Genomic DNA, 144,179 nt, shown 5'->3' with positions numbered 1-144,179 from the left:
GTGTCAGTGATGGGGCCCTTGGGCCAATGTACTAGTCCTCATGTGGCCCTCGTGGTGATTTGAGTTTGAGATCCCTGCTCTAGTGTGTGTTAAAAAGGACGGCAAAGGCACTTTGCACATTCCTCATTCCCATGCATCCACAAAGAGATCATTCACAATCTGGACCTCGTCTTTGATCTCCTGTATTTTGTGTGGGCCATCAGTGTTAATCCAACAAGTGAAGGAGAATTGTAAGTGTACATATTTGCTTATTATTCTGAGCCCTGGATTTTGCTCTTCGACCTAAAGAGAATGTATCTGACAAAAAGAACTGGAGGAGCCAAAGGAGGGTTTAAAGCAGTTAGCTATTAATTTTTAAATCATTTTAACACATACAACAACATACATAATGCATGAGCAGTGGGAAGCAATGGAACACAAATCATAGATACACAGATTCAGCTTGGAAAGAAATTTTGATACAAAATCGCTTCAAACCCAAATAGAAAAATGTTTCATTTAAAAATGGTCAAAGTAAAACATTTTGCCTTTTTTAGATTTTTTATTTGGGGTTTTTTAGACACTAACAATTCAGTGAAAATAGCAAAAGCTCAGAAAATGTTTTGGCATTCCCAAATCTGTATTTTTTTTCCTAAAAAAAAGTTTTGGATGAATAATTTTGCCCAGCTGTATCAGAGTCCACCTTTGCTTTTCATTTATATAACCTCAAAGGGACACTGTTAACCTACTGAAGAAATAAAAAAATATTGAATTTAACATAGGCACCGACTCTGTGTGTGCTCCGGGGCTGGAGCACCCACAGGGAAAAAATGGTTGGTGCTGAGCACCCACTGGCGGCCCCCCTATCAGCTTACCACCAACCACCAGTGCCTCCTGTCCGCCAGCGGGTCCCGCAGATCTGAGCCTCCCGCCCACCGCGATCAGCTGTTTCATGGCGTGCAGGGAGGCTGGGAGGAAGGGGGGAGGAACAAGGATGCAGTGTGCTGGGGGAGGGGGTGGAACTGGGCGGAAAGAGGTAGGGTGGGGGTGGAGCAGGGGCGGGGCCTTGGGGGAAGCGGTGGAGTGGGGGCGGGGCCTGGCGTAGAGCCGGGGGTTGAGCACCCCTCAGCAGTTTGAAAAGTCGGCACCTGTGAGACTTAGGCTTGGTCTACACTCACCCCCCCAAATCGAACTAAGGTACGCAACTTCAGCTACGTTAATAACGTAGCTGAAGTTCGAAGTACCTTAGTTCGATCTTACCTCGGTCCACACGCGGCAGGCAGGCTCCCCCGTCGACTCCGCGGTACTCCTCTCGTCTAGCTGGAGTACCGCAGTCGACGGCGAGCACTTCCTGGTTCGACTTATCGCGTCCAGACAAGACGCGATAAGTCGAACCCAGAACTTCGATTGCCAGCCGCCGAACTAGCGGCTGGGTGTAGACATACCCTTAGAGTTTGTCTGCACTTGAAATGGTACAGTGGCTCAGCTGCAGAGTTGCACCTTCCCTGCTGTAATGCTTCAGTGCAGACACTTTCTACAGTGATGGAAGGGTTCTTCCGTGACTGTAGTTAATCCACCTTCCTGAGCTAGGTAGCGAGACTGACAGAAGAATTCTTCCACACCCCTGAGAGACATAGCTATGCCAATGTAACTTTTCAGTGTCGACCTGCCCTTAAAGGAAGGCAGATCTTATGCTACACCCTTGGAGGATGCTATACAGTATAGGGTATATAATTTTAAATATAAACTTTAATAGCTAAAATATGTTTCCAGTGCTCAGTATTGCAAACTTAACAGCTCTGTGGACACAAACAACATTTTATTTTGTAAACTATTAAAATTCCTGTTTAAAGAATATAATAGATAAAAGGCATCCTTCACCCATGAGGCATAAATTTACCAGCTGACACTGCCTTTAAACACAACTTCTTCAGCACTAGTGTTTGAAATGCTGTTACCTTGAACTGGAGAAGGAATCAGGTCATCCGTGTTTACATACTGTATGGGACATCAGGCACCTTGCCTTCTATTAAAAAGAGATCCAAAGTTGTCAGCGAGTCAATGACCCGTTAGCATGGAACTAATAAATGCCACTTCTAACAGCCTTGTGAAAGAGCCTAAAACAGGGAAGCAAGCGTGGGTGATTTTCCCCTCAGGTTACAATAGACATATATATCCTTCATGAGAGGAAATTGGTGAATTGAACACACAGTGTTGGTGGAGGTCTGAAAAGGTGGTTAAAATGAGAGGAAATATTGTTATAGAATGCAGCAGAGGAGATTTAAACCAAAGAAAATAAGACATAAAAGTAGCTCTTGGGGACCAGATTTGCTTCAAGGAGCTAAAGACAGAAACATTCTTCAGTTTTGATTGATTCCTAGATTACACTGAGAAAAAGAGAAACTGATTGTGTTGCTCTTGGCTTCTTCTTGGTGGACTTGGAAGTCATCCTAAATGTAGGTGACCATCTCTGTGAAATAAGATAATTCTTTGCAGCAGATGGTGCTGTATTCTTGAGGTGAGTGGAGGCAAAAACAATTTGTAGACCAGAAGTTCTGCCAGATATAACTTTGCTGTCTCCCTGGCAGAGGAGACGTAGGCTTTCTTTGCCTCCTTTTCAGCAGCTGTATAGAAATTCCTTATATCAGAGCCTATTGTCAGTCACAGGTGTCTATAGCAGGAGTCAGGAAGTGGATATAATGCCTCATTAATTCTTCTACTCTTTGGCTTCTTAGTTTGGTAGAGTTTTCTATAAGTAAATTATGAAGTTTGTCAGGGTCCAGGAGTTTTCAGGGGCAGATCATGATGGTAGTTTCTTCTCTTGCAGTAGCGAGAGTTGTTATTTCCAGAGGAAAAAAGGTTTTTTTCTTCCATCCACATTCAGCCAGAGGATCCAGTCCATGGACTGGGTAGCAGAATAATGAGTCTGGAGATTACGTGTGAGAAACACAAGGATAGGAGGTTTTCGACTATCATATTAGAGGCATCACTGGAGTGGATTTTGGAGTCGCCAAAGACAATGAGTTTTCTGAACTTCATAACCATGTCTCTATCAGCTTCTCTAGGAAGTCTTTGGTGTCAAAAAGATTCACAAGATGCTCAAGTTAGCTTTGTTTTTGGATTCACAGAATAAGTGGATTCACTCAAAGGATGTTGATTTGAATGCACTTCTCCTATGTTTGAGCCTGAAAGACAATAGAACGGCTACTCTACTTCCAGATTTTTCCTCTCTAGGTTTGTGTTAAATTGAGTTTGGTGGGTAGTAGGAGCAGGAGTGCTGGAACAATTTGTACAGTGGGGGTGCTGAGAGCCATTGAACCAAACAGTAAACCCTGTATATGATGGAAACCACTTCAAGCCAGGAGGCGTTGCAGCACCCCAAGTTCCAGCAACTATGAGTACGGGTGTGCATGAGATGAGCCAACACCAACTCTGTAGTCAGGTGTCTGTGATGCTGACCAGTTCAATTAATTAGTGATAAAGTCTCATGAGGCAGAAGTCCCTAGTGTTTGTGGGGCTTGTGAGGTAGGTGTTTGCACAAGATTAGATATAACCGTTTATAGAAATCTATTTTCCAGACACTGCTATGAAGGTAATTGTGATTAATGTGCATAAGTCTTGTCAAGTAGTGTCAGGCTAAGCAGTTTTAGGCCTCAACCTTCCGGCAACCTTCCGGAAATTGTAAGAAGCGAGCACAGTTAAATCCTGCAAGCCTAAGCATAATCTAGCTAGGAAACCCTGTAAAGATAGATACGGACTTGTGGTTACTATGCTCTGCAACCAAATACCTCTTTAAGCTGACTCGAGCATTTTTAAGTCTAGCAAATTGACCGCAATTAGCCGCATAGAGTAGAGATGAGCTGAGCACAGGTGCACAGTTCATAAGTTCAAAACAACCGCAAATACCACACTGAAACATTTGGCCACCTTCATTGGTTGACTGTTTTGAAACACAGCCAGCAAATACTGTATAAATAAGGTGTGAAGACGCAAGTGTTTTGTGTGTGTATTGACCTAAAAGAGATCACTCTTTGTCAGGCTCACATACATCCCCTGAACCAAAGGGACTTGCGTTTCACTGACGATCTGTGCCTGGCCAGTGCAGGAAATGGTCAACTGAAGGTAATGTATCTTTGGAAGAATGCAGGGTAAGGTTTTGGAGTGAAGAGTTAATCTTAAGTCTGTATTAATACTATAGTTTAATTATATTAGTAAATTGTTTAAGTTGTTTAAAAATAGTAGTAGTCAATAGTTAATCAATATATAGTAAATGAATATGTTTTGTGCCTTGCTGAAAGCAGGTACAGCCCTGGTGAAATTAGTAGTTTATAAATCATAATAGCTTTGCAAGTCGCTGTGCCTGTCTTCAGTATAAGTTACCATCAAGTTAAAAGTTTATAAGTTTTATATAAGGTTATAGGTAGGTTAAGGTTAGTAAAATATAGTTAATCAATGTATTAGTATTGCATATAGAATTGTATTTGTTGAGGGTGGTTACAGTACATGTGAAGTTGTTAGGCAACCAGTAACAGTAGTGTTGCATGTGCCTGTGACTGTTTTCAGTATTATTTACCTTTTATATGTGCACTTATAGGAATAGGTAGTTAATGCATAATATTACTTGTACTTGTGCTTGTCTCCAGTATAACTTGCCATTTGTATTAATCCTCACTCAGTGCTGGTCTTTAATTCTTTTTTTCTTATTCTGTCTGTGTTGCCTTTATAGTTGTAAGTCATTAAAAACCTTTCTTGAGGAATAATTAGTTGTTTAGTTTCTCTTTTGCGGACACTACTCAACCTCATTACATCTGTGTTGGGAAGTAGCGATCACCCAGAGCCCCACTAGGGCCCTGACCGTGAGCCCCCTAGGGCTCTGATGTGTGTCTCCTCCTTCCATTAATCTCCACAGTAATGAAGAGGGATGCTGGTGAGCGGCTACTTTAATTGGCAGTGGTAGTGATCTATTGGTGTGCTAAATATGCAGAGAGTTGAAAGACTGTTCAACTCCCCATAGGGTGAGAGGCTGGGGAAGATCTAAGGTCTTACATAAACACTGACAGCATGGAGGTTAGACTCCTATTCCATTTCTGTACAAGCCCATCTGATTGTGAGTCATATGGGATAGTTGGTTGTATTTATTTTGGTCCAGGCACAAATGTCTTTAAAGTTATGGCCTTGGTACAATACTACTGGCAAAAAAAGTCCTCAAACAGGACATTCACCACAGTACCAGCTGCTTGGTCAGAGATAGAGAAAATTCCTGTTCAACAAGTAAAATAAACTGCCAGTACTTGTTCTCTTCTGGGGCTGTAAGGCAGCATTTCTGGCATATTGAGTGCTATTCTCTCTCAGGCATGCTGTAACCTTTCCCTGTCTTCTCACTGCACAGCTGCAGCATCTGTTCATTTTCCAACAATTTTCCAAATCTGTCTGACTAGCTTGAGGGGAAAGTTCTACTGATATTTACCTTAAATAAAACCCTTTCCTCTAACAGAGATACATATTCATTTTCCTGTTTACTAGTGAACTATGAGTTAACAGAATAATATCTTATTACATATCTCTATTACATTAAAGCACTTTTAATAATAACAATTGCAAACGAATAACAATTATTTGTTTAATTTTGGGTGCCTCAGTTTTTGGGTGCCCAGTTTTAAAAACCAGGCCGCTTTAAATTGCTCCAAGTTGGGTATCCAAATATTAAGGCCTGGTCTACACCAGAAAATTAGATTGGTTCAACTATGTTGATTGGGGTGTGAAAAATCCACACCTCCTATGCGGTGGCATTAGGCCAACCTAAATCCCGGCATAAACAGCGCTAGGTCAGTGGAAAAGTTCTTCTGCAGACCTAGCTACAGCCTGTTGGGGAGGTGGATTAACTACCACGCATCAGCCTAGAATCTAGGCCCTAGTTAATGTCTACACTGAAGTACTACTGCAGCACAGCTGTGCCACTGTAGTAGTTTAAGTGTAGACAAGCCCTAGAGCATACAAAATTAGTGAGCACTTTTGATGCTCTGGGAATTATTTGCTGCTTCAGACCCACTCTAGTTCTTAGACTGAAAAGCAGGCCCAACTCTGATTTAGCAGATAAATACCCTGCCTCAGCTTCCTCCCCTACCATGCCCCCATGACTAGAAAGGTGTTAACTAGCCACTTCACTTTGAATGGTCCCTTGAGGCCATCTGCAATTCTCCTTTTCCTGAGCTGATTGTTTGCTTACAGCTTCCACATAAGGTAGGTTATTAACAATTTGTCTTTTGTATCTCTTTAGCTTGCCTTGCCTCAATACACCCTCTATATGCTGGACTATGATTACCAACACAGTTACTACATTTGATCTCTGTCCCTTCTGTACAATTTTCATAGGAATCCTCTCCCCCATATTTACTGTATCTTGTTTTCCCTTTATAAACAGCTGCTACATGCCCATATAGTTGGCACTTATAATACCTTAAGAAGGGGAGCTTAGTCCTGAATATCTGACTCTCTCAGGTAGACTCCTTCCCTTAAATGCAATAAGTACACCTGTTGTTGGCTTGTTTTCTCCTCCTCATTTACTAATTAGTCACTCACTTTATCTTCTCCTCTGCTTTTGGTAATCTGGTCATTGGTCAGTTCTAATGGCACACCATATATTACCCCCTTTAGTTCAGTCAAATACTTTGGCTATTGGCAATTTATATTAACTTTGCCTAATATTTTAGTTTTTAGGACTTCATCAACTTTCTCTTTGATTTTACATTCACTAAAAGATCAGTATCTTGCAGCCTCCTGGCTCTTACAGTATTCCCTGTGGGTTTATTAATCTAGTCAACTACTTGAACAGGGTTAAAATCACCTAATCTTATTTCTTTAGCTAGGGATTTTACAATTACAACATTTCAGTTTATTTCCTTTCCTCAGCTTTGCTTTTTTGCTGATACCATCATTACCTGATTCTGCTTCTACTCTTTTCTTTCCCCCCTATTTTGTATCCACTCTCCCTTTCTAATAGACTTTTCTTCAGTTTCTAGAGTGACTTCATTTGGGGTCAGAAAATCCTCCATCTCACACCAGCTTGGCCAGGTGTATGGTATAGAGTGCACTTCTGCTCCAAACTTCCTCTGATTAAATTAATGGCTCAGCTCATTCCCAGCTGAGTTTCATTATTAATTAGCCAGGCCTACACTTCAGGTGCAGCCTTAATTGAGTGCTCCTGCTCCAGTTTACTGTTTTGTTGCTGTTTGGGGAATACACCCAATCACAGGAACATAAATCCCACCAAACAAAGAACTGAAAGAGTGAAACAACAGTTAAGAAAAGAGCCAGGAGAAGATAGAGCCACAAAAGCCTAGGGGTGATAGGATTTCAAGAAGAAGAGTATGTCTGACAGTGTCAAAAGTAGCCAATAGGCTAAAAAAGAGAGACCCAAGGTCTAAGCTAGAGTTTTGAAAAAGTAAAATTTAGTTAATCAGGACTGATTTGTATTCACTATACTTAAACTCAAGTAGTTTGTACTTACAACCTCCAAGCTTCCATGGTTCTTAAATTCTCAATCAGTCCCTTTAAAAAAAACAGAATAAAACAAAGTAGATCCAGATTCTCTAATTAGAGCATTTATACTTGTATCCGCTGTTTAATTTGAAATGAAAGAGGTGCCAGGGCTCAAGCAATTTATTTACTTTCATAACTGATGCAGCAGAGGTGCCAGCGCTATGAACTGCCAAGCTCAGAGGTGCCAGGGCAGCACTGCTTGTATCACAAACTTGTATTCAATATAGAGGTCTTTTCAACAGTTTATATTTGACTATAGTTGAACTTCTACAGGTGCAGTGTCCCTACACTGGATATTATAGTCCTATTGGGTGCTGGGAAGAGGAGCTGTATTCAGAAGACCATCAAAGGCTGTGTTTCTCAGAAGAAGGAACATTTAGAATTCACCGTGATGCCTTGTGGTCTTTAATTCCACCAAAGGTTAGTGGATTGAATTTGGCAGATATTCAGGAGGCCACATGCTCAGTTTTTCTGGATGGGATTGTTTTGGTGAGGCATATCCAAGAGGATTAAAGTTGTTTGGAGTTTGTGTTCAGCTTGCTGCAGCAGGCTGGTTTGAATTTTAAGCCATCCAAATGTAACTTGAAGTCCCAGGTGCAGTATTCAGATCATGTAATTTCTGTAGAGGGTGGGTTCACAAAGCCAAGATGGATAACCCAACACAGATGGTCTAATCTCTGAAAATGGTAACAGCAGGGAGAAACTTTCTGGACCTTGTCCCATATCACAGGAGATTTCTTTCTGTTTTTGCTTCAATAGCAGAGCCTATATTGAGCCAGAAAGAAAAGGGAACACTGTATGAATTAATAGCAACTTGCCAGAAAGTTTTCAAACCATTTAAGACAAGGCTGTAACTTCACTTTTACTATCATAACCAAAACTACAAAGTTTATGCAGAAATGTATTTGAAAAGAGATCCAAGGGTAGATGCAGAAGCACTTTTGGCTGTTATGGGCCAGTTCACTGATAAACAGGTAGGTGTAATAGCCCAGGTATAGAGAATCTACTATAAAGTTAATAAGAACATAATTATGTAGTACCAAGTCTTAAGATCTGAAAGCTAGAAGGCAGAATTGCCCCCTTCTCAAGAAGAGTTAAAATCATAGCCTAATACAGATTCTCTGGGGACACAAGTTCAGGGAAAGCAGCCTGATCCAAGATTCCCCCATGCAAATTAATATCTGCTGCTTTATTGGGTGTGGATAATGTCCAACCACTGATGAAAGTTGATTCTCTCCTTACACTCTCTCACTACTGCAGGTCATTGCTGTAGCCCTGTGATATGGTCACCTTACTCTTCTTAGCACTTGGTGTTCCATGTCTCAGTTTCCCCTTGCTTGGTGCCAGCCCTTTCATCTGCTGCTTTTGGATGGGCAGATTCCTGTATGTTCAAATCATAAAGTCCAAACAAAACAAAACGTTCCAGAGAACTAAGTCTTTCAGCAGCTTCAGACTGGCCCTTGAGCCCAATTCCATGATCAACAGTCCTCCTGCCTTTTGTGTTGGGGGTGTGTGTGGGTTTCATACCACCTTCCTCAGCACAGGAAGTTTGAAGGGGAACTCAGGCTCTCCATCTACTCTGGGTTCCAGTGCAGGGACCCTACCACAGCCTATTTCTCCATCAGTCCTTTCTTGACTGGTCTCCTTCCTGCTCCCTAAAGGCTTCTCTCCTCAGATTCAGCAGACTACATCTTACAGGAAACCTGGCCCTCGGGTTTCTATCATGTGATCCTGGTACATGACCCAACCACCAACCCCAGCCCAAACCCAAATCCATTGCGATGACAAAGTATTGGTGGGACTGAACCCAACTCCTTTAAATAGTCATATAACAAGCGCCTTTGTCCCCACTTTAGAAAATTGTATGGGAATGGAAAGTCTGGGGATTGGAAAATCTAACTTGTTTGAAACAAAATAAAAATGATCAGTATTTTGCAGCTTGGCTGCCTTTTATCAACCAGGCTGATTTGGATACTGAGACAGCTAAATCACCTAATAAAGTGTTCCTTGTACCTTATTGAGACAAATCAAATCTAACTTTGTTTTCCCTGGCTCTGCAACTTGCCTGTAACATTATTTCCATGGTTATATGGTTGAAACAATACCTGGCTTATGTTCAATGATTGTTTCTGTACAGCTATACAATTTATTGCTTTATTTGTCTTTTTTTAAAGCTCTAAAATAAAATTTTCTAAAGGATAATAATCTGACCTTTAGGTTTTACTAAAATATACAGTATTCATTGCAGATTATGTGTAGGATCCAAAATCTACAAGCCAAAATTCTGAGGCTAATTCAACCATCTGGAGAAACCTGTGATGGTACAAGGAGAGAATGTGAAAATGATTTTGGTCTCTCATTACCTTCCAAAGGAAGGAATTCACAACAATAGATTGTTTCCTATTCATGGAGAACAAGCATCCCCCTCCTACCCTGTCAGTTCATGTTGTGAACTCAGCCTTTCCTCATATTTATAGCTGCTGCTTCTACTTCTCCTTGTTAGGGCTACCAGAATCCCAGGCCAGCCTCTCAAGATGCTGGATGATGAGCTGCAAATGAGATGGCTGACAAAGCAGCTAAACAGGCTCTAAGAAATGAGAAGGTGGATATTAAGATACCTGTAAGCATATAAGAATTTAAAAGTGTGCTCATGAAGGAACTTGCAAGGGTATGGCAAGAACTGTGTCCTAAGGAAACAAAAGGACAAAGGTTCTATGATGTAGACTCTCAAACTGTCACATAATGTACATGTAGCTGTAGAAGTCCTTTCCCTACCTGCAAAGATACACTTAAACAAGAAAACTAAAACCTTCAACATTTCTTGAAGAGTTTCAAGTCATAAGCTTTCCAAAGTCGCTACTTAAGGCCCTGAAACTTCCTTTGACTGCTGAAGGATACAATAGCTTTGCTGAAAGGCATATCACCTGTGTTTTAAACTCAATGGCTGTTTTCTGCATTATCTTATTTACCCCTAAAATATCCTACTGTTGTGAACACCAGTCCAGCAGTAGTAGCAGCCGTGGGAATGTTAGGTCTAAATGACATAGTGGCTAGGGACATAGGAATTACCATACTGGATCAGACCAGTGGTCCATCTAGTCTGGCATCTTGTATCTGACCACAGCCAGCACCAGATGTTTCAGAGGAAAAATTTCTGCAATAGGAAGGTTTCTATTGAAACCTCCCCCTGCCTCCTGGTGGTTAGAAGTTGGCTTATGTCCCAAATCTTGGGGGTTTATATCTCTTCCAGAGTTCTTGGGGATTTTTTTTTGTTTATGTTTACTATGATAACAGTGGATTTTCTTATCTATATAAATGTCCAATCCTTTCTGGCTCCTGCTAAGCCCTTGCCAGTGGCTGCCGGCACCATGTCTGCACTGCTATGATAGCAACATGGCAAAATCTTAGGAAAACGAATCTAGTGTAGACAAGGCCAGAGAACCTGCTGCATTGCTCACTGCAGCTCAGAGATCGGATTGGTCCAGTTTGTGGTGGCTCAGTGAGCCAGTTCTTTTGTGTCATGACTTCCAGAATCGAAGCTGTCATTTAAAAAAAAAAAAAAAAAATTATAGCTAGGACCAGATCCCTGGATCAGAATCGAAGCTGTCATTTAAAAAAAAAAAAAAAAAAATTATAGCTAGGACCAGATCCCTGGATCTGAGTGAGCTGTGCTCCATGCAGGATGTGGGGTAGGAAGAAAGGTGACTCTCAGATTAGGGACTTTTCTGGCAGCTGCAGATAGTTGGAACACAAGTAAAGTCCAGGTCTATCTCCTCCTGCCTTCAGCCGATTCAGAAATGTCTCCTACACCTGGAGGGGAAGCAGGACATGCTGAGCGGCCTGTGCCAGCTTTATGCCACCTACGATCTCACTGTGTCAGAGCAGCTCTCCAGCCCTGAAAGTTTCTATGATTAGAAATTTATTAGAATCATAAACTGAATGTCCTTTGGCTGCGTTTGCATCACTTCTGCATTCACTTTCTGCAAATGAGTTCACTGCCAGCAATGTCACCCAAAACCAGCATGTCTGAAATGAATATAATTGCAGAATGTTTGTGCAGAGTGAATTTTGAGCTCATAATCGTGAGTGTTCATAGTGGAAGTTTGTTTCTGTGAATTATGTTAATCTACGCAGGGAACAGAAGCATACCACAGGAGCTGTGTCTCCAAGCAAAACAGCTAGGATTTAGAATAATGAACACTGGCACCAGATTGCTTGCAAAAAATCTGATGGAAAGCCCAATGAAGTCAGAGGGTGTCTGTTTCAAAGACCACTGAGGTCAATGGAAAGATACAGGCAAGCTAAAAAGCAAAAACTATTCACAAACTATTTATTGCAAATAATTGTGATTAATGAATAAATGTGAGGAAATTACATTAATCGTTATTTATTTTATTATGGAGCCTAGAGACCCCAACAAAGATTGGGTTCCCATTGTGCTGGGTGCTGTACAAATACATTGCAAGAGACTCTCCCTGCCCTAACGATCTTAACATCTAACTAGTCAGGACAAACAACAGGTGGCAAGGGTTACAGAGGCACAGAGAGGTGAAGTGACTTGCCCACAGTCACACAATAGGTCAGTGGCATAACAAAGATTAGAACCCAGATCCCCTCACATCCATTAGACCACAGTGATCATGTACCAGGTTGTGGCTGGAAAGTGAGGCAAAAATCATCAGATACATTCTTTGTTCTGCATTACCCATGCAGCTCTACTTACATTAAAGACAGTGATTCCTCACAGGGGATTTTAGGAGACATTATTCAGCCGATTATGTCTGGTGTTTTTTTCTTTTCTTTTACAACTCTTTCTAGTTTGGTTAACTGTTACTTCACTGTTATTTGGAGTGGCATTTTGGATGGCTATTTTTAGTACATTTCTGTTAGGGTATGCAAGTAGTAAGATATCAATGTGAATAGCTGTTGCTCCTGAAGTATCTGGATCTGCCTGTACGCCACACAGCAGCTCAGCTCTGGCGGCAAAGGCTGCTGGTCAACCATTCTTCTTATGCATTGTCTGTTAGCTAGCCCAGAGGGCCACTTCTGAAACTGTAACTAGGAAAAGGAGAGTGACAGTTTTAGAGGTGTCCCTCTGGACTATCTAATAGACAACACATAGGAAGAAAGGGTGACCAGTAGTATTTCCAGCCTGAGCTGGTTCAAAGATATTGATCTGAGTTAAATATTCTGCTTGATCCTTACCTCACAGCATTATGCAGCAATATGGTTTGAGAACGGTGCCTGATATTACAGTATGTGATTCTAAGATTCCTCCACACACTCCCATATTGCACATCATACAAATCTACTATTAAATTCAGCAAATTAATTCACTTTAATGGTCAGGGGCCCAATCTTTAAAATCTGATTCAGGACAGAGTCTTAGTGTTCTTTCCTTTTCCATCTACTTTCTTTCTCTTCCACATAATCTCTTGTAGCTCTCTGGTTTGAAACACTTTTTAATTCTCAGGTATCATGTATATGGGTGGCTTAGAAATGAAAACAAATGAAAAACAAAAATATTTTGTAGGATTTCATTTGTACATACCAGAATGAATACACATGCAAACATATAATGAAAATATACTTCTGTGATTTAGATTTTAGGCTAGATTCTTCTCTCGGTTACCCCAATGTAAATCCAGAGTAACTTTGGTGACATCAGTTTATATTGAATTTAAATGAGAGCACAATTTAGTCCTACAATCTATCATATACCATTTCTCATCAATGTATGTTAAAATGGGGCTGTGAGGAGCCATGTTTACCCACTGGGAGAACCAAGAGATATTTGGAGACCACACTTATTGTGCTGACCAATATAGTCTCATTGTTTCTTTTGGCACCACCTATTTGTATCCTTCTGTTGTCTCTTGTCTTATACTTCAATTGTATTTCTGGACTCTGGGAATATCTCTGGGCACTACAGTAATACAAATAGTAAATAATATTTGTGCTTCAAAGATCAATTATCTATCTGGGACCCATCTATCCAGAACCTTTTAACAGTACTTAATTCACTCTCTGTACAAAAAGGAGAAAGAAATGTCTGCTGGAATTGCCTGAGTTCTTAATGTTTGGCTGTCCTCATTAGAAGGGCATAGAAGCATTTGCTCTTTGGAAGCACTGGACCTGAGAGCACTAAAAATGCATTTGCAGTACATGTTGGTGGGTGGACAACTTAATAAGCATTCAGGTTTGGGCCTGGGACCTGGACATCTGCTTCTGACATTAGTATTTATGCCTATACCCATCTATTTGGCTTCAATAAAAGCTGTTCCTCAGGGTGTGTGTGTGTGTGTGTGTGTGTGTGTGTGTGTGTGAGAGAGAGAGAGAGAGAGAGCGCTTTTGACATGGATTATTTATTTATATACCTCATCAAAGGCTTAGTGCTTTTATTCAGAATGAACAAGACTCATCATTAATCTTCTTTGAGACAGCCAGTGATTATCTTCTTCTTAACTTTTCCTTTTTTTAACGTCTTTTAGATAAAACTGAATGCTCAGATATTTCTAAAGTTTCCAATGAAAAGAAATTAAATGGAAAGCCCTACTGTGCTCTGGAAGGAATACATTATAACTAAGAGCCTCATCAACTGTTTGCAACATTGCTATTCAACACTGAAATTCTTTGTTTGCTTGTCAAATACTAGAGTATTTTTTGCACTGCAAGGCCTTGGTCCTCATCTTCAAGACCATTAACAGGCCAGGACACAGCTACATCAGTGACCATATGTCCATCCTCCTCTGGGACAAGGCCTCCCACCCAACCTTGGACAAGAGCTGGAAACGAATGGTTCCCAGTTGCAGGGACTTGGCTGTGGAACAAAGGGAGATAAGAGTAATCCAGTCTGCCCACTTTCAGGGGGCAGGTAACCCTCCTTTTTAGCAGAGTCTTCATATAATAACCAGCTCAATGAAGGAGTATAAAAGGAAGGGAATTATATGTGTAGACACACACAAAATTCATAGCCTTACCAGAGAAGGGCAGGAGACTCAGGAAGTCTACCAGGGCTGTCACTATTCAGATCTAATTTACATGGGGAAATGCTTAGACAGCATGGTGACAGGATTTTCTATCACACCCAACGGATTTTCAAAAGTAAAGCATCCATTTGATTATTCACATCGGGCTGAAGCATGGGTCTGACCCAGTGCATCATTTTCAGATGAGAGTGAGTTAATCACAAATGCCAATTCCATGTCTGCATCCAACCCTGTGTTCAACTGGTGGGAAGGTTGGCTGCTTTGAGAATGTCCGTGCCTGCTCCTGGGTTGGTCGCCTCATTAGAGACGGTCCAGAAGGAGGTGGCATATGGGAGTGTTGCTGGCACAGAGGTGCCCGAGGCAAAGCAACAGGGGTTCGTTGCCCGGCGTGCTTCGCGCCAATAAACACACCGGGGTGGAGAAACAATCAAAGGTTTATTTGAGATCTCAAAGTGGTGCAAGGAGACAGGCAAATCTCAAATAGAGCACACAGAACAAAGCAGCTTCTCTCTTCTTATACTTTACAATCAAGCCCCCCCCTCTCTCCCTCCGCATCACCCCCCCCACACTCCCCCTCCCTTCTCTACCGAAGACATGTTCATACATTTAAGCCGTTAAGTCATTCTAGGGCTATAAATCTAGCTTGTTAGTAACATTCCTCTAAACAATCATCGGGTCCTATTTACTTTAGTTTACCACCCCTCCTCCAGCTAGAAACATGCAAACCTCATCATTATTGCTTAGGACCTGGTTATAAGCAAGGTCGTAATAGGTAACTGGCTATTTACACATTCCAATTCCTGTCCTTGGCTTTTAAAGCCGCTTAGAGTTAAACATGGAAGAACAGAGTTTAAACATGGAAGAACTCTGGTTCATATATAGGCCTAATGACGCCATCAGGAGCACACTGCCTTCCTCTTAAATCTGGTGAAATCATGCTGTAAGGGCCTTTAAGTGCCAGTGGTCTCGGACCCAGCCAAGCCTAGTTACTAAGGAGGCAACTACAGCAGGGATCAGCTGATTCCCTATAAAGAGCAGTAGGAAGAAGAAAAAGGGTACAAGAGGCAGGGGTGGCTTCAGGCACCAGCGTAGCAAGCGCGTGCCTGGGGCGGCAAGCTGGTCCCTGTGAGGGCGGCAGTCAGGCTGCGTTTGGCGGCATGCCTGCAGGAGGTCCGCTGGTCCTGCGGATTCAGCGGCAATTCAGCGGCGGGGATGCCGAATCCGCGTTACCAGCGGACTCTCCCGCAGGCATGCTGCCGAATCGGCATGTGCAGCGGACCTCCTGCAGGCATGCCGCCGAAAGCCGCCTGACTGCCATGCTTGGGGCGGCAAAACACATAGAGCCGCCCCTGACAAGAGGACACCTATTTGTTGGTCAGAATTCTTCCTCTATGCCAATGCTGAGTGGTCTTAGTGCCTCATTAGTAGAACTGGAATTTCAATTCCATTGGAAATTCTGACACTTCCAAAAAAACCCCAACCCGGTCCAAATCTGGAAAAACCCAAATTTTCCATAAAAAGAAAATTCTGTAAAATTTTGCTTTGGAACTATTGAAATATTTAGTTTAGACTTTAATACTTAATATTTTAATCAAATATGAAATGTATACATACTTTAAAAATATAATAACTGTTTAAATGAATCAACACAATAAAGTCAAAATGAAATGTTTCAACTTTTTCCCATAGGAAAGTTTTGCCCAAATTGACAAGCTTCCACAAAGTGTTTGGAGTTTGACAAAATTGCATTTTTTGGACAGAAAACTGTTCTGTCAATTTTTTTTTTTTGACAAATTCTACTCAGTCAGCAAGAGACACTGCTCTAGCATGCTCTATTTCTGCAAATATACCAAACAAACTTGTAACACTATCCATGCTGGCACATTTCCATAGACTACAGAATGCAGTGTTATCATGGAGATAAGATTATGTCCCCCCTGTATGATGGAACAAAACATTTCACTGCGTGTGCTTTGAACAAGAAGGTAACACACGCAAATGGAATAAAGAGAGATTAATATCCTTAAACACACAATGGCTTATCCTCAGCTGGCAAAACTGTCAGCTCCAAAACAGTAATGAAAGATAAGATGGTTGTACAAACGCATACTATATATAGGCAATCATCTTTGAAAATTTCAGAAGTGACAACATGATAAAATACCACAGACATCACTTCTGAAATTTACTTAGGCCAAGATATTAACAAATGAGTGCCCAAAGTTAGGTTCCTAAATAACTGGCCTGATATTCAATAGCACAGAACATCCAACAGTTCTCATTGACTTTTGGGGAAAAAAAAAAAAAGCAAAAGAGGCACACCTTTCAGTAGATTAGTAACATGAATTCTTTGAAAACCTTTTCATGTCAGTGGCACCTGTTGGAGTTGTTTGCTACTAGAGCCGATTGCATTATTCTTTTTTCCTGTTCCTGAATTGTTCACAGATAATTTTCGATTTTTAAAAAAAAAGTATTTATAAATATTTGCTGAATGCCTTATGCAAACACATTTCAGGCTAGTTTTTTGTGTGTGAACTGTTCACTTCAACAATTCATTATTTGCTATTCATAATAGGTGATGACTGGTCACCTAAGTCACATGCTATTGTTTTTGTTCCCTGATTAGATGATTGAAATGATTTAAATAGAAGAATAGTAATGATGATAGCAAATAATTAAAAAGCCATTTCTATTGTGAATTTTCAGACAATTTCTGCTAAAAATCCAGATGCTCCTGCAGTTAATGAACACTTTCATGAGTAAACGGATGGTCATTTGAATGCTTCTGAACAGTACATAGTAAGGCCCTATGATGAAGCAGAGAAACTGCTAGCCAGCACAGCAAGAGTTAAAGAGAGCCTTTGGACCCAGTTAACCCTGTCCCATTCTATGTGCATTCAATGCCAAGCCTGGACAGGGGAGAAAAGGAGGGAGCCTGGCTCAGGTTAGGGACGAATGTTGGAGGCAGGAGCTAGCTGTCTCCCTATCTTGTAGGAAGGGTCACTAGCCACCAGGGAATAAGTATTGTCTCCTCGGCCAAGAGAGACTGTGGAGGAGACTGGTAACTGGGTGACTGAAGCACAGAGACATTGTGGGGTTCAGCCTCGCCAAACTTACAGCTGCCCTGCCTGAAGGAGCCTGGGATGGTTGCAGAGTGCCACCCAAGTTCCAAGAGGGGGTGCTACTGGAGGCAAGACGCCCCAGTGAATTGGATTATGGGGGCCGTGCCCAAAACTGAAGAGAGAGTGGTAAGAAGTAGCCCTGGGCAGCGGATTTAGACTCCCTGCTTGGAGGGCCCCCCTGTTCAGGGGTTGACTCACACGGGTCCCTAGGCTAGGACCTGGTGGAGAGGGAAGCCCCGGGTTCCCATACTCCGTTGCCTAAAAGACTGAGGCACCTCAATCAGGGAAGCAAAGGGCTGGAGATCAGGTGAGCCTACCCCTGGCTGCCTGGCACTCCAAGCACTCTGTTAGAGACCCTCTAAATAGCGGTGCAATTAATTTGCCACATTTGCAAACTATTAGTGGATCACTTTTGGAATTATTTGGGAAACTATTTGTCAATCTAACACATTCCCTTTTGTGCTTGTATCTGTGCTAGAACAGTGCTCTGAAGCTGGACAATTGTGTTAAATGATTGCCATGTTCAAATGAGATTTTTCTCCCCAGGGAAATTAACTTCTGTTCATTTGCTTTCTATTCACAGCTTTTTCCAAGTGTGAAATATAATTCAACTAAATGTTGCTTTGATTGATACACAGTGCTTCATTTTTATGCTGTTTGTTCAAAGGGAAATGAACAAGAGGTGTCTACTGTTCTCTTTTTGTAATTAAAAAGAGTGGTGCTGATCACAAATTAGTGTACTGCATTGTAATTCAGCTTTTGTGACCTTCAATATCAATGACTCGGTTTTCCAAAGACAAAAAAAAAGTTTGTTTACTTAATCTTTTATAGTCTTTTAGGGCTAGACATTCAAAAGGCAGTGTCTCCATGTCCTTTCACAACAGATAGATCTCTACTCACTTTGTGCACACTGCACACCCAAACACAATGAAAGTGAATTTGGACCCGGAACATGCAGACCCTGCATGGCATAGTTCCTAAAGATGTCAACATGATCTTTTCCCTGTGCAAGCACTAAAGTAATGAAATTAGAGCTGGTGAATTCTTTTGGCGAAGACATTTTGCAGACTTGGTATGACCAAAATGTTTCACAAATTTGTGTTGGTTTTGCCAAATTGTTTGTGTGTCTGTATGTAGGTGGGTGGGTGGGGGGGGGGGGGGAGGGAGTCCAGAATCCAGAAAAGTCAATGTTGTGTTTTGATATTTTCAAAATGAACCATTTTGATTTTTCAGTTTAAAATGACTTTTCAGTTTGAAACTTCCTTAAATTTTATTTTTAAATATTCAAAAACATTAAGTGCGCTAGCTAAACAAAACCCACAACTACTCTTTTAAAATAATTTTTGATTCACCAATAATTTAGGAAAAAACCTGTTTTTGGTTCAACCGAAAACATTTGTTCAGAATTACCAAAGGAACAAAAAAGCTATGTGCACAACTCTAAAGGTCATGCATAGAATGGTATAAGCAATCTTTCCTCAGATTTTTAAATCTTATTTCAAATTATTTTTTAAAAATATGGGCATTGATTATTTCTCAACAAGCTTAACCTCTCTTCTGTTTGTTTATTATTCTATCAAAGAATTGCACTTAATTAAAACTGCACTTAGAGTACTTTAGTTGTATGCCTATTAGCCCCTCAGAAAACAAGCATAATAATAATATCTATAAATAGGACAAATGTTCTTCAGTTACCAGTCATATATTTATCAGGCAGCTAAACTGCAGTCTATGGCTTTTAAGCCATGTAACACTTTAAGGAAAAAGTAAACCAACGAGGTTAAAGCTACCAATGGCTTAGCTGAGAGAGCAGCACTTTATCATCCATAGAATCCTTGAAAAAAGCAGAAATTAATCATCTTAAAAGTGCAAAATTATATCCATGGAAACTAATTACTTTTATTATCCCAGCAAGGGGAATTAATGATGAGGTGGAAATCAGATTTCTATAGCTTAAAGGGCAAGACACAGAAAAAAATGACCTTTACAGTTTTGAAAACTGAAGGTGAACCATAATTTGCAGGTGAATGGTATTGCTGAGTCATACTGGGAACTTTTGCTCCAAATACTTGTTTGAATTTGAAATGCAATGGTGTCAGTGGGAGTTTTGCTTGAGTAAAGACTGAAGAAAGGTGGCGGGATTTTGCTGTAACTGAATGTGTGCCTTTACAATTATTTATATCTGATACTAGAGAGCTTTTTAATCTAGCAGACAAAGGCATAACAAGAACCAATGGCTGGATGTTGAACTTAGGCTATGTCTACGCTATAATCTTAAATCGACCTATGTTAGGTCGACTTACAGCCACTACATTAATGACTGCAGTGGCGGATGTCCACACTACCCTCCGTCTATTGGTGGTGCGTGTTCTCACCAGGAGCACTTCCACTGACTGAAGAGGGGCAGTGTGGGGGACTGAGAGCCCTGGTTCTCAGCTCCATGCAGCTCCTCACTGGGAGCTCAGCTGCTCCACAGGGCTTCTTGCCTCCATGCTCCCAGCTGGGACCGGGGGAGGGAAGCCACCTGGGACTTCTTGCCTCTGGCAGGGAGATCCACGCCCCGGAGTCCAGTCGGCTGTTGTGCTCCCAGCAGGGAGCTGGGACCCCGGGCAGCAGCCCAAGCCAGGAGCTTGGGTGGCAGCCCGGCTTGGAGCAGAGACCAGGCAATAGCCTGGCTGGGGAGCCTGTAGCTGGCTTTCTTGTTGGCAAGAATGACCGCCAACAGCCAATGTAAGAAACACAGTGTCTACACAGACACTGCGTTGCCCTAACTACACCGACATAAGTCGTAGCACCTCTCGTCGAGGTGGTTTTATTATGTCGGCATAGCAGGGGAGTTACATCGGTGGGAGGATCACTGCAGTGTGTACACCTTCACTGTTTTGTCGAAGAAAGCTGCCTTTTGTTGACAAAACTGTGTAGTGTAGACAAATTCAAAATAGAAAAATTCAAAGTAGAAAAAACATGCATTTTCAAAAGTGACTATAATTAGCCATTAAACAGCATAGGAAGAGATGTGCTAAATTCTCTGTGCCTTGGAGGTTTTTAAAGCAAGATTGGGTATCTTTCTAAAAAACGTGGTCTAGTTCAAAGCAAGATATTGGGCCCGATCTTGAAATCAGTTGGGTGAAATTCTATGGCCTGTGTCATACAGGAGGTCAGGCTAGATTACCAAAATGGTCCCATTGGCTTTAAAGACCGATAAATGTATACATATTACTGTGAGGGGTGTCTGCCCCACACTGCCCTCACAGGAGGCAGCCAATTAGAGAGGGGCTGTCAGGAGCAGCCAATCAGGGCCGGAGAGGCCTATATAAGAAGGACTGTAGGGCAGAGCAGCTTCAGTTGCTCTCTGGAGCTGGAGGATGGAACACTGGCTGCCTTGCGGAGGAAGAAAGCCAGCACCTTGGACAGAGCAGTGCTGGGCAGGATCAGAGAAGTGAGCGTGTACTCCTGGCTGACAGCTAAGACTGGCATGTTGAGGCCCAGAGATAAGGGCAGAGAAGGTGCTGGTGCTGCAGGGAAGTGGCCGAGGGAAGTAGACTGAGAGGTTGGAGGGGATGAAGCATGTGGATGCCATCTACAGGGTCCCTGGGCCGGGACCCAGAGTAGTGAGTGGGCCTGGGTCCCCACCTCCACTCACCACTGAGGAAGTGGCTGGACTTTCAGACTGTGGTACTGTGCCAGTGACAGCAGGTGAGACACCACCGGGAGTTGGCAAACTGACCTGTGGAGCTGATTCACAAGAGGACCAGCAGGAGGTGCTAGCATGGTGAGTTGCACCCTGTCACAATTACAAATAAATATATTTTAAAAAGCAAACTGAAGTTTCTTTTTTTACCTGCAAAAATCTGAGGTCAGAGTTCTCTTTTTCAGTCCTTGGACTCAGGCCCTGGCATCTAAGAAAGAAGAAACAAATCTCTAGTATTCAAATGTATGTATTGTGGCCTAGATCTTCAGCCATGGCTCTGTCCTCCATTTCCCCTCCACTTGCTTATGGGTAGAGGGGGGAGCATCGGGCATAGAATTCCTGCTCTCTCCAGAACGCTCAGAGGTGAAGTCTGCAACCCTGAATGCTTCCATTGATTGGGGTGGGAGGGGCTGGCCCTTACTCCTTTCTACTCCATTTAGGCAAGGGACAAGCTATCCTTGTTACTTTATGAGAGGGATACTGGGACAGATTGTGACTATTAGGCACTGGTCTGTACTGGGGCTGGTGCAGAGCAGCACCTTCCCATGGATTACACCCACAGTTACACCCCTTAGGACTGCACATCATGCTACTTCCGTCGCATCCAGCCAATTATGTTGGCTGGTGCAGAGTGGGACAAGGACATGGCCCCTACCTCCTTGCCCCATTTGGGGTCGCTAGTGCCTATGCGAATGCTGTCAGGGAGCAGTCTCTATCTTCAGTACCTGCAACTGGATACAACCCGTATGCCTAGAGGATGTACAGAAGGAGGGATAATGATACTTCATTTCCCAGGCACATTTGTGATGGCTGCTCTCTTGGTTGAAACACCAGGGACCTCCAGACATAAAATCACAAGTTACTACAGCTTAAGCTAGAGAGTCAAGTGTGATGGGGCACCTGCCCCACACTGGGCTCTATGGGGTTAATAGAGCCCTAGGGAGGCTGTGCAGGAGGCAGCCAATCAGAGAATGGTTGAAGCCAATCAGGGCCAAGCAGGCCCATATAAAAAAGGAGCTGCAGGGCAGAGGAAGGCAGTTCTCTGCTGGGAGCCCTGGGAGGAAGGACTGTGTCTCTGGAGGACTGCGAGAACTGCCAGCACCCTGGACAGAGCAGTGCTTCTAGCAGGGACTGGGGGAGCAAGAGACAGCTCCTGGCTGGCTGCTGGGGTTTGCAGGCTGAGGCCCTTAGGCAAGGGCAAAGAGGATGCTGGGGCCACGAGGAAGTGGCCAGACAATTTGCTGCAGTAACCACTAAGGGAATTGGCTGAACAGCGGACTGCAGGTCCCCTGGAAGGGAGGAGCAAAGTGTGTGGCATGGCTGGAGGGCTGTGTCGCTGAAGAGGACGCCACGGTCCTTGGAGCGATGTGGGTCCTTGAGCAGTAGTGACGGCAGTGAAGCACCACCCGAAGAGCTCGCACTAACATGCAGAGCTAATTCCCATGACAGCTGGCATGAGGTGCCAGAGTGGTGAGTGAACCGTTACACAAGGCTTCATAGCTAGGGGCTGTAACAACTCATATCCTCTGTGGATCATCAGATATTCACTAGTGGGTTACACATTCACTCAGGGACTGGTCTGACCCAGAGTAAATAGATTTGAGCATTATTAGCAACTAATTAAGTCAGGGTAACTCCAGACAGACACAGTGTAGGCAGATGCAACACAGCTCTGAGAGTGTGCCTTAATCTTGACAATAGCCATCAAGGGATTACCTGTCAGCAGGCTGCAATTTACTAAATATATCCTGTAATAATGCAGTTTCTTGTTAGTGTAACCACCCTTTCATCTTAACAAGGAATTCTGGTTGGTTAGTTTGTTCTGAGTTAAAACAATTTTTTTTCTTCTTAAAGCTGTTACTTCCTTTACTCCATTAATTAGCTTTTAATATGCAGAAACCCCAGCTTCTCACACTTGTTCAATTTATTACAAAGAAGATATAGATCTTTATTTGTTAACTCAGGGTTGAGCACCAGTTAGGCTTATCTTCTTGTTATACTGGTTCCTTTGCCATCAAAGACTGCCACGGGTATGGCCGGGGAAGCTGATGTTCAGGATCAAGTGTTCAGGAAGTCTGATTGTTCCAGTGGATATGAAAGCTAAAGCCACCTGAACTACACTGAGATAATCTGTCCACTGTGGGAAAGATCGGTGAGTAAATTCAACTAAGGCTTTCAACAAAGACTCTTCACTAATGGTTAGGTTGAGCTTTTAGATTCAGCCCTGAATATGGGGTGATGAATAGCTACACTACCTCTGAGAAGGAATTACGCCTCTGAGAACCAGGATTCCTCCCCTCTTTCCTTTGTGCTATAGGGGAAGGTAAGAGGTGACACCACTTTTCAGGATGTGGCTACTTTGTCTTCTAGTGCAGGCCAGCTCTGCCTTTCCCTGTCCCCTCTCCACCCACTTGGTTATGGGGGAAAGAGTATTTGGAACACAGGCTGAACACAGAATCTGAGATGGTCCTACATGGCTGCACAAGTGGTGGGAGGCAGGGGCCTTACTTGTGTATTTGTACTGGGATAAGCTGTGTACAAACTTTAAGTGAGAGGAGTTGGGTAGCAGTTGGCATATAACTTAGAGACGTTATTTCATTGTTGTTGAAAATATTTGTTCAAAAACTGCTAATGAAAACTCAGGCCTGTGCCAACCAGAGCTTTTGTTTTCTACAAGTTTAGCTGTGTAATCCATCACTCCCTCTGTAGCTTGACAGAGTCAAGGGACTTCATTTCAAAGCATGGGCCACACAACTATTATTGTGACATTTCACCTAATCAGTGATTGCTTCTAGTTACTGCGTGGGCCGATGTTGACTAACATCAACCCAAAAAAATAGCCTTGAAAATGTGTTTAATTTGCTGAATAAAGAAACCTCATTTGTAACAGTAACTTTGGGGGGAAAACCTTCGGGAATGATACTCCCTGACCCCCTTTTCTTAATATATCTTATCACTATTATGATTAAATTTAAGTACAGGTTGCTTTCCATCAGCTCATGTCCAAAAATACTTTACTATGTACTTTCCTTTGATTTATTGGTTTTAACTCTCTTTTCTTGTAAAACATCTTCTTAGACGAAAGAGAGACTTAACCGCATTACTAAAAAACCACTTGCTGGGATTTTAATGTTTCAGTCATTCAGACAAGACACTCTATGGAGGTGATCGCTTTTTATCACTCCATTGAGACAATGAGGCAAATGCTTCAGCTGAATTACACCAGCGATTTTTGTCAGTGTCACAAATATCAGGCAAGTCAACAATCCGTTCCAAATGCTGGTTCTCTCCTTCACTCTCTGAAGGGAGATGTAATGGTAGTCTAGATGGCTCATTGTCCGGATCCTTGAGACATGGGCCCCACATTTGGTTGGGGCTCAGACTCAGTAGTGAGGCAGAGCATCAGGCAGATATTTGATCCCTGCCAGTGCTGTTTGAGGGTTGGCTGGGTGATAACATGGAGCCAAATCCTGAGTCCAGCACCCTTGCTAAGTAGCCAGGTGAAGTGCTAGGTATATGTGTACTGGGGACATAGAGAAGAGTCCTCCATGTTATGTGACAATGGCAAAGCATCACAGATATTCTTCTTTGTTTAATGAAAAAGGGGTCTAATAAAAACAGTGAAAAATAATTTTCAATTACATTTAAAAAAAAATCAAAACCTTTTGGGAAAAACCCAGCAATGTTTGGTATTTTTGAAATTTTTCATTTTGAAATTGTGGCAAAATGCTCACCCCAGAAATGGATGGGAGCATCAATGTAGCAGCAGATCCTCCTACCACACCTGCATCCTGCTGCTGTACAGGGTGTTCCTATGGAATAGGGCATTGAATCCCCCCTTAAATCCTGCCCTGCCCCCCTAGCTTCTGTGCTTGCTTCTTCATTTCTTTCATGGTTCTCTCTCTTGCTTCTTTCCCTCCACTCCCTTTTCCCCTTTTGATTTCTCCTTCTGGCCTCTCAGCCCCAGACTCATTCTCCTTTACACTCATCCAAGATTACCTTGTTCTGTAGGATTTGGAATAATCATATGCTCTTATTAATGCTACCTGGCTGGAGGGATCAGACACCAGCTCTTAGCACATATACAGTTATGAATATTTTTCTATGAAAATGTTCATTCCATTTCCAAAAATGTAGTTTAGTCTCCCTCCCCCGCCCCCAAACTTTCTCTCGCTTTTAACCCTTAATAATAACCCTCAATCTGGGGCTGGCAAGCCAGGGAGGAAGACGTAATAGTAGGGAATAATAGTAGGGAACAAATCCACAAGGGCTACTTACCTTAGCAAGTGGAAGCATTTCTCTATCTGAGCAGCTAGCTACAGTATATTTCCTATGCAATCTATGATTCAAAAGATTTTGGATTATTACGCTGTGAGGGTTCACGCCCCTCCTTACAGGGCAGCACAGCCTAGTGGCCAGAGTCCATAGGATCAACCCTTGTCGCAGGGCAGCACGGCCTAGTGGCCAGAGTCCATACAAGCACCCTGGGTTGCAGGGCAACGCAGCCTAATGGCCAAAGTCCATACAAGCGCCCCGGGTTGCAGGGCAGCGCGGCCTAATGGCCAAAGTCCATACAAGCGCCCCGGGTTGCAGGGCCGTAGGACCTTACTACTGGCTCAGCGAGGGGGTCCTACCGAAACACGCTGAGGCTTACCGGGGTCAAGGTACCAGTCCGTCACCTCCCCCAGGTCGCTCCCTACCGGCTGGGGAGTTGGGGTCTCCCACGGATCCCAGGGTTCTCCGTGAGTCTCCGGATCCGTCGCCTCCTCTGGTTCCTCCCGCAGTAGGGGTTCGTGCCGGCCTGTAGAAGCCTCTGTTCCTGGCAGCTTCAAGAGCGGCGGCTGGTCCTCTGCAGGAGCTTCCCAGTTAGGTCTTTCCCCTGCGGCCGCCAGCCCCGACTGAGCTGAGTTCCCTCCTTTTATACTCAGTGAGCATCTGGAGCATGCCCAGTACGAACGGGGAGGGACTTCCTCTGTCAGAGTTACTGGTCTGACGTCGCTGGGGCTAGTGCGGGGCGGGGCTGCCCCGTCACATACGTTTAAAGAATCAGGTCTGGTTATCAGTTCTATCAAAGTGCACTTGGCTGCAATTTTAGTGTTTTATTCTCATGTTATGGGTAGGATGGTATTCTCTAACCCTATGACCACCAGGTTTCTTAAAGGCCTAGAAAGACTGTTCACATCTATCAGAGATCCTACTCCACAGTGGGATTTGAACTTAGTTTTATCAGCCTTTATGGATCCCCGTTTCAAACCATTAGCCACCTGTTGGTTGCTTCACCTTTCAGCAAAGGTGGCTTTCTAATAGCCACCACTTCAGCAAGAAGAGTAGGGGAACTACATGCTCTAGTTAGAGATCCTCCATACACTTTTTTTATTTTTTATTTTTTATTTTTACAAGGACCAGGTGCAGGTTAGGCAGCACCCTAAATTTCTCTTCAAAGTAGTATCTGATTTCTACCTCAGCCAATCTATCTATGTACCGGTCTTCTTTCCAAAACCACATGATCACTAACATATCCAAAAGCTCCATGCTTTGGATGTTCACTGAGCATTAGTTTTTTATCTGGAAATAACAAAGCCCAGCTGTTCATCTCCTGCATGGAACAAATGAGAGGACATTCTGTAACAACATAATAACTTTCCAACTAGATCACCAGATGTATTGTTATGTACTACATAATCAAGGGTATTCAACAAGAGCACACTCAGCCGCTGTAGCATATGTGGGTAATGTCCCTATCATGGACATCCGCAGAGCAGCAATATGGTCTTCAGTCCAAACCTTTTCTTGGCATGAATGAGGATACTACAGTCTGCCCCTATATTAACTATTTACCTACCATTGTCTCCATTCATAGAATCACAAAAATGTAGGACTGGAAGGGACCTCAGTGGTCATCTAGTCCAGTCCCCTGCACTGAGGCAGGACTAAGTATTATCTAGAATAACCCTGACAGGTGTTTGTCTAACCTGCTCTTAAAAACCTACAATGGCGGAGATTCCACAACCTCCCTAGGTAATTTGTTCCAGTGTTTAACTACCCTGACAGTTAGGAAGTTTTTCCTAATGTCTAACCTCAAACTCCCTTGCTTCAATTTAAGCCCATTACTGCTTGTCCTGTCCTCAGGGAGTAAGGAGACAAATTTATTGTCCTACTCTTTATAACAAACGTTTACGTACTTAAAAGAGTGTTATCATGTCCCCTCTCAGTGTTCTCTGCTCCAGACTTAACAAACCCATTTTTTTTTCAACTTTTCCTGTAGGTCATGTTTTCTAGACCTATAATCATTTTTTGTTGCTCTCCTCTGGACTTTGTCCAATATGTCCACTTCTTTTCCAAAGTGTGGTGCCCAGACCTGTACACAGTGCTCCAGTTGAGGCTTTATCAGTGCCAAGTAGAGTGGAAGAATTACTATTTGTGTCTTGCTAATACATCCCAAAATGATGTTGGCTTTTTTTTCTTTTTCTTTTCTTTTCTTTTTTTTGCAACAGTTTTACATTGTTGACTCATTTAGTTTGTGATCCACTATAACTCCCAAATTATTTTTCTGCAGTATTCCTTCCTAGGCAGTCATTTCCCATTTTGTACTTGAGCAATTGATTATTCCTTCCTAAGTGGAGTACTTTGCATTTGTAATTTATTGAATATTATCCTATTTATTTTATCCTATTTATTTCAGACCATGTCTCTGGTTTGTCATGATCATTTTAAATTCTAATCCTGTCCTCCTAAGCACTTGCAACCCCTCCCAGCTTGGTATCACCCACAAAATTTATGTGTACTTTCTATGCCATTATCCAACCCATTTATGAAAATATTGAATCGAACTAGACCCAGGACAGGTCCCTGTGGGACCCCACTCAATATGCCCTTCCAGCTTGATTGTGAACCATTGAGAACTACTCTGAGTATGGTTTTCCAACTAGTTGTGCACTCCCCTTGTAGTTGGTTCATCTGGGCTGTATTTCCCTAGTTTGTTTATGAGAAGATCATATGAGACAGTATCAAAACCTTTACTAAAGTCAAGATATACCACATCTACTGCTTCCCGCATTCCCAAGGCTTATTTACCACATTCTTTGTCTTCTGGAGCATTTGCATTGTTCTTGCTATCATCAGCATTTTAGAAGTGTATATAGAGTAGGAGGAAACCTGGCACATTTCTGACATTGGATTGTCACAAGCTACTTCTAAAATTCTACATCTGTCTTTTTTAAGCTTAAAATAAGAGAGAGGAAAAACAAAATAAGCTCAACACAGTCACACGGTTTCAAGTATACAACATATATTCATATACTGATTTTTATTAATACAATGCCTTTTTTGTAATAGCCACAATTTTAAAAAGACAGTTTATTCAACAACTATAAATTTTCTGTACATAACTTCCTTATAGACAGAAATTGTACATGAACAACCAGAAAGACTTTACAATACACACATATAATATACAAGCACAAAGTTACTATGCTTAGCTTTTTGTAGCCAGTCGGAACTCTCCCAGCTGAGTTGTGTTAGTATATCTTCATACTTGTGTGCATTTAAAACCTTTAAATCAGGACATTTGAGGGAAAAAAATGAAAATGGACATTTTTGTATGCATCACATTACATATACTGAACTATGAGAGGGTTTTTTTTTTTTTAATTATAAATATTTTGCTGAAAAACAGGGCCTGTTGTTCATAAATACAGGCACTTGGCATGTATGAGCAGTGACTTAAGGTCTGGTCCAGAAATTAATGGGAGTTTTTCCTTTGATGTCAATGGGCTTTGGATCTGGTCCTTGCTGGGAAGGGCATATGTGACACTGGAATTGCAAGTTACTATATTTTTATAATTTTCTAATATAAAAGAGTAATGGTTTCTTTAAATGACTTCTGTATTCACCTTTGGAATTAAGTTGTTGGGGTTAATGCAAAAGATGTCTTAATAGGGGATCACAATAATGCAAAATTTCTCCATCTTGTACACATTTCTTCCCCGCACACTACAGCTCTGAGTTGGCTTGTTTTCTGTGACACAAAGTCAAGGTTCATTGTTGACTCGTTTAGTTTGTGAGCCACTATAACTCTCAAATTCTTTTTTCTGCAGTATTCCTTCCAAGGCAGTCATTTCCCATTTTGTATCCCAGTTACCTAGTTTCTCATCGGTCACAAAAGACTCTAGGTGGTGATGTGACAAATAGGTCACAAATTCATGAAAGCAACCTGTATTGCAGTATACACATTTTCATGCATCTTGAAATACGATTTCTCTCAAACCTTGTTGCAGCTCTGCCAAATAAAGCCATTTAAACGTACTGAGATTTTTATAAAGTCAGCTCTCATATCTTAGACATTTTACAAAATTTTAACATTCATTGCACAAATTCTAACCATTGCCCTAACATACCCCAAATCAATCTCCCATGTCCAGCTTTACCCACCCATCAGATCACCCTCTCCCCTAATGCCTGCAGAAAGAGCATTGCAGTGTGTCTGGAAAGTTAACAAATGTGCAGAGCTGTAGCGATTCTAGGATTTGGTAAAAGATCTGTTTATAGAGCAACAGGAACTCCATCAACCTTAGTAGCAGGAATTTTTCATTTAAAGAGAGATTGTGGGAGAATTAGATGCATTTTAGAAATGAATTTTATTTTTTAAATCCTGAATTTCTAGTGTATATGAATACCTGGCAGAAGTCAAGCACACATCTAACATCTGTTAGGAGTATGTTTTGCTCCTAAAGAACCTCTGAGCCAGATTCTTATCTCAAATATTCCAGTTTAAGTCCTGAATAACGCCACTGCAGTCAGTGGAGTAACTGAGATCAGAATTTGGCCTTCTATTCTTAAGGGATAGTTTGGGGATGGTTTTCTTCCACTGGGGAAATTGTCTCCTTTTTATCCTAGGAAAAACGGCACAAATATCTTTTTCATTGTTGTTTTGTTCAGAAAGATAGTTTTATCTGTTTTAGGTAAAAGCAAACATTACAACATGGCATACTGACCTTTCTACTTTGAATTTTTTCTTCTTTATTTGTGTATCTCAGTTCAAAATCCTTAAGAGAAATCCTGACCCCATTGAAATCAATGCCAAAGCTTCCATTGACTTCAGTGGAGCCAGGATTTCTCTCTTAGCTACCAGAACAGTGAGCTACAGTACATTCACCTAAGCTAATACAAAAAATACACCTCAAAAAGATCTTTGTTGTTACTGCCAAGCCTTAGTTGATGATTCTGCTTAAACTAAGTAGCAATATTTTAATTTTAATTATATATCATATAATGTATTTTATTAAGAAGCTGATGGTTCCATTATAATTTAATCTGTTTTTTAAAAAGACATTAACTGTAGACTTTTCCTGACATTTACATTTTATCTTGTACAATTACACAATTGAAAACAAATAGTATTTTTTTAAAGTTACCGAACATACTTGTACAAATAAAAAATATATAAAGTACACATATTAATGTTTTTAACAAACGCCAAAGTTTCCTGAAGTGTAATATCCATTGTGTCCTGAATTACTGTATTCTGCTTCAATATAAGATAGTATTTATTCTTAATCATACTTCTATCACACACACAACTCTTTAGTCTTTATGCACATTAATAAACTTTTGGTTTTGTGTGATAGAAGTACTGTATGATTAAAAATAGATACTATGGATATTCTAGAAAAGATTCTGTATATTATAAAAAAGAATTGTATTTGTTCCAGATCACTCCAGATGTGTATTAAGTGGATATGGATCTAAATTCTGTCACACACTAATACTTCTGGACTATACAATAGTTCTTGTTAAAGAAAAATGGGAAAATTCTGATATTAAAGCCATTAAGGGGTTATGTTCATGGTTAAGTGTGTTGGTAATGGCCAGCCTGAACAGTGATGATACTGGATTCTCTAATGATTTCCTAATGTGCTGTTGTCTCATCCACCTTGTCTAAGGCTTTGTCTTCACTACCCGCCGATCCGGCGGGTAGCAATCGGTCTATCGGGGATCGACTTACCGCGTCTAGTGAAGACGCGGTAAAATCGATCCCTGATCGCTCTGCCGTCGACTCCGGAAATCCACCTCGGCAGGAGGCGGCAGCGGAGGCGGCGGCACCGCGGCAGCGGTCGACTTTCCCGCGTCCTCACCGCTAGGTAAGCCGACCTAAAATACGCAACTTCAGCTACGGTATTCACGTAGCTGAAGTTGCGTATCTTAGGTCGGACCCCCGCTGCAGTGTAGACCTAGCCATCAGATGTCTTAGAAATTTCCCTTGCTGTCCAGTAACAATAGGACTGAGATGTTAAAGATTCAGGATTGGCAAATTTATGGTCTGATCTCCAAGGTTCAGAATGTCTCTTAAATGGTGCTGAGCGCCAATCCTGAACCTTTTACTCAGTTCTTATTCAAGCAATTAGACTTTGCAGTCTTCAGTGGCAGTTTGCCTGAATAAGGACAGGTTAAAAACTGGATACAGATTTCAAGATTTGGCCCAGTGATTTCAGTGGAAAATGTGGGTGTGCAGAAGCTCTCAAGAGGTGCTCAGCTCCTTGGGCTTTTACCACAGTAGATAATTTTAAAAAGAATACTTTTGAATCTAATATGAAAAGATAGTATGCTTAGATTTGTTTCATATTTACAAACGAGCTTCCAAAAATGTGATCACAAGATTTCTACATGCACCCATAAGAATGCACATTATTGAAGGAAATGTATATTTGGAAAACTATGGTCTATGAGGACAAATTTCTAAACACTGGGATCTGTTTCTTGCCTCTACAATTTGCAGGTGCAAGTAGCTGCAGGCTCCCTGTAGATAGATTGTACCCACAAATTTTGTACTAACTGGAGCTATCAGGTAGGGGGGGAGGGATAGCTCAGTGGTTTGAGCATTGGCCTGCTAAACCCAGGGTTGTGAGTTCAATCCTTGAGGGGGCCACTTAGGGATCTGGGGGAAAATCAGTACTTGGTCCTGCTAGTGAAGGCAGGGGGCTGGACTCGATGACCTTTCAAGGTCCCTTCCAGTTCTAGGAGATAGGATATCTCCATTATTTAAATTTTTTTTTTTTATTTAAAGGTAGTTAGACATTTAAATGATTGATTTATTCTATTTTGTGGGTGCAGAAACAGAGCCACAGTAAAGGCTGGATTCCAAAGTAAGCCCTTAGAGTTCAATGAACAGCACTGCAATTCTCTGAAGCACTATGGAGACCTTCATGATGGATATTTTTTCATATGCCATAAACCTCACACACATTTCTCAAATGATTGTTGGAATCATGTTCCCAGTGTAAAGAGCCATACCCAAGTGTATTAGGATTAGGCTACCATTCATCCCTGACTCAGGCTTTAATCTGGAGTTCAAGTTTTGGGTTTGGAGTCAATTGTGCCAAAATCCTGCGAACTGTTTTTAGCACAAAACGATGGAAAAACTGGCAAGATGATGTGATCTCAAAAGAGTTCTCTTTTATCTTGAATCAAAATATCATAATACGTTGGGTCAAAATCTTGCAAGGAAAAGCTGCTTGTGTGAGAGATTAGTCATATCTGAACCTGCACTGAATACACCCTTTATGGTTTGGGATTCAACCCAAACCAAAACTGAGTTTGTATCTGGGGACAGAGCAAGCAAACTATATTTATTACAATCACTGTTTTGCTTTTGCAGGAAAACAGATATCTGACCATAAGCTTCACTTGTCTGAATTTAATTATGTATACAAGTTGGCTGACAGTCAAAATGAATACAAATGCAGTTATGTATTTTTATGTCTGTTTAGTAAGGCATTAATTTGCAATGTCTTACTGAGGAAGTGGCTCTTCATACTTCAGCGGGAGAGCATTGATCCATGTTTAACAAAGATCTCTTGATACAGACTGTGTTTTCTGATCTTCACTTTGAGGTTGTAGTCTGGTGTACCTACTGAAAGACACTCCAACGGTGGGTCAAATAAGTCCTACTGGCCTCACACAAGGTGGTATTCCTGCATATACAGGGGCCAGAACAAGGCCTATGAACCACTTAAACCCTATTTTGGGGTTTGAGTTAGTCTTAAGTGGGATTTAAGTGGTGCACAGTTTGACCTCTGCATAGAGCTGAATCCCATCCACATTGACTTCAGTAGGATCACTCACATGAGTTTGTACAACAGCAGACTGGATTTGGAATTTATCAGGACTTGATACAAAAGGAATTTTTAACCCAATCTTATGTAACTTTCCTCCTGTAGAATTCACAAATAATATAAAAATTCAGTAAAGTTTGAACTGTAGTTATTTTGAAGTTGTCTGGTTACATTTCGGTCAGTGAAACTTAAATATCAGCAAGTCAGCTATAGGTCAGCATTTGATCCTAATGCACGAGCAAGAGTTTTATGTTGTAATGTTTTAAATAATTCTTACAAACATTTCCATGTACAAGATGCCACTCTGTTTTCATACTCATGTAAACAGACGTCTTATAGTTCCTCTTTTTTTCCAAAGCACAAACGTAAGCAGGGCCAGTAAGTCATATGGTATTTACAACAAGGGTTCATCGACTGAATCTTGACTGCCATCCTGTAGCTTGGATATTGGTTCTAAAGTAGAATAGTATTGTCTCTTTTCATGTACAATACTGCTCTTTTCACACCCATCACAAATTTACCCAGGGCCTTAAGAATACTCATCCACTGATGTATAGGGTGAGCTGATAAAACTCGAGGTTGTAGAGGTGGTTTTGGAATTCCTGCGTGAACAGCCATTGAAGCTTGTGTCCCGCGAAGCAGCTCTTTTCTTATGGGTGGACTTGGAATGATCTCCATCATTGGGGTCAAACACTACTGTTGTGCTAGACTCCATTCTGGACACAGTGTACAAGCTACTTTGTCTGGTGGGATGAAACCTGGCTGCCTTGAGCTCCAGCTCATCATAGCTAGACACTTCGATAAATGGGCACCAACGGAATGCTCTCTTGAAACCAGCTCGGAATCTGAGAGGAAAGATACTTGGTGAAAGCATTCATAGGCAACACATGGGGGGGCATGCACGGTGAAGTGCCCCCCCCCATATTTCTGCTCAGCCTTCCAGGGGGGAGAGAGAGGGGCTTTGTACTTCTATTGCACCTGCCCCCTGGCACATTCGGCCCCTGTCCCTGGCAGCCGGGTCTGGGCGGGGAGCAGAAGGGGTGGGACAGAGTCACTTCTCAGGCTGGCTGAGTGTGGCCGCTCCGGATCGTTGCCTCTGTGCAGCACAGCAGCTGCCTGAGAGACAGCCTGTCTGGGAAGGTGGCAGCTGCCTGCCCTCTCTGCTACCCGCCCGGGCCTAACATGTTTCTGGCTTGCTCGGACCCTGGCCCTGGCAGCCTGACCCAGGCGGGGAGTGGAGGGGGTGGGCCGCCGCCTCCCCAGGCAGGTTCTCTCTCAAGCTCTTGATGGTTTTAATTCAGTAATACTAATGAAAACACTGAAAAATTAGCAGATATGTAAAAGTAGAGGCAGTATCATCTGTGAAGAGGTGTAATGGCACACATTCTGAATAGTACTTATTTAGACCCTGATCCTGCAGTCTGATCCAGGCGAGGTGACTCATGCCCATAAAGAGTCCCTTAAACAATCGTGGCCTGATTTTTAAAAGGGTAAGCATCCACAAATCCCAGTGAAGTCAACTGCAAATGCAGCCCCCTTGAAAATAAAAACCTAGGAGTATGTGTGACTTTTTCCCCCCAGCATCTCCAACTACATATGCTTCAGTACTGAGTAATAAAGCTATGAACATTCATTTTATCATCCGATTCAGACTGCAATGTATAATAGAAATATTGTGATGTGATCAATAATACCTCAATAAAAGCTTTATTTTAAATTGCATTCTGACCACCCACCTCGTAAAGTCATGCTATAAGTATCTTTGGAGTAATGATTAGTTAGCAAACATATATAAATTGTGGCATACACCACTAACAGCAAAGCAACCTTAATTTACATTTGGTGTATTTTAAACAATTAGGGCCTGGTTCTGCAAGCCCTTACAAGTGGAACTTCCATTGATTTTATTAGCCGTTCTGCATGTGGAATGTGGCAGGCGGACTAAGCCCCCCAAGGCTAAATTTTGCTCTTACATTTGTCAATGCCACAAGTGTTCATTGGAAGAATAGTATTAGCATTGAACAGAAACCTGAAGGAGGCTTTCACCTCACATGATATATATTTTTTTCTCTTATTGGGAATCTTTACTATTGAAGTGAAAATTATTCTGCCTTTTTCACATTCAAATCATTTATATTCTGGCTAAGCTCACACCCCCTCCCCCCAATAGTTTCATAATTCTCTCTTACCTCTTATTAAGGCAGCAGTAGATAATGGGATTGTACATTGTGGAGCTCATGGCCAGCCAAAAGCTGGCTAGGTAGATTTGCTGAATATATTTCCACCGATTTAAGTGTTGGTAGATCCCAGTAACTATGAAGTAAATGTGGTAGGGCAACCAGCAGATTGCAAATGTCAACACAACGACAATCATCATTTTTACCACCTGAAAGAAAGAAGCAATAAGGCCATTTTATTATATATGTTATCTTCCTTCATACCTAGTACAAAGGTGTCCACATCACAAGCACCACTGCAGCTAGCACCAATTGGACCTCTTCTTGATAGTCTCCCTATTAAAGTTAGTGAAGTTGAACATTTTTTAACAGCATTTTTGTTTTTACTCTGAATTTCTTGTGTTTCCATTTTTCTCTGGAGAACAGCATCCTCCTCAATAATAGTATGAGAGACTTTTATAGCATTATCCACATTGAACTTTGTACCAAAAATTGACACTTAGTGACTGAAGCTTGGACTTGTTCAATATTATCATTTCCCTAGGTCATTAGCCATAGAATAAGGTTATCCTATTTTCCATTTAGCCACCCCTGCATGGCCTTTATTGCCCCAAAGTCTGTTGTAGAGAAGAGATTCCTCTCTAACTGCTAAATAACTGTATCCCTAGGCCCTTGCTAGTAAATGGGAGTTGAGTGAGCAGTGACCAGCAGGGAATGCCCACCAGCAGCAATCTGCATTCTTAATTTAGTTTCAGATGGCGTACATCCAGAAGTATGACAGGTTGGTGATCTTCATCATCTTCCCTGGTTTTGTGTGGCATCGCAGCCCCCAAATCACAATAAAAGATAAATGAAGAGAAGCTTTGGTCAGTGTGAAAGGCAAGGAGAGAAAGCCATGCAAGACAGAGGAAGTAAGCATTAAACAAAAGTGTTTCTAGCTGCCATCTTGCCCTCTTCAGCTATAGAAATTGCCAGACCAGTCATTCTCAACACACAGTGACAGAAATAAGCATGGTAGATTTTATTTTGTGTGTATAAAATGAAAACTGGCCTGATTAGGCTTATACTGTAAATCTGTTGGCCGTGTATATGTATGTATGTTACAAGGAGAACTGGGATTGCCACCTATACTTTAGGTTGCCTGTCACTTCCCATTATAAAGACCCTGTTTCCAGTTGCTTTCAACTTTGCCAAACTTTAAGCACTAGAGTTGAAATTTTTCATGTCAAGTGTCTCTCTCATGCTGATTTTTTCTTTTTTTTGAAAGCTTCAGCTAAGACTGTTCAACCTTAATCCAGCCCTGTGGTACATGCACGATGGTACAGATTGTAATTACATGAATACATGCTCATGTTTTTCACACACAAATTACTTTTCATTAAATTTCTGCTACCAGATTCAGGCTACCACAGAAATATTGTGTTGAAACAATCATAGTTCAGACTGGGTTATATTTCATTCTTTTTTGGACATACTTTCCAGCTGTTCATCTGTGATGAAATTACTTCTGCAACTATAAATTGTACTGCTAGAAGACTTGGTGCATACTTTCACCACATCTTAGCTTCGAATCCCCTGATTTTCAGGAGGGCCTCCACTTGGCCTCCAGTTTTGCATCCACATTTTTATGCCTGTATGGAACTGTTGTTATTTGAATTTGCAGGCATATTTCATAGCACTTAAATGTCTAATTATTTGCAACCAAAATTAATCAGCTAAAAACCTGATACAATGAATATTTTAATAAAATGTGCCCATAAAATTACCCCTGAAAATATTTACCAGTGGATCAAAATAGGTGGAAAATGGGAGGCTACTAATGAAAATCAGACCTCAATTCTTTACAGTCTAAAAAGTCAATTCGATATGTATGCAAACAATCCATCTACACAATGCTTGAGAAACTGAAGCAGCAGAGCCTTTCAGTACTGTAATGTATTTGGTTTAAACTGGCTGCACACTGTGATTCTCATACCCTGGAGCTGCAGGAATTGCTACAACAGTAACATTACAGGTTACCAATTCTGGCATCACTAAAATGTGTTAGCCCCACAATTTCCAGAGAAAGTAGCCTTTCTGTTTCTAACACCTAAGCTGTTACAAAAGCAGGTTAATGTGTAGACACTTAAAGGGCAAGTCAAGCCTCTCTACGGGAGTTGCCGATTTAAAAGATTGTCTGAAGGTCTCCTGAAAAAACACAAATAAACCAGGGAATGCAGGGCCAGCTTAAAAACCTGTTGCTGTTTCTGCCTTGAATTTTGGTAATGATTCCAGATGCACAAATTTGTTCTTAATGAAAGACAAAACTACTATGAGAGAGGTCTATAAAATCATGACTGGTATTGAGAAAGTAAATAAGGAAGTGTTATTTACTCCTTCTCATAACACAAGAACTAGGGGCCACCAAATGAAATTAATAGGCAGCAGGTTTAAAACAAATAAAAGGAAGTATTTTTTCACACAACACACAGTCAATCTGTGGAACTCCTTGCCAGAGGATGTTGTGAAGGCCAAGACTATAACAGGGTTCCAAAAAGAAACTAGATAAATTCATGGAGGATAGGTCCATCAATAGCTATTAGCCAGGATGGGCAGGGATGGTGTCCTTAGTCTCTGTTTGCCAGAAGCTGGGAATGGGTGACAGGGGGTGGATCACTTGATGATTACCTGTTCTGTTCATTCCCTCTGGGCAGGGCCGGCTCCAGGGTTTTGGCCGCCCCAAGCAGCCAAAACAAAACAAACAAACAAACAAAAAAAGCCGCAATCGCGATCTGCGGTGGCAATTCGGCGGGAGGTCCTTCGCTCCCAGGCGGAGTGAGGGACCGTCCGCCGAATTGCTGCCGAATACCTGGACGTGCCACCCCTCTCCGGAGCGGCCACCCCAAGCACCTGCTTGACAAGCTGGTGCCTGGAGCCGGCCCTGCCTCTGGGGTATCTGGCATTGGTCACTGTCAGAAGACAGTATACTGGGCTCGATGCACCTTTGGTCTGACCCAGTATGCCCATTCTTATGTTCTACTTGAAAGTGAGAAGATCTGATATTCCTCTCACACTAGAGTATATCATGAGTAGTTTCTCTAAAGTCAATGGAAATGTATGTTGTGTATGGTCTACAGAAGATGTACACTGGGTTTGGGGATTTTGCCAGAAACTTGTAAAAGGGGCATTTTAAGAGAGAAAAAATATCTCACCTATGTCACATAATACTCAAGCAAAAAAGGCCCCATTTTCCAAGGAAAAAAATCTTTGCTTTTAAAATTGAGCATAATTTTGCATTTTTTTTGTATATTTACAATGTGAAAAACAGACATTTCATTGACATTTTGCTTAAAGTGAAAACTGGGGAGTGGGAGGTGTTCCAAGACTTCATGAAATGAAAGCGTGAAAAAGTTTACACTCAGAAATCTGCCCTGCTCTGTAAAATGGAGGAGGTTATAATTCTATAGGGAATCAGGCATGTCAGTTCACCTGCAAATATACTCCTACCTCCTTACCTGATGAAACACATCATGACATCGCTATTGGGAAAGGCAGGAGTATCAAAGGGAGAAAGGGATCAAAGGGAGTTGAAATGGAAGGGAGGGGAATGTGGATATATTGGGACAGAAGGGGAAGGCATGGGGGAAACGGAGATGAAATCTAATTTGGAAAGGAGCAGGAAGAGAGAGGATTACAGTGAAAAGACAAAGTGAAACATTTCTCACAAAATATAGGCTACATTCAAGTAACGGTATGAACAAGATTTGCTTGCTTTTCAAACCTTCTCCCTTTGCATACGTGGCAATCTCCCATTAATGAATGATACAACAAAGGAAAAAAGGAGCTGAGAGCAAAACATGCATATTAAGAAGATAGATATATTGTATCATCAGGAATGCAGGTGCTCAAACTCGGGGTGCATACTCCATGATTTGAATAGCAACGTTAGATTCTCTTCATTCAGTATTAACTGTATATATAAAAAACAAAATGTAATCCACTATAACTCGTTGTGTGAATCCATTCAGTCCTCTTGCTCTATCCAAATACCATTAGATGTAGGTGTTTCTCTCCTTGACAGTGACTGGTAGCTAACGAATAGGATCTACATTCATGGTTTATAAATACAATGCCTCTTAGTTTGACTCAGTTTAATGAAAAGTCCTGAAAAGAAGAAACTCTGGCATGAGCTCCAGCAAAGCTTTAAGCTAGAGCACAAGAAGGAGAGTGAAACAGTATTTGTACCTAATTTTCCCCAATCTCCAGATTATACCTACACTAGAAATTTTATCAAAAAATCCCTCTGGTGCTATTACTCATTCAGCTCCAGAGGAGAAGAAAGCATGTTAATAATTTTGTTATTTGAATTGTATAGAGTGCATCTGGCAATACAGAATTCAGTTTATTTTCTTTCTTTTTAATATGTATGTTTTGCTCTTTTTTGATAAACTGCCATTTCAGCTGCTTTTTCCCTTTGTTCCATGTTGTGTTACATTCATTAATGACCGATTGCCATTTGTGCAGATGGAAAGGATTTTTATGAAGCAAGCAAGCCAGGAAAGTACATGACTTTTCACTTCTACATAATCTCTTGGCCAGACCCTCAACACTATTCTAGCTGCTATGTGCTGTCCTGCCACCACAAATCACTCAGAAACCGGTGGGTCCAGCTACCAGTGGTTTCCACCAGTGTAGACTCCTAGCTGTTGAACCAGTCCCCTGGGCTGGAGGGAAGTTGGGTATGCTTTGAGCAATCCTGAGGTTGTGAGCAGAGCTGGTAGGAAAAATTTTTCCTCATGAAAAATGTTGATGAAAATTATTTTTTTCCATTTTTGTCAAAAATTTTGGTGAAACATCAAAACCTGAAAACCTTTCAATTTTGAGGTGTTTGTTTTTTTGATGAAGTTTCCAATTTGTCTACAGAAAACAGGGACTTTCAGTGAAAAATTCTGTTTAGTTGAAAACCCAGTCTTCCATTGAAAAACAGTTCAACCAGCCTTCGCTGGGAGCCATGTTTGCTTTACCTCCCTCAGCTGCTCTGACTGTATCTCCACCACACCTGAATATCTAACTGTTTAACTCTTATGAGACATCTGCATAAAGACAATGTGAATAATGCAGGATTTCCTATAAAGAAAATCCACATTTGTTATATTACTTAAGGCTGATCTTGCAGATCCTCAGTCAGGAGAGTAATCCTTACTCATGCAAGGAGTCCCATTGGATTACTCTCATGAGTGCAACCTTACAGGACCGGCCCTGTCTGAGGAATCAAATAAGGATTTTATATAAGGGCAATCCTGGACTATTTATGCAGATTTCTCACTCAACATGGAGATTATATAAAAATGAGTTAGACTGTGTACTTCGCAGCCTTGCTTACTTCTTAAATCCTTTCCTTGCACAAGTTGCAATTTCTCATCAATCAGCAGTGTGCAACACAGCAAAGGAAAGAGTCAGCTGAAATGTAGTGTATCAAAAAGAACAAAACATGCTTATCTAGTGTGAGCAAGGGTACTTATGGGAGTGAGACTTTGTAGGATCCCCTGCCTTGTGAAATATTTGATGCTATTTTAAAAATGAATGGGAACTAAAGGATTCTGCTAAATTCAAAAAGAACAGCAATGGTGTTTGGTTTGTTGTATTATTATTATTATTTTATTTGCACACATGGGAAGGGTTAGCCCAGGAATGGCTAGACAAATTAGTCTGGCTGATTCAGATGTAACATACAGCATGTCTACACTATAAACTCAAGTCGACCTACGTTAGGTCGACTTATAGCCAGTGCAGGAATTATGTGGTGGTTCATGTCCACACTGCCCTTCTGTCAGCAGGGCCGGCTCTGGCTTTTTTGCCACCCCACGCAAAAAAGCCTCCCGCCGCCCCCCCCCGTCCCTGGCGGGGAGCGCGGCAGGGGAGGGCGCCGAGCCCGGCTGCGGGCCCGCTCTCCCCGACCGGCCGGAGCGCCGGGGGGAGGGCGGCGAGCCCGCCGCGGCTCCGCTGGCGGCCGGAGCGCCGGGAGGAGGGCGGTGAGCCCGGCCGGGGCTCCGCTCTCCCTGGCGGCCGGAGCGCCGGGGGGAGGGCGGCGAGCCCGCCGCGGCTCCACTCTCCCCGGCGGCCGGAGCGCCGCGGGGAGGGCGGCGAGCCCAGTCGCGGCCCGCTCTCCCCGGCGGCCGGAGCGCCGCGGGGAGGGCGGCGAGCCCAGTCGCGGCCCGCTCTCCCCAGCGGCCGGAGCGCCGCGGGGAGGGCGGCGAGCCCAGTCGCGGCTCCGCTCTTGGGCCGGAGTGCCGCGCTGCCCCCCTCCAGGTGCCGCCCCAAGCACATGCTTGGTGGGCTGATGCCTGGAGCCAGGCCTGTCTATCAGTGGTGTGCATCCTCACCAGGGAGCGCTTCCACCAACTTAAGAGGGACAGTGTGAGGGGCTGAGAGCCAGGGCTGCTCTCAGTTCTGCGTTCAGCTCCCTGCTGGGAGCACGGCTGGCCCCCGGCAGGGCCACACAGAGGATTCAGGGGGCCTGGGGCAAAGCAATTTTGGGGGCCCCTTCCATTAAAAAAAAGTTGCAATACCGTAGAATACTATATTCTCGTGGGGGCCCCTGTGGGACCCGGGGCCTGGGGCAAATTGCCCCACTTGCCCCCCCCCCCGGCGGCCCTGGCCCCCGGTCTCCTCAGTTCTCCGCCGGGAATGGGGCAGCCACTGGGCTTCTCGGTTCCCTGCTCCCCACCAGGAAAGGGACAGCTTCCTGGACACTGGGTGCGGATCTCCCTACTTTGGAACCCAGCTGCTTCCCCAGGCTCTTGGCTCCCCATTCCCTGGTGGGAGCCTGGCTGCCACCCTGGGCTTCTCAGCTCCCTGCACTTTGCTGAGCTACTCAGTATACTTAGAACAAGATTCTTAGGCAGGTCAAAAGCCTCCTTTCCAAACTGCACTGCATCATTTTATTGGCTTTCTGTTGCAAACCTGATCCTGTTATTTCTACGAGGTGAATGGGATTGGATTCTGATTTCATTTGCACCATACTGTGTAACTTCTTCAGCTTCAGTGGAGTTACAAAGATGTAAGTAAGAATCAGGTCCAGTTATTAAAGAGCATATCTCTGTAAGTATGTCTTTATTTATCCATTCATGGATTGTTTAGCTAGAATAAAGTGATAAAATTTGCAACATGTATCTTAAGGTTTGTAAGTAAATGGATACTTAAAATCAAAACTAAATCAAGTGTAGCTTTGCTTTTGATTTTTGCCTTGTTATGGCTATATAGTAGAACCTTCTCATTGTTACTGATGAGATTTTTGCCACAATGATTTTCTAAAAGATAAAACCTGTGCCATTTAAGGTATTAAGAGACTTAAAATTTTGATGTCCTATCTCCCTATTTAATAGACAGTTTTCTCTCTTGAAGTACTATACTATACCTTTCTTTTGTTTCATCTTTACACTTAACAACCGAGAAGGAAAATTCTTTTGTAATCTGATAAGGTGCATTATTAATGAGATTTCTCATACCCAGAGAAGGTTAAAAGGAACCCCTATGTTACAAAGTGATGAGACTTTTGTCTTTGGTTATGAAAACCAAAATATATGTGTCCTGCATGCTTCCTAAATCAAAGAATCATAGTACTTAGATGGAAAACACCTACTAGATCATCAGATCAACTCTCCTTGAAGGGAAGAAATTAATCCACTCTAGAAGTGTTGTGCCACGTGTTTAATAATCCTTGATTTTGCCATTTTAATTTATTTAACCATTGCTAACCCTAGCCAAAGACAAATTGCTAACTGTATACAATAGCTTGCATTCTTTAATATTTCTCTCTCTCTCTCACACACACACACACACACACACACACACACACACACACACACACACAAGTATAATGCTTTTAGTGACAGCTGGTTGGTACCGATGACTATATTAAGTTCTTGGAGTGTTTTCAAGGCACCAGTAAGTATGTGTTTCTTCCCTTAAATATGTCTCGTTCCATCCTTCTGCCTATCTCTTTTTAGGGATAAGGAGAAGGGAAAATACAGCAGCAAATGCAGATTCTTTTCTCTGTCCTCCTACTGTTATTCTCATTTCCTCTTTTCACTATCCCTTCCTCTCCTTCCATTGCTACTTCCTTCCCCCAATCCCCAAGTCATTACCATCAGTGACCAACTCCCAGTGTCTCTTCTCCCATTTCCCCCATTGCTTGCTAACACTTGCCTCTTCATACTCCTAACCCTTGGCTTGAACCTTCCCTTCTCTTCACTAAAGCTAGATTGTCGCTTTGCCACAGGACCTCAGAAAGGGGTGGCAGTTAGTTGCATTGCTCCAGGGCAGACTGGAAGCCAGATAGTTATTCAGAGAGTCACAGTCTGGTTCCTGGTTCCTTCCTCCCTTCCCCCTCTTTAGGGGGAAATAGATTACTTCCACTCACATGCTGGCTGAGCTGCCTTGGCAGGCATGTTTGAGAGGGTGAAGCCAAGGCTCTGCCCATCCCCCGCCCCTGGCTACCACGTGCTATGCTCTGGTAGCAAGCCAAAGAAAAAAGGGGGTGTCGTTACACCCCTTTCTACCATGCACTGTGCATGTAGGATGGACCACAATCTGACCCTTTTTAGATAATTAGCATTTGAGGCCATAATCATTACTCTACTGATGTCAATAGACTTATGCCACAGATGAGATGGTGCTTGAGAAGTCAAACACTGTTGGATATAATAAGGTTTACCATGACTTACTTCCCTCACAATCATTCCTTTATTAGTCCACTGGCCACTTAGTGTTGGTTACATCCAAAATATCAATACAAGCCTATACATCCTTATATTCTGTACCCTAGCAACAATACAGTTATAAGTATTGGCTGAAATAACTACAACAGGTTCAGGCCTAGGTGACACCATCATATCATGGTGTACTCCAGAGGGGTAAGGAAAAGCTCTGCTGAAAAACCCCTAGAAAACTTTTCTTTTTATACACTGTAACAAACAAGTGATAGCATTGCTGGTTATTGGACCTACGCTAAAGTTAGCTGAAGCAGTTTAGGGCTGCATTCTGCTTTCTTCAATGTTTTTTACCTTATCACACATAGCCTATTTTTACCCAGCTACTGGACTGAGCATTTCTTTTCAAAACAAACTTATGTACCTAATTATTTTACCGACCCTAGTACCTAATATACCATGTTTTCTGTATTTCTATTGCTCAGCCCAAACCTTAAATAACACTGGTATTTCCAAGACCACTACAAGTTTAACACAAACAATCCCTCTGTCTCATGAGCTCATTCTTTTGGTCACATAGTTTGGGCTAATCAGTCATGTCAGAATCCAAACTCAGTTTAAAATGTATAATTCACTCAGAGGTAGTGTGCGCCTATATTCCTATAAACACTGAGACTTTTCACATAATTTTCACAAACTTAGTGATTTAGTTAACTTTTTAGTCTATATCAACAATGCTTTCATGATAATAGTAATGTACGCAGGATGGGAACAGTAAAGAATCACAAGGTTTGAAAGCATAGATAGTCTTTCAATCAGATAAGACAGGTGCCAATTTCGGCACTTCATAAATTGTTTTGTTCTTCTGATTTATAAGCCACTTTCTGCCAGTTTTTTAAATATCTACCTCTACATTCCATTTGAATAACCCAAAAATAAAAGTTTGTGATCAATTTTTTTGTTATTTAAATAGGAATGTTAAAAAAGATAGGATCTTCATGTAGACTGGTTTCACCATCAGCTATGCAACACTTCTGTTTCTTAGCTTCATAAATTTGCAATAATCTCTTACAAATTGTGGTCTTTTTTACAAAATAAAAGCCATTCTGACATTTTTAGAAACAGATTTGGCTCCCTGGCATTGTTATACTGCACTTCACTGATGTTGTCTGGTCCTCTGGACTTTTATTAAAGCTAGTGATATCTCTGAGTTTTGCCAAAAGAAAAGTATCCAGTCTGACTCTTTATGAAGTTCTATCAAATAGAAAATGCACATAGAATTTCCTCCAGTCTTGATAATTTGCTGTTGGATTTTGCTTAAATGTCACAAACTTGGATTAATCCACAATATAAAGAGGGGGATGGGGGAACTCCAAATGGGCCTCCTGGAGTGGCAGTGAGTAAGAAAAAAGCAGAAGGAATCAGAAACTAGAGATGTGAAATGTCTATTAGGAAATCTAGTCCATCCCCTGCCAATGCAGGATTGTAGTGTATTCAGAGCTTTTCCTGTTTTTAAATGACTTAAGTGGGAACTGTGTGATGCTCAACTAAGATGGCTGCTTCTTGATTTAGATCCATTAGACTTGGCTACCTTTTAAATTAAAAATTAAATAGTAATCTTTCTACCACTAAACTTCATATTTAACCCTTGATTATGGGCCAGATGAGTCTCTCTAAGTCAATGAGGGTGCATTGTGTGAAAGTGAATGTAGGATTTGGCCTTGGATCATTATGTCCTCCTTCAAATACTTGAAATAGAAAGTTCAACAGATAAGTTAACTGGAAGCAAGAGGCCAAAACATTCTTCTACATCACCGAAGAGGAAATCACGTTTACCCAGTTCACAGAATTTATACTTGCTATTTCACAGATGGCAAAAGGTTACTGTTCCTGAGGAAAAAAAGTTACACTTGAATAGTATTTCACTCCTTGGCTGAAATTAAATCAGAAATCATTAGAGCAGTGGAAGAAATGCAGAGGCTTTCAGTGTAGCCATTTTGGAGGAGAGTGCAGGGTTTGTGACCTGGAAGATGGACTTAATTCAACAAAATTGCTCAGATTTAGAAGATCAAGGAGCTCAAAGAGGAGGGAACATCCTCCATTTTTATGAGTTACCAGAGAAAATAGAGGGAGAAGACCTTATAGCGTTTATCTAATCATACCTAAATGCCAAGTTTTGAATGGCTCAGCAGAGTTGTGTGCTGGGGGGGGGCAGGGGAGGGGAGAAGGCACAACAAGTCAATTTTTTCCCAGTGCACCCATGTAGGCATCATCCATAATTTTGCTACTAGGACAGAGGAGAACTAGAAGATGAACTCTATCATTACTGATAGTGCTAATCAGGTCACAAGGATCATGTCTAAGGGTTATGTCTACACTGCAATCACAGGCTGTGATCACAGCTCTTGTAGACATACCCAAGCTAGATTTAATCTAGGGCAATGAAGCCGTGACAGCATGGGCTTCAGCACAGGCTAGTCCAGGGGTGGCCAACCTGAGCCTGAGAAGGAGACAGAATTTACCAATGTACATTGCCAAAGAGCCACAGTAATACGTCAGCAGCCCCCCATCAGCTCCCCGCCCCCTGCTTCCAGCGCCTCACACCCACCAGCAGCCCCACCAGTCAGCGCCTCCCACTCCCTCCCTGCACTTCCCAATCAGCTGTTTCGTGGCATGCAGGAGGCTCTGGGAGGGGTAGGGGTAGGAGCGAGGGCATGGCAGGCTCAGGGGAGGGGGTGGGAAGGGGTGGAGTGAGGGCAGGGCCTGTGGCAGAGCCAGGGGTTGAGCAGGGAGCACCCCCTGGCACATTGGAAAGTTGACGCCTGTAGCTCCAGGCCCGGAGTCGGTGCCTATACAAGGAGCCGCATATTAACTTCTGAAAACCTGCATGTGGTTCCAGAGCCATAGGTTGGCCACCCCTGGGCTAGCCACCAGAGAGGCTTGTACAGGCCACACATAATTCTGTGCTGCCACAGCTTCACTACTTCAGTACCTGAGCCAGCTAGATTAAAGCTAGCTCGGGTGTGTCTACATGACCTGCAATCCCATTACCAAGCCCTGGCAAAAAAGCACAGCAAGAGGGGAGAACAGCTTATTCACTCTTCAGTCAACTCCCACAGTGTCCATTGTAGGCTCATAATACCCCTGCCTGCCATCACGAGGGCGCATGAGGTGCTATACTTCCTGCAATGTTCCACAGCTATAAAAGCCATAATTTTGGTCTACACTGTTAAAATGACCTTGATCACACTTCTTTTCTTTTCTTTTTTTTACATTTTTGGTTTGTTGTTGTGATTCTAAATGTTGTACTCTACCTAGGTTGAAATTCATTCCTGTGCAATGGGCCACCACGGGGCCTGTTCTCCACTTAAGCTCTCAGGATCGGACTTCAGTGGGACTTAAAAATGGTGCATGAGCCTTGGGCTGTCCCTTGGCACAGGCAGGAATTTCACCTCTTGTCATAAACATACAGCTAAGGGTAGCATAAAATTCCTCCTTACCCTGTAAAGGGTTAATCCCTCCTTTACCTGTAAAGAGTTAAGAAGCTCAAATAACCTGGTTGGCACCTGACCAAAAGGACCAATAAGGGGAGAAGATACTTTCAAATCTGTGGGGGAAGGTTTTTGTTTTGTGTTCCTTTGTGTTCTCTCCGGGTCAGCGAGGAACCAGGGCAGGGAATACATCTCCCTAAGCCATATCTGAACTAAGCATCTAGTATTACGGAACTAGTAAGTAATAGCAAGGAAATGCATTAGATTATCTTTTGTTTTAGCTTGTGAATTTTCCCTGTGCTAAGAGGGAGGTTCATCCCTGTTTTTGTAACTTTAAAGTTTTGCCTAGAGGGGAAATCCTCTGTGTTTTGAATCTGATTACCCTGTAAATTGCCTTCCATCCTGATTTTATAGAGGTGCTTCTTTTACTTTTTCTTTATAATAAAGTTCTGTTTTTAAAGAATCTGATTGGGTTTTTAGTGTCCTAAAAACCCAAGGGTCTGGTCTGTGCTCACCTTGGTCACTCTCAAGCCTTCCCAGGAAAGGGAGTGAAGGGACATGGGGGCATATTTTGGGGAAACAGGAACTCCAAGTGGTTCTTTTCCTGAATCTTTGTCTAACTCAGTTGGTGGTGGCAGCAGTACTCATCCAAGGACAAGGAAGGATTTGTGCCTTGGGGAAGTTTTTAACTTAAGCTGGTAGAAATAAGCTCAGGGGGTCTTTCATGCGGGTCCCCACATCTGTACCCCAGAGTTCAGAGTGGGGAGGGAACCCTGACACCTCTAGAGAACACTGATTGGCACAAATGGAAATAAATGTGAAGAGATAGGTAAATCAATCAATCTAAGGCATGCAGATAAGCAGTAAGCACATTTTAGCTCTAGAAATGGGAATCTCATCATGCGACCTCTAACAATGGGAAGTACTCCCTTAGAATTAAAAGTAGCCTGCATAGCTTGGTACCCCTGGAGACCTGCAGGCACTATGGCTGGGGAGTGGCCATAAAGGTCTTCTTCATTTATTCACTAAATTGAATTAAGTGCTTGCTTTTAGAAGTAAGCCCTTTTCCTGGTAAAGTTATACAATAACAAACCACTTAAGATAATTACTGTGTTTCTTTATCATTTATTATATGAAAATGTCATGGAAAAAAAGTGCTAAATATTTAATAAAAGAGCTACTTTCCCCCCCCATCCTTCTGATGTGAACAAAACTGTGTTGCCTGAAGATAAAGGCAGCACTTGCCTCTAACAGCAGTTTTTCAAAATACATGGCTTGAAGCAGTTTGCAAAGCAGTTAGACCTATTCTTTTATTTCCACCATAATTGTGCATTTGCAAAGGTAGTAACATTTTTTCTTCAGAAGGTTGAAGCAAAGGGGTTTATTACTGCAAAGACAAAAACAAAACAAAAACACTCCCATAAAGCATGTGTTCGGTATTGCATTTAAATTGAGTTAGAAGCAAATTAATGTCAATGATGTCGGAGTTTTACTTATTGTATTGAAGTGCTCGTCTTCTTATTCTTATTCTTATTCAGTAAGGGACTGTACAATAGTATCAATTTGTTAGGTATAGTAGATTTGCACCCAAAGTGTGGAACAGCACCTCTGAGGACACTTTGGGAATGACCATTGCCACAACCTTTAACAGGATACACATCATGTGTTTCAATCGTGCCTGCCCAGCTTTGCTGGCTAGTGTGGCAATAGCATAATAGTCCTTTCAGCACCCGGTGTTTCCCTTTGCCAAAGGAGTTTCTAGTGCCACTGCTGGCTGTGATGGGGTGTTCACCCCACACTTGCCTGGAAAGGGTTAATGTGGAGTGAGAATGAGGCTAGTTAACCCTATGGGCCACAGGTGGGGGGGACTCTGGTGGTTGGGTAATCCCCTGATGGGATGAGGGAGCCCAGCTGAAGAAGACCACGCTGGGCTGGGGTTATAAAGGCAGGAATTTGGAAGGAGGGGGGGAAGGGCTGCTGGGAAAGTTTGTCACACTCTGGGACAAGGAAGGTGTAGGGCTACAGAGGCAGGTAACCAATGGTTACTCGCTGTGGGGGAGGAGGGAGTTTGGGCTGGGAAACCCAGAGAAGTGCTGAGAGTTGGAAGGTACGGAAGATGCTCAGGGAAAGGCAGCAAGGTTCAGGAAGGAACAGACCATGGCTGCTGAATAGAGGGTCCCTGAATTCAAATCCAGAGTAGATGGTGGGCCTGGGTTCTCCTATCAGCTACTGACTGGGAAGGCTGCCTGAGATGCCTGGCTAGAAGAGACTTTGACATTACCCACAGAAGGGAAAACCTGGCTGGACCTGAGAGTCACAAACAGGCAGCAGCAGCTTGTGAAGCGAGAGAAGGGCTGCAGACCCAGAGAGAGAGGCAGAGAGATGGCGTGCAACTGCGGGAAGGGGTGTTAACCTCGTGAAGCTAATCCCCAGAACAGCCAGGAGGTGTCACTATCCTAGTGGTAATTAGAGTACCGCATCACACTGTTGCAAGAGTCCCCAAATCCTTGCCCACTAATGGCCAGATTTTGCCAACTTGCCAATTTTAGTTAGACTGATTAGTGCCTTACTCCCATATGGCAGTGGAGTATGGTACAAATCAACTTGAAGAAGGGTGGTAGGATCTAGCTCTAAGAGGGCCTGATCCAAAGCCTATTGAAGTCAGTGAGAGTCCTTTCTTTGATTTCAGTGGGTATTGGATTTGTCCCAGAAAGCAAATACAACAGCATCTTGGATGGGTGCAGAAAGTGCAACAAACTCAGTTGAGGGATCAGACAAGGATTATGCAAGGACTGGAATTGTGCCTGGCTTCTGTGCGGGGCACAAAGGAGAAAGTCTGCTTGTAATCTCGCCCCACCTGTGCAGGGCCATGTATGAGCATAATCTAGCCCAGGGATCTCAAACTCAAATCACCACGAGGGCCACATGAGGACTAATACATTGGCCTGAGGGCTGCATCACTAACACCTTTTCATATAAAGGTACAACCCCCCACTCCTGCCCCCGCCCTCACTCCACCCCTTCCATGAAGCCCTTCCCCAAATCCCTGCCCCTGCCACGCCTCTTCTCCGCCTCCTCCCCTGAGCACGCGGCTTCCCGCTCCTCCCCCCTCCCTCCTGGAAAGCGCTAAGCGCTGCCAAACAGCTGTTTGGTGGCAGGAAGCGCCTGGAGATAGGCAGAGGAGAGGGGATGCGGCACACTGGGGGGCGGTGTGTGAAGGGAGCTTGGTGGCCGCAGGAAATAACTCCGGGGGGGTGCGGGGAGCTTGGCGGGCTGCAGTAAATAACTCCGTGGGCCGCATATGGCACGTGGGCCGCGTGTTTGAGACCCCTGATCTAGCCCATACTGAGTTTCACTTCATTTCAATGAGCAGTTCCATTTTCACACATGGCTTATCAATCACAGACTTGGGCCAGTTTTGTGCTACACTTTTCAGTTTATTTCTTAGTGTAATAAATACCCAAATATTGACGAGTAGGTATCATTGGTTTTTGTGTAAGAATTTTGACTCTATTGTTAAGAAATGTCTGACTCAATTCAGCAAAACACTTAAGCACATGCTAAAGTCCTATTCTTATAGAGCAATCACTTAAGCCTGTGCTTAAAGTTAAGGTGCTTTACTGAATTGAGGCTTATGTGACTAAACACAATTGATTTAGGATTCACGTGTTGAGAAGGGATCAATTATTCTGGCTTTGTCTAATACGTGCTTAAAAATCTGGGATTAAAGTGATTCTATAATGCTTAATTCAATGGCTTTGTTAGAGAGTCTGACTTCAGGTACTGACCAAAAGTTGTTGCCACCTGGTGGCTGTTTGGTGTTCTATATGAAATGAGCTAATGATCTCAGTCTATTTCCCAGTGGACATCATCAGGCTTGAGTTAGAACACTTGTCTAATTGAAACCTGCCTGTTTCAGGCATCTCCTTGTAGATGTCTAGCTATCAGTTCACACTCAACATGGCTAAAACACAGCTCTGAATCCCCCATCCTCCCAAGCCCGTACCACTACCTCCTTTCTTAGTCTTTGTGGACAACACCACCATTCTACTTGTCACCTGGGCCCATAATTTGGGTATCATCTTATAACTTGGACTCTCTCTCCAAGGTCCCACATCCAGGCTATGTTAAAGTCTTACAGATTCTTTCTGTATTAACATCTAAGATATGACCTTTCCTATCCATCCAAACAGCTAAAACTCTTGTCCAAATTCTCAGATACTGCAACATCCTTTTCTCTGGCCATGTCATATGTAGTCTTGCCCTGCTTGTATCCATTCAGAATGCTGCTTGCAAAGATAATTTTCTTAGCCCGTTGTTTTGACCATGTCATCCCTCCCTCTTCTCTATTGCATCAAACATAGGCTACTTGTCTTCACTTACAAGGCCCTTCAGGACCTATCACCACTTGACTTGTCATCTCTGATTCAGTATCAAGAGTGTGACTCCTGTCGCCAATAAGACCATCGCCATTGCTCACTTGTTAAATCAAACAAGCACTTCCATGTTTTTTCTCCCATGCTACCCCTCACGCTTGGGAGAAGCGCCACCTAAACATCTGCAAAATTAATTCATTATCCTCCTTAAAACTCCTTAAAACTCTCCATGATGTGTACAAAAAACTTGACAGTGGTTAGGCTGCTGTTGTGCTGGGACCCCTACCTGTCATGCTGACCAGTTTTGTTTCATTGTTTCCTTGTACTCCCCCATCTGTGTTGTCCCTCGTCTTGGACTGTAAGTGCTTTGGAGCAGGGACTATCATTTTGTTCTGTGTTTTTACAGCATCTAGCATGATGGGATACTGGTCCATGACAAGGTATCCTAGGTGCTGCCATACCGGTACTACTGCTAATTAGCAGTCTCAGTAGATAGGCTAAAGGCCCTGAAGAAAACCTGAAGAAGAGTTCTGTGCGGCTTGAAAGCGTGTGTCTCTCTCTCACCAACAGAAATTGGTCCAATGAAAGATATGATCTCACCCACCTTGTCTCTCTAATATCCTGAGGCCAATATGGCTACAACAATACTGCACAGGCTAAAGGTGACAGTCACATCCTGCCGAGCTTGCTCAAACCTTCTGCAGCACAGGAGTACGTAGCTCCCCTCTTACTCATGGTGGTCCTTTCTGCTTAGGAAAACATGGAGGGCTATGTGGGGAAGCGTGTACTGCTTCTTACTGTGCTGTACCTGTTCTGTGGATAAACAGCAGGCTCCAGGTTTCCAGAAGTGTCAAGTGGTACATTTTAGAATCCGAAAATTCACACTGATATAGAAAGAATCAACCAAGTGTGACTTCGTTTATTTCTGCTGCAGGAAGGCAATAATTATGGATAAATTCTAAAATTAATGACCAAAAAGGTCTATCAGGTGCAAGGGACAGATATATTGGGAGAAAGCAAATGATGTCTGATCGACTATGAAAACGAGAGGATTAATTTCATCCTTTGAAAAATCTAAGCCTGTACAATCATCCTAAAACATTTTGGTATGGGTATATTAATTTTGGTTTCTTTTAACAAATTCTCACGTCTTATGTTTTTTCCTGGGAAATTACTGAGTGCACAAAGAGCAAAACAGTAAAACCAAAACTATGACGCATAACAATGAAATGCTTTTACAGTGGGTATTAGATCCATTTAAACTTCAAATACAATGTGATGGAAAGGATTTAATAACTTATTTGAAACACTTTAAAGGATTATCTCAGAGAAGGAACCATACTGCCTCATGTCGTTGTAGGCTTGGGGCCTTGTTATCGTTATGAATAGTAAGGTTATTCATGGAACCTCAATAAAGTTCAAGTTAATGGAATTCAAGAACACCTGAATAGAGTTGTATATCTTGATACTGTATTTGTGTTTACAGTTCTCATGTTTTTTAATGCCGAAGGGAGCCAGTTGTTGGGCAAAAATAACAGGATATCTGTTTTTTATCATATCTTCACCATCTGGGAATTGTGCTCATGGTATTTTGTCCCTCAGCCATTAAAAAAGCTTGTGATGAACATAAATAAAAATAAAACAAAGTTCCCTGGGCTGCGGTGTATATCACACACTGGCACTGAAATAGTTAATTGGAGCTGGAACATTCAATGAGGCCACCAGGTTTTACCTGGAGGGTGGGCTCTGCCCAATGAAAGATGAGTCCCAGCTGGTTGTTATAAAGAAAAGAAGCCCAGAGTAGAAGGGGGTGAAGTCAAGTGGGAGCTGTGGGGTGAGAGAGAGAGTGCAGGGGAGGGAAAGAACTCTGCAGTCCCTCTCTTGGCAGTCCTGCAGGGTTGAAAAGGAAGCCCAGGGGAAGAGTTAGCCTTGGGATCCTCTCCTGAGTAGAGATCTCTGGCAAGAGGCCAGGAGGCAAACAGAGAAGCCATTGGGAGCCCCTGCCCTGAAAGTAGGGTAAACCCTGAGAGGCTGTGGAGTATGAGGAGAATACAAGTATACAGTGGGCCTAGGATGGGGCTGTGTGAAAAGCCTATAGACTGGCTAAGGTAGGAAGAAGCCCAACGAAGAAGCAGGATGGGTCTGTGTAGATGACATTGCTTGCTTATTATAGATTCCCTGGGCTGGAACCCAGTGGAAAGGGAGGGCCTGGGTTCTCCTACAGGCCCACTCAGAAAGGTGGTGTGAAGACACCAGGGGCAAAAGGACTAGTAAGTTTGGAATTGGACTTGGTGTGAGGCTGGTGAACTCTGTTACCTGGGGGAGTGACTATAAGTGACCTGGCTGGAAGGATGAGTCACAGAATTATAGAAATGCAGGGCTGGAAGGGACCTCAAGAAGTCATCAAGTCCAACCTTCTGTGCTGAGGCAGGACTAAGTAAGCTTAGACCATCCCTGACAGGTATTTGTCTAACCCATTCTTAAAAATCCTGCAATGATGGGGATTTCACAACCCCTGCTTGGAAGCCTATTCCAGAACTTAAATACCCTTATAGTTTATATATTAGGAAAAAGTTTCTAACTTAAATTTCCCTTTCTACTGATGAAGCCCATTACTTCTGCTCTTTTCGATGGACATGGAAAACAATTGATCACCATCCTCTTTATAACAGCTGTTACAATATTTGATGACTGATGAGGTCCCCCCTCAGTCTTCTTTGCTGAAGATTAAACAAGCCTATTTGTTTAACCTTTCCTTATGCCAAGTTTTCTAAACTTTTATAATTTTTGTTCTCTCTCTCCAATGTGTCCACATCTGTCCTAAAGTTTGGAGCCTAAAATCATATACAGTTCTCCAGCTGAGGCCTCACCAGTGCTGAGCAGAACAGGACAATTACCAACCTGGTCTTACATATAACTCTGTCATTAATACATGCCAGACCATTAGGCTTTTTCACAATGGCATCATATTGACTCAAATTCAATTTGTGATCCGCTATAAACCCCAACAGCTTTCCAGCAGTACTCCCACCTAGCCAGTTATTCCCCATTTTGTAGTTGTATATTTGACTTTTTCCTTCATAAGTGAAATACTTTCACTTATCTTTGAATTTCATCTTGTAGAATTCAGACCAATTCTCCAGTTTGTAGAGGTTATTTTGAATTCTAATCCTGTCCTCCAAAGCTTGATGTCACCTGCAAATTTTATAAACATACTCTCCGTTCCATAATCCAACTCACTAATGAAGATATTGAATAGTACTGGACCCAGCACTGACCCCTGTGGGACCCCACTAGACATGCCCTCCCAGTTTGACAGTGAACCATTTACAACAATCTTTGAGTATGGTCTTTCACTTGGTTATGCATCCACCTTACAGTAATTTCATTTAGACTACATTTCTCTGGTTTGCTTATGAGAATGTCATGTGGGACTGTGTTAAAAGCCTTACTAAAATCCAGGTATATCACATCTATTTCTTCCCCCTTATCCACAAGCCAGGAACACTTTGGCCCTGCACTAATCGTCGTCTTCTCTTTCAAAGTGTTTGTTGGCAGGGAGAGCCAAATGCGGAGAGCCTGCTATGCCATGACGAGGCAAGCCAGCAGTGAGTACGCTCTTCAAAAGTCCCTGTCCTGCAAACTTTTATTCATATGAGCATCCTAACCTGCATGAGAAATGCCATGGAAATTAATGGGGTGTTTGTAAGTCTGGACTGAATAATGGAAACACAGATGAGATACTTTCTATTGGAAAGATTTTTTTTTTTTTAAATTTTGATAGAGTAGAACAGACTTACATGAAAGCATGGGAAACAAGAGATTTGTGACAGGATTCAGAAGCATTCCCCTGGGTCTGAAAAATAAGGGGTTAATAATTTCCCATGTGCTCCTGGGAGGGGCTGTAAAAGCAGTTGCTTTTCCAGACTCGCATCCATTTGACACTTATGGATTCAGGACATTTGTGGAAGCACTTTCATTACTCGTCTAATCACTATAAAGGATTTATGGATGTTGCACTGAACAGTATAATTTTTACAGGCCTACAATAATCTAAAACGTTTTTCTACTTAAACTTCATGTGTTCATTCCAAGTAACATTTTCTAATGTTAGATCAGAAATTGACAAAATGTTTGTAATTATTAATTATGGATCCAATAGAAGAAAATTTACAGTAGGTTTGGCTCTTTTATAGATAATGTACTGCAGTTAGTGAGGTGTAAATTATTTTAGCCATGGGTTATAAAATTGCTTTAATCAAAAAAAGGCTGAAATTCATCCTTGGATGAAAAGAGCGTACTTACTAAATTGCTCCTGGAAGGAATACCCAGTTCACAGTGCCACTGCAGTGACATACAGATACAGGGCAAAACTGCAACCAATCTTCACTTGAAATAGCTTGGTTACTGTGAATACGTTACATCATTGCCACCTACCGTGGTGCTATCCCACCAATTTAATTACCTATGCCTCTCTAGTGTAGACAATGCTTTAAAAGGACAATTCAAGAGAACTGAATTTGTTTACTTACTCCATGGCTTCTGTGCTCATCCATCCTTGATACTAATTTCACTTACCATAAGTCTGACATTAATTTTCATTAAGTCCAAAGTTCATTCATCTAGCTTCATTCCCAAGCCACCTGTCCCGCTTGTTCACATTTAGTGAACGAGGCATTGAAGTTTAATGGCCTAATTAATCCCATAATTAATTTTGATGGATGTAATAGGTGGCAGCGTGAACTGCCATAACAGCCTCAGGTTTTGAGATATGCTTTCTGTCAACACATCTGAACAAATTCTATTGTCCACTTTATGCTATGTCCATTTTGTAGTTTCTTGTCTTGTAGCTATGTCTTCTGTTCTTACCAACTCTATTCTTAACAAGTTTTAATATATAGTCACTGACCCTGCTTTCCAGCATGTTGCACATCTACGATGTAATACCATTGCTTTATTTGACTTAGATGGTGAGAAGGTTTGAGAATAAGTCTGGCAAATCTTGATAGGGATAATAATATTGTCTCATTAATTGCAGCTTTAACCCTTTGACTTTTTCCTTTTCACACTCTATAGGAAGCTGTTCACATAATGAATACTATTATCTTTCCCTGACACATTTTAATAGCAGGCACATCTATTTATCATCTTTTCTACAGATGGGAAGATTATCTTTTCATGGAAAGATTAGGTGTTACCTTACAGATAAAAAAGCTTTTATTTAGAGAAAACATTTTTAATGTCCTTTTTGGAATAAAAAAGGGCTTGTGTCAATGACATCTGTCTGAGATGCAGCATAGGAGGACAAAGCACCAAAAGTGATTTGACTTGAAGCATTGCTTTCCAAGCAGTATCTTACTTTAAGTTTAAAGAGATAGTGGCAAATGCACAAGATCATGGCATGTGTATGGCTTTGAAGCTTGTCTCGCTCACCAACTTGATAAATTTATGAAGGGGATGGTTTGATGGGATAACGTGATTTTAGTCAATAGGTCAATCACGTGCCATCGCTGGTAATTAGTAACAATGGTCAATGATGGGATATTAAAAGTTACTACAGAGAACTTTTTCCGGAGGGTCTGGCTGGAGAATCTTGCCCGCATGCTTGGGGTTCAGCTGATCACCATATTTGGGGTCGGGAAGGAATTTTCCTCCAGGGTAGATTGGCAGAGGCCCTGGAGGTTTTTCACCTTCCTCCGCAGCATGGGGCAGGGGTCGCTTGCTGGAGGATTCTCTGCGACTTGAAGTCTTTAAATCATGATTTGGGGACTTCAACAGCTGAGTCAAGGGAGAGAATTATTCCAGGAGTGGGTGGGTCAGCTTTTGTGGCCTGCATCATGCGGGAGGTCAGACTAGATGATCATAATGGTCCCTTCTGACCTTAAAGTCTATGAGTCTATGAGTTGGTTCGATGAAAGGTATAAGCTCACCCACCTTCTGTCTCTAATATTCTGGGACCAACATGGCTACAACAACACTGCATACAACTTTTGAGGTTGGCAGTTCCAGAAATAAATTCTGGGTATGGTAGTAGCAGATAAAACAGGAATAGCACAGATCAAGGCAGGTGACAGTCACTTGGCCACGAAACTTTGTAATGATGTGCTGGAAACACATAATTTAATGTACTTCCAAGAAGGAAGTAATTTCTGTCCCCAGTCTACTTAGACAAACTTGAATGGCATATGGAATGGCTCTTAACTGGAGGCAGGATCTAAAGCTTTCAGAGGAAAAAAAATACTAAGAATGCCTGCCACCTAGTTTAAATAGTATGTAAATTATTCTGAAAACAGAAACAGTAGCTTAATGAAGGGAAAGGGTCCTCCTCTGATCAAAAATTGTGAGAGCATGAAAAAAAAATGTTATTTAAAGGTTGCCAGTGATGAGAATTCTAACACTGAAGTAAAAAGTATGAGAATTTAAGCATGTGAAAACTCTTTTTAGACTACTGTCTAATGTCAGACAGTAGCACCCCACTTCTCTTTAGTATTTTGTGTATTTCATACAGGATAGAGTGAATGTGTATTACCAATGGATTCTCTGCAGTGCTATACAATAGCATTGTATAATGCTGTATACACAAGCCTGTGACCTTGACACGGTGTCTGGACATGGCATCGTGTCCTTAGTCTGTGTGTGCTGATAACTTGGACAACCTGCTCTTCCTGTATGGGTTGTGTGGAATGTCAGAGAAAACCCAAGAATATTTCCTGAGGATTCATTTGTTGAGCTATATTAATAAATAGCTTCTCATTCATGAATTTGTTAAGGATCACAAACTTAATATTCTAGTTGTGATGGAAAGAGGGCTTAATTCTATATGTAAGGTGAGTCTAGCAGAATTCTGTCTGGTTACATTTGGAGAGTGGAGAAGTGGCTATTTCTTAGTGTGCTTTATTGACATTTTAAAAATTTATACTCAATATTGTTTTGAGCACACTACTGTAAAGTGTTTGCTTAGGGGTGTCTTAATCTAAGGTTGTGTTGAGCCTCTAGAGAGTCACTTGAAAAAAAATATTTAAAATGTCTTGTTTACCTACTTGTCACTCTTTTATTCTGGGTGAGTTTTCCAATTTTCACCTCAGTATTCTAACCCTGCCTCAGAAACAAGTAATTCTGTCTTCTTTTTATATTTGGCTTCCCACAGTGTGTGGCTTCTCAAATTCACATCAAAGATCAGAATCTTGACTTTATTAAATCCAAACAATCAACAAACTATCTGGAGTATCTTTTTGTCTTTAGACGGCAATCTTAGATATCTATATTCTTGTATTCTGGGCTTCCTTATCTCACGCATAGTATGTTAATCCATCAAATAGAGGGGTCTCATCTTAGTGCTTATGGCATCTTTCCTCTTTTAACCACTATTTCAATATCTAGCTTTCCAAATTTGTTCACATAATTGACACTACTGCGCCTGCGTGCTTACCAATTTACTTCCTGGGATACTATGACACAGTGGGAAACGTTATATGTACTTCCTGGTTCATAGGACCACAAACACTTAAACATTTTGGGCACAGGCCATGTCTGGCTTTTATTTATACTGCAATGAAGAAGGAAGTTGAGTTGAGGCTGCATGTTGACAGCGTCAAGAGAAGACAGAATGTGGACAGAGTCAAGTGTTGGAGTCATGAAAATTGTCAAAAAACACACACACAGTGGAGTATCGTTAGCATAAAATTAATAGGTAAAGATAAAGTTAGAGAAAAGATGAAAAATGCAGAGGGTTGAAGAATAGAATTTCCTATTCTTGGTCTAATCATTGGCCCAAGACTCTTACTTCATCTTATCAAAACAATCTTTGTCACAAAAATGTTGTACCAGAATTGTATTATGATCATCTCTCACAGAATAGATAGAAGCAAGCTATTACTTTGACCTTTACAGTATAGGTTGGCTATTCCCTTTTTACAGTCTCTGTAAAGTTAGAAGGGGAATTGGAATTGATGAACAAATAAAATAAAGAACACTGTAGTGGTTGAAAAGCTAGGGATGAATGTTTATTTTAATGCTAGGGTGATTTTGACACTAACACTTAATAGTTCCCCATATTTATACACTTATTCAAAGTTTCTCATCTACAGACAATTGGGCATAGAAATTGTTTCCTCATGAAAATGATTATAGAATGAGAGCACAGCTGAGAAACATGAGTCAATTCTCATGGCAAAGATTTTAATAAGAAGGAAAAATATCTCCCAAGTCTCAGTCTTGTTCTTGTTCTAAAGTTCAGATTGGTGTTGGGTAAACCTCAAAGAGGTTGGCCACTGAATTAGAGTCAGGGAAGCATCCAAAAGTTCAAATGTATATGTAGCGGTATCCTGCAGACCTGTATATGTTAGCAAAACAATCTCTCACCCCATTTCCATTAATTTCTGGTCTTGGCTTGACCAGAAATAATGCAACAATAGCTTCTGTTGGGATATTTCTGTCCTTTCCTCCTAGCCCTGGCTGAAACAGGAAGCTGAGAGATTCACAAATGGAGAGTGGGGGGAATCCAAGACAAAAATCAGTTCCTAATATCAGGGCAGGGCTTAGTTCAAGTTTTGAGCATATACTGGGGCAGATGCTGCTGCAGCTGGGGGTCGTGGGGAAGGGGGGGGGCAAGACCACTGGTCTACAGGTTAATCTGGAGCATCATGTGGGTGGTGGATCCTCTTCTGTCTCTCTTGGAAACTGATACTCTCTAAAATTCACCCATATTGTCCTGAACTTTTGAAATGCTGCAAAGCTGGGGCCCTCCAAAATACCAGGAATGGTTTTACTCATCTTTAGATGTAAGGTGATCTTCCTTGAATTCCACATAATTTGGAAGTTACTTTGAGAAGAATGTGGGTGTGTTGCAGTGATGCATATAGACAGAAAATGGGAATGTCTTCAAAGCTGTTGATAACTTGATATGTTGTTTAGGTGTTAACAACTTTCTTTGCAAACTTCTAATGACTTCTTTAGAAGTCTTACATGTGCTGTTCATTAACTGTTAGCATTTTATATGCTTTGACCACCATTCCCAATAATCTGTACCTCACTGCATAATGTCAAACTCCCCTAGTGCTGTTGTATATTTACCCTTCATAATAAAATGCAATCAGCGCAGGCCCTCTATGTGTTTAGGTAACTAGCCAAGTTTCTCTTCATTTGAATAAAGGCAGAGCTGTAGCTTTTTTTTATTGAGTTTTGCAGGAAGAACAAATAAGAACCTAATTTGGAGCCTGATCTATTACTTTGCCTTTTTGAGTGACAATTACAAATTCATCTTTCCAAATACCAGTTGCCTCACAAATCTTACTTGAGAACTCAACAGTGTAACTGAAGAGCTGTCTAAGGGCTCCACTAATAACACTGCTGATGCAGTTACTTTAAATCCCATGCACTATTAATCCTCTTATTGTACATTTCCAAAGCATGAATTCCAGTACATGCCCATTGTAGGCAGAGAGATAATATGGAGAGGCATAATGAAAACAGGGGCTTGCCATCATGTTAAAAAGCCTTTAATTAATGAGGCATTTCTTGTCTCTTGTGTACATTTAAAGTCCTAAATGGCCATTGTTTTAAAGGATTGAAGGGATTTAGTTGGACTATTAGCAACACAAAGTAAATGCCAGCTACTCTGTTCAAAGCCTTCTAGCGTTCAACATAAACTGTTCATTTCATTTAGCCACTACTATCAAATGTGCTGAATTTCTTTGATAAAGTGGGAAGGCTTGGCTCCCCTAGTTCAGGAGCTTGTTTCCTGAATGTTTCCTTCCAAACTCCCTTTTGCAAACTGCATTCGTTACACACAGTCATTTCTCAGTTTATCTTCACTGTCAAACCCTTGGCACCATTCATGGTTTCTTTTTCTGACCTAATGAGGAGGTATAGGTAATAAGCCCAATAATTGCCCACTAAAGAGTCTCCACTGCTAGGGTTTTGTAATAAAGTTCATTTTGTAAACATAGGAAACCTGTTTTTGGATGGGTGATATTATGAATGGCAGATTCATTCCCGCTCCTATGGGAGATAAGGACCCCGTTAAAGATCTAAATAGAGCACTATGGAAATGCTTTTTATATTCCTTGAAATGAATCTAAAGCATTTAGCTTCATGGGGGAAAATATAATTAAGTACATTTTCCAGATTTCCTTGATAATTGCATGTCAGTTTTCACTTAGTTTAAAATTACCACACCTCCCCCCCTCCTCCCCCGCTCCCACCCACAAGAATAGAGTTAAGGCAATAACTGGTAAGAGAGTCTGTTACCTGGGGCCCTTCCCACCCCCTGCCCTGAGTGGAGTTGGGCCTGGCATTGCCTCTCGCCCCCTGGCATGTTCCTCTGCACCCCACTTTTTGACAAAAGTGGGAATTTGTCCCATTTGCTCTTGCCAATTGATCAAGCTGACAAGAGCAAACAGGACAAATGCCCAGTTTTATCAAAAAGGTTGGGAGGGCTGGGATAGGGCTTAAAAAAGGGACTGTCCCGGCCAAAAAGGGATGTATGATCACCCTATCCCCTGAGGCACAGCTGTGCTACCAATACATGAATTTAAAGAGGAACTCAGGGCTATATGATGTATCCTGGGCTCAGAAACACCCTTGGGAGCCTTGACCTCTCCCTTCCTAGGTCCTCTATTCTAAGAGTGTGATCACTTGTATTGTCTGGGAGAACCTCCTTCTATGTTCCTTTATGTTTTTGAAACAACGGAAGCACCAAAGAATCCATCCTATGGTTTAATGCATATTGCATTGGACTTTGGGAGTTTTCCCCCCCTGCTATTGTGGAGTGGTAGCAAGCCAGAGTTTTATATGTAGATGGCCAGCAAGTATGGATGGGTTTAATTAAGGCTGATAGTTATTTACATTAACATGATTTTTGTATTCCAAGGTCACGGCTGTCTAAGACACAACACTGTAACACTAGTAGCAAGCAGAATTTGGTGGTGTCCTCCTACATGAATTTTAATTGTAATGCAGAGCTGGTGGGAGAGTTGGAATAACTGATTCACGAGTATTTCACAAAGTGTTCTGTTCAGTTTGTTATGACTCACGGGATTATGTTCATTATTCACAAATGTTGGGATAACTTTGGGATGACCAGTCAGACTAATTGAGTATGTGCTCACCAAAGCAAGTTAGGGTTCCATCATTGGGCCCAATCTTTTCAAATCCATTTTAAAGAATTTTAGCACAAATAATTCTTTATCTGAAAATGAATAACAGAAGGGCTTATTTATTCGGTTACTATCCTACTTAGAATGTTCTGTCGTCCATTTAAGAAGCAGAAACAATACAACCTGATACATGTGACCAATTGCACAACTACTGAGCGAATTGTCAAAGTAAATGGTTCACTAACAACATATAAGCTGAAATATTGATTATACAAATACACCTCTACCCCGATATAACGCGACGAAGGTTTCTAACCATCAGAGGGGTGAAGTTCTGGAACAACCTTCCCAGGGAAACAGTGGGGGCAAAAGACCTCTCTGGCTTTAAGATTAAGCTTGATAAGTTTATGGAGGGGATGGTTTGATGGGATAATGTGATTTTAGTCAATAGGTCAATAACGTGCCATCGCTGGTAATTGGTAACAATGGTCAATGAGGGTCTGGCTGGAGAATCTTGCCCGCATGCTCGGGGTTCTGCTGATCGCCATATTTGGGGTCGGGAAGGAATTTTCCTCCAGGGTAGATTGGCAGAGGCCCTGGAGGTTTTTCACCTTCCTCCGCAGCATGGGGCAGGGGTCGCTTGCTGGAAGATTCTCTGCAACTTGAAGTCTTCAAATCATGATTTGGGGACTTCAACAGCTGAGTCAAGGGAGAGAATTATTCCAGGAGTGGGAGGGTCAGCTTTTGTGGCCTGCATCATGCGGGAGGTCAGACTAGATGATCATAATGGTCCCTTCTGACCTTAAAGTCTATGAGTCTATGAGACCTAATATAACACGAATTCTGATATAACGCGGCAAAGCAGTGCTCCGGGGGGGGGGGGGAGGCATGTGCACTCCAGCGGATCAAAGCAAGTTTGATATAACACGGTTTCACCTATAACGCGGTAAGATTTTTTGGCTCCCGAGGACAGCGTTATATCGAGGTAGAGGCGTAATTACAACTAATGAAATACATTGAAAAAATAATTGAAAGGATCAGTTTGTTGATTCTCACTATAAAAGATGCTAATTTCTAATGTATAGCCTTCATTAGATGAATAGGTAAAGCAGCTCTTATCTGTGTACTGAAATACGCCAGATCGAAAACCTATTAAGTCATAGAAAGATTCTCATTGACTTCCACTGGCTTTGGATCAGGCCAATAAAGAGCTACTGTTCAGAGAACAGACAAAGCTGAACCCAAAGTTCCAGGATCATCACTTTAGTTCTGTTAATAAGGCAGTCCTTCTGTTTCACATCTCAAGGACACAATTGTATGCCTGACTAAATGTTACTCAGAGCCCCCTAGAATTGGAGTAAAGAGTTAAAATCCAAACATTTACATCATTTGTTTGAACAACAACCACACTGGAAAAAAAAAACCCTGTCAAAATCAATTGCGATTTTAATTGAGAGTTCTTTTATAACTGTCTCAAATGCCATTCTGTCTGAAATAAAACACTTCCAATACTTTACAACATAATTGCGAGTGATTTCAGCAGGAAAAAAATCAATATAAATGTACTTAGCAAGGTTTAATGGAACAGTACCTTTCTCTTAGCTTTGAGCTGCTCGTGGTATTTGTCAGATGTGTCACCTGGAATCTCTCCTCCCCAAAGGGTAATTCCAACTATGGTATAAGTGATACCCATGACAAGCAGTGGAAAGCAATACACTAATACAATCACAATGACATGATACCTGCAATAAAAGAGAATTGAACTGATAAATGCTTTGAGAGGGACTATTCAGATAGAATTTTCTGAATGTTTGAGAAATAAACAAGACATTTTCTCTACCTAAAGGATCAGCGTCTCAGATGGTGCCTATTTACACCAGCTGGGGATTTGGCCCAGTATTTTTTTTTTACTGTCAGTCATGAAAGTCTTAAGTAAACTGCATTAAAAGCAGACAGAAAACTGTTTAAGATCTGAATTCATTATTAAAACCTATAGTTCTGATTCTGAACGCATACTGCTATTAATCAGGAGTTACTCATTGAAATCAGTGAAGTTACAACACTGTAAAATAGTGTTACTGAGACCAGTTTTCTGGGTAGCCAAATATTGCACAATAAAGTACTGTACCCATAAACAACTTTTTAAATCAAATTATTTGAAAAACTGGCATCTTCAACTATTGATATCAGAGTACAGACTTTGTCATTCACCCTGCAGTGCATGGGGATACCTCCAAAACTTATATAACGTAAGTCCTAGTTTTTGTGGCAGTGTAGTGAACTGCTATCGAAGAGCAAACACAGAATTTTAACTTTGGTCTTGACAGGTAAATGGAAAGAAGATCTCCTTCCATATAAATTTGTCACTCATAAGTAATGCACCATCCCAAACTCATGCAGATTAACGGCTAGGTCCTTAGGTGGTGTAAATCAGTGTAGCTCCATTGTCTTCTGTAGCGCTATGTTAATTTACACCGGATGAGGATATGGCTGAAAATCTCTGTAACCCACATTGTGAGTATGGGATAGGTACAGGGCTTGGTTTCTTGGCCTGCAAGTTATTCTTGCCATCCCTCTGCAAAATTAAAATAAGCCTGCAGTTTAGATCTAGCCATGCCTGAGTTTAAAAGCAGAAAAGCTTACGTAAAGTGCTGTTTTGGACCACCTGGCCATGCTACATAGCAAAGAGTTCTTCCAGGCATCACTTTGGTTATGGAGTAGAGGCACTGGGGAAATGCAAGCAGGAAAGCCAAAATCCATATACCGCCAATGACCACCTTCGTTACAGTTGCAGACAGTCTGGGCTTCAGGGGATCGATAATGGCCATGTATCTGTACAAAAAACAAACAAAAATCCTTCATGTGAGAAATCTTCAGTGATGACTGTGTTCCTGTATCAAACCAGCTTGTGCAAAGGAGTGTAAAGAAGATAGTTATTTTCTTGTCTTGGGAAGGCCCAATGGCATTATATTCCTCAAATGATCAGTGATCTGACCCAGCTCCCATTAAAGTCAGTGGGAGGTGTTGTTTTTTCCCCCCCGCCCCCCCCATTTGCTTGAATGGAAGTTGGTTCAGGGTCTTACTGTATGTCTACACTGCAATTAACGCCCCCCTGGCTGGCCTGTGCCAGCGGACTCAGGCTCACGGGGCTTGGGCTAAGGGGTTATTTAATTGCAGTGTAGACATTTGGGCTAGGGCTGGAGCCCAGGCTCTAGGACCCTGTGAGGTAGGAGGGTCCCAGAGCTTGGGCTGCAGCCCGAGCCCAAAAGTCGACACTGCAATTAAATAGCCATGTAGCCTGAATCAGCTGGCATGGGCCAGTCATGCGTGTCTAATTGCAGTATAGACATACACTACAAGAACACACGTTCTGTAACTAAGAATGAGGTTGGGGGAGAACCACTAAGCTAAAACCATGGCAAAGAAGATGGTTTTTTGTTTTTGTTTTTTTAATCTCCAGCTAAAGGGAATAAGGAATGTTGTTAAAATGAACATTTTATGTTCCAAATACTTTAACAGTTTTCCCTACTTTTCTGTATCTATGTAGCGAGGCGGTGGGATACCCCACAGCCCTGCTGAGGGCCGAACCTCCCCTAACACCAACGTGGGCGGAGCCACCGGGTCCGGCGCCCGCCCCTCAGAGGTCACGGCGCCGACCCGGAAGTATAAAAGCCCATCTGCAGAGCTCAGTGGAGAACAAGCCGGCGGAGAGAGCAGACGTCTGTGGCCGAGCTCCCGCTTGGGAGACAGCAGCAGGCCAGCCGAGCCTACCCCTCGCCTGGTATCCTGAGGAGGACTGGCCAAGCCTGCTATCCCGAGGAGGAGCCGAGCGTACCCTTCGCTACCTACCCGGAGGAACCGATGCTGGTGGAGAGCACCGAGGACACTGGTACGGCCCAGGTACCCTACGAGGGGGAGTCTGGAAGTAGCCCGGGGGCAGCCGACCCCAGTCTGGCTGCAGCACTGCCAGAGCCTATGTCAGTGTGTTGCGGCCAGGATCCCCACTGACAGCAGCGAGTTTCTGCCGCTGCTAGGGCCCCGGGCTGGGACGCAGTGGAGTGGGAGGGCCTGCGTCCCCCCTACCACCCACTCCTTGGGTGGCAGATTCCCCCTTCCTCCTGGCCTAGAGAGGCTGGGACCTCCTTGCTACAAACCTTGACTCAGCCCCTGCTTAAGGGCCTGGGTTCCTGACTGACTGTTTGATTGCTGCCCCGCCCTGACCTAGGGCCTGGGCTGCTACAAACATTGACTCAGCCCCTGCTTGAGGGTCTGAGCTCCAGACTGCGTGGTTGCTGCCCTGCCCTGATTGAGGGCCCGGGGCTTTTTCTGACCTATTGGCTCAGCCCCTGCTTAGGGGCCTGAGCCCCTAACCGTGTGTTTGCTGTCCCAGACTGCCGCTGGACCAGGACTGACGGCGGACCAGAGCGAGGCGGTGGGATACCCCACAGCCCCGCTGAGAGCCAAACCTCGGCAGAGACTATTACAATCTAGTAAAAGGTTAAAGGGGTTTTAACAGTGTGCCTGGCATGGTACGAAGGCTGAGGACTTTTTATACCAAACCCTAAACCTTATTTTACACTGTTAATGTTGGACAGTGATTGGGTTATGTTAACACTTTGCCCTGTATATTCCATCTACATTAATACAACAGTGGTCTCACAGAAATACCTGTAGTAATATAACAAACCACATTTGGCTCGTGATCAAGATAGGATGCTTCAGTAATCGTTTGCTGCAAACAACAGATTTGTTGTTAAATTTAAAGTTAATGACCACATTGTAAAAGTTACATTGGTGTCCAAGACCAGTATATGGCTACAGTCTACTTTAGGAGCTGCCCTGTATCTAGAGAAACTGATACATACCCATGCATTTTATTAAGTAGGCATACATTTCCTTCAGTTTCACGAAATCAGCAATACAAACAAGGCCAGATTGTGACTGGCCCCTGCAAGGTGGGAGGACGGTGAGAGGAACTTTATCTCCTTGTTGCACCCTTGCCCAAACAACACAAAAGATGAAGGCACTAGTAGAAATGTGTGGCTAAGATAGGAAAATGATTGCAACCACTTGCGATTTTGATAGTGATGCTTGAGGCAGAATAGCATCTATCTGGCTCTCCTGTAACTGTGTTGGCTATACATTTAAGGTGGTACCTCATAGAAAACTATCAAAAAATAGGAAAAGAGAGCCCTTCAGTAATTACAGTCTCTTCAGGAGGACACAGGATAAAGAACATGATGGAAGGCGCAGGGGGTCTGGGGAGAGGTGTGATTTTAAAAAGTGAAAATTAACTTAATCTTTCTGCCTTTTGATCTCTGTTTTGATGGAAAAAGCAAATCAGAACCAGAACCTCCAGTCCACAACTGTATATTTAATGTGCTTTTACATATCACTGCATAGCTCTGCTTTGATCTCTAAACTGAGTTCCAAATGAACACCTTCTCCACTAAATTCCCTGATCACCCTCCCCCCATTTCATTTACCAACACTGGTAAATTAAAAGACTGATTCACAAAGGTTGGTTTTCATTATTACTTAGTATGTTGCAAGGCATGGGCCAACACTGTCTTTTAAAGAAGTATTTCTTTTTTGTGAAAAGCAAAATGGCTCTCAGACTTACTGAGTACGTTTATTTGATCTGACGCTCTAAAGTTTTCAAAGCCTTGAAATGGGAAGCCTGGAACCATGGAGGCTATCAGAGCTTCTGAACTCCCCGCCATGGAGCTGGGAGCCTGGGAACGCTGGGATGAGCATCCAGGTCTGTGGCTGTGGGGCAACCCTGCCCTGGTTCTGGAAACTCCAGGGCTATGAGGCTCCTGGGCCAGCTGGTTCCCTATATTGCCTGACTCTTAAGCAGGCAGCCCTGGGATTTTGGAAGCCCTGGAGTCCCTGGCACAGGGCAGTCTGCATAGTAGGGCTGTCCCAGAGCTGCAGACCCTCAGAACCCCAGCAGCTGCTGCCTAAAATTGACATTCTTATCTATTCGAGTCAGCAGCTCCTATGATCCCAGGGAGCATATTTTGTTTTAGAAATACCATGTGTCAGTGTTCCTGAAATGAAACTTTTTCGGGTTCATGGGAAATTAAAATTTTTTTTTTTGTTTCAGTCCAAATCAGAACAAAACCAAGCTTCCAAATTTCCCTGGAACTGGAAATCTGTAGTTTTGGCCAGCTCTCTGATCCCTAATTACTGATGTTTTCTATTGGGTTTCGTAAAGTATTGCTTTTTCCCCACCAACAACTGCAGTTGTTGTGTAAATTGCAAATCACAAGTAGACTAACAACACTAAAGGTTATGCTCACTTCCACATAGTATTTATCTGGTATGAAAATATTAAGCATAGCCTCTTAAGGGGAAAAGAAAACCTAGAGGAATATGGATCATTCATCATTAGCTGTTTTTGAACTCTTAAAAAGAAGACATGTCTGTTCAGGTTTCACTGGCTTACCAGTCACAAAGTTAAATACTAAGTCAGCAGCAAATTTATGACTAGGGATTTATTATGGTGTTCTCCTCTCTCTCCTCCAGTGAACACCCCTAGCATCTGCCTACTCATCAGTTTGTTCTTTCTTTCTCTTTCTACCCTATGTACTGTCCCAACCTAATTTTCAGATGTACTGAGTACTAGCAAATCCCACTGAAGTCAGTGAGAGTAGCAGGTGCTCAGTACTTCTCAGAATGAGGCCACTAATAATTTTGCAGTAGTTTCTAGCACTACAAATTACATGAACTACACACATGCAGAGCTGGGGGTGAAACTTACAGACCTCTGTAAAGAGCTCTGACATTTTGACTTAAGGGAAAATCTATGTTAGCTATCAGCAACAGAAGGTTTCTTAGATATACACTAAGCTGCAACCAGCCAACAGAGTGCAATGTAGTCACGCAAGTATAAGCCTTGATTCTTCAATTGGCTGTGCGGGGGGGCGGGGGGGGGAGGGGACTGCTGTGTCCATGCAGAGGCCAATTTACTTCAGCAGGGCTCCAAGCAACAGGCCTGTTGATATTCAGTGAATATAGAATTGGAGCCATAGAATGTCCAATCTTGCTCCCGCTGAAGTTAAGGGCAAAAAATTCTCACTGACGTCATTTGGTTCCAGATTGGACCTCAAAAGACTTTTGGCACCAGTGGGAACAAGCAGATATTCTGTGCTTCTGAAAAGTCATGCCACAAATGACTAATTCAACAAAAATAAATGGGATGTGTGTGTTTGTGAATCAGAAATGCAAATCAACAGAAAAGATTTAGTGCAAAAAAATTAACTCTATGCTTGTTCATCATAACAGCCAGTTGAAAACTGTTATTATCTCATCCATCATAAACACCAAATCAACACTTGGAAAGTAATTACAAGATAGGATATACATATCTAGAAATGGATATATGTAAATACAGCTAAGAACTGATGACAAGTAAATATGTGTATTCAAAAAAAAAAATTCAATTAAGTCACCACCTGCAAGAATGACTTGTGAATTATTCATCCTCTGCATTGAGTTCTGAATTTAGATTTCTGATTTTAAGAATCTTTAGGTGGCAGTTAATTCTTAACTTTCATCATTAAACTTTGCTATTTGGGTTGTTGTGACCATATTAGAGCAATCATATGCCTACTGAAAATTTTTCTAGGTATCAGTTTGGACTGACCCAACTCCTATTAAAGTTAATGGTAGTCTTTCCACTGATTTAATCAGAGCTGGAGCAGGCACCAGAATACCTGATGTGTAATGGTTTTCAGAGACACTGGACTCCTTCTCCTTCAGGACTGATCTTATCTGCTGTGCTCAAAAGAGAGACAAATCTTGTTTCCTTCAGGTCCGCTCAGTTTGTCTGGCCAAGCTCCAGGATTTACTGTATGGTACTTGCTGTTTAGTCCCCTAAATCAGGAAAATCTGTCTCACTCCTCAGGAATCATTAAAGGTCCAGTCCTGACTCAAATAACATTAATGAGAGGTTTTAGTCATTGACTTCAGTGGGAGCAAAATCAGATACACTCTGTAGTTGTGTGAGTGTTGCACTTTATTGGCTTGTTACTGCTCACAAATAATATAAAATCCTTCTATAGATGATCCATAATGTACATTTTCCATTGACTCATGTATTTAAAGTCCTGTATAGTATGTCTAGAACTATAGGACCAACAATTCAGTCCCAGCACTGCAGGTGTTATGTTCAGATAGGCTCTCAATAGCTCAGCCTTATTTTGATTTCACTTGTGTGAAAAGGAAAAATCAGTTTGCTTTCAAATGTCTAGTGCTAAGTCTCCTTAGCACATATTTTTAAAATTGTGAAACAACTGAGTAAATACTTTTTTTTCTGATATCCCAAAATGTCAGAGAACCAGGAAATGTGTATGTCTAAAACAAGCTAAATGCCATCCCACATCACAGAAAAAATATAATTCAGTCCAGTTAAGAGCAATAGAACCTTGAGAGGATGGGGGGAAAAAAGGCAGCTAAGATGCATACGGGACTGCAAGCTGTGTGTTAGTAAATAGAGAGCAATTTTCCTGCATTTAACACATTATTTGGACAATTGCAGTAAAAATACATACATGTAAAAACAATGCCAAGTTCCAAATTGAATTTTACAAACACCCATCTGCAGTCACAGCTGGAATCCATTAAAAGTGCTAAATGATTTGTCTAGCTTACTTACAGTTTGCGTGTAAACTCGTGTGTGTGTGTGTGGGGGGGGAAATTAACCTACTCAGCATAAGTTGGAACAGGTAACTGGGATGCTGATAGAGGAAAGAGATTAGAAGAAAATTATAAAGTTTGCATAAAAAGAGGTTCATCTGCAGCAGAGACCACTACAGTTCTTCACAGTGCACAGACTCTTTTCCTCAAAGCTGTGATTGGTTACCCAATATTGTCTACGGCATTGGTATGGTATTTGGATTGACTGGTAATTAAGAAACTCAAGGATAGAAGGGCAAGAATCCTAATTGTGGATGGATCTAATTAAAAACACTGCAGTGAAGAATCCTCCATGGGATGCCTGGGAATAGCAACACAAGCTAGCAACCTGGAGGTTTCTAAGACATTTTCTAAATGACCAAAATAACTCCTTAACCTTTGCATTGTTTTATGTCCACCTACAACAGACACATGCAACCCTCACCCTGCAAACCTTTGCTCATGAGAGTAATCCATACTCAAGCAATTTAGCATAACTGATTTCATGGGACTACTCTAGTGAGCAAGGACTACCCACATGAATAAGGGTTTCCAGGACTGTGCCCTTGGATGTTGAACTACTGTCGCTGCCTGGTTTTTATGGCCAAAATTATCAAAAGTATCTGATGTGATTTTGGGAGCCCAACTTAAAAGACTCTAAAATGGCTTTGAAATACACTTCAAAATCTTTCATCATATGAATGAGCTAGTATAAAAGGGTCACACTTTATGTTAAGTGATCATTTATAAAGGGTTAATACATGCTTAAAACATTACTGAATCATTTAACTGATAAATTACGTGAAGTCAGTCGAAAGTATTTTATCTGGTTATAAGCTGTTTAGTTACTGGTTAGACTCAATATTCTATAACAACTGAGCCAACATCTATGAATTTCTATTAACCCTTTAAAATTATTTATAGATGTACCCTTAGTATAAAGTGAGACCATGAAATGTAAACAAAAAAAGGAGCCTCCCTCCATGACAGTGGAATTCTCAGAATGATTCAAATGATTGTTACTGTATGTAAGTGTACACATTTATGTAGTTCAACTTGATGTCCTTGAGTAGGATGAATGTACCAGACAAGTAACAAAGCACAAATTATAAGCAGCCGACTTTCAAAGATGATGAGCACCTTTAGTGGGAGGACATAAACACAAAGAGCCATGTTTTAAACAGCAACTAGAGGATGTCCTAGCCTGGAATTCCTACATTTATTAAGCTCCCTGCTGCCAACTCATCCTGATCCTCTCTGGTAACTCTGGAGGACCAGAAACTCTATAAACATTCATCTCCATTTATTTATAATAAAATATTAAAATATAATTATAAAGCCATGTATATACACACAACAGTTCAAAATAAACTACAAATTCCTTAAAACTATTTACACAATTATGTCCTCTTATCAATTGTATTTAAATAGTACTGAGCAGTTTTCTAAGGATCAAGTCTTTGAGGAGATTTGATCAGTCTTCCAGAGTGTGTTCTCACTTCTGTTGAGTTTGTGCACGGTGTTCTCTGTGGAGGGGGCTCACTTCCTGACAAATACTCACAGGACCCAGATCCTCTCTTTGTTGTGTTGGAAAATATTGAAGATGAACCTGATTTTGCCAGAGAAGTCCTCTTTGGAGTCTCCACTAGGTAGGATCTGGGAGTTTCCGCTAAGTTCTGAATAGTTCCAAATGTTTGAGAGCTTTTGAGCCAAACTCTGTTCCTGGGTCTCAGATCAGGTAGTGCTTTTCCTCTGTCCTGAAGGTATGCCAAATGGAAGATGACTGAAACAGTACCTTCCAAATGGGGAGGTACTGGCATAGGTTAATGCCTTGTTAATGGCATAGGTTCTTTAGCAAGAGGGATTTGCTAGGTGTGTGCCGTACCATCTAATTTTGAGAAGGCTTTGGCTTCTGATAACTGAGCTAATGTCTGATCCACTGTGGGAAGTGTACATCTTTTTCTGCACATGCTTTTACTAGGTTGTGTAAGGGCTACACAAATCTGGATTTTGCCATTCGGCTTTGATACTATAACCACCCCTGCACACCAGTCTGTGGGTTCTTCTATCCGGGAAATAACCCCCATGTCTTCTATTCTCTTTAATTCTTCTTTGACTTTCCCTAGCAAGGGTATAGGGATGTGCCATGGGGCTGTAAGAGCAAAGGGAGTTGTTGATGGCACCAGTTTTATTTTGTATTCCCTTGACAGCTATCCGAGCCCTGTGAAGATGTGAGAATACATCTCCTGCATAGCTTACTTTCTGCGATTAATGCATTCCAGTTTCTCTGCTAGGTGTAGTCCTTGTACTGCTGGTAATCCTAGTAGAGGAGTTGTCTATCTTTATATTACATATTACTTGTTGAAGAACTTTCCGTCCTTTCTCCAGTTTCCCACGGCACTGGCCACAAACATTCAATATAATGTTACTAGCTGGTGACAGTTAGCAAGTGAGATTGCACCCTGACCCCAATTAGTTCCTCTGGAGAAGGCTGACTGGGTAATTGAAGCTAATTATCTAATTAATTGAGGAGGCTGGGTGAGTTAAAGAGCCAATTAGCCCATCAGCTCAAGACTGATAAGAAGGGCACAGGAAGGAAGTGAGGGAGAGAAGAACTAGGCTTGCTAAGCCCAGTCTCACTGACATCTCTGGAAAGGGAGATCTCTGGTCCTCTCGGGCCCTAGGGAAAGGGCTGGAAACACAGGGGACACTACACAGCATTACTGCACAGGACCATAAAGGTGTTAGTGGAGGGAACATAAACAAACAGCATGGTGTGGATACACAATCACTGGAGTTAGTCATTTATGTGATGCTAGAAGACAGGAGCAGAGTGCACCCTACTACATAGCCCCACATAGAATCTTATTTGGTCTTTGCAGAGCTCCATCCTGGAATCAAGTATTATCTTTTTTGGGAATGCAGTTACTGCTGCCCCTGTATCCATTTTAAATTTACAGTCTCAACCATTGATATTCATGCTTGTGCACCCAGTGTTCTCTGTTCTTTTGGGAATATAGTCCCTAGAAGTATGCACTCATTGTTATCTGATAACACTCCCTCTTGGATTGTTTCCACTACTCTTGGCGATCTGCATGCTATTGCACAGTGTCCCATTTTGTGGCATCTCCTACCTTCCGCCTTGTTAGCTGGACATAGTTGCAAGCTGTGTCTTGCCACATCTTCTATAGCTTTTCTAAGCTTCCCTCCTATTAAGGTTTCTTCGGTCTCCCACTCTCCAGTTGTGTACTGTTCTTATGGTATAAATTTGGTCTGACTGCTCCTTTTACATTTGGGTCTTTTTCTCATTACTGTGTTAATTTTGTCTGAAGCAGTTTCCCATATATTGTTAGTATGCAAGTGACAAAGCTGTTTCTTTACATCTTCTTGGATTCTTACTTTTGCTAGTGAGAGAGCTGGGTCTAACTGAAGCTGTACTGATAAACTGGTATCTCTTATTAATTCTTCTATTCCATATTTTGAATGTTAAACAAGACTATGAACTGCAGTAATAAAAGTCTGAGACTTTTCCCTTGTGGCTGGCACCTCCTACTAAATTTGTCCCTTTCATATGTAATATTCTGTCTGCCTATGAAATGGGCATCAAAAGCCTCTTTCACTTTGGAGTATTTTATCTTTTCCTTATAAGAAGATAACATCAGAATGGCCATACTGGGTCAGACCAATGGCCCATCTAGTCCAGAAGCCTGTCTTCTGACAGTGGCTGGGAATGAACAGGGCAATTTATTGAGTGTCCAGTCCCAGTTTCTGACAGTCAGAGGCTTAGGGACACCTAGAGCATGGGTTCATGAAGGATGGACCTATCCCCTGTCAACCAACTTATATCTTGATCTTCACAATGTGCCTTGGCAATGAGTTCCACAGGTTGATTGTGCGTTGTGTGAAGAAGTACTTTTTTTTGTTTGTGTTAAATCTGCTGCCTGTTAATTTCATTAGGTGACCCCCTAGTTCTTGTGTTATGTGGAGGGGGAAATAACACTTCCTACTTTACTTTCTCCATGCCATTCGTGATTTTATAGACTTCTATCATATCCTCCCCCTTAGTTGTCTCTTTTCTTAGCTGAACAGTTCCAGTCTTTTTAATCTCTCTTCATATGGAAGTTGTTCCCTATTCCTAATAATTTTTGTTGCCATTCTCTGTACTTTTTCCAACTCTAATATACCTTTTTTGAGATTGGGCAACCAGAACTGAATGCAGTTTTCTAGGTGTGGGCACACCATGGCTTTATATAGTGGCATTATCATCCTCCAATGAGGAGCAGCGTGCACAGTATATCAGCAGCAGCATCACCCATGGCAAATATCAGGGCATTACATTGAATTTTAGTGCTTTCTCTGTTAAAACAGAAGCCATCTAGAATTGTTCAAATCTATGGATCTCAGCTGCCTGAGTTGCCAAAATCAGACTTCTCTCACAGGGCCATTTGTACTCTGGGCTCCATTGCTGTGCTGAGACAAGATTCTGCCTCCTTCCTGCTGCAGCTTTCACAAGTCTCCTCCCTGATTTTCCATTTTCACTGCTCTGGAATGTGGGGGGTCTCATCTTTCCTTTACTCCATCTTTAGAGAGAGGGATTCATTCATTTCTGAAACCATGTAGTCTAAGGATATAGACACAAAGATCCATGCTTTAAGCAGCACCTAGAGAACTCCCTAACCGGGAAGTTCCTATTGCCTGGTCCACACTAACCCCCCACTTCGAACTAAGGTACACAACTTCAGCTACGTTATTCACGTAGCTGAAATCGAAGTACCTTAGTTCGAACTTACCACGGGTCCAGACGCGGTAGGCAGGCTCCCCCGTCGATGCCGCGTACTCCTCTTGCCGAGCTGGAGTACCGGCGTCGACGGCGAGCACTTCCGGGATCGATTTATCGCGTCTAGACAAGACGCGATAAATCGATCCCAGAAGATCGATTGCTTACCGCCGGACCTGGAGGTAAGTATAGACCTACCCTATGTTTAAACTCCCTGATGCACCATATCTTGGTCCTCTCTGGTAACTGTGGAAGACCAGGAACTCTACTGCTATACCAGAGTACCCACAAATCCCACTGAGATCCATGCCAGCTGTAGGTGGTCAGCACCTTTGAAATATAGGCTACTTCTCTTTTGGTGCTTAAACGTGGATTTAGGACCCAAACTTTTGACACCAATTGGCTCAATCTCTGTCCAAAAGTGGAAGCAAGTTTAATAGAAAACATCTACCATAGACCAGGAGATAAACACGGAGTGTGTGGGGGTTACTTTACTTCTTCAGGAGGAGGACTGGAAATGTTCATATTTGAAATCATATTCTTTTCTTTAGGCAAAAATATCACACACATGTGCATGGTCAGAAAGTGGCATAGTGTCAGGTTCTGGCTGGCAGATCCTTGAGAAGCACATGGACATAACTGAACCGGAAAAAAAGTATTCAGGAAGAAAAGCCCCATGATTCTGCATCCTTGTTCCAAGAAGACAGAAATGTATCAACCTGGAGTGAAATATTTGGAAAATCCAAAATAAGCCTCGTAATTGTTACCATTATACTGTAAGTGAAGTCACTGAGAAAATGAAATTTGAGACACACTGTCAGATTTGAATTTCTTAGGTCAGCATTTGGTTTGAACTTGTCAGATATTTCCTGCTTCAGATAGGGAAATTTGAGGGGAGGGACTATTGTAAACATTGTCTATATATCTGGAAAGAGTGGTGGGACAGCCTCACTTTCCTGGCAACATGTGATAAAGTAGATATAAAAACAGTCTTGTTCAATGCAAAACAAAGAAGATAACAAAGAATGTTGTTTGTGCCCAAACTATCTATCTAGTTATCAATGAATCTGTTTGCAGGCGCATTCTGAGTTCACAAAGCTCACATAGAGTAAGACACACAATCTTTCTCCTGTGTCTTAGATTGGCTGACCCAAATACCATGTGAGGGGAAAGATCAGCAGAAGCTTATTCCACTTGCTGTCAGAGAGAGAACACTATTTCCCACCCCCCAAAATCATGAGATTTTTACAACAAAAAACATACATTTTAATGTTCTTTTGTGTTTTTTGCCTTTTGATATTTGTTTTCACATATTTGTTTTTCTCTGCAACTGTTAGGGCTAGAAATTTAATTTTATATGAAACCTGAGATACTCATATAATCACAAGACAGGGGCTATAAGAAAAACACCAAATATCATGAGACTCACAATAAAATTGCTACACAGACAGGGAGAAGCTGGTTTTCATCTGAGCTCTCTGATCTAATTAGCAAATCAGGGGAAAAAAACCATAACCCCCCACAACATTTTATACCAATGTCTGTCTCTGGCATGCAGTGACCTGGGCTAGCACAATATTATTAGCATTAATTCCATCAGTTAGTGCAAAGCAACTGTGTTGTTTAGTTTCATCAGTGTAGAGATCAAGGCAATTACATATTTCTGTACATTGTGTTACACTAGGGGCAAATAAAATTAATTACCCATAAACTGTATCTTGAAAATAGCATGTTTGGGAGACAGCAGCTTTCCCATCCATCTCTTTGGAAATATCACTTTAGAAGACTCGAAAATAAAATGTCTTCTTGCAAAATCCCAGAAGAGATAAGTCCACTATCATATTTCTTACAGTTTAACAACAAAATATCTCTGACTACAGTGTCCCAGCCCCACAACCCCTCTGCATACAACATATTTGAATAAAGGATATAATGGAAGTCACAGTACTGCTTCGATGTACTCATATATGAATACAATTATGATGAAAGGTAACTAAAATTTGATTCCTACCCCCATCCACATTTATTGTTGCAAAAGTTTTGTATATGGCTATTCTTTCTATACATAAACTTTGACTTCCCATGGGCAGATGGGAGAAACAGCATATAACATTTGGCTTAAAATAAACAAAAAGTGTGTTTTTACAATTTTTTGAACAGTGACAACATTTGCTACTTCCAAAACCTAGAGGGGACCTAGGCTCCCAATTTAATTTTTCTTCAGCTGCTTTAGACATACATTTTGCATTGTTTAAAGCAGGGTTCTCAAACTTCATTGCACTGCGACCCCCTTCAGACAACAAAAATTACTACATGAACTCAGGAGGGGGGACCGAAAACTGAGCCCGCCCGAGCTCCACTGGGGCGCGAAGCCTGAGCCCCACTGCCACGGGCAGGAGGGCCAAAGCCCAAGGGCTTCAGACCCAGGCAAGGGGCCTGTAACCTGAGCCCTGCCACCCAGGCCCTTGGGCTTCAGCTTTGGCCCTGGGTGGTGGGCCTTGGGCTCGGGCTTCAGCCCCGGGCCCCAGCAAGTCTAACGGCAGCCCTGGTAATGCCATTAAAACAGGGTCGCGACCCACTTTGGGGTTCCCAACCCACAATTTGAGAACCGCTGGTCTAAAGCAACAATAGGCAGTGCTATTTTGTCAGTGGAGCAGGAACAGGTCCCAGGGATATATCCCTGTCTTCCTGAAAGAATGCTATAATAGGGTCAAATCCTATTTCCACATACCAAGTTCAAATAAGTGGCACAGAGCACTAATGCCAGGGTGGACAGGAAAGAATCCTTCCTTCTCCACCTTGTTGGTAGGCTGTGGAGCATTGGAGCTGTTGCAACCTCCACATTCACCCTACACAGGGGTCTTGGCCAACAGATTTGTATAGTTGCAGACCTACTAGCCACACCTTGCTTTTTTTTCTTGCTCCTGCTCAAACCTCCCTGGTTGTTATATAAAATGTACTGTCCCTGATGCACACTAGTGCAAGTGGTGTGTTCTCTGTGCAACGGAACCATGATGGTTCTGCAACTTTGGAAAGAGGAACTCTGCATCACATCTTTTATGGCCCTGACCTGCTCCTCCACAGCCATCGCCTATTTCTCAAGCTCCCCCTGCCAATGGTAGCAATGCTTAGACCATGTCATCATGTCCTGCACCACCCTGACCCAATATCTTCCAGATCCAGCAGATGCAGTGGCTATACAGGTGATGAACACGAATGCATATCTTCATGGTACCTGCATACCACATTACTTCTGCAACCATCCATAACCTCTAGCACAGGGGTGGGCAAACTACATCCCGGGGGCCGAATCCACCCCCCCAGACATTTTAATCCAGCCCTCAAGCTCCTGCCAGGGAGCGGGGTCGGGGCCTTGCTGTGGCTCCGCGTGGCTCCCGGAAGCAGCGGCATGTCCCCTCTCTGGTACCTACACATGGGGCAGCCAAGGGGCTCCGCACGCTGCCCCCACCCCAAGTGCTGCCCTCACAGCTCCCATTGACTGGGAACCACGGCCAATGGGAGCTGCGGGGGCGGCGCCTACAGAGCGTAGAGCCACCTGGCTGCGCCTCTGTGTAGGAGCCGGAGCAGGGGACATGCCGCTGCTTCCGGGAGCTGCTTGAGATAAGCGCCGCCTGGAACCTGCACCCCTGCCCCAGCCCTGACCCCCCCTCCCACCCTCTGAACCCTTCAGTCCCAGCCTGGAGTATCTTTCTGCACCCCCAACCCCTCATCCCCAGCCCCACCCCAGAGCCTGTACCCCCAGCCGGAACCCTCACCCCCTCCCACAATGCCAACCCCCAATTTTGTGAGCATTCATGGCCCGCCATACAATTTCCATACCCAGATGTGGCCCTTGAGCCAAAAAGTTTGCCCACCCCTGCTCTAGCACCTCTATATGTCTGAAGATTTTTAGGTATGTGCACATAGCTCTGGTCCATAGACACTTCCCTGGACCTCAGATCTCCACACTGTGAAATAAAAGGACAAAGTGTCCATATGAAATAGGTGATGCTCTAGAATGTAGCTCCCAATTTCATGCAAAGTAATACTACAGGAAAGCTTCTGGAGGTGAGTTTGGCAGGAGGCAGCAACAGCTGGCAAGGGTTCTTTGCACATACATGCCTCAAATGGTTTGTCAGGAGTAGAATTCAGGCAGCGATAGATATCAACATGGAGTCTATTAAAAATGAAAAGCTCTCTTCTATATGCAAAACTGCTTGTTTCAGAATTTCTAATGACTAATACCTTTTAAAGGGATTAAGTGATAATCTGTTATAACAACTGAAGTTTCAACACCATATGTTTAAATAGCTTGACGGGTCTGATTTCAACCCATAAAATCAATGTATAACTTCAGAGTTCAGGGACTGAGATTTAAAATGACGGCATCATAACTAGTACCACATGTCTGACATATTGCTTTGGTACTAAATCAACATGCAAGAAGCGCCATATGTTCAGTACTTGGATGCAATGGGAGAAGTACAGGCTAAGTACAGATCTTTAAGCGAAAATGGGCATTTGTGAGGTTTTGAAATGAGCGACTTTTTTTGTGGATGGGACAAAGAAATCAGTAAGGTTGGATTTTGTGGGTGGGATTTTCAAAAACACTTGCTAGGTTAGAGCCGGTCAAAAATTTTCAGTTGAAACTTTTTTTTTCGAAAATGACTTTTTGACAAAATCAGAAATTTGTGAATACATTTGTTTTGGTTTAAAAATTTGGGGTTTTGGGGTGGGAGGGTTTATCATAAACCAAAAACTGAATATTTTACACTTCTTGGCAACTGAAAAGTGAATATGTTCTGGATTTTTTAATTTAATTTTATATAATTAGAAAAAATAGATTTTTTTTCCATGGTGCAGGTCTTCTCCCAACCAGCCCTAAGTTAGATCCCCAACTCCCATTGAAAGTCAGTGGGATTTGGTCATTCCTTTTGATGCCTTTGAAAATCCCATCCTAAATGAACAATAACTTGTAGGTGAAGTGAAAACGTTCCTAATTATATGGATGCTCACTTACAATTTGTCAGTTCATATGGGCCAAATGCCTTCTAGATTGGTGTGTGAGTTCTCCTCTATGCACAGACCCCCTGGACACATGGTAGGGATGTTTGTCACAGCGAAGGAAGAGGCCAGAAACTGGGCAGGGCCATCTTCCTTTATCACCAATGGTAAATTAGAAGAAAGGATAATGCTGTTTTAAACTATGTGAACATTTCCATTGAGCCCCCACCACACTAGAGACCACCTGATGTAAGAGAAGTTACAGTTGCAGCTTTGGGCAGGTGGGACCCTGGTAACATGGATTCTGAATTTTCCAACCCCAGGCCAAAGACTCTGGGTTAAATTTTTCTCTGTGTATCTTCACTGACTTGAGTGGAGTTACACAAGGGATGAATTTTGTCCATGATTTACTTTTTTACAGAAACTCATCATTGGCTCCTTTAATTTCTCAATTGCATATTCTGTCCAGAAGTAGTTGCCCAAACAGTATACTAACCAGTTACAGTCACAAGGCAACCTGGTTCTTTGTCTGTGAAAATGAGTCACAGTGTCAGTTTTTTATAGCAGCCCTTGTTTAGAGTTGTATTTGAGCACATGTGAGTGGCACTAAGGAGCTCTCTAATATAAACATTTAATCTACTTAATGTAACTCATAAAAGTTATAAGGCATTTTATTGTAGGTTTGTAACGTATGAAATTGATGTGTTAGAAACACATTAGAGGAGTGTTTTTTTCCCCAATATTTCACCTAAAAACAGTGGGTCAGATCATCAGCTGATGTACGTAGGCACAGCTCCATTAACGTAAGTGCGGCGCTTCCATTTAAATCAGCTGAAAATCTGGCCCCATATTGTGAGGCTACTCCCCACTGGAGTCAACAGGAGTTCTTCCACTGCTTCAGTGGGATTTGGATCAGGCCCTTGGTCTCTTTGTCCAATTTAAAAATACAATCAAAAGTAAAGCCAGCAGCTACTCCCCACCCCCAAATCAAAAATAAACAAAGAAAGTAAAAAGCCCAATAATATTCTCCTTCCTTACACACACACACACCAGCCCCTATCATGTCTCTCCTTCCCCAAATGCCTGAGTAAATAGATGGGCCTGCCCTGAAGATCACTAAATCCTGGCTATTCTGGACCAAGTGGGATAGCTAATATTTAAGTTGAGGGCCCCTCATGGAACATTCTATGGGCAGCTCTTTCTTTTGTTCTGAGGGGGCTCCAGCTGGAGTACCTCTGTGGGTTACAGCTAATGTAATGTGGCAAGGAGAGTAAGACAGTGTCTAAAAGAGGCTGATCCTAAGCCCGTTTTAAACACATCACTTAATAAACAGGCAGCTGCAGTTCACCCCATCCACCCCTGGCTTCAGTTTCTGGGTTGTGTTTATAAAGTTTCTAGAAATTTCCGCAGTCCCCACCATGAAGGAAGGTTGGAATAATCAGGCTATTCACCTCTTCAAACAAATCAATTGATCGAGGCTTTGCAGATGCTATGGTAGAAGCAAAGAACACTGTCCTTGCTTCTCAGACAATCATTGCAGAGAAGTTCAAAAAAGTCTTTATAATGCAATCTTAGGCAAAATTGATATTGGATTGAAAATCTGATTTTCAGAGACCTTGGCAGATAAAGCAGATTTCCTCTCTGATACTAAAGGTGATCTTTCTCTCACCCTCAGTTCTCAAAGATGAGGGAAAATTGAAGCTAGTTATGAAAAAGTGTCAATTTTCCTCACTAAAGAGCTGCAGTTTCCTTTGTGATCTTATCTTTCATTCCAGGCTATTCTGATTTGCAATATGTCCTTGGTAATGTATTTACTTAGCCTTAATTTAATTCCTCAGATTAAAGAGATTCCTTTTAAAATAGGAACACTACCCAGCAGGGTGGTGTTGAAAGAGTCTGGTAGAATCAGCTTTCCCAGCTCTGGAAGGGCTGAGGAGAGCTCATTCTTCTTCTGACCATCCTGATTCCACTATATATATTTTGTGTTTCATTATGTATGTATGCTTGAGATGGGCATAAAAGTATCACCCCCTAAACTTTGGGGGCAGTCAAAATCTGAACCTGGATTCAATAAAAATTTGCTACTCTGGCAATTTTCTAGTATAAATAGCTTATTTCAGCAAAATTATTATATCCTATCTTTTATTTCCAGCCCCATCACATAAATGCAAATCTCATGCAGTTGTGAATAATTTTATTGGGAACAGAATTACAACGTTGTGTAATTTACATCCCAACCTGTAGGATAATTATGAAATTAAAGAATTAGGGTTATTTTAACTTTGGTTAAGGAAATATATGTGTTGTGAAGAAAGGCCCTGATTAGCAAATAGAAGAAAGGCCTTGAAAATAATAAGTTATAAGGCCAGAAGAAATGAAGTAGGGTGGCTGTCTGGTTAAAAGAATAACTAATGAGATAAGAGGAAGTTTCTAAAAGGAAGGCCTCTGACTGAGAGGAAGAACTGCAGATGGTTTTAAATAAAACAAAGAGAATCTGTCTTAAAATGAGCCATCATAGACCTTCCCAACCCACACACCAGTGTTAAATCCTATGTGAACCCGGGTGCAATGGAAAAATTGTTGGCAGCAAGAAGGACGGCAGAAAAGGCCTTGGAAGAAATCAGGTTTTAAATCTTATCTGGATTAAGACTGGAAATAAGGGTGAACTGTCTCAAGTTGCTTTTTAGCTAATGTTGGTAATTGGCAATTACATCACTTGTTTATTAAAAGGTATAAAAAGGAAATTCTTAAAGGGTTCATTGCTAATACCTTCCTGACCACACTGGAGCTGACCAATATGGGTCTAAGCACCCCTGGGTTTAACCCGTTGGTAAGTATCTTTGTCAAATGCTTATAAATGTTTTGTTACTGTTTGGATGTAGTCAATTGCTTATTAGGCATCTTAGAGCAATTGTATAAGTACCATTTGGCCTTTGGATTTAATAAATAATTTATGGTTAAATTAGTGTTTGGTGGTTTCCATACTAATAATTTCAAATATTAATAATTCCAAGGCATCATTGGAAGTTGGGCCAGAACCTTAAATATTGAATCCACTTAAATCTTATTTAAATTATATACAATTGTGAAAAATTTGATAGCTATAGGTGTTCATCAGCACCTCACCCCTGCAGGGTCAAGATTAGAATGTAGTCTTGGCTTATAAAAAAAGAAATTATATTTTCCAGTTATGCAAGATCTAATATATTAATGATACTAAACCATTCTACCTGTAAATTATATCCTCTTTCAAAAGCAAGTGAAGACTTTGAGGACAAAAAACAACCTAATTATCTACCAACAAATTATCTAAATTTTGTTGGTGAAGGCTAATGGAGTTTTTAATTTGATAGATCTTCAGAAATTATGAGTGTTAAATTGTAAATGATAAGATCTAAGAGTAGAACACAAGTAATCTAAACCAGGAGCTAAAAGTAGAACAATTAACAGGAAAATGATTCTGAGAGCTGAATAGCTAAGGCAGCTAGATCCTCAGCTGTTGTAAATTGGCTTCAGTAAAGTTATTCCAAGTTATACTAGCTAACAATCTGGTGCAATGTATTCAGAGGATGAAGTAGGAAAGTGAAGAATGAAAAAAGTGAGGAGCTGAGTGTAGAGGCCTTGGGAAAGAGAAGAAAGAGAGTCTTTTTATCTAAACCAGAAAAATGGGATCCATGAGCCCCATGTTTTATTTCTGACACTGCCACACTGTGTTCTTTTCTAAGCTGTGTGGTTGTGTGGCCGCCCAGGAGTGAATCAAGTGCCGCACACTTAATTAGCAGAGGGGCACACCGCGGCGTGTGTTTAGGTGCCCCTCCCACTGCTGCTCTGCAGCTGCATTGCTCCTGCTCTCTACCTTGGAGCCCCTGGCCGCTGCTCCCGGGACCCTCCTGCTTGCTTTGCAGAGTGGGAGGGGTAGGGGGGGTGCTGATGTCAGGGTGTACCCCATCTCTGCAGAGCGGGGGAAGGGGGCCAGGGCTCAGGAGCAGGAGAGCTGCTGTGGTCTGAGCCTTCTGGTGTGAGTGCCTTAAAGAGACAGTGCATGGTCTCTCAGAGACTTCTCCAGAAGCCAACACACACACAATCTCTCTCTCTCTCTCTCTCTCTCTCTCTCTCTCTCACACACACACACACACACACACACACACACACACACACACACACACACACACACACTCTGTTTCTCTGGCCTGGTCTACACTATGACTTTAATTCGGATTTAGCAGCGTTAAATCGAATTAACCCTGCACCCGTCCACACAACGGAGCCATTTATTTCGAAATAAAGGGCTCTTAAAATCGATTTCTGTACTCCACCCCGACGAGCGGAGTAGCGCCAAAATCGATTTTGTCATTTCGAATTAGGGTTAGTGTGGCCGCAATTCGATGGTATTGGCCTCCGGGAGCTGACCCAGAGTGCACCATTGTGACCGCTCTGGACAGCAATCTGAACTCGCATGCACTGGCCAGGTAGACATTTCCTGTTTGCCCAGCATGGAGAGCACAGGTGACCACAGATAGTTCAGCTCATCAGCACAGGTAACCATGCAGGCCGATAATCGAAAAAGAGCACCTGCATGGACCGTACGGGAGGTACTGGATCTGATCGCTATATGGGGAGATCAGTGCTAGCAGAACTTCGTTCGAAAAGACGAAATGCCAAAACTTTTGAAAAAATCTCCAAGGGCATGATGGAGAGAGGCCACAATAGGGACTCAGATCAGTGCCACGTGAAAGTCAAGGAGCTCAGACAAGCCTATCAAAAAACAAAGGAGGCAAACGGTCGCTCCGGGTCAGAGCCGCGGACATGCCGCTTCTACGCCGAGCTGCATGCAGTTCTAGGGGGGGCCGCCACCACTACCCCACCTCTGACCGTGGATTCCGAGGCGGGGATAGTCTCATCAGCTACACCTGAGGATTCTGCGGACGGGGAAGAGGAGGAGGAGGAGGAGGACGAGCTTGCAGAGAGCACCCAGCACTCCGTTCTCCCCAACAGCCAGGATCTTTTTCTCAGCCTGACTGAAGTACCCTCCCAACCCTCCCAAGCCAGTATCCAAGACCATGACCCCATGGAAGGGACCTCAGGTGAGTTTACCTTTTAAAATATAAAACTTGTTTTAAAAGCAAGCGTTTTTTAATGATTACTTTGCCCTGAGGACTTGGGATGCATTCGCGGCCAGTACAGCTACTGGAAAAGTCTGTTAACGTGTCTGGGGATGGAGCGGAAATCCTCCAGGGACATCTCCATGAAGCTCTCCTGGAGGTACTCCAAAAGCCTTGCCACAAGGTTTCTGGGCAGTGCAGCCTTATTCTGTCCTCCATGGTAGGACACTTGACCACGCCATGCTTGCAGCAAGTAATCTGGTATCATTGCCTGACAAAGCCTGGCAGCGTATGGTCCCGGTGTTTGCTGGCATTCAAGCAACATCCGTTCTTTATCTTGCTGTGTAATCCTCAGGAGAGTGATATCGCTCATGGTAACCTGGTTGAAATACGGGAATTTAATTAAGGGGACAGAGGTGGCTGTTCCTACTGGGCTGTTTGCCTGTGGCTGAAAAGAAATCCTTCCCTGCAGTTAGCCAAGCGCAGGGGGGGGAGGAATTGGCCCTGAGCTTTTCGCGTTTGGCTAGCAGGGATCTTCCCTGTTACCAGCCACGCGGTGGGGGGAGGGGTACAGCGATCATCCCAGAGAATTCATGGCGGGAGGGGAAGCGGGGGGGTTAGTTTGGTTTCTGCAGGGATCTTCCCTGATACCTGCCACGCGGTGGGGGGAGGGATAAAGCGATCATCCCAGAGAATTGGATGGGGGGGTAGTTTGTTTTCTGCTGCTGAAGGTTAACAGGAAAACCGCAGCAGTCAACAGGCTTTGCTTGGTATGTGGGAAAGGAGGGCGCAGAAGCTAAAAGACAATGGCTTACCATGGCTGCCTGCAAGCTGAATTCTGTTGCCCGGACCTGCGTCTGTGATCTCTAACACCAAAGCCACAGGCACTCAATATTAAGATGGAAAATGCGACCTTGTACTAAAATCACATGTGCTATGTAATGTGAATAGTGTTTTTCACCATGAAAGAGTATAAGCATTGTTCTGTAAAATGTATCATTTTAAAAACTTCTCTCCTTTTTTTCAACCCTCCCTCCAGCAGCTGCAAATTTTTCAAGCCTCCCTCCTCCATCCCGAAGGCTATCTCAGATAAGGTGGCGTAGAAAGAGGACGCGAGACGACATGTTCACGGAAATAATGGAATGCACCCGCAATGAAAGAGCTCATTTGAATGAGTGGAAGGACACTGTATCTAAATTTAGGAAAGATGCCAGTTAACGTGAGGTCATGAGGGACGCTCGAGATGAGAGGTGGCAGGCTGCAACGCTGGGGCTGCTGCGTGAGCAAACGGACATGCTCCGGCGTCTGGTGGAGCTTCAGGAATGGCACCAGGATGACAGAGTGCCGCTGCAGCCACTGTATAACCTCCCTCCCCCCTCACCATGTCCCATATCCTCCTCACCCAGACGTGTAAGAACGCGGGGGGGGGGGGGAGGCTCCGTGCACCCTCCCACTCCACCCCAGTGGACAGCCCAACCAAAAGGCTGTCATTATATTGAATTTGTTCAGTGGCCTCCTCCCAAACCTCACCCAGATTACCTTGTTGGTTCTCTCCCTATGTTTATAATCACTTAATAAAGAATACATGATTTTTAAACGATAGTGACTTTATTTCCTTTGAAAGAAAGCTGGGGGAACGGGGAGGGTGGGTTCCTTACAGAGAATGAATGAGTCAATAAAGGGGGCGGGCTTTCATGAAGGAGAAACAAACAGAAATTTCACACTGTAGCCTGGCCGGTCATGAAACTGGTTTTCAAAGCTTCTCTGATGCACAGCGCTTCCTGGTGTGCTCTTCTAATCGCCCTGGTGTCTGGCTGCGCGTAATCAGCAGCCAGGCGATTTGCCTCAGCCTCCCACCCTGCCATAAAGGTCTCCCCCTTACTTTCACAGAGATTGTGGAGCACACAGCAAGCAGCAATAACAATGGGGAGATTTCTTTGGCTGAGGTCAGAGCGAGTCAGTAGCGATCGCCAGCGACCTTTTAAACGGCCAAATGCACATTCTACCACCATTCTGCACTTGCTCAGCCTGTAGTTAAACAGCTCCTGACTCCTGTCCAGGCTGCCTGTGTATGGCTTCATGAGCCATGGCATTAAGGGGTAGGCTGGGTCCCCAAGAATAACTATTGGCATTTCAACATCCCCAACGGTTATTTTCTGGTCCGGGAAGTAAGTCCCTTGCTGCAGCCCTTTAAACAGAGTAGTGTTCCTGAAGACGCGAGCATCATGAACCCTTCCCGGCCAGCCCACGTTGATGTTGGTGAAACGTCCCTTGTGATCCACAAGTGCTTGCAGCACCATTGAAAAGTACCCCTTGCAGTTTATGTACTGGGTACCCTGGTGCTCCGGTGCCAAGATAGGGATGTGGGTTCCATCTATCGCCCCACCACAGTTAGGGAATCCCATTGCAGCAAAGCCATCCACTATGACCTGCACATCTCCCAGAGTCACTAGCTTTCGTAGCAGCACCTCAGTGATTGTTTTGGCTACTTGCATCACAGCAGCCCCCACAGTAGATTTGCCCACTCCAAATTGATTCCCGACTGACCGGTAGCTGTCTGGCATTGCAAGCTTCCACAGGGCTATTGCCACTCGCTTCTCAACTGTGAGGGCTGCTCTCATCTTGGTATTCTGGCGCTTCAGGGCAGGGGAAAGCAAGTCACAAAGTTCCAAGAAAGTGCCCTTACGCATGCGAAAGTTTCGCAGCCACTGGGAATCGTCCCACACCTGCAACACTATGCGGTCCCACCAGTCTGTGCTTGTTTCCCGGGCCCAGAATCGGCGTTCCACGGCTATAACCTGCCCCATTAACAGCATGATCTCCAAAGCACCGGGTCCCGCGGTTCGATAGAATTCCATGTCTATATCCTCATCACTCTCGCTGCCGCGCTGCCGTAGCCTGCTCCTCGCCGCCTGGTTTTCCAGGTTCTTGTTCAGCATAAACTGCACGATAAGGCGCGAGGTATTTACAATGTTCATGACTGCTGTCTTGAGCTGAGCGGGCTCCATGCTTGCCGTGGTATGGCGTCTGCACTATTCACCCAGGAAAAAGGCGCGAAACGGTTGTCTGCCGTTGCTTCCTGGAGAGGGGGGAGGATATACCCAGAACCACCCGCGACAATGTTTTTGGCCCCATCAGGCATTGGGATCTCAACCCAGAATTCCAATGGGCGGAGGAGACTGCGGGAACTATGGGATAGCTATGGGATAGCTACCCACAGTGCAACGCTCCAGAAATCGACGCTAGCCCCGGTACATGGACGCACACCGCCGAATTACTGTGCTTAGTGTGGTTGCATACATTCGACTTTAAACAATCTGTTTCCAAAATTCGAATTCTGTAAATTCGGATTAATCCCGTAGTGTAGACATACCCTCTGTCTCTCACACATACACACTGTCTCTCACACACATATACACACACGTTTTGTCTCTGTGTCTCTCTCACACACACATACACTGTCTGTCTTTGACACACACCCACACACACACTGTCTCTGTCTCACCCCCAAACCCATTGTCTCTGACACACACACTGTCTCTTTCACACTCACCTCCCAACATATGTGGTGGTGGTGCTGTTACTTCTTGGCACTTCCTGCAATGTACATATATTCTCTGTAATACTATTCTTTCCAAGTGCTGTTATTTTAGTTTTTTCTGACTAGTCTATGCATTTTCTTTTTCTTTTATGCTTAAATTTAATTCTTTGGCCTGGTCTACACGATGACTTTAATTCAGATTTAGCAGCGTTAAATCGAATTAACCCTGCACCCGTCCACACAACGAAGCCATTTATTTTGAAATAAAGGGCTCTTAAAATCGATTTATGTACTCCACCCCGACGAGTGGAGTAGCGCCAAAATCGATATTGTCATTTCGAATTAGGCTTAGTGTGGCCGCAATTCGATGGTATTGGCTCCGGGAGTTATCCCAGAGTGCACCATTGTGACCACTCTGGACAGCAATCTGAACTTGGATGCACTGGCCAGGTAGACAGGAAAAGCCCCGCGAACATTTGAATTTTATTTCCTGTTTGCCCAGCGTGGAGAGCACAGGTGACCACAGATAGCTCATCAGCACAGGTAACCATGCAGGCCGATAATCAAAAAAGAGCACCAGCATGGACCGTACGGGAGGTACTGGATCTGATCGCTATATGGGGAGAGGATTCAGGGCTAGCAGAACTTTGTTCAAAAAGACAAAATGCCAAAACTTTTGAAAAAATCTCCAAGGGCATGATGGAGAGAGGCCACAATAGGGACTCAGATCAGTGCCGCATGAAAGCCAAGGAGCTCAGACAAGCCTATCAAAAAACAAAGGAGGCAAACGGTCGCTCCGGGTCAGAGCCGCGGACATGCCGCTTCTATGCCGAGCTGCATGCAGTTCTAGGGGGGGCCGCCACCACTACCCCACCTCTGACCGTGGATTCCGAGGCGGGGATAGTCTCATCAGCTACACCTGAGGATTCTGCGGACGGGGAAGAGGAGGAGGAGGAGGAGGACGAGCTTGCAGAGAGCACACAGCACTCTGTTCTCCCCAACAGCCAGGATCTTTTTCTCAGCCTGACTGAAGTACCCTCCCAACCCTCCCAAGCCAGTATCCAAGACCATGACCCCATGGAAGGGATCTCAGGTGAGTTTACCTTTTAAAATATAAAACTTGTTTTAAAAGCAAGCGTTTTTTAATCATTACTTTGCCCTGAGGACTTGGGATGCATTCGCGGCCAGTACAGCTACTGGAAAAGTCTGTTAACGTGTCTGGGGATGGAGCGGAAATCCTCCAGGGACATCTCCATGAAGCTCTCCTGGAGGTACTCCAAAAGCCTTGCCACAAGGTTTCTGGGCAGTGCAGCCTTATTCTGTCCTCCATGGTAGGACACTTGACCACGCCATGCTAGTAGCAAGTAATCTGGTATCATTGCATGACAAAGCCTGGCAGCGTATGGTCCCAGTGTTTGCTGGCATTCAAGCAACATCCGTTCTTTATCTCACTGTGTAATCCTCAGGAGAGTGATATCGCTCATGGTAACCTGGTTGAAATACGGGAATTTAATTAAGGGGACAGAGGTGGCCGTTCCTACTGGGCTGTTTGCCTGTGGCTGAAAAGAAATCCTTCCCTGCAGTTAGCCAAGTGCAGGGGGGGCGGGGAATTGGCCCTGAGCTTTTCGCGTTTGGCTAGCAAGGATCTTCCCTGATACCAGCCACGCGGTGGGGGGAGGGATAAAGCGATCATCCCAGAGAATTCATGGTGGGGTGGAGGGATAAAGCGATCATCCAGAGAATTGGATGGGGGGGGGGGTTAGTTTGTTTTCTGCTGCTGAAGGTTAACAGGAAAACCGCAGCACTCAATGGGCTTTGCTTGGTATGTGGGAAAGGAGGGCGCAGAAGCTGAAAGACAATGGCTTACCATGGCCGCATGCAAGCCGAATTCTGTTGCCCGGACCTGCGTCTGTGATCTCTAGCAGCAAAGCCACAGGCACTCAATATTAAGAGGCAAAATGCGACCTTGCACAGAAATCACATGTGCTATGTAATGTGAATAGTGTTGGTCATCGTGAAAGAGTATAAGCATTGTTCTGTAAAATGTATCTTTTTAAACACTTCTGTCCCTTTTTTCCCTCCCTCCAGCAGCTGCAAATTTTTCAAGCCTCCCTCCTCCGTCCCGAAGGCTATCTCAGATAAGGCGTCAGAAAAAGAAGACGCGAGATGAGATGTTCGCGGAAATCATGGAATCCACCCGCAGTGAAAGAGCTCATCTGAATGAGTGGAAGGACACGGTTTCAAAGTATAGGAAAGATGCCAGTGAACGTGAGGACAGGAGGGACCAATGTGAGGACAGGAGGGACCAACGTGAGGAGAGGAGGGACGCTCGAGATGAGAGGTGGCGGCAGGAAGATCAGAGGAGGCAGGATGCAACGCTGGGGCTGCTGCGTGAGCAAACAGACATGCTCCGGCGTCTGGTGGAGCTTCAGGAACGGCAGCAGGATAACAGAGTGCCACTACAGCCCCTGTATAACTCCCCTCCCCCCTCACCATGTTCCATAGCCTCCTCACCCAGACGTGTAAGAACGCGGGGGGGGGGGGGGAGGGGAGGCTCCGTACACCCTCCCATTCCACCCCAGTGGACAGCCCAAGCAAAAGGCTGTCATTTTTTTAACCTTTTTTTAGTGGCCTTTTCCTTCCCGCCGATCCTCCTCCCAAACCCCACCCGGGTTCTCTCCCTCTTTTTATAATCAATTAATAAAGAATAAATTATTTTTAAATGATAGTGACTTTATTTCCTTTGAAAGCAAGCTGGGGGAAGGGGGAGGGTGGGTTCCTTACAGAGAATGAGTCAATAAAGGGGGCGGGTTTTCATGAAGGAGAAACAAACAGAAATTTCACACTGTAGCCTGGCCAGTCATGAAACTGGTTTTCAAAGCTTCTCTGATGCGCAGCGCTTCCTGGTGTGCTCTTCTAATTGCCCTGGTGTCTGGCTGCACGTAATCAGCAGCCAGGCGATTTGCCTCAGCCTCCCACCCCGCCATAAAGGTCTCCCCCTTACTTTCACAGAGATTGTGGAGCACACAGCAAGCAGCAATAACAATGGGGATATTGGTTTGGCTGAGGTCTGAGCGAGTCAGTAACAATCACCAGTGACCTTTTAAACAGCCAAATGCACATTCTACCACCATTCTGCACTTGCTCAGCCTCTAGTTGAACAGCTCCTGACTCCTGTCCAGGCTGCCTGTGTATGGCTTCATGAGCCATGGCATTAAGGGGTAGGCTGGGTCCCCAAGAATAACTATTGGCATTTCAACATCCCCAACGGTTATTTTCTGGTCCGGGAAGTAAGTCCCTTGCTGCAGCCGTTTAAACAGATTAGTGTTCCTGAAGACGCGAGCGTCATGAACCCTTCCCAGCCAGCCCACGCTGATGTTGGTGAAACGTCCCTTGTGATCCACAAGTGCTTGCAGCACCATTGAAAAGTACCCCTTGCGGTTTATGTACTGGTGCTCCGGTGCCAAGATAGGGATATGGGTTCCATCTATCGCCCCACCACAGTTAGGGAATCCCATTGCAGCAAAGCCATCCACTATGACTTGCACATTTCCCAGAGTCACTAGCTTTCGTAGCAGCAGCTCAGTGATTGCTTTGGCTACTTGCATCACAGCAGCCCCCACAGTAGATTTGCCCACTCCAAATTGATTCCCGACTGACCGGTAGCTGTCTGGCGTTGCAAGCTTCCACAGGGCTATCGCCACTCGCTTCTCAACTGTGAGGGCTGCTCTCATCCTGGTATTCTGGCGCTTCAGGGCAGGGGAAAGCAAGTCACAAAGTTCCATGAAAGTGCCCTTATGCATGCGAAAGTTTCGCAGCCACTGGGAATCGTCCCACACCTGCAACACTATGCGGTCCCACCAGTCTGTGCTTGTTTCCCGGGCCCAGAATCGGCGTTCCACGGATAGAACCTGCCCCATTAACAACATGATCTCCAAAGCACCGGGGCCCGCGGTTTGAGAGAATTCTGTGTCTATGTCCTCATCACGCTTGTCGCTGCGCTGCCGTCGCCGCCTCCTCCTCGCCTCATTTTTCTGGTCCTGGTTCAGCATAAACTGCACGAGAACGCGCGAGGTGTTTACAATGTTCATGACTGCTGTCTTGAGCTGAGCAGGCTACATGCTTGCCATGGTATGGAGTCTGCAGTGTTCACCCAGGAAAAAAGGCGCGAAATGGTTGTCTGCCATTGCTTTCATGGAGGGAGGGGTGAGGCTGTACCCAGAACCACCTGCGACAATGTTTTTTGCCCCATCAGGCACTGGGATCTCCACCCAGAATTCCAATGGGCGGGGGAGACTGCGGGAACTATGGGATAGCTATGGGATAACTACCCACAGTGCAACGCTCCAGAAATCGACGCTAGCCCCGGTACATGGGCGCACACCGCCGAATTATTGTGCTTAGTGTGGCCGCATACATTCGACTTTAAACAATCTGTTTCCAAAATTCGAATTCTGTAAATTCGGATTAATCCCGTAGTGTAGACATACCCTTTCAGTAGTGAATTATAAAATGCCTAACCTGTCCTGGCTGGAGTAATTATCCCTATGGTAACTTGAAAAGAAAAATTCTATCTAGGTATTTTGTTTCTACTGGTGGCACACAGCCACACATTACCTCGCTATTGGTGCACATAACGAAATTCATTCCGCATGGATGGAAAAAATTAGAGGGAATATTGCAAGGCCACATACTTCCTATGTGACCTTGGCCAGTTCATTTAGGCCTCAGTTTCAAAAATGTCTGCTAATTGTGGACGTCGCTACATTCGAGTATTCAAACTCATAGGCTATGTCTACACTACAGACTGTACAGTGGCACAACTGTACTGATGCGGCTGTGCCGCTGTAAAGTCTCCTGTGTAACTGCTCTATGCCGATGGGAGATAGCTCTCCCATTGGAATAATTAAACCACCCGCAATGAGCGGCCATAGCTATGTTGGCAGGAGAGCATCTCCTGCCAACATAGTGCTGTCCACACTGCTGCTGGTGTCACCTATGTATTTTTTTCAAAACCCTGACCGACAGAAGTTTTACCGACAAAAGTGCTAGTGTAGACATAACGTAAGACAACAATAGGCCATGAAGTCAATTGGTGATGTAGATAGTCAGCAGTGCTGAAAATCAAGTCCTATTTGTCTCAGATAGGGCACTCAAAAACTGGCACAGTCAAAAGTAGAGGACATGTTTGAAAAAGAAATCCTTGACTTCTCTATGCTTTACTGTCCCCATCTGTGAAATGGGGGGGAAACGCTAATTGATCTCACTGGGACGCTGGGAGGCCTAATCCATAAACTGTGCATATTTGTGAAGTGGCTAGAGATATTCAGGTGGAATGGCACTACACAAGTACATTTTTATTAAGTGAATATTTTTGTTGCTGTGATAAAATCCTAGGAGAATAATATATTAAAGTGATATTCAAAGCAAGTGACCTAACTTTGACCTAGCTGAAGAAATTAACTATCTGGATACTCAGATATTCTCTGAATACAGATGTCAAAGTACAGAGTTTTTTAGCTCCTCAAAGGAATAAATCAAACAGGCAGACATGACAGAAAGGGTAATCATATGCACATGTAGTGGGAGGAATGGGGCAAGGCATTGCCAACAATCACAAAGAGAATTTGCATCCCAGATTTGTTAGCAGATTGCCTTCCTGAAAAAAACCCTCTATGCTACAAATGTTGTTTTGGAGGGTTGGTATGTTTCAGAATAAATAACTATGTTGAGTAGATTCCATTTTGGGTCTGAACTTTTCAAAGCAGATGAAATGAAAAATAAAGATGGTTAGTAAAACATGGAAATATATGTGTGTGTAATATGCTATGATTAGACTTAAGATCAAACAAAGGTGAATCATGAAATGAATGCTTTGAAAATGCTAATGTGGCAATGGGCTAGCCATGTGACATGTTGGGCCTATGGTATGAATCCAATGTTATCAATAAGGAAAATAAAAACAAGGAATTGAGAGACCGTTTACACATTACTGCTATCTGTGGAGATCACACCTCACCATATGCAAAATATTCCTGATATGAAGAATTCCAATTTCAGCAGGGTAATTTGTTGAAGTAGGTATGTAGCTACTTTTAGGTCTGGAGCCTGAGAAGATTTTAGCATCTGCAGCTCCAGGATTAGTCCATTGATTTCTATGATACTGTTAGAGTCAATGACTCATTTCAGGATGTGATGTATTAGCCACGCTGGCCACGATATGAAAATTAAGATATCAGTATTTTTTAGCAAAAGAAATGAGGGTCCAAGTTATTGCACATAGAAAGAAATATATTGAACCAAACTTCCATATAAAATCAATCATGTATTCACTTCCATCAAGATGATTAATCTTAAAGTATAAAAAACTATGAAATCAAGGATTTTTTGTGTGTTTTCCCCCCCAAAGCAACCAGTACTCTTGGAAGCACTGTTTAGGAGGAAGATTTTTCAGAAACCAGGCCTGTTGGGATGCCATCATACTGTCAGGAAGTGCTCTGCGTGGCTCGAAAGCTTGTCTCTCTCACCAACAGAAGTTGATCCAATAGAAGATATTACCTCACACACCTTGTCTCTCTAATGAAGGCAATAGCAGTTTTGTCTAAAAGAGGGCCTGATTATGAAAGGAGTGTGGATTTATTGGAAAGAAACAAGCTTTTCAGTTTCCAAGAGAAACGTCAAGCATAGACTATTTACATGGAGCAAACAAAGAGCTCTAACACTATGTAATTAGTTCACAAGCAAAAGCAGTGATGTATGGAACATTAATATGTTCAAATAGAGTGTTAGATACATTTGCTCAGCAAGGGAAGGGTGAAGCAACAGAGGAAAAAGAAAATATTGAGTAGAATACAAGAACACAAGACATGAGCACAGAGCTGCCCTTTTAAGAGTTTCTTTTGTTAAAATGAATGGAGTAGCTCAGTGGTAGAACACATTAGTCACTTTCTTTCTGTTTAAAACAGTAATTTTATATTGTAGAAAATGTATTGGATTAATTATTTCCTCTTTGTTTAAGAAAGGAGTAGTAATTAGGGCAGTGGAATCTTTACATGTTTTGCTTTGCAAAGAGGTTCCTGGCAACTACTGAACCCTGCAGTTTGGTTCTTGTGGGTTGGAGACAAATCACCCTTGCAGGCTCATTTGAAGCTCTGACAAAATGCCCCTTCCTACCCTAGACTGAACCCTTGTGCCAAAGGGACCCCTTACTACTCCCCAACAAGCCCTATAATGCCTCCTGAATGGCCTGAGCTAAACCTTTTGAAATCAGCCAAAAGATTCCCATTGTTTTTGTTTTTTGTTTTGATTAAGCCCTAAGCCATCTAAAGGTCCAATGAAATACGTTATGAGGGTTGTAGGAGGGAATGGTAGCAATGGAGTGTAATTCAGGGAGGGAGGTTCACTGGCTTCTAACTTTTGTAGTTACAGGCTCTGGCTAGTTTGAGGCTCAGTACAAGTATTTCACACAGCTCTAGTCATAATTGCCTGCTTTCACATAAAATAGTATAGTCCTAGAGTGAGGGGATGTGCACCCCACACCAGCTCTGAGAGGCCAATTAGGTTATCCTGCCTCAACTGAGAGAAGGAGGGCCAGAGTTAATTGAGAATGAAGCCCAGCTGGGGAAAGGGGTGGGACAATAGTATAAAACCAGGAAACTGAAAAACAAAGGGGGCTGCAATGGAAGGAGGCTCTAGTCACTTCCTGGGAGGAGGGTGACTCAGTGACAAGAAGGAAGTCTAGGGGGAGCATAAGGCCTGAGTGGCTATCCTGGAGTAAGCAGTCTGGTAAGAAGCTAGGAGGGGGTGAAATAACCATGGGGAGAAGAGTAAGCTCCTGGAGCAAAAGGAGATAGGGAGGGTTGGCAGGAAGGAGCCTAGGGATGAGTACTGAGGACCTTGATTGCTAGTTATAGGTTCCTTAGGTTAGAACCCAGAGTAGCAGATGGGCTAGGCTCCTCTCCTAGCTACTGATATAGTGGAATCAACCCTTGAGCTGGGATTGAACGCTATCTGGAAATGGCCTTTGGACTGTTGTCCTATTGGATTTTGTAACCCGAAAAGGGGTGTATTAAATCATGCCTGGGCTGAAGGGCTGAGTTTTGGGGAGAGAGACCACTGCAGTAATGGAGCAACTGTCCGCAGGGAATGCCATATGGGCAGAGAGCTGCTATGCCACGCCTGCCCATGAGGAAGGGCTCTTGTGGTGTGTGAACCTCTTCATAATGTAGGCACAATGGTACAAGTTTAAATACAAAGTAGAAACATGAATCTCCAGACTAGGAAATCCAGAATGTATGTTAAGATACTTATGTCAAACGTTGTGCATTTATTTCTCTGGCGGTCTTGTTTTGCTTTATCAGAAATATGAATAAGGTGGGGAAAAATCAGTTGTTATATATACACACCTCTCTTTCCAATACCAGTACTGCTTCTGATGCCAGTGTTGCCCCTCTGCTGAGTAGTAGCAAATTCGGGGGCCTTGCAGGTTGGCTTTCGAGTGAAGGAGAAAATGAGTGATGCAGAGTCTGGCTATATCCTATACACACATCCTGGAACAGAGGCATCACAAATAGCACACAAGCAAATCACTCTTCAGAAATCTTAGCCTACACTCCAGCACTTGGTTCCTGGAAAGCTTCTCCAAATCCAGAGAGCAAACTCTATCAGCCACTGCTTCCTTCAAGAACTACTGCATATAAAAAGCTAATAGCAATATGGCATTTCTTCAAGGAGCAAAAACTTCTTTGCATACTAGGAAAACAGACTTCTAAGATATGTGTAACATTGCTATCTGGTGACTCCTTTCATAATAATGTGTTTATGAACCTTGGAAAAGGTGAGAGAATTATTATGGAAATGTTAACAGTACATTAGTTGTAGTGATTTTTTTTCCCCCGTGTGCGTTAATAGTATAAATATCCATGAAAAGAAATAAATGAAAACTGAGATGCTACCTTTCATTATGCACATAAAATACCCAAAGCTTTTTATCCTGGGAGTCTTCAACATCCATGCTGACAATGCCTGTGATGCAATGCTCCAAAACCTACCCATTTTCACCAGTATTATCAAAGTTAATTTCAAGGCCTAAACACAGAGTAGTTCATAGGGTAAGCCTGATTTTTCTAGACTGGAAATGGGTATAGAGAAAACAAGTATTAAACTACCCAATTCTTCCAGCATGACCACACCACCCTCTCCTCTATGCTGAGATCAGCGTAGCTGGTGGAAAGGGGTGAAGGGTAGAATTATTATGATCATTCACTGGGTCTGGTACCAAAGCATCCCCTTACTGCTTTACCCTTGGAACCTCAGAGTTTTTCCTCACCAATCTGAAAGAGGGCAAGTAGAAATGAAAATTGGTAGTGGGAAACATCAAATAAAGCCAGACTTCAAAACACGGCCTTCTTACAAGCCTAGATGATGGCTGTGGGAGAAAACTAGATGTTTTACTTCTCCTCTGTTAGAGGCTGCTAAATTTACACATTGAACTGATTTGGACTGTGAATAATTTCATTGACCCAAAATATCTTCATCCTCAACTTCTGAACCCAGCACCTCTATCAGCTTCACAGAGGAGATCGCCTTAGTTTGGGATGGCCTGTGTGGGTTCCAGTGACTTCATACTGAACACAGAATTGATAAAGCACATCCATCCAAGAACTTGACTTAGTCACGCAACAGAGAGTCCTAGAAGTACTGAAGGAAATCCACATCACTTGAGACTTTGATCAATGCCCTTCCTGATAGTTAATGACACCTGGGTCAGTGAAGAATAACCTGTACTGTGTGAATACTAATACACACAATCAATAAAACTCAGTTACAGGTATGCATTTTTGAGTCTCAGAACCTTGATTTTAATAGCTTCTAGTCATATGGGACATATACATCTCTGCAAAAGAAGCTATTTGTTTAATGTCAGTCCTTGTGTAGCATTCCCCCCTGGTGTTTTAAATTTGATGCTTTGGCATATGGTTCTTAAATATTTTTTCTTAACATTGTTTTCTTGACATGCTAATTATATTGTATTTTATTTCAGTGCTGTTTCCTAAGTGCCCTGGCACACTACATGGAAGTGATTTATAGATAAAATAGCTGTAAAGTAACCTTTGCATTTCTATAGTGCCTTTCATGTGGGGAAATCAAGTATATAACAGACAGTAATGAACTAAGACATGTAGCACCTCTGTGAGGTAGGCATGAAAAACGGATCACTTAACCCACTGCTGAAATGCATATGTGTCCGATGTGGAATGTGACAACTGTTTAACAGAACTTACACATCAGATTAAGGCTACGTCTTCACTACAGGGGGGGGTCGATTTAAGATACGCAAATTCAGCTACGCGAATAGCGTAGCTGAATTCAACATATCGCAGCCGACTTACCCCGCTGTAGGGACGGTGGCAAAATCGACCTCTGCGGCTTCCGGTCGACGGCGCTTACTCCCACCTTCGCTGGTGGAGTAAGAGCGTCGATTCGGGGATCGATTGTCGTGTCCCGACGGGACGCGATAAATCGATCCCCGAGAGGTCGATTTCTACCCGCCGATTCAGGCGGGTAGTGTAGACCTAGCCTAAGACAGGAAGTGAAGAATATAACATATCCAATTGATAATGTTGGAGGTATTTAGATTGACAGAATTTAATTGCTGGAGTTAAAACTTGACCAGGATACCAGAAGCAACATCCTGGCTCTGGCAGAAGGCATGAGATCTTTCATGAAAGCAAGCAGGAACCCAACATTATATTTCTTCTCCAGGAAGTGACCTCTTTGAGAACAATGTCCTGTGATGGATGTGCTACCTAGCTGGGTCCCATGAGGGGTTGGGCCTGGGATCCTCCTTGGGATTCCCAGCTAAACTGTTTCCTTATGAGTCTGCAGGGATGTGCTGTAGAAGCAGGTGGGGAAGGGTTAAAAGATACAGAGCATGTGCATTTGGGTGTCTGGCCCAGCTGTTTAGGTATAAAAGAAGGCAGTAGCGGCTGCTGCTCTCCTGCTTGAGCCTCAGAAGGGGAGATTTTTGTCTTAAAAGGCTTTTGATAAACCCTGCAGAGAGCTGAATATTTGTTTATACTCTGGCAAGAAAAGGACTCGTTTCACAGTTGATTGCACCCCCCCCACACACACACACCAAGCGTAGATTGTGTATGTGTGTGTGTTTTTTCTGGGTGCAGGTGCCTGTGGGGGAGGGAGATGTCTTCTGGTGACAGCCCCTGTTCTGATCTCTGAGCCCAATCACTTGTTCTCAGAAATAAGTCAGAGGGAAGAATGGCACCTAATGAATTTCAAACACTTGTGTGCCTTTCAACCTGTTAAAACCAAGCCAAGCACTTAAGTTAAGTTTTAGGCAGTGTGGAGCAGGGCAGGTGGTTTTTCACTCATTCTAGAAATACACCAATCTCTCTTCCTTGAGGACTTTGTAACACAGGACAACTTCATCTTTGGTTCCAATCTCCTAGAATAATTAGCAATATTTGGTGTAATGCAATATCCCATTTTTATTTTCTCACCAAAAAATGCAGACAAGGCATCTGGATAGATATGAATACAATCTTAGGGCAAGATCCTCAGTACCCACTAAAGACTCTTTGGAGCACCGAGGACATTAAATTATCCCTAAATTGGCAGTTGGGGAATCCTCAGCTGTCATAAGGATGGCATACCTGGCTTTATTCCATCTACTCTACGTCCCCTTCAGCAGAGGGGTGTGTGTTGGAGGTGAGGTACAGTGAGTTGATAGCAGGAGTGAAGTCAGAGCACAGTGTGCTCTTACAATTTGGGGCTGGTAGAATGGCTCTCACTGGCCCCAGGAGCAGAGGAAGTGGAAAGGTGGCTTAGAACCACTCTTCTGTCAGCTGTATCTAGCATGAGTTCTTGTGGCTGAGAATTCAGCCTTCAGATTTACAATTTAGTAGAACTCACAAAGAAGTATTCTGACCTTCTGCTCTGTAGGAATGCTGCTGCTATCTTTGCACTTGTTTTTAAAGCTTCATATGATTGAACCTTTGAAAAAAATTGTCACCCCAAAGTTTCATATTTTCTAGCAAGTTAAGTGAGCAAACCTACACAACATGATTTCAATAGCTTATGTACTCTCTTGCATTTAAAAAGTTATAAATGCACTGCAATAACAAACACGAAGTAAAGAGTCTTAGAAATAACTACACTACCTATTGCTGCAGATCTGCAATCTTAAGCTACCAGTTTTTCTGAATGTAAACTAAATTGCTTAGGCTCATGAAGGAAGTGCCGAGTCTCCCTTTCAATACAGTGTATGTGACAGTGATCAGGAAGAAGGGAGCGCTTCCTAAGGGAGAGCCACAGACTGATCTTGCATGAGTCAGGGAACAATCTAGTGAAACATTTTTGCGAGAGATTTGATGGTGTCATCTCTCTCGTCAATAGGAACCTCTGTATCAATCCCATCCCATTAGCATCAAGAACACCAGGATGAAGTTTTGTCCCTGTTCTATTTTCTCTCAGGATCACAGGCTTCCTTGCTCTGATTATTGAGAGGGAAATCATACACTTGATTAAAAACATAATACCTCCTGTAGCCACCCCTACTGCTATACACAAATGACAATGTAAATCATTTCATTAGCTAAGATCAGGAGGGGCAAAGCTGAAAGAAGCTTCCTGCTAGGGGAGTTACTGACAAGGTCTGAGGTTGCTTTCCCTCTGCTGAGGAAGCAAAGAAGAGGCAGATGCTTCTCTGGGATGTGTCCTCCTCAGTGACTGCCAGCTGCAGAAATAAAGAAGGAAATTTGAAATGCTTCCTCTAATCACATCATTAGTATAGACTCTCCAGCAGCAGGGTGTAGCACAATGGCATGGACCGTATGAATGGAGCATCTCCCTGGGTAAAGAGCACACCCAGAGCAGGCGCTGGCATAGTACAATCATTACTGAAAGGATGGGAGCACAGACAGCTGCTGAAGTCCTCACACAGGAAAAGAATGTGAAAGCAAGACTAAGGGAGAGGGAATAAAAGATGAGGGGAGAGAGAGACTGAGAGGTAAATCAGACAGAGGAGGGGGGAAAAAAGAGTTAAAATGAGCATTAGGGAGGGATCTTGAAAAGGCACAGTGGAGTGTCCGTGCTGATCTGTCTGACAGACACAAGGACTGCAGCAGAATTTCCACACAGAGCACTTTAGGTGCAGTGTTCATCACTCAGCCCCCTCACCTATTTGGCTTTCTCCCTCAGGGATTTTTCAGCAGAGAGATTCTGTCTCCACCCCATCATCTCCACCTGTCCCCTCCCTTCTCTCACCTGTCCACGGCAATCGCTGTCATGGAGTAGATGCTGGCAAAGACTGCAGTGATGGGGAAGAAGTTGTGGAAGCGGCAGTAAGCCTCCCCAAAGTACCACTCGTTGTGCAGGGCATAGATGAAGTTGATGAGGGTGTTGAAAGCAGCCATGGAGGCATCCGAGAAGGCCAGATTCACCAGGAAATAATTAGTCACTGTCCTCATACGCTTGTGAGCCAAGATGATCCAGATGACAATCAGGTTCCCAAGGACGGCCACGGCCACCACCCCGCCATAAGCCAGAGACCACAGGGCAATGCGCCAGGAGGGCTGCACAAATTGGTTGGAGAAGTTAGCTGTTGCGGGTGCTAAAGGGGAGGAGATGTTACCAGCCTGAGCTCCCAGAGGCTGCCCCCAGTTGCCTCCTGACCCAGAAAAGCTCGTGTTCCAGCTGCTGCTCTCATTTGCACTCCAGCTGGATGCAGGTATAGAAGTCATCTTGAATGTCCTCCCTTGTCCCAGCAATATGAAAGTCTCCCCCACTTCCCCTCCCACTCCCCACCCCCCAAAAAAGTTGATCAACAAAATGAGAACAGCTTAGTGGAAGTGAGAGAGGGATCAGAGCAGGCTTGAGCAACACCACATGTGGTTATGCTGCTTAAACTATAAAAGGATGCTACACCAGGAGAGCTGCTGCTTGTGAGTCGTACACGCTGTCCCCTTCCCTCTCTGTGCAGCCAGCTCTCTCTCTGCTTTGCTGAAGGAGAAGGGGATCAGGAGCTGAGGCACCTTTTATAGGATTGTGTGTTCCCCGGCGTCCTAAAGGGAGTGGGGTGATGACACTTTTTTTCTCTCTCTTCTCCCTCCTCCTCTCCCCAGCTTTCATTCACTGTCAGCAGCATCCATGTTCAGTAGCTGTGAAGGAAGGAACAAGGAGAATAAATCCTCTCCCTCTCTCCCCACCCCCTTCCCCCTTCACTTCCCTCTTTACCCTTTCATGCTCATGCCTGTTTTTTTTTTTTGTTATACTCCTTTCTCCAGCTTTGTAGGGCTCTGTGTTGTTGGAATCAATTGAACATTCCAAGTCTCAGATGCTAATAAAAACACACTATATTGTCACTTCCATTCTGTGTTCTGTCAGAACATTCTCTGAGAAATGCTGGGCATTCTGCTAAGGGCAGCAGCCAGTCTGGCTGGCAGTATTAGTGGACAAATACATCCCTGATTTGTATTAACACATTCTTTAGAACAATTTATTAAGATCCTCTTTTGATGCTCGTCTTTTCCCCCCCCTCCTTCACCAAGTTTTCATTTGACCGCATGCTATTTATTCCTGCTGGGTTACAGATCTAAAGCAATGACATTTTTCATGAGATAAATGAATGATAAAACTTGCTGCTTTCTACTGCACTTCTTTACATGTAATAGTTAATTCTGTCAGGAAACATTTATAAAGTTTAAATTAATGAATCTTTCCTCATAGAATAATCTTTGGATGTTATAAAGCTACCAGTTTATTCAGCAACTATTGATTTCAATTGATAACATAATATAGTCCTTTGTGTAGAATTGACAGTAAGGTAAAATTTTCCTAAACCTGGAGAAATCAGCAGGATTTAATTTTCTTTGTACTGAAAAAAAAATCCAGTCGTCCAGGTTTATAATAATTGTTTATATTGTACAAACCCTACCTGCGCTGAATTCACTGGGCAATTGTAAACATTTTTCGTTTACCTGAACTTCTTGCACCTTTTATTAATTTGAGCAATCAGTATAGCTATCTTCATTGATTGATGTCAATTTCTCAATGGGACGAGGTAAAGCGGCTGGGTTTATAACCTGATGTAATGCCTAAAACCACATATTTCTTAGTTCTGTAACTGCAGTTGGCATAGAGATTCTGCTTCGTGCAGATGTTGATTGGAAGGCACTGTCAAATCCGTCAAACACCGACTATCTGAGGCATTGCACGGTGCAGGCAATGAGTGCATTTCAGTGCCTTTCTACTCCATACTTCAACAATTTAGAACTAATACTTGGCATCAGAATATATTTTCTTTGGGATGTCAGCGATGAAGTATTACTTTGTGCTCTCTCTTGGCTGATGTATTTACTCAATGAATGTGGTGTGTATACTTGACTATGGGCATGCCTTCACTGTAGAGTTAATTTGGGGGATTGGCATTTAGGTGCGAGCAGCCACACTGCAAAGCCATACTGGAGTTGTAGCCTCTACACTGATACAGAACTCACTTGTGTGCGTCATATCCAGTGGTTCTTAGCACTGCAGTTAATTGAGCTGTTCTGATTCTTTGCCAGTGAAATGGGGGAGAACTTGTTTGATCTTCTGGGCACATGGTGGGAATTGTGGGAAGGCATTGGAGGACAATCAACACTGGAACGATTCAGCCTGAGTCCTCATTGTAAGTGTGAACGTTGCCAGTGTGTGACTATTACTCAGTCCATCCATCCTTGCGTAGAGACTTAAGCCTATCTCCGGTTGAAAGCACCACTGCACTGATGGGGGAGAGTTACGTTTGTGGATGGGAGCCAGGCAAGTCCAAGATAATGTTGCAGTGAAGACAACCCCTGTGAGAGTCTGAGTCTGTTGCAGGAGTGTTGAAATGCTGAGTTCAACGAGTAAGAAGTGCAGGATTGGGCAGCTGTAACAATTATTGCAGTCTTCACTGTTTGGACAGATAATGGTGCAAATGATTGGGTAAAAAGGCCTAATTCAAGTGCACTGACTTTACTTTTTTAAGTGTGGACATTGCAGCTTGGGCTTGCTGCCTGCCCTCCAGTGTGGAAGGGAGTGTAGTGGCCCTTGGATATTACTCTCCTCAACGTGCTTCTACCCACAGACTTTCCTCTTACCCCCACATCCCAAAACTGATATATTTGCTGTGTGTCAGCAGATACCTGAAAGGGGAGATGAGTGTGAGAATGCCTGTCCACTGAGGGAATTGGACAGGGCCGGCCCACAACATTTTGGCACCTGAGGCAGGGAGCTCAAATGACGCCCCCATGCCCCCTCGCTTGGGCCAAAACTTTGAAAGTCTCAATTCTGCCTTCTTCCTGTTCTACTCCTCTCATGGTACTGCTCTGCTACCTACCCCAATAAAGGAGAACTAACAACTTAAAATGCCTTGTTCAAAAATTTTAAGTAACACTTAACTTTCAAATGCCTGAATAGCAAATATAACTTTTCTTGTCTGCATAGTAAACACTGGCATTTTTATCTGTTTGAATAATCAAAGTGGTGCTTTCCATGCCTTCTTGGTTGCAAAGATTTGAACGGCTTCCTGCTGAAGGTCCACAGTCTGAGCCAGCTCATGCTCTATTGAGATGGTTGCAAGGCCCACCAGCCTCTTCTGTGTCATTGTGGAGTGTAGATTTGTTTTTATTAACTTCAGCTTGGAGAAGCTGCGTTCTCCACTGGCAACTGTTACAGGAAGTGTTAGACATATGCGTAGAGCAACAAAAGCTTTTGGAAAGAGGGTGGTCATCTTATTTGTGCACATATATTCCAGAACAGCCTTTGGAGTTGATCCTGCTGAAATGTATCTTGAAAGGGCTTTCAGTTCATCACCTAAATCACTCACATCAATATCGTGCATGTCATCATGTGTCAACACTGTCTCTAGTGCCCTGCATTGCTGGTGTAGGTCTTCTTCAGGTATAGTGAGGAGTTTTGGAATATCATACAACATCCCAAATATACTGCTGTGTTCCTTGAGCTGCATGAAACGTTCTTCAACTTACTGTATTGCACCATCTAGTACCTGGTTAAAGAATTCAACTTTGAATTGTTGTTTGGGGTCTCTTATGGGATTATCCCATGCCTCGTAATCAAAATGTTTTCTTCGGTGACTCTTGTATTCTTGAATGGGTGGGAAAATAGCTTCAGTGTGAAGTTCCTCTGCCAATTTCTGTGCACTCTTCAGAACGTTTTGAAATCCCTCATCTGACCGGTAAGACTGTAGGTATGACTTTGCTTTGTCCAGTTGTTCCATTGCTCCATATATATCAAGGTCAACACCTTGTAGTCTCTTGCTTACAACATTTATTTCAAACAGTATGTCATGCCACACCACTAAGCCACACAGAAATATGAAGTTATGTATGTTTCTGGTGATTCCATTTCCCTCTGCCAGTGTTCTCCCACTAACAGTTCCTGTCATAGCATTATCCTCCATAATGGCAACTATGGCATCATCTATCTTCCCAATTTGGTGTTTGATAGACTTTATTGCCTCCACTCGACTTTCCCATCATGTGGCACTCAGTGGTTTCAGTGTCAGAGAGGATGTTCCTAGATGTTGCTTCAAAATTTGCCATCGATGAGTTGTTGCAGAGAAAAATACATAGATGCTTTGAATTACATTAAAAAATTCAGCAGCCTCACTAGAAGCTGATGCTGCATCACTGACCACCAAGTTCAATGAATGAGAACTGCATGGGACAAAAAAAGCTCGAGGGTTTAACTCTTGGATCCGTGTCTGCACTCCGCTGTTCTTTCCTCTCATGTTGGCACCATTATCGTAGCCCTGACCTCTCATGTCAGCTATCGCAATTCCCGTATCTTCCAGCTTTTTAAGAAGCACATTTGTCATACCAGCTCCTGTAGTATCAATGTCAATAAATTCTAGAAAATGCTCTCTGACAGTCACCATAGCAGGGATATTTTCACTAGGTTCTTTGTTGTTACAAAACGCACCATTAAAGTCATTTGTTCCATCTGGCTGATGTCAGGTGTGCAGTCCAGAATAACAGAGTAATATCTTGCTGACTTCAGATCTGCCACAATCTTGTTTGACTTTTGCCAGTAACTGTATGATCTCATTTTGAATTGTTTTTCCAAGGTAGTGGTGTGTGTACATTTCTTGGGTGGTGACTCTTCTTAGATGCTCCTGGAGTACAGCATCAAACTCAGCCATCAGCTCCACAATTTTTAGGAAGTTTCCATTGTTTGGCACATGCAGCTGATGTGAAGTGCCACACAGTGCTAGGTTTTGAGTAGCAAGCATTCTCACAATGGCAATGAGCCTTTTCAGAACATTTTGCCAGTAAAGAGACTCTGATGCAATCTTCTCTTGATGCTGATCATCTATGGTGGCCTTTAACCTTAGTTTCATCTCAAGCTCTTTCCACCTATGGAATGCTCTCTGGTGATTTGCTGCCTTCTCATGGCATGCCAGATTTCTAGCCAGATTTTTCCAGTCCTTTGTTCCTGTAGAACCCAATGTGGCTGGAACACTAGACTGGAAGAGTTTGCAACAAAAACAGTATGCAGCATTCTGGGTTTTTGAGTACATAAGCCATGGCTTCTCCACTTTGTCACCATTGGGGATTTCACGCCAGTAATATGTTGGATGGAAACTTCTATTTTCATTGTCTTTGGGGAGCATGAAGTTTTTCACTTGCTGTGGCCCATGCAGTAAAAGGAAGTCCCTCAGGCTACTGCTCAAGTTGGTCCACAGTCCTGGATCATCTAGACTTAAGGAACTAAACTCAGCAGCAGCTGTTTCTTGTGCCTCTACCACACTCTTCTCTGATCTACACTTTTCTTCAGGAATGTGCATGGTTACATCCATTTGAGAATGAGATATGGATGCTGCAGTAGCTGCCAGGTCACCTGCACTCTGACTAACTGGAAGATCAGGCATCTCCTCACCACTCACATCCTCACTGGGGCCGAAAGGCTCACCGTGAACATTTGTGTCTATGTATCTCAGGAGAGCTCCTTCCTGCTTAGATAGAAAAGCTTCCTTTGCTTTCTTTCTTTTTCTGAATGCTGCCCCAGAGAGGTGTTTTCTCTTTTCACTCATGACTGCTGTTCTGTGCCAGCTATAGTGGCTCTCAACACTCAATTGAAGGGGACAAATAAGCAGGCTGGTAGCAGGGCCTGAGTGAGGGACGATATCAGCGTCTTAAGGGCCTAACTGGCTCCTACTACTTCAGTTGACTGCCTGTTCTCCTCAAGTGGGTTCAGGGAAGTAGCAGGAAACAGGAAGCTCCCTGAGAAGCTGGTGTTAATCAGTCCAGGCTCCTAGGGGTGCTAGAGAGGTACATAAGAGGCTGCTCCTCCTCTCTCTCCCTGCAGCTTCTGCTGCTTTCTGTTATTCCCTCTCACCTTTTCTCTTGCCTGCCTGTTATGTCTCTTGTGCCCTCCTTCCTCCAGCACAGCACTCACTCCACCATCTCTGTGCATCTAGAGCAGAGAGAATACATATGCACCAGCAGCAGACACAATTTTCTACACTCTGGGTCCTAGTGCCCCCCCCCCCAGTCTGGCACCTGAGGCGGCAGCCTCAGTTCGCCTCATGGTAAGGCCGGCCCTGGAATTGGACCACTCTAATCTGGACAACAGGTCCAGTGGTGCTTTCAGCCTGAGATTGGGTAGCCAGATCAAGTGTGCATGGATTTGGGATTTAGGATCCCTTTGGAGATTTACTGAGAGAGTCTGCTTGAGATGCTAGGGGTACTGTCTTGCATCCTTCTGTGTTTGGAGTTTCCCACACCCAGAGATTTAGAACACTGAGGAAGTGGACTTGACCCTATGGGACTAGCAATGGAGTGGAGCAGAACCTAGTGCTGTTGCCTTCAATGGACTGAAGCAGACAGGTGAGTAAAGTTGTCTCCTATGAGCCACTTGGCCACCACTAAGCCACCACTAGATCTAATCAGGTTAATGAGTAAGTACTGAGTTCTTGGCCCTTAACTAAGAGTTTGGGGTTAGCTGTACTCCTCATACACTCTTTATTTTGTTACTTTTATTTTATGCAAACATTTGGTTATTGTGTTTTCCCCAAATTAAAACCATTTGTCATTTCATATTCCCAAGGATTCCTATGTATTTGTGGATGGTAAAGAAAAACCAGGTGGATCAAGATTAAATCTCTGCATATGCTGCTGGAACATCCTTCAGGATTTCATTATAGCTGCCCTATACACCTTGTAGCTACTTTTAAAAAGTTCCAGTGCAGAAACCTTTCATGCTGAGCATGCAGTGGAAACTTTATCACAAAATGGAAGTCAGGATGAATGCTTAAGTCTTATAAATTATGCTGGTTCTTTGGGAGTTCTGGGAGTTTGATTTCATCTTCCACAATTCCCTAGGCACCAAACGCCTTTTCAAAATCTCCCCCAAGTCACTGCTTCAGGGAACTGCACCAGGAAAAGTGGGATTATATACCTAGACTGCAACAGTATGGATGTATAGCAAAACTGCACCCAGCACAACATTGCTACGTACCGTGGATAAACTACACCATTGCTATTTACATTGGTGCTGTCCCACCTGATCAGTTGTCTGTGATTCCATTCTCTAATGTAGACACAGCCTCTTTCATCTAACTCCCAGGGTACGGTAGGGTGGAGTGGGGTGGGGTGGGATGAGGGAGGGGGTAGGGCTTCAAGGAATTAACCTTTCAGAAGATGCTCTGATACTTCAAAAGTCTTCCTCAGTTGGGTTTCTTCTTGACTGTTTTGAAATTCACTCTTTATCAGTCTTTCATTTAGATTTTTACAGTGGAAGAATTGCGATCACTCAGAAATGCTTAGCACTGTCCTATTTGTTATGGCAGCTTGTTTGCACTACACTATTATCACGAGCCTGTCAGCCTACCTGGGTTATGAACAAATAGTTTTATTGCTTTTATTTATGGAGCTGTTCTTATAAAACAGCTGGAAATCTGTTCCTGGATATTGTTCACATTTGTTAAAATCCTGTTCTCTGTGCCAAGCCTGAGTAAGTCGGCAGGATGCAGGGGGAACTCCACAAGGGAGCGTGTGGGAATGTGTACATGTGGGGGTGGGGGGAGGGGAAGGTGACAGGTGACATTCTGTCTAAACCACAGAGCAACTGCGGAGCATCTCTGCAGATGATACTTTACCTAAAGGCTGAAATAGTCTCACCATCCCCGGTACCCATGCTCCACAGTAGAGAGTGGACCAACCAAACATCTGGTTCCAGCCCTACCTTATCCCTAGCACCACTTCTTTGTCTCACAGGGGTACAAGTTCCCTGTGTGCTCCCTCTCTCCCCCTCTCTTACTATTTCCCTCCTAGCTTATGCAGCAGAAGCTCACTGGCTGTTCTGGAAGGGTCCCCACACACCGGTACAGGAGGAGACAAGATTTGTGCCTCACTGCAGAATCAAAGAAACTACTGACTGTCAGACAGCAGTTATGTTTGCTCAGTGCCCAGTACGGAAGGGTATAGTGCTGTAAAAATGATTAGAAACCACACCCATTTCTATTGGTTTTCTAATATTTCTATACAAATTAGATCAAAACTGTTGTTAAAGATTTGGATATGTGTGACGGGGCAGAGTGGCCCCGCACTAGTACTGCAGGGGTTAACCGTTCCTTCCTAGCAGAGGAAGCCACGCCCCGGAAGCTCTGCTGGGCATGCTCCAACTGGAGAACAGGTATAAAAGCCTGCAGAGCTGCTCAGTCTGGGTGGACTGCCAGAGGGGAAGGAGGCATGCTGCCGGCTCCCGAAGAGGGAGAGCCTGTGCACCAGGATCCAGAGGCCAGCCAAGCTGGGATGTATCCTGATGCCCAGATGGAGTACATCACAGGAGGGGAACAGATTGGAGGACCCCCTGAAGCGGAGAACCTGGAGTTTATGGTAGGAAGTGACCCAGGGGAACTTTAGAGGCAAATGGTGTTAGAGCCGCACAGATGCTCAGCGTGTTAGGGGTGGATCCCCGCTGAGCTGGTGGCAAGGGGAACTGGCCACTACCAGGGCCCTGGGTCAGGACCTGGTGGAGAGGGCGGGCCCAGGTCCAGGGCAAGGATATTTTGCACCCTAGGTGGAACTTCCACCTTGTGCCCCTCCCCTCCCCCCGGTAACATCGGTTCATTGAGGGGCAAATCCCAATGAGCCTTTATAGACCCCAGGGACCAGCCATGCCCAGGGGCTGCTCCCCAGACCAGGTTCCCCCCTCCCTGCCCCCTGAATGCCCCTGGAGGGTGCACAGCCCCCCCCCCCGTGAGCCCTCCCTACCCCACCCTGGAGGCCCCTGCCCTGAGTCCACTCACTGGCTTTGCCGGGCTTGGGCTGCAGCAGCAGCTCGGCAGGGAGGAGCTGCCTTCTGGGGGCTCCTGGCTCCCCTCTCGCCGCGCTCGGGCTCTGCGGCTCCCGGGAGTGTGAGCCGCCGCTGCCCCTCCCCCTCCCAGAGCAGTCTCAGGGCCCCACGCCCCGGCAGCGGCTCACATGCCCGGGAGCCGCAGAGCCCGAATGTGGCAAGGGGGGAGCTGGGGGGTGCATGGGGGGGGGGGGACCGCATGCATCTGCTGCAGTCTGAAGGGGCCCTCCGGGGGGCGCCAGGCCACAGCCTGGGCAGGATGGGCGCGGGACGCAGCTGCTCCCTGCTAGCGCTGCCGCTGCCTTTGCAGGGCTCCTGCCCCCCTGCGCCGCGCCGGCTCCTCCATGGCTGGGGCTCACCGCCCCCGCAAGCTCTATGCAGTATTATTAAACTGGTGCTCCTATGCCCTACGGCAGCCTGAGCTTGCAGCCCAGCAGGGGCGGGGGCGGAGGGACAAGGCAGAAAGAACAACAAGATGCCCGGCCCGCGTCACGGTGGCAGACAGTCACAGTTCCCCGCAGAGACCCCTGTACCCTCTCCCTCACGCAGAATGGACATGCAGAAGGTACTTAATTAAAGCACTAAACTTGGGAATAAAAAATGTCAGTCACAGGTTTTTTGATATGCCCTGAAGTTTGTCAGACATTTATTTGCAAAAACTTTGTAGTAAGGGTGAGTCAGCTGTCTGCTGAATACAACAATAAATATTATAGAATACATGATGCAGCTCTTCTCTGTTTTACATTTTCTTAATCAGTATTTCTAAGCTGATTTTATATTTTAAATGTACTCTTAAGCCTTCATAAAGTAATCATTCCAGATTACTACATATTTAACTCCCTGAAACAGACATTATTTTAAATTAATCAGTCACAGAGGTTTAGTGTGTTCATAACAATGTGCATTGCTTTTAGAAAAGGGGAACACTAATTTACTGTGTGATATCTCCATAACAATACACATGTTTATGAAATTTCACCAACTTTAAAAAATATGTTTCCAAAGATTTTACGCATAACAAAGGATTTTATATCTTACTAAGGTACTGATTTTGCTTAAAACTAGTTCATCAGATAGTCAGAAGTAAAGAAAGGGAAACTCTGTCCAGCTATCTGGAAGCAAAGAGCTGTTGCTTCCTTCAATTGGGGGAGGGGGGGGAAAGAGGGGGTGAAGGGAGAAATGGATGGACAGAAAGGACAGGAAGAATTTGGAAGTAAGTTTTTTATTTTACTATAGTAATTAAAATGTGTATTTTAGGTAAGGGTGGTCTTTTGAAGAATTTATTTAAAAAACCATATGTCCAAGCATTTAAGGCTAAAGATGATAGTGCATCTAAAAATCTATGCAAGGATTTTTCAGAGATGTGATTTTATAATATTCACCAACTCACCAATGAAATATTTTTAAAGCAAATTTTAAACTAAGGTCCTGTAGACTGACGTGTTCTGAGTAAATATGACAGTCATGCACAACTGTTTTTGTCAGTATATTGGGGGGAGGGATAGCTCAGTGGTTTGAGCATTGGCCTACTAAACCCAGGGTTGTGAGTTCAATCCTTGAGGGGGCCACTTGGGGATCTGGGGCAAAATCAGTACTTGGTCCTGCTAGTGAAGGCAGGGGGCTGGACTCGATGACCTTTCAAGGTCCCTTCCAGTTCTAGGAGATGGGATATCTCCATTAATTATTATTATTACATTCAGAAACTGACAGTAGATACCTGGGGGTTGGCAAATGCCTGTTAAATGTCTTCATTACCCCTTGAATGGTTCTTTAACAGTTTCAGTGTTGTGCTAATAGGTCTGGCAGGCTGGAGACTGTTTCTCTTTTAACTACTAGATCCCTTTCCCAGGAAGACTCAGAGCTTGCAGGAAGGGTCAGAACAGGGATAGGAATACCAGTCGGGTGGACACTAAGACCCAGTGGTGCCCCAAATTTTCAGGTGCCCTCCCCAGCTGCCTATGCCTGAGGACGGCCCCGGGCGCCCCCAACCACTTGCCACCCTAGGCCACTGCCTAGTTCGCCTAGTGGTTGCACCGCTCCTGCCCAGGTCCCCCTACCACCCTCCACACACAGCACTGGGATTGTATGGACTCTGGCCATTAGGCCGCACTGCTCCAACATGGGAGGTGATTTATATGGACCCTGGCTATTGGGCCACCCCGCCCAGACGTTTGGGCTGAGTTACCCGGACTCTAGCCGCTAGGCCCACTACCCCGACCAAGGAGTGATTGTGTGGAAGGAGGCCATTAGGCCGCAACCGGCCGCCCACAGAGAAATGGGCGCGTGAACTTGAGAATGGCAAGGTTCCAACACCCCATCCCACCTCTGCCACAAAGGCGGTGTGGTGCCAGGCCCGCCAAAATATGGCTAAAGTTGACAGTCTGAATATGATGCAGGAAATCCTAATATAGTGGGATTTTCATATGAATATGTGATAAGATACTTTTGTATACTCTATAAATTTTTGTAATTGCCTTGTCTATAGCATTCTTCTGCCCTAACTCTTCATCATATATATGGTAATATTGGTGCCACGGATAAAGGAACAAATGCAGCAAAAAGTTTGAGAAAGCCATTCCTACTGTACGTCACGGTGCTATGTTTTGCTAAATCCATAGTGATAAAGATGGACTTTGAACAATGCTTTTGTTTTTCTAGCTTAAGTATTTATTGAACGTAATACATTTCAAATGACTAGGATTTTCATTCAGAGTTCTCAAAAATAGATCAGCATTATGAGCTTAATCCAAAGCCAGTTGAAGTCTTTCCCTGTGGGAATCTTTCCCCTGACTTCAATGGACTTTGGATTAGGCCCTAAAAAGAGAGAGTACGTCTACACAGTGAGTGGCATCCCAGCAGGGCTTTGGAGCTGTGCTCCGGCTCCGCTCCAGCTCCAGGCAAAAATCTGCTGCTCCGCGCTCCAGCTCCGGGCTCCGCTGGAAGCCCTGCATCCCAGAGCTGTGAGTCTCAGAGCCCGGGTTCACAGACTTGGGATCATAGGACTCATGCTACCAGCTAAAAATATCGGTGTGGACATTGCAGCTTGGGCTAGAACCCGGGCTCTGAAATGGTTTGTTTAGAAAATGTAAAAATGTTTTGACGTTTCAAAACACATTTTTCCCCTATATTTTTTTGGCTGAAACAATTAACCAAATTTGACCTTAATTTGCAGAAAAAATTTCTCCCAATCTCCCCAGAAGCATTTGGCATTACAAGGGGTTTCTCAACAGAAATATTCCCTAAAGACATTACATTTTCCCTTGCAAGGGTTTTGTCTGGAGAGAAATATTTACCAAAAACTTTCCTCCTTTCTGTGTCTAGAGAGAGAGAGACATTTTCCCAGGCTTTGTTTCCTAGTACAGAGATTTATTTATGGGATAATATTTTTAATATGTGTCTTTTTTTGCATGAAATAAAATCTTCAGCACAGAATGGTCATAGCTTTGGGATTGTCTAATTTAGCACATGCCACAAGCTCATTGATTTCAATGTGATTTCCCACAGTGTAATTGAGAGCCGAGATTGTCCCAGTATTTTTAATCTGCTCCAGTGTTTTTGATTTGACAAATAAAACAACAATATCAAGAAGCTGCCAATGTCTGCTCCCGAAAAAGTGGAATAATTTTTATAAAAATAATGCAGAGAAATATATGAATTAATCTGGCAGTTGGCTGTATCTGCTTCAGGAGTTTGTTTTCTGCATGTCCTTATCAATGTAAAATATGTTCTCATTTAATTCTGGGACTCTTGGTGTGGAGAGTTCAGGGGGATACCAGAGGAGACTTGATACAGAAGAATTCCTTTGTTCTTGGCACAGAGGTCATTTTGGGGGCTTGATGTCAGCCTTAATACATAATCCCATTTCAACAAATTCACCTCTGTTCCATTTTCTGCTGCAGAGCTGTTTATTTTCAAAGCTTTTTCTGTATTTCAAAAGATTCCCTTTTGGAAGTGGCATAAGGTGGAATGTATTTGAAGTGATTTCCCCACCACCATTTCCTTTGAGGGAGGTCTGGGTAAATGCCATTGTTGGAACTAGTTTCTTTAATATTCTGCAAAGAAATCATTTATGTATTTAATCATACTCTGTAATGACCTTATCCTTCTTAATTGCTCTTTTACCTATATGGTCGTCCAGCAGATCTCATGACTCTTTTGCAGGTAAAAGAGGCTCCACAAAAGGATCGATCTCTGCTTCAAATCCTAGCATGTATAATATGATTGTGATGGCTAAAAGCCAAATAGCATGAAGTATGCAAGCATTCACCTGGGAAGTGCCTGTCCCAACACAGGTGGAGTTGTGCCCTAAATTCATTCATGAAGTGTGTGCATGAGCAGAGTTGCAACAGGTTGGCAGAATTCAGACTCAACCCAGGTAGCTATTGTATTATTAAGTAATCGTTATTGTCTGTATAGCATCATTCACAGCCACTAGCTGGGCATCACTGATTTAGAATAAGTCCATTCCTCTTGTAACATGTGATTGCATCAGTGTATGTAAGCTTCCTACAAAACAATTGGATTTACAAAACTGAAGAGTTGGCACAAATACCAGATTTTGAAAAGGTATTTTGGCAACTAAAGACACAGATGAGTGCTTAGTGAGGCGCTTGAAGCCAATGGGAGTTAGGCACATAGGTGTCTAGATTTCAGAGTAGCAGCCGTGTTAGTCTGTATCCGCAAAAAGAACAGGAGTACTTGTGGCACCTTAGAGACTAACAAATTTATTAGAGCATAAGCTTTCATGGGCTACAGCCCACTTCTTCGGATGCATATAGAGTGAAACATATATTGAGGAGATATATATACACACATACAGAGAGCATGAACTGGTGGGAGTTGTCTTACCAACTCTGAGAGGCCAATTAAGTAAGAGAAAAAAAAACTTTTGAAGTGATAATCAAGATAGCTCAGTACAGACAGTTTGATAAGAAGCAAGTGTGAAAATACTTACAAGGGGAGATAGATTCAATGTTTGTAATGGCTCAGCCATTCCCAGTCCTTATTTAATCCTGAGTTGATTGTGTCTAGTTTGCATATCAATTCCAGCTCAGCAGTCTCTCGTTGGAGTCTGTTTTTGAAGTTTTTCTGTTTTAAGATAGCCACCCGCAGGTCTGTCATAGAATGGCCAGACAGGTTAAAGTGTTCTCCCACTGGTTTTTGAGTATTATGATTCCTGATGTCAGATTTGTGTCCATTAATTCTTTTGCGTAGAGACTGTCCGGTTTGGCCAATGTACATGGCAGAGGGGCATTGCTGGCACATGATGGCATATATCACATTGGTAGATGTGCAGGTGAACGAGCCCCTGATGGTATGGCTGATGTGATTAGGCCCTATGATGATGTCACTTGAATAGATATGTGGACAGAGTTGGCATCGGGCTTTGTTACAAGGATAGGTTCCTGGGTCAGTGTTTTTGTTCAGTGATGTGTGGTTGCTGGTGAGTATTTGCTTTAGGTTGGGGGGTTGTCTGTAAGTGAGGACAGGTCTGTCTCCCAAGATCTGTGAGAGTAAAGGATCATCTTTCAGGATAGGTTGTAGATCTCTGATGATGCGCTGGAGAGGTTTTAGTTGGGGGCTGAAGGTGACAGCTAGTGGTGTTCTGTTATTTTCTTTGTTGGCCCTGTCTTGTAGGAGGTGACTTCTGGGTACTCGTCTGGCTCTGTCAATCTGTTTTTTCACTTCAGCAGGTGGGTATTGTAGTTTTAAGAATGCTTGATAGAGATCTTGTAGGTGCTTGTCTCTATCTGAGGGATTGGAGCAAATGCGGTTATATCTTAGAGCTTGGCTGTAGACAATGGATCGTGTGGTGTGTCCTGGATGGAAGCTGGAGGCATGTAGGTAAGTGTAGCAGTCAGTAGGTTTCCGGTATAGGGTGGTATTTATGTGACCATCGCTTATTAGCACAGTAGTGTCCAGGAAATGGACCGCTTGTGTGGATTGATCTAGGCTGAGGTTGATGGTGGGATGGAAATTATTGAAATCACGGTGGAATTCCTCAAGGGCTTCTTTTCCATGGGTCCAGATGATGAAGATGTCATTAATGTAGCGCAAGTAGAGTAGGGGCGTTAGGGGACGAGAGCTAAGGAAGCGTTGTTCTAAGTCAGCCATAAAAATGTTGGCATACTGTGGGGCCATGCGGGTACCCATAGCAGTGCCGCTGACTTGAAGGTATATATTGTCCCCAAATGTGAAATAGTTGTGGGTGAGGACAAAGTCACAGAGTTCAGCCACCAGGTTAGCTGTGACATTATCGGGGATACTGTTCCTAATAGCTTGTAGTCCATCTTGGTGTGGAATATTGGTGTAGAGGGCTTCTACGTCCATAGTGGCCAGGATGGTGTTTTCTGGAAGATCACCGATGGATTGTAGTTTCCTCAGGAAGTCAGTGGTGTCTCGAAGATAGCTAGGAGTGCTGGTAGCGTAGGGTCTGAGGAGAGAGTCCACATAACTAGACAAGCCTGATGTTAGGGTGCCAATGCCTGAGATGATGGGGCGTCCAGGATTTCCAGGTTTATGGATCTTGGGTAGCAAATAGAATGTCCCTGGTCGGGGTTCTAGGCATGTGTCTGTACAGATTTGTTCCTGTGCTTTGTCAGGGAGTTTTTTTAGCAGATGGTGTAGTTTCTTTAGGTAATCCTCAGTGGGATCAGAGGATAATGGCCTGTAGAATGTGGTGTTAGAGAGCTGTCTAGCAGCCTCTTGGTCATATTCCAATTTATTCATGATGACGACAGCACCTCATTTGTCAGCCTTTTTGATAATGATGTCAGGGTTGTTTCTGAGGCTGTAAATGGCGTTGTGTTCAGCATGGCTGAGGTTATGGGGCAAGTGATGTTGCTTTTCCACAATTTCAGCCTTTGCACGTTGACGGAAGCAATCTATGTAGAAATCCAGTCTGTTGTTTCGACCGTCCGGAGGAGTCCACGCAGAATCCTTTTTTTTGTAGTGCTGGTAGGGGGGATTCTGTGGGTTAGTATGCTGTTCAGAGGTATGTTGGAAATATTCTTTGAGTCGGAGATGTCGAAAGTAGGATTCTAGGTCACCGCAGAACTGTATCATGTTCGTGGGTCTGGAGGGACAAAAGGAGAGGCCCCGAGATAGGACAGACTCTTCTGCTGGGCTAAGAGTATAGCTGGAAAGATTAACAATATTGCTGGGTGGGTTAAGGGAACTACTGTTGTGGCTCCTTGTGGCATGTAGCAGTCTAGGTGTCTAGAGTGATTTTTAAAAAGCACCTATCTGCTTGTTGAGGTGCATATATACCTTTGAAAATCTTGCCTTAGGGCATAATCCAATCCCTGCTGAAGTCAGAAACCTTTTAAATTGACTTTCATTGGTCAACATATTCAAAAGTGAGGCTCTACAGCTCTCATTGACTTCCTTACACCTGTTGCTGACTGTAGGATTGGTTATCTAACGCAGGAGTAATTACATGAATAAGACATGAGAGGAAGGAGGAATATGAACTCAGACACACTGTCCCAGAGAGGATGTACTGTAAGGCTGAATATTTGCAATTAGAGCTGACCAGGAAATGACAAGTGCATTTTATGTCAATTTTTGGTTTTGTTCCAATGCAGAACAAAAACAACACTTTGAACACTTTTGTGAAAACATAATGATGTTTAAATCTGCGCTAATGCATTTTAGTTCCTGCACATAGGACATAACTAAAGCAGCTTTGTTCCACTGTGCTAGTGGAATGCAGACCTAAAGCTGATTTAAGCAGCTCCTTGAGGATTTCTCCTCCCTAGGTGGCTTTGGGGCTTTTCATGGAATTTTATATCATCTCTCCTGAGAAGCCCATGTGATGCAGATAATCTCAGTGAAGAAAGATACTAGTTCCTCACAGAGCACGATGCTGGATTCTGCTGCAGAGTGCAAGCATGTGATGTAGTTGCTCCCCCTAAATACCTCCTGTTGGGCATGATTTGGATGGTTTCTATGTAGGTGGAAAGGAATGATCCTTTGGCCTTTGTATAGACCTACTGATACTGTGTGTGTGTTTCTGCCATCACAAATAGATTTTCTGTTCTGCTCTCTTCATCTGGTGTAGAGTTTCTAAGACCCAATGGGATCTGTGTGGGAGATGAAGCAGAAGGGAACATTTAGGGTGGGGGTCAAGATGCTGATTGTCCAGTCTTGTGTATGATGATAATGCCTCACTAAGTCCACACTTCTCATTCTGTTGGTGGGCTGTAGTTGTCCTCTGTGTCAAAATATATCCCTAAGACCTGGACTGAAAAGCGGCTAGCTACATATATGGGTTGGTCCAGAAATTACCTGCAAGAACTCTAAGAAGGAGAGAAAGGAAAGGAGGTTTTGTAGAACTTTTGTGAACATGGATGCTGAAGTCCTCTTTGCCACTTCATTAAAGTGTTGATTACCCAGCAGCTTACTACCTTACCTTCTCTAACATAAATACAGAGCAATGTGTATATTTATGTGCACATATTAAAAACCGAGAATCTGGTCCCAAATACTTAAAAATAATGCATGTACTGAAAAAATTAAAAGGTGATTTGCATATTGTCATGAAATATGGTATTATGTATTGTGACAGACCCAGACCAGTGGGGTACAGGAGTCTGGTAGAGGGCAAATATACTGGTCACTGGATGAGTAGTTTTCTGTTCCCTGAGTGACCAGAGCAGGGGCTGGACTAGAGTAATCAGGAACCTGCTAGAACCAGTTAAGGCAGGCAGGCTAATTAGGACACCTGGAGCCAATTAAGAAGAAGCTGCTAGAATCAATTAAGGCAGGCTAATCAGGGCACCTGGGTTTTAAAAGGAGCTCACTTCAGTTTGTGGTGCGAGTGTGAGGAGCTGGGAGCAAGAGGTGCAAGGAGCTGAGAGAGAGGGGGTGCTGCTGGTGGACTGAGGAGCACAAGTGTTATCAGACACCAAGAGGAAGGTCCTGTGGTGAGAATAAGGAAGGTGTTTGGAGGAGGCCATGGGGAAGTAGCCCAGGGAGTTGTAGCTGTCATGCAGCTGTTACAGGAGGCACTATAGACAGCTGCAGTCCACAGGGCCCTGGGCTGGAACCCGGAGTGGAGGGCGGGCCCGGGTTCCCCCCAAACCTCCCAATTGACCTGGACTGTGGGTTCTTCCAGAGGGGAAGGTCTCTGGGCTGTTCCCCAACCCACATGGTGAATCTCTGAGGCAAGAAAATCCGCCAATAAGCGCAGGACCCACCAAGATAGAGGAGGAACTTTGTCACAGTATATAGTAGTGATCTATTCCCATCAGTTATAAGCCAGTATAGTTTAGTAACCATTGTGAAAATAGTGGTTCCTTCTTAATGTTCCAGTACTTTTATGTTAAATAAAATACTGAGCCTGAAATAAAATACTGAGCCTGATTCTCTGCTACCTTGCACCTTGTGTAGTTATTTACATCTTTGTACTGAGAGCGAAATGAGTGTAAATATGACCATTCTGTCTTGGGTAAAAAGAAGGCAGTGAAGAATCTGGCCTAATAGTTTTGAGTATTGCATTTTGTTGTTGCAAAATTTGTATGCTTCATGGATTCCAAGGCCAAAAGGGACCATTGTGATCTGACCTTCTGTATAACACAGGCCATGGAACTTCTCCAAAAGTCTACCCTTAAAAGATGTAAAAAGCAACAGAGGGTCCTGTGGCACCTTTAAGACTAACAGAAGTATTGGGAGCATAAGCTTTCGTGGGTAAGAACCTCACTTCTTACCCACAAAAGCTTATGCTCCCAATACTTCTGTTAGTCTTAAAGGTGCCACAGGACCCTCTGTTGCTTTTTACAGATTCAGACTAACACGGCTACCCCTCTGATCCTTAAAAGATGCGTATCATAGTTTCTACATGCACTGATTGCTGTTATGATTCCTGCTATGGAGCCTAATTTTACTGCCTCTTTTACATAACCTCTGATTCCAGTTGGAGGCCCTTGCATGGAGTACTATAAACAGGTCTTTAGTAAAATTACTGGTCTTGCTCCAGCATTTTTAAGGACATTTCCCCACAAACATTGGTTTAAGTGAGGCTTCTCACTGTCCTTCTGTCTGTTATGACAGCTTTTGTAACTGATGTTCTTCCCTTCCCTTGTTTCTCATTTTGTTCTGTGTTTATATTTCTTGGTGCACTCTGCATACATTTTTCTCTGATACAAAATAGTCTTCTATGTTACTCAAGTTCAAATGTTTTCCTGGTCCCTCCAGAGCTCTCTTTACAGTCTAAAGAGGAGTCATCTGAAGCCATGTCTTTGTAGCTTATTTCCAGGCATCTCCTGCTTTTTCCTTTTTCTCTGGCTGTTTACATATCTATCTCCCTCTCTCTCGCCACACATAATAAATAAAAGGAATTTAATTATTATCCTCACCCATCTTCTGTCAACTGCTTATGCTAAGTCGTCATTGTTCTCGTAATATGCTTACAAAAATCCTTTTATAAAAGTTATTTTAATAATGGAATTATAGAAGCATAGAAATTAGTGATAAAAAGAATCTACTTCATTGGGTCATATAGGTTCTGGTCCTGCATCACTGAAATCAATGGGAGTTTTGCCATTGACTTAAGTAGAAGCATTCTTGCTCCCATAGGCCCTGATTCAAAGTCCAATGAAGTCAATGGATAAGGCCCACAGTCAGTGCAGATTGTTTGCTATGGAACTTTATCTTATTTTAAATCCCCTCTCATGGGGATTCCAATGACAGTATATAATAAACAATGAATCATCCAGTTGTATTGCACAGTGGGATGAGAGAGTACTGTGGAGGTACCATGCTGTATCGAGGGAGATGGTTACATCACACATTGGTGCTCTAAGCCATTGGTCAGTGTACATAATACCATCGGCAGGATCTAGAGGGAGTTGTCAAACATCTCTGATTCACCAGTGATTGTTGTGAATCTGAACTTTGATCCTTGCTGTTAGAGTAATAGGTTTTAGGATTTTATTGTTATTTTTAAATGCCCATGGCACTGTGTTGTAGAACCTGATCCTGTAAATAATCTCAAACCCTTGCTATTCACCTTAGAGCTATGTACAATTCCACATTGTATTTTGGGCCCCCATTCTCTCCAGTGGGCTTGGTTGCCTGGAAAACTACATCTCCCATAATGCAATTCTGATTCCCCTCTCACCAAGTTCTTTGTGGTGCATCATGGGAGATGTAGTCTAGCCTGGGAGTTCAGTACATAGGGGAGAATGGGCTATCAGGTTCCTGAACTAGAACTCCCATGAGGCAATTTGCCATTGTAAGAAAATGCAGTTCAATATTAACTGACTTGAAACAGGTCAGTTCCACAAACTGAAATGAAACATTTTGATTTAGGAATGTTAAATGACTGACAGTAATTGAAAGTGTAAAAATGAAATGTCCTGACATTTTAAATGAAATTTTTTCAGAATTTCCATTCTCTCTCTCTCTTTTTTTTTTTTTAATTTTCAACTTCTTGCCCTGATTTGGAATGAAAACATTGAAATGTCAAAATTTATTATGGGATGGAAATTCTAAATTTCACTTGGCTCTGCTGTTTTTCTTCTAGGAATATAGGAGCCAATGGTGCTTACCTCTGAGCATTCATCTCCAACTGCTACATGTGCTGATTTGCACTAAATCTGTATCAGAAAAGTGTTCTTTTATTAAGCCTTGAACACCAGTGAATAAAAATGGCAGCCAGCCACTTTCCTCATCCTGAATACAGCTGCTGCTTCTTCATTAAAATTGAATGTAGCACATTTTTGAGCAGCTGTAACATGCATCTTAGAGAAATTGCATAAATGTTTTGAATTCTAAAAAACCTCCAAATCCATAGATTTAATTGAGAAGAAACTGGAATGGAATTCCCTGAGAATGAAAAGTGAATGGCAGAATATCCGATTGGAAAGTGCAGTGTCTGGGGTCTAGTCCTAGAGATGAAGAGAAAACAAAATAAAATAGAGCCTTGTAGCCTTGACTCAGTAGTGTCTGAAGGTGCTCCAATATTATGGTTATGGAGCCATATAAGTACCCAGATTGACAGAGAAACTTACTTGGAAATCATGCTACTAGAATAAGAAATTTAAGGATCATTAGTGTACCTGAGCAGTGGAGCTTGGTGAGCTGGCTAAATTAGCCCTTAACTGGCTTTCAGATAACCTTATTCTGATTGATTAATACTACCATAAGGATCCCTCTTATAAAAATGTTTGCACCTTGAATGCCAGGACTGTCTTAGTCATGGGTAAATCAGGGACTGTGTGAAATAATATAAAGAGAAACTGGAATGTAATAGACTGTATTGGCAGTTTCCCATCATATACTTCCAGCCTGACCACAAAAGACATGTTTGTTCTGTTTATAAAAAAACAAAAACAAAAAAAAAAAACTTGAACTCTTTTATATACATCCCTTCAGGTCTTCTTTAAGTGCCAGGGCTAAGAATAGAAGATGCAAGTTACAGGTACATATTTTGAACACCTGAAGATGCAAAGGATTTTATTTTAGCAAAACGGGGAAGGGTCCACAAAAAGTAAGGAAGACTGTGGGGAAACCTGAAACGGAATGTAACTGGCAGATGTTATTTACTTTAATATAGGCTTTCTATTTATCTGTAGAGAACCTTGTGCATTTGTGCTATGGGGCACTTGAGCTTGGCTCATTTGATTTGATTGTTCTGAATATGTTTTATGAAAAAATCACTCACCAATATTTTGTTGTGTAATACCAATATTAAACTGTTCTCTCATTGAATGAGTTTGTCTTGATTTAGGGGTTGTCTCTTGTTCTTAGCATTACAAAGCATATAAGAAATAGCCAGATGACATCACATCTAGACAGTAATGTTCCCATTACTGTCTTAATTCCAGTGTCGAATCAAGAGGATAGTGGCAGCTGTTTCCTTTATTTAAAACATTTTCTATCATTTTTTCTTCAGGTGGTTCCTGAAGTATCACTATGGATTAAATGTTCTTTGCAGCAAGACAGGCATTTCATATAAAAAGTATTTCTTACAACATCCCATCTATAATCAAAATCATTTAGAGGCTAATACTACTTATATTATGATACCCTGGCATTATAGCCATAGCCTGTCTTTGTCTACTTTATGTAAGAGTAAGTCTTCTGTAAAAATATACATTATTTTGTATCCTGTTGCGAACTGAATTATTCCAGTATTCCTTATTATTCCTGTCTTCCTGATTTATGGGCATAATAAAACTGATACTGTAATTACAATTTTTTAAATATTTGGATGCTTACATAAAACTGATATAATTTGAAAATGGAAAAATGAAGGTCCGACTTGAAGTGAGATTTCTACTCTACTTTCCTGGATTCTGTCTATAGCATGAAGACCAAGCAATAGTACTAATTTTCCTACAAACTTCCAACAAAGCCATAGTCCCTTTGATAGATATAATAATTTAAAGTGGGGATGTGCAAACTTTTCCTAGTGTGGACCACTTCTTAATAGGAAACTTCCAACCTAGACCATGTGCCCTCCCATTCACAATTGCACAATATCATTGTATCAGCTATAGTAGAGCAGACCAGAGGATGACCATTCCATTTCAGAGCAACTTACAGGGTTTTGAAATTTATTTTAATTTCAATACAGACCCACATATTTTGGCTTTGAAACAGTATATTTTGATGAAATTTCATATTGTAAAAAATGGTCCTACCACTTCTAAACAATAGCAATTTCTTAGAGACATGCTAAGAGAGCTTTTATGTAGTTATTTTAACTATCTTCAGAATAATGTGATTTGTTGGTTTTGAACTAGACTGATAAATTAAACTAATCTGCATATGTAGATTCTTTTCTGCAAACAATTGGACAACTGGTTTCTGTTTCCATGAATGTTGTTCATTTGATTTCCTATATTCATGTGTAAAGAAGGATATTTGTGCATGAGCAGAAGTATTTGGTATTTGCCATTATTTTTCTGTTTGAGTCCTCCGATCAAGGCCTAGAAATGATAACCATGTAACTAAGTGACCAGTTACACACACAAGGAGTCTGGTGGCACCTTAAAGACTAAAGATTCATTTGGGCATAAGCTTTCGTGGGTAAAAACCTCACTTCTTCAGATGCATAGAGTGAAAGTTACAGATGCAGGCATTATATACTGACACATGGAGAGCAGGGAGTTACTTTGCAAGTGGAGAACCAGTGTTGACAGGGCCAATTCAATCAGGGTGGATGTAGTCCACTCCCAGTAATAGATGAGGAGGTGTCAATTCCAGGAGAGGAAAAGCTGCTTCTGTAATGAGCCAGCCACTCCCAGTCCCTATTCAAACCCAGATTAATGGTGTTAAATTTGCAAATGAATTTTAGTTCTGCTGTTTCTCTTTGAAGTCTGTTTCTGAAGTTTTTTTGTTCAATGATAGTGACTTTTAAATCTGTAATAGAATGACCAGGGAGATTGAAGTGTTCACTTACTGGCTTTTGTATATTACCATCCCTGATGTCCGGTTTCTGTCCATTTATTCTTTTGAGGAGGGACTGTCCGGTTTGGCCAATGTACATGGCAGAGGGGCATTGCTGGCACATGATGGCATATATAACATTAGTAGATGTGCAGGTGAATGAACCCTTGATGGTGTGGCTGATGTGGTTGGGTCCTCTGATGGTGTCGCCAGAGTAGATATGGGGACAGAGTAGGCAACGAGGTTTGCTACAGGGATTGGTTCCTGGGTTGGTGTTTCTGTGGTGTGGTGTGTAGTTGCTGGTGAGTATTTGCTTCAGGTGGGTTGTCTGTAAGCGAGGACTGGCCTGCCTCCCAAGGTCTGTGAGAGTGAGGGATCATTTTCCAGGATAGGTTGTAGATCGTGGATAATGCGCTGGAGAGGTTTTAGCTGGGGGCTGTATGTGATGGCCAGTAGTGTTCTGTTATTGTCCTTGTTGGGCCTGTCCTGTAGTAGGTGATTTCTGTGACAGGTGAAGGGAGAGGACATGGGTGTAGGTAGGTAGAAAAGGTTGCAGATGCCATTGGGTATCTGCCATTCATCTCTAGTGAGAAAGTGGGCTTAGAAGTTGGGCCAATAAAAGATATTACCTCACCCACCTTGTGTCTCTAATATCCAGAGACCAACACAGCTACAACAAACCATGCAATCCTCTCTAGTAACACTGCTCTACAGCCAAAATGCTTCTGAAATAAATGTAGTCACACTTTACTAATTCTGGGTCACTGAGAACGAAAATGATGCTTAAAATTGTTGATTGGCTCTAGTTTTCAAGATATGCTATTGGGTCAGTATATACGACCCTTGACTTGGGAATGGCGGAGGATTAGTGAGTTATAAAGGGAAGGGATCTCAATTTAAACCAGAAATGACTAAAATACATCTTTGACTGGATCTATGAATAAATCTGACTGGGTTTGGACAGTACTTGCTTTTTAGGCAAAACAATGAATGATGCAATCTGAAGCTGGTATTGCGTCATACATGATATGAATTGCATCATGTTATTCCTAGAAGTCATGGATGATGCAATGATAACGAAGCTTACATCACTCTGCTGAACAAATTGCCCTATATCAGCTCTAGAAATCAGACAGTGTCGTGCTCTCTTATTTGTCAGTGTTTGATTTTGCAAAGGGACACATTTCTGTTTAGCCAAAGTGAGCAGAGATGCCTCGTACTTGTGTGAACAGTGCAGATAACTTCTGCTATGTTTGTGGTGAAGTGACTTTTGCATTACAAAAGCGCAGTATAACCACTATCGTTAAGGAAGCCTATCACCTTTATTTTGGCTGCAAAACTGGAGATCAGGACAAGAGGTGGGCCCCACACATATGCTGCAACACTTGTGCAACAAATCTTCACCAGTGGTTGAACAGGAAAAGGAAATCTATGCCTTTTGCAGTGCCAATGATTTGGAGAGAGCCAACAGATCATACCAGCAATTGTTACTTCTGCATGGTGCCTCCAGTTGGGAAAGGTGTGTCAAAGAAGAAAGTGGACTGTGCATTATCCAAACATTCCATCAGCTATACGCCCAGTACCCCACGGAGAAGGACTGCTGGTTCCTGATGCACCAGAATCATTCTCACTTGACTCAGATGAGGAAGAGGATGAAACTTCTGGTCCTGAACCATCAATGTCACAGGACCCACATTTTCTCCCATCCTCCTCCTCTGAACCACACCTCATAACACAAGGTGAACTGAATGACCTTGTCAGGGATTTGGAAGTACCCAAGAGTAAGGCAGAGCTGTTGGGCTCCAGACTACAGCAGTGGAATCTCCTGGCAGGTGATGTTAGGGTTTCCATGTTCCGTGACCGTCAAAAGGATCTTGTCCCATTCTTCTTCATGGAAGGTGATCTTGTAGCCTGCAACAACATCGATGGTGTGATGGCAGCCCTCAACATCGTTCACGATCCAGATGAGTGGAGACTGTTCATTGATTCATCGAAGACGAGTCTTAACGCTGTTTTACTGCATAATGGCAATGTTTTGCCATCAATTCCAGTTGGTCATGCAGTCTATATGAAGGAAACCTATGACAAGATGAAACAATTTTGAGGTGCATAAACTATGACCAACATCAGTGGCAGCTTTGTGACGATTTGAAGGTTGTTGCTCTCTTGCTTGGTCTGCAGACTGGATACACAAAGTACTGCTGTTTTCTCTGCGAATGGGATAGTCGTGCAAGAGATTCCCACTACATCAAGAAAGATTGGCCACTCCGACAGTCATTGGAGCCTGGGAGGAAAAGTGTTCAGCATCCACCACTTGTTGAATCAAGGAAGATTTTGTTACCACCCTTACACATCAAGCTGGGTCTGATGAAGAACTTTGTCAAGGCCATTGACAAAACACAAGCAGCTTTCAAGTACCTCCGTGGAAAATTTCCAAGGTTAAGTGAAGCTAAGATAAAGGAAGGTGTCTTTGTTGGTCCTCAGATTCGTGAACTTCTTCGAGATGATGCATTTGACCATGCACTGGGTGGCAAGGAAAAGACGGCATGGAAAGCCTTCCAGTTAGTGGCAATAAATTTTCTCGGAAACAACAAGGCAGACAACTACAGGTTGTTGGTGGAAAACCTCCTCAAGGCATACAAAAGCCTTGGTTGCAACATGTCACTAAAGATACATTTTTTGCACTCTCATCTAGATTTTTTTTCCCACCGAACTGCGGAGCAGTGAGCGACGAGCACGGCGAGCAATTTCACCAGGACATTGCAACAATGGAGAAACGCTATCAGGGCAAATGGAGCCCATCAATGCTTGCAGACTATTGCTGGACAGTGACAAGAGATGCTCCATTTAATGAATACAAGAGACAAGCCAAGAAGCGCCGAGTAGACACTGAATAGGACTAAACTATGTACATAATAGTTTTTTGCCTTTTGTTTCATAATCAATTTTATTTATATAACCCTTTTGCTGATTTTTCAAGTGTTACATAAACAGGACAGGTGAAATATTATCATGTAAAGCAACCATAAACACATGAAAAGACCTAGGTTTACAATTTATGATTAAAACTCTACTATCTACACAATATACATAGACATAAAATGTAAAAACTTAAATATCTTAGAAACAGTAGCCAATCAGTTGTTTTAATTGTCATATTTGAATTCAGCACATCAAAATACATAATAAATAGCACATTTTATCTCTGAAGCAGACGACTTCTCAAAAATTGTAGACCAGTGTAATTGAACACCACAAACCTGGGTAATTTTCTTCAGCTTCTTTTATGCAGACTAGCCTAACTCTTCCATGCTCAGAGTTTGCCCAATTCTTCCTTCACTCCTTTCTGGGAAGGCATCTTAGGGCTTGTCTCCACTTACCAGGGGATTGATGTGCGGCGATTGATCCACCAAGGTTCGATTTAGCGGGTCTAGTGAAGACCCGCAAAATTGACCGCCGACCGCTCAGCCGTCTACTTTGACTTCCCGTCCACCTGAATGAGAAGCATAAGGTAAGTCCACCCAGCACGGTATAGACACCGCAATAAGTTGACCTAAGGTACATCGACTCCAGCTACATTATTCATGTAGCTGGAGTTGCGTAACTTAGGTCGACTTAGCCCCATAATGTAGACCTGCCCTTAAATCACCACCACTCCTTGGGATGCCTTCCTCCGATTACCCACAGCAATATTGACTGCAGATCTCTCTGTCCTGCTTCTCTTGTCATTACTTAGTCTGGTGCCAAATATTTCCTCTGTGATCTTTTCCCAGGCACCCATTTTGGCTCTCTGCCTATCAACAGTCCTAGTCTGCTCCTGTGCCTAGCTTAGAACCTCTCTTTTCTTCTCCTTCACCCAGTACTGCAAGCTTCCCTTATTCTCACACCCATCCCCTCTCTACTCCAGCACCTCCAGCTGTCTTTTCCTCCTAGTCCTCCTACCAAGCAGATACCTGCAGAGCTCCCAGGGAGAAATGGTGCTGGGAGGAGGGGGAAGCATGCAGAAAAACTTACCATCAGCTGTCTGTGGTTCTCCAAACTAGGCAAAGAGCAGTTCTCGCTCTCAATCCTGGGTGTGCTAAAGAAGAAAGAGCCATAAGAGAACCCTGATGCCAACCTGCTCAGAGAGCAGGGCATGTCACAGGGTGACTGGGCCCTTTAAGAGGTAGTGAGTCGAGCCCCACCTGTGCCTCACTCAGCTTCTCTTCCTAGGTGGGGAAAGTTAGCACAGTCCTATGACAGGTAGGTCATGTGGCTAAAACAGCCCCAAATACAGGGATAAAAGAGGAGCTTCCAGAGAGGCACAGGGAGAGAGACTGCGTGGACAGCTTGAGAGCGGTTGGCTCCAAGAAGCTGACCAAAGGGCACAGCCTTCCTGAGTTGTTGACACAGGCTCCAGAAGGAAGGCTGTGAAGCTCCCGGCACAAGGAGGGGAAAGTGATGTAAGTTACTGACACAGGCCCCAAGAAGAAGGGCTGTGGGATTCCTGAACCAAGGAAGGGAGGACCTCTTCCTTATTCAGAGCACAGGCCTCAAGAAAGGGGGCTGTCAGACTCCTGGCTTAAAGGAGAACAAGGTCTGGGACTAAGGGGCAGCATTTTCATAGGACTTAATAAATAAGACTCCCCCAAGGGAGGATCTTACTTAAGTATTCTAGTGTGTGAGCAAATCATTTCAAGACCCCTGCTGGAGCCGAGGGTGGGATACATGCAGAACTATGCCATGCTGCCAGGGGGTGTGATCCGGGATGGCCTCCAATCACGGGGAATATGGGCCTTCGGTTAAAAAGTAAGAAAAACCAGAGGGGAGCACCTGTGCTACTTCTAGGATGTCAGGAGATGATCCTGTGGAAAGCGATCCCTTAGGGACTTTTATATACCCTCCCATTTCCCATACTGTTATCGTTCTGCTCTCCCAGTGGCTCCCTTTGTCTCCCTCGTTCATCTGGTAACTTCACATATTCACTCATTCCTTACTTTGTGCTTGGAACAGCCGCCCAGTTAGATGCCAACCTCCCTTCTCCTCTTTCAGAAAAAAAAAATCTGTAGATGCACCTCTAGCACAGAGCATTCCAGCTAGCAAGACCATACACAACTTCATGCTTGTTTCCTACGGCTTTGTCTTCATATCAAAAAAGGGAGTTTTTACATCAAGTAACTATGCTGATGTAAGACTGCTGGAGTCATGTCACAGGCAGTTTCTACCTCCATGTAGCTAGTCAAGGTACCCCCCGGTGAGGGAATTAGTGTAATTTTAAGCTCAGCTACTACGTTGACGTAAATCCTATTTGCGCCTTGTGTCCACTAGGATTTTACATTGAGATGAGTTAGCTATCTGGATGTAAAACTCACCTCTCTCTTCAGTAAGGACATATCCTAAATGAGTACAATACAGACTATATCTACACTAGACGTTTAGCCGCAAGTTAATTGATTGCCAGTTAACTTGAGACTATGCCTTGGTATGCTTTTACATTGAGATAGATAACTTGACTATACTGGCCAAACTTTTCAGTGTAAACTAGGCCTTCATACTTCAACAAGAAGTATTTATATATGAATCACATTCATCCTGTTCCTACTGGACATATAATTAAGAGACAGGAACCTGAATCTTTACTAATAAGAATAGTGTTTTTATTTTTCAGTAAAATATTCATCTCTTTACTTTTAAAAATCAGTACATGCGTATAAAGCATAACAATAATACTATATCACTATGACCTATTACTGATAAGAATGCAAACTGTAATTACCAACATCCTTTCAATGGCCTTTACTGTTCCAATCTGTTTTTCTTTTCTACCTTGAACTTATGACTGTTCCTGAATCCCAATCATGACACAATACAGCACTGTTCAAGGGATGTTTCTAAAGGAAGAACTGTGGTTGTTATCAGACTTTTTCTAGAGGGAGGAGGCCACTATATTTGATCCTGCATTCTATCTGAAAGCATATCCCTCTCCCTGGCCCTTTATTTAGTTTTATCTAACAAGCTATTGCAAAACTTTTTCAGAAATAAATTCTACGAGGAGCCCAACTGTGCAGAAATGTATTTACCTTTGCAGCATTTCACTCGTTGACATAAAATATATTATTTCCTAGTTCATAGATTCATAGATTCTAGGACTGGAAGGGACCTCGAAAGGTCATTGAGTCCAGTCCCCTGCCCTCATGGCAGGACCAAATACTGTCTAGACCAGGGGTCAGCAACGTTCGGCATGCGGCTCGCCAGGGTAAGCACCCTGGCGGGCCGGGCCAGTTTTATTTACCTGCTGACGCGGCAGGTTCGGCCGATCGCGGCCCCCACTGGCCGCGGTTCGCCGTCCTGGGCCAATGGGGGCGGCGAGAAGCCGCGGCCAGCACATCCCTCGCCCGCGCCGCTTCTCGCCGCCCCCATTGGCCCGGGACAGCGAAACGCAGCCAGTGGGGGCCGCGATCGGCCGAACCTGCCGCGTCAGCAGGTAAATAAAACTGGCCCGGCCCACCAGGGTGCTTACCCTGGCGAGCCGCGTCCCGAACGTTGCCGACCCCTGGTCTAGACCATCCCTGATAGACATTTATCTAACCTACTCTTAAATATCTCCAGAGATAGAGATTCCACAACCTCCCTAGGCAGTTTATTCCAGTGTTTAACCACCCTGACAGTTAGGAACTTTTTCCTAATGTCCAACCTAAACCTCCCTTGCTGCAGTTTAAGCCCATTGCTTCTTGTTCTATCCTTAGAGGCTAAGGTGAACAAGTTTTCTCCCTCCTCCTTATGACACCCTTTTAGATACCTGAAAACTGCTATCATGTCCCCTCTCAGTCTTCTCTTTTCCAAACTAAACAAACCCAGTTCTTTCAGCCTTCCTTCATAGGTCATGTTCTCAAGACCTTTAATCATTCTTGTTGCTCTTCTCTGGACCCTCTCCAATTTCTCCACGTCTTTCTTGAAATGCGGCACCCAGAACTGGACACAATACTCCAGTTGAGGCCTAACCAGCGCAGAGTAGAGCGGAAGAATGACTTCTCATGTCTTGCTCACAACACCTGTTAATGCATCCCAGAATCACCTTTGCTTTTTTGCAACAGCATCACACTGTTGACTCATATTTAGCTTGTGGTCAACTATAACCCCTAGATCCCTTTCTGCCGTACTCCTTCCTAGACAGTCTCTTCCCATTCTGTATGTGTGAAACTGATTGTTCCTTCCTAAGTGGAGCACTTTGCATTTGTCTTTGTTAAATTTCATCCTGTTTACCTTAGACCATTTCTCCAATTTGTCCAGATCATTTTGAATTATGACCCTGTCCTCCAAAGCAGTTGCAATCCCTCCCAGTTTGGTATCATCTGCAAACTTAATAAGAGTACGTTCTATGCCAATATCTAAGTCGTTAATGGAGATATTGAACAGAGCCGGTCCCAAAACAGACCCCTGCGGAACCCCACTTGGTATGCCTTTACAGCAGGATTGGGAACCATTAATAACAACTCTCTGAGTACGGTTATGCACCCACCTTATAGTAGCCCCATCTAAATTGTATTTGCCTAGTTTATCGATAAGAATATCATGCGAGACTGTATCAAATGCCTTACTAAAGTCTAGGTATACCACATCCACAGCTTCTCCCTTATCCAAAAGGCTCATTATCCTATCAAAGAAAGCTATCAGATTGGTTTGACATGATTTGTTCTTTACAAATCCATGCTGGCTATTCCCTATCACCTTACCACCTTCCAAGTGTTTGCAGATGATTTCCTTAATTACTTGCTCCATTATCTTCCCTGGCACAGAAGTTAAACTAACTGGTCTGTAGTTTCCTGGGTTGTTTTTATTTCCCTTTTTATAGATGGGCACTATATTTGCCCTTTTCCAGTCTTCTGGAATCTCTCCCGTCTCCCATGATTTTCCAAAGATAATAGCTAGAGGCTCAGATACCTCCTCTATTAGCTCCTTGAGTATTCTAGGATGCATTTCATCAGGCCCTGGTGACTTGCAGGCATCTAACTTTTCTAAGTGATTTTTAACTTGTTCTTTTTTTATTTTATCTGCTAAACCTACCCCCTTCCCATTAGCATTCACTAGGTTAGGCATTCCTCCAGACTTCTCGGTGAAGACCGAAACAAAGAAGTCATTAAGCATCTCTGCCATTTCCAAGTTTCCTGTTACTGTTTCTCCCTCTTCACTGAGCAGTGGGCCTACCCTGTCTTTGGTCTTCCTCTTGCTTCTAATGTATTGATAAAAAGTCTTCTTGTTTCCCTTTGTTCCCGTAGCTAGTTTGTACGCTTGCCCTTATTTTGCTATTATGACAGGCTTGTGGATTTAGTTAGATTTCCTGAAGCAGAAGTTAAATCATTTTAAAGCAGCAGAGATAGCACTAAGGTTAGGACCCAACAAATTATGCCCAAGTGACCCACTGAAGGCTTGGCTTTGGTGTGCCCCTCCCATTTCTGGGGGAAGAGGAGCCTGTTAAAAGGCTCCTGACCCTGCCGTACCACCACCACCACTGCCACGATTGGGGTTGGAAAATAGGAGAGTCAGGACTGGGAGCTAGCACAATGTAGCTCTGGCCCAGTATGCTCCACTCACCCCAGGGCTTTCAGCTGCAGGGGTGAACTCATTTAAAAGGAGCCCCACACCACTGATAGCCAGTAAAGGCAGAGCCAGCAACAGAGATCAATCCTCAGTGAATGTATTAAAAGGATCCCGCTCCCTGCTGCTGGCAGCAACAGTCACTGGATCAGTACTGATGTGAGAGGAGAATGCATATTTAAAATTCATTGGGTAACAATGCTGGTATCTCTCCAAACTGAGTCTCTTCTTTTTCCTGCTGTTTATTTGCTTTCTTTCCTCTGCAGAACACCCCATTTCCCACAGGATGTTGCTCCCTTGTAGGGAGATTATAGCTATCATTCAAATCTAGACTCTCGTGGGAATAAAATCTTTTTTCTAACATAGACGCAAGCACTCCTGGCTCACCAGGGGATACCAGACTAATGGTCATGTATGTCCAAAGTTGACTAAACACAAAGGCCTTGTCTCTGCTTGGATTTTAGTCACTGGAATATCTGCACATGTGCAAATTATTCTCCACTAATGTGCATTGTGTCTACACTAGGCGTTTGCATTGTTAGCTAAGGCCTTATCTATATGGGTTTGAAGTCTTTACATCATGATGTGAGGAATTCAGTAACTCTGCCAGAGTTTAGGGGTCTATTACAGGAGTGGCTGGGCTAGCTTCTGTGCCCTGCACTATGTAGGAGGTCAGACTAGATGATCTTGATGTCCCTTCTGGCATTAAAGTCTATGAGGAGGATTGGGCATCAGCCCTTTCTTTACTTGAGCAATAGTGAATATTCCCCATTTTAGGGAATCCACTTTGTGGGAGAGCTCTAATCCCTACCTTGGAGGAAGCCAGCAATATTTCCTCTCCTCCATGGCAGGCCAGTAAGTCCTTCCTATCTTTATTGGGAGGCCGGGTATATACACCCCATCACAGTACCAATTAGTGGAAAAGTTACTTCTCTCTCTCTCTCTCTCTCTCTCTCTCTCTCTCTCTCTCTCTCTCTCTCTCTCTCTCTCTCCCTTCCTGGGTGCATTATTAATGTTAGTGCCCAAAGGCTGTGTTGGAGTTGGGGCACCTACATGCTTGGTGCTGTAAGAACATAGAATAGACCATCTCTGCTCCAGAGGGCTACACTTTGACATATTTTCACAACACACTGATAGTTCTTATTCACCTGCCTATGGTCTATTTTCCCTTTTGGTTTTGAAACAGGTGAAAAAGGAGAATCTCAAATCCATACTTATAGGTCTCCCTTACTGCCCTTAAAAGATCATTCTACCAAGTCAAATCTGAGAGTATTCGCTATTTCCTGAACAGACATGCAAGAGTCCAGTGGCATTCAGCAGTGCTGTAGAACACAGATTTCTTTTTAGCCTCCATAAAACCAAGTAGAACAGTTTCAGTGTAGTGGCATATTTGGCAAAGGACACTTTAAAAGTAAAAGGGATCCTTAATAGTGCTTGTAACATACATTCTCAAATATGAGTTGTAACATTCATTCTGATAGTAAACCAATCAATATCTCTATTTCAAGAACTATTGAGACTTCACTCTTTCTGCCTTTTTTTTTTTTTTTTTTTTTAGAAAGTGTCAGGGGTGACATTGCTGATCATTTTAGCATATCATGCCAAACTGCCATCTATTTCTCTTTTAATTGTCTCCTTTAACCAAAGAAGGTAACCATCTTCTATGTACTGTCAAGTCTGATCACTTTCAAATGACCAGAGTAAATGAATAGAAATCAACCTGCTAGGAATATTTTGACACTTGTGTATAATTATCCACCTAAATTATGGCCTCTGGCAATTTTCCAAGAGTAGGAATAGTCATAACATCTTAATGTGTTAGATTGATTTGTTCAGTTATAAACCCAATGGAATGACATATGAACCAGGTTAGGGAACTGTTTGGCCTATGTATCTGCCAGGGTTAAAACCTGGTCCTCTAACAATGTTATAACTGGCTCAGTCCTCAGCTGCACACAGTAAGGAGAAAGAGGAGCTGCAAAGTAGCGATCTCGGGAGGGGGAGGGGGTTAAGGGGGGTTGTCCCTAGTCTTGTGCTGGTTCTATGCTATCCCTGTCATAGTTTATGGCAGCTTCAGTGCTGTAAATTACGTCCACTAGCAATGGCCCCAAGGTGGGATAGCCACTACTGCTGCTGGCAGTATTAGCAGGTCTATAGGGTGTGTCCTGGGAGGGTGCTTTGCCCAGTCTAGTTTTAAATGTTCAAAGCAATGGAGCATCCACCGCTTTTTCTGCTGTTGTACTAATTCACCTGGCAGTCTCTAGCGTTCCTTCTGTGCTTTATTTTGCACTTGAAAGAGTGTGCCATATCTTGGAAATCAACAGATATACATTTGTATACAACTGGAGTAACACACTGCTGGTAAAGAGCGGTCCTTTATCTAAGGATAGCTCCAAAAGCCGTAACTGTTGTTTGGGAAGGGGAAGTGCCACATGTGGTTATGCTTGATTTCTTGAGAGGTTGTAGCCATGTCTTAGTTTTATATTTTCACTGTCCTTTAGGGGCACTTTTGGAGAACACTATCCCCACCTACACTGGGACCCATCTCCCAGTGTCCCACATTTCTTGAGCCTCTTGGAAGGTTGGTATGCAGAGCTTGCCTGCTTCTGATGTGCTCCACACTGGGCAGAGTGTTTCTCAGTTTATTGCACAGAGAAACCTGCAGTACAGTTTTCTGGTCTGACATACTCGACTGTAGAAATCTGTCTGCAGTTTTGAATGTGTATTTTTCTCCTTTTCCACAGCACTCCTTCCCCAGATATACTGGGCTAGATTCTGCCCTCAATTACAGTCCTAGAAACCTGCTGATTTCAATGAATACAACTGAATGCAGAATCTGGCCCAACTCTTGGCAGTTTCTCTAACAGTGAGTGACAAAGAGGAATAAACAGTGAGCAAGGAATTCAGACACCTCTCTGGTATAGACTGCACGGTTAATTGAACTAACACATCGCAAGAGATAATATACAACCCAATCCTGCAAGGTGCAAAGTGCGGGAAGATGCGGCCACTCAATGCATTGTAGGATTGGGCCTAGAGGGCAAGATTAACTGGCATGCTCCAGATACATTGTACCACTCTGGTGACACAAAGAAGCCATAAAGCTGGCTTTAGTGGTTGGCTAAAGCCGGTTTACAGCTGGTTTTCTTCACCAGAGTGGCACAAAGAAGCCAAATCATACCAGTAAACCTGGTTCATAAGCTGCAGTATTGCTGTCAGTCTATGCTGGCTTGGCAACCGAAGTGTTAACACAAAAACCTGTCTATCTTCTCAACCAGAGCTGATTGGCATCCCCAGAGCAGGTGTGAGGATAAAAGGGCTGTAAGGCAGGTAGGTGGGGGTAGCTTCCAGAGAGACTGATGGACTTTGGAAAGAAGCTTCTGCTAAGAAACTGGTGAGAACTACTAGAGAAGCCAACAGGAGAGACACAACAAGAAGTTGGAAAGCCCACAGAGGTAGTAAGCTGCTGAGGGAACAGCAAGGGACTTGAGAAAAGCTAATTCTGGCTGTTCTGAACAGGGGCCTGAGCTGGAACCCAGTGGACAGATGAACCTGGGTTCTGCTGCCTCTTCACCAGATTAAGGAGAGGGAAAATGGTAAAGGACTGAGTGTTAGGCAGAGGCTGATGCTGTTGAACTGTGAGTTCCCTATTTTTGGACTTTTCTGTGTACTTTGAATGAGGATATACTAAGAACATAAGAATGGCCATGCTTGGTCAGACTAATGATCTACCTAGCCCAGTATCCTGTTTTGTGATAGTGTCCTATGCCAAATGCATCAAAGAGAATGAATAGAACAGGGCAAGTGATCCATCCCCTATTGTCCATCCCAGCATCTAGCAGTAAGGGCATAGGGTTGTATCCCTGATCATCTTGGCTAATAGCCATTGATGGTCCTATCCTCCAAGGACTTGTCTAATTCTTTTTTGAACCCAGTTATACTGTTGGCCTTCACAACATCCCCTGGCAACAAGTTCCACATATTGACTATGCATTGTGTGAAGAAGTACTTTCTTTTGTTTGTTTTTAAGCCTGCTGCCTATTAATTTCATTGGGTGACTGGTGGTTCTGGTGTTATGCGAAGAGGTAAATAACCTTTCCCTATTTACTTTCTCCACACTCTTCATGAGAAAGACCTCTGTCATAGCCCCCCTTTGTCTCTTTTCCAAGCTGAACAGCCCATCTTTTTAATCTCTCCTCATATGGAAGTTGTTCCATACCCTTCATCATTTTTAATTGTCCACAACTCCCCAATCTCTTTCTTGAGTGGTAATAGCTAAGTTAGACCCCATCATTTTGTATGTATATTTGGGATTATGTTGTCCAATGTGCATTACTGAGCAGTGACTTAGCTGGAGAATTAGCCCATGCAAGGCAACAGATGGCCGTGAGGCCAGAAGACCTGGAGGGGTTGTTAGCGTGAAAGGATATATGCCGTACTGTGAACATAGGGAGACACTCTAGATTAGAGGAAAGGGTGTGCTCCTACAGTTGCCCAGGGTGTTTAAATGGAAATTTCTTTCCATTAGAAAGCACCCTGTAGTGGTCTAGGTAGCTGTCACCACATTGTGTATGTCTTAATTCTTCGTCTTGAATTCTGTGCACACAGGACAAGTATTGTTCCTTGTCTTCGTACAAGTATTTGTTTAAAAGGAATTAATAAAAAAATAAATGAGCAAAAATGTGGGAGAAAGGTACAAAGCAACTAGAGAAAGCAGCAAATATCTGTAAGACCAGGGCAAACAGAAGAAGAGGAAGAGAAGCTAAAGACCTAAGAGGACAAATGATACTTGTAACACAAGGTAGGAATTTCAAAAGAGCCCAAGGGATTTAGGCACCCTGAAATGAGTTGGACTCCTAACTCCCTTAAGTACTCTGGTATATTTTCAAAATAAAACAACAATTTACAAAACAGTTTAGTTCTCTGATATGTAGGGTGAAGTTTGCTTTGAACTGAAGATTATTTCGGCTTTTTGGTTGTTTGAGCTATCTTAGAAATGGTGCTGTTAGGGGTAATATGTAAAAAATGCTTGGGTGAACAGAGATGGGAATTTTCCTGAATCGCCTTTAAAAATAAATCTCTGCTATTCTTAGGACAAAGAGTTGTTGTTTGGAGACCATTCACTTTTGAAGGAAAGTTTAATTTGCTTTGAACTAAGACAAATCTTCCAACACTCCTCTACTCAGAAAGTACTTTCAAAATTTTCAAAATCTCTCCTTCCAAAGTCTGTCTTTTGTTCCATTTGCTGACACGTTTGTTTGCTAATAAAAAAGCATAGCTAGAAAGATCCATGCAGACTGTCTTTAAGTAACATTTCATCACTCAAGTGCGGTTTTATGGACTTGTTGGACTCTAACCCTTTGCTTTGTAATAGATGCATAGAAGCTTACTGCCCCCTCCATTCTCCCCACCCTTTCCCCCTCTTTTTAGGGAGCATGAGCTAACTTCCCCCCTAATGTAGCTCCCTTTTTTCTTATCATTGGAGTTGTTGCTCCTCTCAGCACAAGTGTGGCAATGAGGTTTGTGACAGAAATAGCATATAGCCAATGGCAACTGAAAAAACAAGCCTTGAAATACAACCAGTGTATTTAAAATAAAATAAATATGTTGGTTCATTTCCTTGGCTGGTATAAATTGGCATACCTCCATTTGCTCTAAGTGGAGATGCAAGAGACAAGCTAGGTGAGATAGTATCTTTTACCTCCCTGGCTTCAAGATTAGGCTAGATAAGTTCATGGAGGGAATGGTTTGACGGGATAACATGATTTTAGTCAATTAGGCAATAACGTGCCATCACTGGTAAAATGAGGGTCCGGCTGGAGATTCTTGCCTGTATGCTCGGGGTTCTACTGATCGCCATATTTGGGGTCGGGAAGGAATTTTCCTCCAGGGTAGATTGGCAGAGGCCCTGGAGGTTTTTCGCCTTCCTCCGCAGCATAGGGCAGGGGTCGCAAGCTGGAGGATTCTCTGCGACTTGAAGTCTTTAAATCACGATCTGGAGACTTCAACAGCTGAGTTAAGGGAAAGTGGGTGGGTCAGCTTTTGTGGCCTGCATCATGCGGGAGGTCAGACTAGATGACCACAATGGTCCCTTCTGACCTTAAAGTCTATGAGTCTATGAGTCTATTGGACTTACTTCTGTTGGTGGAAAGTGCATTCCTCTAAAATTAGATATGAGCCTGAACCAAAACACAGCACTCAAACACCCCTAAGCTTATCAAGTTTTGAATCAAGATCAGAATCTTTCATCCTGAGACAACTGTTTACTATCTGGAGGACATTCCTCCCAGAACATAGTGAGGCTGAGTTAAATTTGTAGCTTGAAGTCCTTAGTAGTCAAATAGTCATAGGACCTGACACTGCTACATCTGAGACCTTGAAATGTTTGAACCTTCAGAGCATTTTAGACATGTTAGATCTGGATCCACAAGGAGATTTGGGGGAGAGGGGAAGGAAGGGATAGCCTTCCTTAACTTTTAGCCCAGTGGTTAGGATACTCAAACAGGATGTAGGAGATATTGATTCACTTCCCCCCTCTTCCTGATAAGGAGAAGGGATTTGAACAGGGGCTCTTCACCTCCTGGGTGAGTGCCTAACCTCTGGACTAGAGTCACTTACACTTAGTCTGACCCAATTAATATTAATTATTCCATTATTTATAGTTGAACAACTTCAGCAAGAGAGACAGACCCACATACGACTATCCCACAGTCCAATTTTCAGATTTCTCTGGGAGTTCTGTCCCTAAACACCTTTTGAGGCTCTGGGCCCTAGGCACTAGTGAAAATTCCACTAGGTGCCTATCTGCATCTTTAGGCATCTAATACCTTAAAAATCTGGTCCACTGAGATTGTGACTCTTGCTGAAGATCTGCTTTCTTCTCTTCACCTATGCGATCAAGTTATTTTAAATTTTGTTTACTGAAATTGTCTGATCTGAATAGAAATGATACAATTAAACTTTTAGTAAAGACATTTTCTTTTCTTAGGATACTCTTTCAGAATACATACTAGCACTCTTTAAAAAAAGACACACCATAAAAAGAGCAATTCAATGCACCTGAGAACATGTTCTTTGATTCCTTGGTGAAGGAATTCAGAATGTTATCAAACATTACAGTGTGAGCATATGCTAATAAGAAAATAATTAGAGCTTCTAAAAGAACTATACTATTTTTTTAAGCTTGTAAAGTTATGCCATGCAGGCCCCCAGAGGTTTTGTCTAGCTATGCCAAAAACAAGATCCAAGACAAGTGGGATATCAAAATGTTCCAGATCCTGCTATGCATAGTTTTATATGGCAATAATATGAGGCTGCATTTCCTTCCAATGATGTGGTGACTTTGCCGTTATTAGTGTGTGTGCGTTCTATTGTCTGATAGTTCAAGCTCAAATAAAATACAATTTATTTCATAGAAAAGATAATGCATACCAGTTTATAGAATATAGTTTAGAATATTTTACCTTTTTTATTTTTGCTGCTGCCCTTCTGTCAACTTTGGGGTACAATCCAGACCAGTAAGGGGTTATCATGACCTGGGGTACAGGAACCATGTTAATTCTGTCTCTTGAGTTGAGGCTCTAGACAACCCCCACTTGTTTACTTGATAGCTTTGTTTTTATGGCTAATATATAAATTGAGGTAAACCTACATTCCTTTGTCTAGGTGGACAAACCTGTTTATTGCCTTTACCTAGGTTAAGCTGTCTTTGTCTTAAATGTGTTCTAGTAATATTATACAGAGGGAATTTATAACTTCACATATGAGGTTAGCACATCCATTTTACAATATTAGTGACCAGTGTGGTGTTAGTTTTTAAATACCTTACAAGGCATATTTTGTACAAACACCACTGCAGTAGTGTGTAGGCCGGGTGTGAATACAGAGGTGCTTACCATCACAGCTTCCCTGGGTGAATTCAGGACTTTGTTGGGGTTTGACTACTAGCCTGACTCGAAAGCAGTCAGCCATTCAGTCAAAGCCAATGATATCATCACCAACTACTTCTTAAACTGGAAGAGCAGAGGACTTGAAATCTGTAGTCAGAAGGACAGAGCAGGGACAGGATTATCCCCATTAGGACACATGATCCAAGGATTTACATTTCTGTTGGTTTGAGACTAACACTCAAACTTCTTGCTGCCTGCTCACCTTCCAGAGACTCTAATGTGTCTAGAGAGCTGTGTGTTTTTATGTCTTTGCTTTTGGCTTGAGTCCCACTCTGAAATTAATTCAGGCATATTGACCACTTAATGCAGATTATATTATTAGCTTCCTTTTATTAAGGGGCTCAGAGATGGCTGAATGGCCGTGCCTAGAGAGTGAATATGGTGCCTTTGGGTGGAATAAAGTTAAAGTACGAGACAGATCTTCTGCTGGAGTAAATCAGCATAACTATCTCCAGTTTACCCAACCTGAGAATCTGGCCCTCTACTCACAGGCTGAGATCCTAGCTGCATTAAAGTCAATGGGAGTTTTGCCATTGACCT

The 144,179-nt window shown here is 43.0% G+C and overlaps 1 protein-coding gene across 1 annotated transcript; it reads right to left on the bottom strand.

Moving 5' to 3' along the window:
• Positions 1–33,959: 33,959 nt before the first annotated feature.
• Positions 33,960–104,123, bottom strand: TACR3 (tachykinin receptor 3). Its single transcript, XM_065405295.1, has 5 exons — positions 103,648–104,123; positions 65,904–66,092; positions 64,852–65,002; positions 35,620–35,816; positions 33,960–34,275 (listed from the first exon to the last, which is right to left on the bottom strand). Exons 1-5 carry the CDS (start codon positions 104,121–104,123, stop codon positions 33,960–33,962), a joined length of 1,329 nt encoding a protein of 442 aa, XP_065261367.1.
• Positions 104,124–144,179: the final 40,056 nt, after the last annotated feature.

Source organism: Emys orbicularis, chromosome 5 (assembly GCF_028017835.1).
Source record: "Emys orbicularis isolate rEmyOrb1 chromosome 5, rEmyOrb1.hap1, whole genome shotgun sequence".
Classification (NCBI taxonomy): Eukaryota; Metazoa; Chordata; order Testudines; family Emydidae; genus Emys; species Emys orbicularis.
The sequence above is the reverse complement of the archived record's forward strand: the minus strand, read 5'-3'. Positions and strand labels throughout refer to the sequence as shown.

Coding starts and splice junctions, on each gene's coding strand:
- TACR3 (XM_065405295.1), bottom strand. CDS start 104,123: ATGACTTCTATACCTGCATCCAGCTGGAGTGCAAATGAGAGCAGCAGC. Junction 66,093..103,647: donor ACAGCGATTGCCGTGGACAG/GTGAGAGAAGGG, acceptor TTTTTTGTACAG/ATACATGGCCATTATCGATC. Junction 34,276..35,619: donor TACTGCTGCCTTAATAAGAG/GTAAGAGAGAAT, acceptor CTTTCCTCTCAG/ATTCCGAGCTGGTTTCAAGA.